This window comes from Saccoglossus kowalevskii, chromosome 2 (assembly GCF_978046115.1).
Source record: "Saccoglossus kowalevskii chromosome 2, keSacKowa6.1, whole genome shotgun sequence".
NCBI classification, from domain to species: domain Eukaryota; kingdom Metazoa; phylum Hemichordata; class Enteropneusta; family Harrimaniidae; genus Saccoglossus; species Saccoglossus kowalevskii.
Genome location: NC_140642.1, coordinates 29,691,526 through 29,835,704, shown reverse-complemented (window position 1 = coordinate 29,835,704; position 144,179 = coordinate 29,691,526). Strand labels below are relative to the sequence as shown.

The 144,179-nt window shown below is 36.3% G+C and overlaps 14 protein-coding genes and 1 pseudogene across 16 annotated transcripts; 1 reads left to right on the top strand and 14 right to left on the bottom strand.

The window, feature by feature from the left end:
- Nucleotides 1-5,673: 5,673 nt before the first annotated feature.
- Nucleotides 5,674-6,462, bottom strand: LOC146748654 (uncharacterized protein F54H12.2-like). Its single transcript, XM_085505627.1, has one exon. It carries the CDS (start codon nt 6,460-6,462, stop codon nt 5,674-5,676), a length of 789 nt encoding a protein of 262 aa, XP_085361753.1.
- Nucleotides 6,459-7,001, bottom strand: LOC144352768 (uncharacterized protein F54H12.2-like). Its single transcript, XM_078009608.2, has one exon. It carries the CDS (start codon nt 6,999-7,001, stop codon nt 6,459-6,461), a length of 543 nt encoding a protein of 180 aa, XP_077865734.2.
- Nucleotides 7,002-14,923: 7,922 nt separating this feature from the next.
- Nucleotides 14,924-15,946, bottom strand: LOC102802346 (uncharacterized). The gene has a single exon (XM_006816982.2). It carries the CDS (start codon nt 15,944-15,946, stop codon nt 14,924-14,926), a length of 1,023 nt encoding a protein of 340 aa, XP_006817045.1.
- A 5,767-nt stretch (nt 15,947-21,713) lies between these two features.
- Nucleotides 21,714-27,268, bottom strand: LOC102802476 (uncharacterized). Its single transcript, XM_085494143.1, has 3 exons — nt 23,595-27,268; nt 23,362-23,385; nt 21,714-23,000 (listed from the first exon to the last, which is right to left on the bottom strand). Exons 1-3 carry the CDS (start codon nt 27,139-27,141, stop codon nt 22,714-22,716), a joined length of 3,858 nt encoding a protein of 1,285 aa, XP_085350269.1. The 5' UTR covers nt 27,142-27,268; the 3' UTR covers nt 21,714-22,713.
- Nucleotides 27,269-44,733: 17,465 nt separating this feature from the next.
- On the bottom strand, nt 44,734-50,151 carry LOC146748653 (uncharacterized). 2 transcript variants are annotated; one of them, XM_085507307.1, is made up of 3 exons: nt 50,029-50,151; nt 47,276-47,562; nt 44,734-46,917 (listed from the first exon to the last, which is right to left on the bottom strand). In XM_085507307.1, exons 1-3 carry the CDS (start codon nt 50,078-50,080, stop codon nt 46,501-46,503), a joined length of 756 nt encoding a protein of 251 aa, XP_085363433.1. In that variant the 5' UTR covers nt 50,081-50,151; the 3' UTR covers nt 44,734-46,500. The 2 variants fall into 2 exon arrangements, with proteins under 2 accessions (XP_085363433.1, XP_085363436.1); XM_085507310.1 differs by lacking the exon at nt 50,029-50,151 and adding an exon at nt 47,957-48,016.
- Nucleotides 50,152-59,153: 9,002 nt separating this feature from the next.
- Nucleotides 59,154-67,339, bottom strand: LOC146748652 (uncharacterized). The gene is made up of 4 exons (XM_085494142.1): nt 67,258-67,339; nt 61,399-65,391; nt 61,167-61,190; nt 59,154-60,790 (listed from the first exon to the last, which is right to left on the bottom strand). Exons 2-4 carry the CDS (start codon nt 64,949-64,951, stop codon nt 60,504-60,506), a joined length of 3,864 nt encoding a protein of 1,287 aa, XP_085350268.1. The 5' UTR covers nt 64,952-65,391; nt 67,258-67,339; the 3' UTR covers nt 59,154-60,503.
- A 3,359-nt stretch (nt 67,340-70,698) lies between these two features.
- Nucleotides 70,699-74,535, bottom strand: LOC146748651 (uncharacterized). Its single transcript, XM_085507298.1, has 3 exons — nt 74,370-74,535; nt 71,734-72,020; nt 70,699-71,454 (listed from the first exon to the last, which is right to left on the bottom strand). The coding sequence occupies exons 1-3, from the start codon at nt 74,425-74,427 to the stop codon at nt 71,023-71,025; spliced, it is 777 nt and encodes a 258-aa protein (XP_085363424.1). The 5' UTR covers nt 74,428-74,535; the 3' UTR covers nt 70,699-71,022.
- A 581-nt stretch (nt 74,536-75,116) lies between these two features.
- Nucleotides 75,117-81,651, bottom strand: LOC144349299 (uncharacterized). Its single transcript, XM_085494141.1, has 6 exons — nt 81,486-81,651; nt 78,884-79,170; nt 78,437-78,596; nt 76,129-76,242; nt 75,849-76,032; nt 75,117-75,421 (listed from the first exon to the last, which is right to left on the bottom strand). Exons 1-6 carry the CDS (start codon nt 81,541-81,543, stop codon nt 75,373-75,375), a joined length of 852 nt encoding a protein of 283 aa, XP_085350267.1. The 5' UTR covers nt 81,544-81,651; the 3' UTR covers nt 75,117-75,372.
- Nucleotides 81,652-82,231: 580 nt separating this feature from the next.
- LOC102800536 (uncharacterized) lies at nt 82,232-88,759 on the bottom strand. Its single transcript, XM_085494140.1, has 6 exons — nt 88,594-88,759; nt 86,001-86,287; nt 85,554-85,713; nt 83,244-83,357; nt 82,964-83,147; nt 82,232-82,536 (listed from the first exon to the last, which is right to left on the bottom strand). Exons 1-6 carry the CDS (start codon nt 88,649-88,651, stop codon nt 82,488-82,490), a joined length of 852 nt encoding a protein of 283 aa, XP_085350266.1. The 5' UTR covers nt 88,652-88,759; the 3' UTR covers nt 82,232-82,487.
- A 580-nt stretch (nt 88,760-89,339) lies between these two features.
- On the bottom strand, nt 89,340-96,575 carry LOC102800765 (NPC intracellular cholesterol transporter 2-like; annotated as a pseudogene). Its single transcript, XR_014927762.1, has 6 exons — nt 96,409-96,575; nt 93,806-94,092; nt 92,243-93,526; nt 90,352-90,465; nt 90,072-90,255; nt 89,340-89,631 (listed from the first exon to the last, which is right to left on the bottom strand). The product of XR_014927762.1 is annotated as an NPC intracellular cholesterol transporter 2-like (transcript).
- Nucleotides 96,576-97,142: 567 nt separating this feature from the next.
- Nucleotides 97,143-108,879, bottom strand: LOC144361294 (NPC intracellular cholesterol transporter 2-like). The gene is made up of 4 exons (XM_085494139.1): nt 108,699-108,879; nt 98,175-98,288; nt 97,900-98,078; nt 97,143-97,398 (listed from the first exon to the last, which is right to left on the bottom strand). The coding sequence occupies exons 1-4, from the start codon at nt 108,778-108,780 to the stop codon at nt 97,345-97,347; spliced, it is 429 nt and encodes a 142-aa protein (XP_085350265.1). The 5' UTR covers nt 108,781-108,879; the 3' UTR covers nt 97,143-97,344.
- A 3,672-nt stretch (nt 108,880-112,551) lies between these two features.
- LOC100370460 (tRNA (guanine(37)-N(1))-methyltransferase-like) lies at nt 112,552-116,317 on the bottom strand. The gene is made up of 3 exons (XM_002735173.4): nt 115,622-116,317; nt 113,204-114,001; nt 112,552-112,834 (listed from the first exon to the last, which is right to left on the bottom strand). The coding sequence occupies exons 1-3, from the start codon at nt 116,250-116,252 to the stop codon at nt 112,758-112,760; spliced, it is 1,506 nt and encodes a 501-aa protein (XP_002735219.2). The 5' UTR covers nt 116,253-116,317; the 3' UTR covers nt 112,552-112,757.
- Nucleotides 116,318-117,966: 1,649 nt separating this feature from the next.
- On the bottom strand, nt 117,967-127,322 carry LOC100366709 (putative ATP-dependent RNA helicase DDX28). Its single transcript, XM_085494137.1, has 15 exons — nt 127,202-127,322; nt 126,411-126,581; nt 125,265-125,540; nt 124,785-124,922; nt 124,598-124,655; nt 123,821-123,963; nt 123,561-123,629; nt 123,285-123,366; nt 122,845-122,951; nt 122,400-122,498; nt 121,757-121,853; nt 121,293-121,444; nt 120,576-120,668; nt 120,042-120,194; nt 117,967-119,822 (listed from the first exon to the last, which is right to left on the bottom strand). The coding sequence occupies exons 1-15, from the start codon at nt 127,259-127,261 to the stop codon at nt 119,718-119,720; spliced, it is 1,803 nt and encodes a 600-aa protein (XP_085350263.1). The 5' UTR covers nt 127,262-127,322; the 3' UTR covers nt 117,967-119,717.
- A 1-nt stretch (nt 127,323) lies between these two features.
- Nucleotides 127,324-133,947, top strand: LOC100366861 (BRISC and BRCA1-A complex member 2-like). The gene is made up of 11 exons (XM_085494138.1): nt 127,324-127,517; nt 127,644-127,726; nt 129,058-129,155; nt 129,638-129,829; nt 130,341-130,415; nt 130,624-130,724; nt 131,219-131,318; nt 131,684-131,754; nt 132,079-132,161; nt 132,803-132,956; nt 133,054-133,947. Exons 1-11 carry the CDS (start codon nt 127,396-127,398, stop codon nt 133,118-133,120), a joined length of 1,146 nt encoding a protein of 381 aa, XP_085350264.1. The 5' UTR covers nt 127,324-127,395; the 3' UTR covers nt 133,121-133,947.
- Nucleotides 133,948-135,197: 1,250 nt separating this feature from the next.
- On the bottom strand, nt 135,198-143,319 carry LOC100367014 (GDP-D-glucose phosphorylase 1-like). The gene is made up of 11 exons (XM_002735150.3): nt 143,229-143,319; nt 142,542-142,640; nt 141,941-142,057; nt 141,470-141,577; nt 140,944-141,114; nt 140,701-140,759; nt 140,168-140,270; nt 139,046-139,146; nt 137,604-137,749; nt 137,429-137,494; nt 135,198-135,852 (listed from the first exon to the last, which is right to left on the bottom strand). Exons 1-11 carry the CDS (start codon nt 143,256-143,258, stop codon nt 135,734-135,736), a joined length of 1,119 nt encoding a protein of 372 aa, XP_002735196.1. The 5' UTR covers nt 143,259-143,319; the 3' UTR covers nt 135,198-135,733.
- Nucleotides 143,320-144,179: the final 860 nt, after the last annotated feature.

Sequence of the window (144,179 nt, the reverse complement as noted above, 5' to 3'; positions counted from 1 at the left end):
CATTATGATTTTCAAACTCTGTTAATTTTGTCAAATCAATGTACTCTATATGAGATAATATTTGCATTAGTGCAATGCATTATGTAATGCTTTTCGTCGCTAATTTCTGATGCATCACACAATTTGCACAATTTATATGGAAGTGGTCATGGTGAAAGGCAAACTGGGTGGTCAAACTTGTCAACAGCACCGGCCTACTCCGCCCACCTCACTATGAGTTTTATGTTTCTTATGGAAAACAATTAAAATTTTAAACTTCTATGCTCTTGTACCCTATCGTGGGGATCCATCACACTAAACAACACGTGTCAATATTACTAAGTACTTCATTTTCATTAAAATTACTGATTTCTATGCTAAGTTTGAACATCATTCTGTTCAGCCATATTAGTAATATGAATTCAAAAGCAATCAGTCAGTCACTTTGAATCGAGTTCAAATAAAAAATGATGAGCAATATTGACTCTTTGTTTTGAATGGACATACAAAGTGCATGCACATCCTATATTCAGTTCCGGAATGGTAGAAATGCTTATTTTGGTGACGTTTTAGCACAAAATAGCTGCAAGTTGGTGTTATTGAATTTGGTTATGAAACAACTCTTCCATCATACATGATAGCCGTTATTTAGAAATATATTATTCTTATTTATTAATTTCTATTTTTATTATTCAACTGTTCCTGATTTTATGGTATTATAAAACATTTCCATTGTATTCATATGTTTCCATACTCATCTTATTTTTGGAAATCATTTCGACTTTAGAAAAAGACACTCATCAACGCCGTGATAACATGGACAAAAGAAAAAAGGTTTAGTATTTCATTCGAAAGCATTACGCAAGTTATGTTTTTATGGCACATGTAAGACACGTGCATCAAGTTAGTCTTATGCTTTGCAAATACACATTGTTTACTGAGCCGCTTATCCAATCATCTTTCTTTTTCTCTGTTTTCGGTTAAATTCACTCAGCTTTTGACTATTGTTGCATTGTGTGTGTGTGGCGGCGGGGGGGGGGGCTTCCACAAAACCGCTGTCTTAGTCATAAACAGAGACGTCGACACGAAATTTTGCGTGGGGTGAGATCTGGTCCCTATCCCATGGTCGCGCATTTGTTTCGCCCGTAGCCGTCACTGATAAATATGGATGTTGCAGAAAGATGTGGGAGGTGGGAAACTCATACCCGTTTGGTAGGCTGCATCTGCACCGGGATATACCGGTTGACTCGACACAAAGAATGTACAATTGAAGTGATCGCGGTAAGCTAGCTTTATTAATAGCCATCCAAACATCAAGATGTTCGATTTCCAACTCCAACTCCATTAACATTAATTAGGAGTGTCAATGGAACATATCCACCAATCGCTATAAATAATTATAGTAGTAACAATAAGCCATTCTCCAAATATCAGTAGTCTAGAAACGATGACAAAATTTAAATCCAGCTGGCTATCTAGTTTATTTGTATAGCTATTATGACAAGATAATAAAACACTGAAAATATCATTAACTGACCAAGAGTTGCGCCTAATAAGGCCCACTCAATGTATATGTAGTGTTATATTATGTTGTTATTATGTCGTCAGTTTTGAAAGAATACTGGTACGTATTTATGAATGTTCTAAAATATAAGGTCATGACGGAATATGAAATAATTTTGTTGGATAAACAAATGTCTAAATTTCACCATGAGTAAAAATGGTCTATACATATCGACGAATTTGTGAACATATATATTATATATATATATATATAGTTATGATGCAAGACATTCGAAACAATTCTATGTCTATTAATCGAACATCATCTTCGCCAGCAAAAGTTTCTAATTCGGCCGCCGCCTCACCATTATACCTTGGTAGAAGTTTCTATATAGACCTGTATTCACTGTTGACAAACACAAAGGTGCGTGCGCATGAGCGTTTCCAGGTAAGTGCAACACAAAATCACGTGGCGAGACGCGTTTCCGTGTCGTTGTCAGCTATTCTAGTGCATTTTGAATATTTTAATATTGTTATTAAAGCAATGCTGATTGATGGATCCAGCTTGTTGGCATGTCCAATATAATTTAACAGATTTTCCTAATATGATGAGGCATGGCATTGGAAGGTCATTGAACTGTGCGGATCGGACGATAATCGAACACACCACATCAGTCAGTTATTTATCGACAGTTAATATCACCAAATTTAGTTTAATTTTCCATCATTTCACCAGTTGTTTTTGTCTATCAATGTGTGTGTGCGATCATGTTGATATATATACTTCCGTATGAATAATTAGTTTGATTCATCAGATGAGATGTTTTGCAGTAGCGCCATCTAGAGGTAATAACCATAGGCTCTTTCGTGTTTTTGTAATTGTATATATAGCGATTTACGGATTTTAAGTTTTGTGTGTGTGATACTAGGAAAGTCAAGAGGTCATTTCCATCCCTGAAAAACATGGCGGTGTGTTGGCACACGATTTGCAAGCTCACATTTGAATTAACATAATTTTGCGTTAAGTTACTCTTAAACTTAAAGCGAACTTGTATTTCAGACGATTAATAGTTTAGATGCAGTTTTGACGAATCTTCATTACCAGAGTGAAGCTACACCTTTGAGGAATACAATCATTCCAGTTTCTATCCACACACACACGCCCTGTGGATAAGGGGAAACAGTCGGGTGACATTTCTGATAATATTCGGATGAAGTCTTGAGGGCTATATTTTTCAGGAGAGAAAGCATATGAAGATTGGCTGAAATATCGCTATTTGCATAAATTAATATTTATGAGCAGTGACAAAAATCGTCTAAAATGAAGTCGATAGCCAACGTGGTAGTTTTATCGCTAAATAATATCATATCGCACAGGCACTGCTAAGAGGAAGGCAAATTCTGGGTCTCAAATACATTTTCCCCAAGCGTTATATGCATCTTACACGTAATCAAGTATTTTGTTGGTTGGTTCACATTCTAATATGCAGTTATTATCAGATTACATCAGAATCATACCACACGCTAGCCATGTCTGTCCTATTGTATTATGAACATCGCCCTCACCATCTAGTAATATGTGTATAAAATGACAGATGACTCTAAAGTTCTCTAAAGAGCTAGCTAGATCTTACATTGTAGTAGAGTGTACTTTCGTTGGATTGTTGATGATTCATTTGTGGTTGAAATCAATGGGTCGATTTTTGCTTGGTCAATATATTGCAGGTCTGAATGTATTTTACTCATATGGTTATGTCCAATATTGGACAAGTGCTGGAGTTAATTCTATTTGAAAGACATTTACCAAACAGAATGACAACCACTGAAATGTAAACGCATATTTAGTTGATTACATAAAATCTGAATTATCTTCAACAACATATTACATAATGTGACGTAAAATACGGGGAGCTAGTCCATATTCAGGAGCTGGGAGCTTATCTTCAATACAGGTATAATATTAGACTCTGGTAGCGTGCTTATCTTATAAGTCTCCTCCCTTTAGCTCGTACGCTGTCACGGGGTGGGGATCGTTTGGTGAAAGTATGTCACCACAACTGTGGCAGTGCTGGGAAGGAAATATACCAGTAACGAATACAATACTGTAAAATGACTAATTTTCACTGGGTTTAAATTTCACTGATTTACCATTTCAGACATATTCAGTGGGTTTTAAATTCACGGTTTCGTCATTTAGATAATGTGTTCTATGCTAAATTTTACATATTCACTGTGTTTTAATTTAGCGCATTTTTCCAGTCAGCGAAATAAGCTAAATTAAAAAACCCAGTGAATAATTACCCCCTTTACAGTAAATGAAATCAATACAATATATTTCCTCCACTTTAATAAATAAATAGATGGGGTGCTAGTTACTGGAACCAGCAAGGAATGGGATATACAGTAAACAAATAAAACTTAGGACCTGATCGATGCTGCACTCCACTATCCGGTGAGCAACAATGTACAATATTACGTTCCTTCGTATCTGGCACACTGTCGAAGCAGCTACACTACAGATAAACTCGTGCTACAGATAAACACTACAGATAAACTCGTGCTACAGATAAACACTACAGATAAACTCGTGTCCAGGGAGTATCGGAAACTGCACTGCTATCTGCTGCTACTAGTAGCACCGGTACAACGGGAGCATTTCGGACAGTGAGCGTCAGCGGTTCCTATTGATCAGCAGGAACTACTGCACAGCACGTCTGCATATATATACCGTGTATAAGTTACAGCTCACGGAAGTCAGGAATCAGCATCACAGGATGTTACAGGGTCAAGTCAGGTCACCTTACTGACAAAAGATTTTCACATATGTCTCAACTTAAATACTACAACTAAATGATGGCCATGCCATCAATAAAAAATGTCCAAGCTCTACCAATTTAAAGTAGAAGGCTCGGGTCAATGATGTCATATCTATTTTCATTACCAACAACGCTAAGTAGTTTAGGCGACACTATAGGTACGACAATGAGGGCGCTGTTCATGGATGACGTCATATTGGGATGGGATGACGTCATCCCATCCCAATATGACGTCATCATGGGATGACGCCATCCCATCCCAATATGACATCACCGTTATGACATGAAAAGCGCCCTCATGGTCGTACCTATAGTGTCGCCGGGATGACGTCACAATGGGGGTCGTGTGAATAACGAGCTGTAGAGGGCGCTCACACACACACAAATAAATACACGTCATTTTGAAAACTAACGGAGTTTATTACACAAAAGAAGAATATTAACATTAAAAAACAACATTTTAAAATGATTGAAATACATAGGGTATACATTTTGACAAAAAACTAGTAAGATCAGTTACATGAAATATATGTTTTTTTTGTTGTTTTTTTGTGTTTTGTTGTTTTTTTGAAGTAATTAATCATAAATTGAAATGGTATACATTCTCAAACGCTGTTAAGTATTCACACTGAGTAATATAAGAATGATATTATTAAGAGTAATAATAAGAATTAAAAAAAAGACATTTTAAAAAAGGTTGAAAATACATAGATACATACATACATTGAAATACATACATTTTCAAATGCGGTTAAGTATTCGATTATAATAAGAAACGAGAAAAAACGAGTAACATCGAAGAGTCAATACACACTTTTTTCTAATCAGAATCAGAATCTGTGGTGAAAAGAAAAAAAAGAGAAATAATATGAAATCGATAGTTACATAAAGAGGGTACAAGTTATATATACATGTGGAATTTCAAAAGTATAAGTCATCTAGTAAAACTGCATGGGAAAAAATATTTGTCATAAATAGGGAGGTTGAGTCTGGTCACGTTTTCGATATATCTGTTCACATAAATGTCATTCAAATGTCTATCATGCGTAAAAGAGTCGGCTACGGACTTCATAGGTTCCCCTCGACATCTGCGCAGCAAGTAATACAGGATGTATTGACCACACACTGTAGAGAACAGAGCTTGTAGTATTTGATGATTGTAGATCCATGTACAAACGTTTTTATCGAGAAATCTCTTAAATTCCACGTAATAAGGTTGACAACCTACTGTCATCGGTGTTTGATATGAACGCTGCAGGATACTCCAACAGTTTTGCCTTAGGCAGTTGATCTCTAGCATAAATGCCGAAGAACACATTTCTAGTGTATGGATTAGTCGACAGAATACGATTCAGTTGATTCGTGTCCATCGTAGCTAGAAATCGGTCAATACGTTTCTGTCTCTGTCAATCTCGATAACGTTGTCGTATTCAGCATAAATCAAAACAGACACAGTCTCAGTCAATGCTTGTCTGAACTGAATCTCAAGACCAATCTTTCCTTCTTGTATCAAAGTGAGTTGATAATCGCTGGCCGATTCGTCGGGAGTGAGGTCAAATGCGAAGATTGTGTACCCTTCGGGATATTCGTCTCGAGTGATGCCGTTGCCTTGGTCTTGACCCATTTTATTTGTACCGGTAAATAGAGTGTAATAAGCCATGATGCAACTTCTACCACCAGCCGCCGTGAAGTTCGTCTTCAATGGCTTTGCAGGAACTTGCTCGCCTCTAACATTGAGGACCAGTGATGTGATACCGTAATTCTGGAAGTTGAATAGATTGGTTTCGTAGGATCCGTTGAAAGACATATTAGAAACCAGACACAGGATGATTCTTTTGGGCAGCTGACCGAGGAAGATCAAATCTTTGTTTAATGACATTGTACCAGCCTGGATGGAAGCGATTTTCATAACGCATCGATCGATGGGGTATTTTGCAGTACCTTGTTTCAACGCTTCGATGTGTTCCAGTTGTACGCTGGGGCTCAACTTGACTTTTCTCACCAGGAGGGTAGCATCGATGATGACTACTTTGAATGCGGGATTTTCGATTGAACTGATCAAGCAGAACTGATTTTTACATCGATGTAATTTCAGTCTAACATCCACCCCATTGAGTAAATACTTTGGTTGAAAAAATATGTCCCCGTGTATTCGTCCGATCATGTCGACTGTCTTACTGAGCGATGTATATGCGTATCGAGTTTGAGTCCCATGTTAGCATCCCCATCATCGGTTCTTGGGTTTGCGACACTCATTTTTCCAGCAGTGTCCTTCTCAAATATTGCAGCACCAATCTGCGTTGATTTGGCGTCCCCTCCATAATTCAATAGCGTTTCGATCATGGCTCTGTAAGAATAGGTGGGAGATGCGTCCGAAATCTGCTTTCCATTCAGGTACACATCGATTTGATTGAAGAGGGAATGCAACCACAAGTTTGCAGGCCCTACAGTGGCGTCTGCAGCCAAATTACTCCCGTTGGCATTCATGATTTTAGCCTTGATGTGCAAAAGCATATAACCAATATCGATGTAGTCACTTCCGGCCGAAGGTATTACGAATTCGATCGGACCATCGGCTATATTCGTGAGTGGGTTTACCTCTTCATAACTTCCTTTTTCAATACTTGTCTGTGTCGGAGGAATAGTAAAGTGATCGAGTTTCGTCTTTGCACCTTCGCAGGAGTGTTCGTGTACAAAAGCCATTATGTTCAGTCGAATATATCCGGAGATCTTCTCCTCTTCTTAGCCTTGGAAGAAATGACATGTCTCGTTGTTGTCTTCTTTCTTTTGATGGTGCGTCCTTGCCCCGTTTGAGAGGGTCTTCCAAATAAATTGCTCAATACTGAAGAAGTAATTTGACGACCTGCAGTCTTTTCTCTACTCGAAGCCACTTTTTTAAAGTTTTTCCCTTGTACAACGTCACCTAGAATACTCAAGCCGGCATTGAGCGCTGGTTTTGCCACTGCTTTTAGACCTTGTGTTAACAGAGGTGCGGCCGATTTCGCCAATCCAGAAAACATACTTCCGTGTTGCAGTCTCGCGCCAGAAAATACAGATCCTCGTCCAATCTGATTCATGTAGTAAACCCCCACGTGAGGAGTGTACGGTCGATGTCTGTTCATTTGCTTTTTCTTCACACTAGCGATGGACAAGCTTTGCAAAAACTCAGCGTCACAATCACACGCCCACGTTGAAATTGCACCTTCTCTCCCATATCAGACCTTATATCAATCTTCACAGTCTCGAATGTTGACGTTCGAATCGGGAGAAAGTATGGTTTGTTGTAAGTGTGATTGATGCTATCTCCGTGGGTTCCTTCAATGTTGACTATTCTCAAGAGAGGTATGGAAACGTCACCGACCATTTGGTGTTCGACTATATTGCAATACACGTAGAGGGAATACAAACTTCTAACATCGGCAAGGTAGGGACTAGTGCATCTTTCATTTGTAATTGTTGTATTTGAGGGAAATCCTAACAGTTCGGCCAATCCACCCATCAAGATTACACAAGCTCCTTCTTCGACCGCTACGGTCACTCTCCTAGACCTCGAATTATATGTCATCAGTATTTCATCTGGCAGACCTTTTTCTCGAATCGCGTCTAAAATCATTTCGATCGAGTTGTAGTAGCCCGGATTCAATTTCAGTTCTCCATGATCTCTCAGACTGGGTGAGGCATCGTAAAAGATCCTATTTTCGCTATGTACAACATTGTACCATAAATTTGGGTAGTGGATGTCGGTCAACACTACTTCCCAATTGCCATCTAACGAAAGCGTCCTCGGTAGTTTGACAGTGTATTCTGTCAACGTGTTGTTCGGGAACACATCAAGTGAGGCATTACATGATGATCTTTGACATGAATCAGGTCATCGTGTGTGAAAGGTATTTATAAACGTTTCAAGTCCCTGATCCAAGAATTAAACGAATCGTCATACCCACGCCACTTAACGAAATATTCCACACGGCCTTTACGTTTTCTCTTGCGCAGTACTTTCTCCACAACGTACAATGCATCATCGTACTATTTTCTGAAGTTCTTCTTCGTAGAAAGTACCTTCCAACATTTCACCGTTGCTGGGTAATTGCTGCGTAACAGAGATTGGAATCGGTTTGTTTTTCTTCTCCCGCAACAACAAGTACTTGCGCAGAACTTGTTGGTACAGTTTGACTTTTTCATCTTCAGGCAACTCTTGCATTTATGTCATTCATGTCTCTATCCAGCGAAGTCAATGATTTCATCACAGGCCTCGTCATTTGAGCATTCTGGTTTTGGATGGTAGATAATAGTTCAGCTGGGACTAAAGCCATCTTCTTCACGGATTCCATCTATTTAAGACCGAGTAGAGGTGGGAATATGCTCGAAATTAAGGGAGCGATTAAGGTAGAGATGTAGTTTATTTGTGAATTTCAATCAAAAATAGTTTTTTTCGTTTTTTTATATAGATTTTTATCTAAAGAACATTCTGTGAAAATTTGACCAATGATTTCTTATTGGAACACCGTTAAAATTGCTGTTTATTTTCTGGTTAAAAATAAAAAACACTCACACGTGGCAATGTTATTGTCCAATTGCCTAATTTGCATGAGTAACCAAATAACAGGACCTTTGATTGACAATATGCAAATCGAGATTGTATGGGTCATAGTTCATTCAATTAATGCGCATGTGCAATTATTCTCGAATCAGTTCTCGCTCACTGGCAAACCAAACATTATATTTCCTCAGCGTTTTTTCCTAATTTTTATCATTACATTATGCGTGGTGTGAAAAGAAAGAGAGGTAGAAAGAAGATTCAGATGATTTCTATGTCGGAAGAGGCAAAAGCTACACTGAAGGCATCTGCCCACCGAACGAAAAACAAAATTGATGTGAGCGTCCAAACATGACTTTCCCTGAAGGCATGAATCCGAGTTTCTGATTGACTGAGAGATTTTATTTTTAAATAATTGTTCTCAAAAAATAAACTGAGCATGTGAAGAATAATTTAACATTGTTTACAGTGATAACTGCTCATTGTCGAAACGAAGCTTACCCATTCACGCTAGTCACAATAAACATCACACTCTTGAATAGGCGTCAGTGACTATGGTAAAACTTAGACTCTATTTTGGGCATCAGGAATGATTGAAATGTCCGAAAATGACGCCAAAATACACCTTAAAAGTCCCATTTTATTTTTTTTCTAAATCCCATCCCGAATTTACGGCTGATCTGCACTGGCTCGGAAGATGAATTCTGATTGGCTAAAAAAACAAAAAAACTTGTGGCGTTGAATGCACGTTCATTGTCAGTATTGTTATGCAAATTCAAACTAGCTAATCATTTACAACCTTCCGAGCCAGTGCAGATTAGCCCCAAATTTACGGCAGAATCTGGTCCCTCAAATAAGGACCACGTGAGCTTTGATTCTAACCGGATATATTGCACTGGGTCGGGGAGATACAAACTTTTGTGTATCTTTTGTCCAATGGGTACCTGTACTTCGATCATTCGCAAGTTTTGCTAGGTGGTGCGAGACAGCTTTGTTTGCAACCGGAAGAACTCCGTTTAATTCAATGAAGCAAACAACTGACAATGCTAAAATAAATTGCAGAGGTACGCTAAAATTAATTGAAAAAACCAAATAATTTCAATGAAAAATAAATCACAGAGAGAGGTAACTTGATACATTACGGTAACAACTCTTTTGACGCGCTGACCGCTTCTCCGCATCTGATGTTTTGTTTTCCTTGTCATAATACTTACTGATTGATGATTTAGTTTTGATTTTTGAGTTTTTTAGCCTGCAACTCGGCCACGACCTTTGCTTTTGCCGTGAAAAATAGGGAAGTTTACATCAATTTGATGGACATTCCATTTTTTTAAAACTAACGAAGCACACTGTTTAGCACTCAAATTTTTTTCATTTGCCGATTTTTATTCAGAAAAATTCGACCGCTCGAAAATGCACCTTAATTTTGCACTCTTAAAACATGTCAGATTTCCAACCCAAATTATTTAAAACCGGTCAAAATTTTAAAACTTTTACGTTAGGAGCTGGAGCTCTCTTCTTGCAGGCGACTGTCTTAGAAAATCCCTGAATAAGGCATTGCCAAAATCGGAAAAAATATAAAAATGCTTCCTTAAAAAGCGAACAGAATTCAAATATTTCTTTTAACAAATATGTTGCAGTGGGAAAAATGGAATTGGAAACGATGAACAAAACTTCTGTGCCTCGCGTTTCGATTCTAGGATTACGCGATTATTCATTATTGTGCGTTCGCTTCCCTGGAGTTGGTTCTCAATACTACATAAAAATCATCAAGGATAAATAATTTAATATCCCACTTTGTACTCTTCACGGTAAACCATAGGCTCTGAAATACTCGTACATTTTTTTATAGAAAATACATCGAAGAGAAGCCATGATGTTTTGATCGTGATAAAAGGTCACCTTCCTAGGACCGCCCCCTGTTTAATAATTCATGAGATGACGTCATATTTACTGGGCATTGCCACGTGTTTTTACCGACCCCATCAAAACACTGGTATGAATGACGTGTTTCTGATTTATATATTCAAGAGCAGTTGTTCTGGTCCAACGATTTTACATAAAATGTCTATACGTTAACTTTCAATTTCAATAGTATGTAGTATGACAAAGCAGTAATTCCCGGTTTAACGCGCAAATATGCAAATTAGACTTTTTCTCGTCTTCTATTTTTGCTGAATTCTTGGGTTTTAAATTAAAATAGCTGATAGACGCTTTGGCCATTTGCCTCGAAATTTTCACACATTATTGACAAGGTGTTCCTCCTTCAAAATGCGTCCGAACAGTTTATTACGGCGAGTGGAACAAAAATAACAAGTCCGCAATTAACATGGATATATAAATTATGCAAAAATAGAAAAGAGTGAACTTTGAGTTCATGCTGTGCGACTTTGAAAGCCGTTAGAGAGATGAGTGGACGCATTTGAATTAGTAGTATACCAAGGTATCCAGTGATGTAATTTTACCCACAAACGGACTTCATTGTCTAATTACTCAATTAAAAAGCAAGCCAAATAAACTGCATCTCTACCTTAAGGCGGTCAGGAAACCCCCTTTTTGAACCAGAATTTTTTAATTTTTCTTGACTGGAGTTTTCTTATTGGACAGTGCTCGGAGATGTTTCACGTACAACGCCAATTTTCTTTTCTGACTAGGTGATAGCTGGACATTCCCTTTCAACACATTGAGTGAGCATTCGCACAGACACTGTATCAAGTCACTAGAGGCTCCATCAATTATCCCCTTTTGTTGTTTCGAGTTGGCCTTGTGCAATACAGAGAGAAAATCAGCGTTCTTTCGCATGCGGGTTGAAATGATGAAATGACTGATGGTGGAAGACTGTCTTTTTTATACCTTTCTCACGTACACTATCGGTACTTGAGATGAAAGTATGTTCGTTCGAATGCGTATTTCCTCAGGGGTGTCTGGCATCAGATCCACGAGGAGGTAACCGTGAGGTTCTTGGGTGGCAGCGGTGAATGCCTCCTGAAGAAACTTAATGTTTCCGGGGTACATTTGCATAGCCAGAATGTTGACTTGTGATGCGTCCCTTGGATTTTTAAACAGAAAAATGTAGTACATGTTGAGACTGATGGTTCTCGATTGCTTGCCCTGATCAAAGAGATTTTGCAAAATCAGTATCACGAATAAATTTCGATGGTGAGATCCCTTCGTGAAGAACTGGGCGATTTGTTTATCGTTACCCTTTTCTGTCATCAGATCATCTATCACCAACAAGTTTCTTTTAGACGGTTCAATTATTCTACCAATATCTGGAGGTATCCCTTCGATAAAACGAATTCGAGGCACTGTCTTCATCATTTCCAAATAGGCTGGCTGAAACTCGCTGTAGCACCAATAGATAACGTCTGGTGGTGGAGATATGACGTTGTCACATTGTTCTAATATCTGTTTGACTAAAAACGTCTTCCCAGACTGCGTGGGACCGCACACGAGAGAGATAAATAGGTGTTTCAATCTTGCATCCATGACAATATAATAGGACCTCGCTCGTTATTGCGTCTCTTTTTACATTCTTCAATGTACTTTTTCAACATCCAGTTTAAAACAAAATAAGGCAGTGTGCATAAGCCAGAATAGGTGAGTGATAGAACCATGTTCGATTTGGTAGAATTCATGTCAATGTGATTGTTCAAGGTTCAAATGGATGAATGGAGGTAAATGATGATCTTGCTTTTATTTATATATTTTTTTGTTTTGTTTTTAGAAGCCGTATGGGAGGGTACAGTAATCATTTTGTATCACCCGTTTGTCATACACTAAACTGTTCGTTCGAATGCGTATTTCCTCAGGGGTGTCTGGCATCAGATCCACGAGGAGGTAAACGTGAGGTTCTTGGGTGGCAGCGGTGAATGCCTCCTGAAGAAACTTAATGTTTCCGGGGTACATTTGCATAGCCAGAATGTTGCCTTGTGATGCGTCCCTTGGATTTTTAAACAGAAAAATGTAGTACATGTTGAGACTGATGGTTCTCGATTGCTTGCCCTGATCAAAGAGATTTTGCAAAATCAGTATCACGAATAAATTTCGATGGTGAGATCCCTTCGTGAAGAACTGGGCGATTTGTTTATCGTTACCCTTTTCTGTCATCAGATCATCTATCACCAACAAGTTTCTTTTAGACGGGTCAATTATTCTACCAATATCTGGAGGTATCCCTTCGATAAAACGAATTCGAGGCACTGTCTTCATCATTTCCAAATAGGCTGGCTGAAACTCGCTGTAGCACCAATAGATAACGTCTGGTGGTGGAGATATGACGCTGTCACATTGTTCTAATATCTGTTTGACTAAAAACATCTTCCCAGACTGCGTGGGACCGCACACGAGAGAGGTAAATAGGTGTTTCAATCTTGCATCCATGACAATATAATAGGACCTCGCTCGTTATCGCGTCTCTTTTTACATTCTTCAATGTACTTTTTCAACATCCAGTTTAAAACAAAATAAGGCAGTGTGCATAAGCCAGAATAGGTGAGTGATAGAACCATGTTCGATTTGGTAGAATCCTTGTCAATGTGATTGTTCAAGGTTCAAATGGATGAATGGAGGTAAATGATGATCTTGCTTTTATTTATATATTTTTTTGTTTTGTTTTTAGAAGCCGTATGGGAGGGTACAGTAATCATCTTGTATCACCCGTTTGTCATACACTAAACTGTTCGTTTGAATGCGTATTTCCTCAGGGGTGTCTGGCATCAGATCCACGAGGAGGTAACCGTGAGGTTCTTGGGTGGCATCGGTGAATGCATCCTGAAGAAACTTAATGTTTCCCAAGTACATTTGCCTAGCCAGAATGTTGACTTGTGATGCGTCCCTTGGATTTTTAAACAGAAAAATGTAGTACATGTTGAGACTGATGGTTCTCGATTGCTTGCCCTGATCAAAGAGATTTTGCAAAATCAGTATCACGAATAAATTTTGATGGTGAGATCCCTTCGTGAAGAACTGGGCGATTTGTTTATCGTTACCCTTTTCTGTCATCAGATCATCTATCACCAACAAGTTTCTTTTAGACGGGTCAATTATTCTACCAATATCTGGAGGTATCCCTTCGATAAAACGAATTCGAGGCACTGTCTTCATCATTTCCAAATAGGCTGGCTGAAACTCGCTGTAGCACCAATAGATAACGTCTGGTGGTGGAGATATGACGCTGTCACATTGTTCTAATATCTGTTTGACTAAAAACGTCTTCCCAGACTGCGTGGGACCGCACACGAGAGAGGTAAATAGGTGTTTCAATCTTGCATCCATGACGATATAATAGGACCTCGCTCGTTATCGCGTCTCTTTTTACATTCTTCAATGTACTTTTTCAACATCCAGTTTAAAACAAAATAAGGCAGTGTGCATAAGCCAGAATAGGTGAGTGATAGAACCATGTTCGATTTGGTAGAATCCATGTTAATGTGATTGTTCAAGGTTCAAATGGATGAATGGAGGTAAACGATGATCTTGCTTTTATTTATATATTTTTTTGTTTTGTTTTTAGAAGCCGTATGGGAGGGTACAGTAATCATCTTGTATCACCCGTTTGTCATACACTAAACTGTATGTTTTAACTTCTTCTCTATTGAATATTCTATCTACCTTGCGTGTTATTTTTCGGGGTCTTTGACATGTAGAGAGCCGCTTGTTCTCTGAACGAGTCGATTCATGGAGTCAAAATTAATTTCCAGTTGATTTCTGTAATTGAGGGTCAACCCTCTCACTTTACACACCGTTTGGTTCCCACTTTTGTCCGGTTTGTGTAGTCGGTATGCGTAATTCTTCGGTCCTCCCGATACGAAATGTGTGATGTAATTATCCACTGGAGTTATTTCTCTCGTCAAATCTCCGAGATAATCACCCGTTGGTGGATCCCATTCTCCAGCTCGCTGGATGTAAATGATAGAATCTGTGTCAAAGTACAAGACTCTACTACCTAAGTCGGGCATAGCTCGTCGTCATGGCAGCCAGTACAACGTTCGTATTGGGTGCTAGGGTAATGTAGTCTTCTTTATCGCAGTGCTGGAGAAGAACCATTTTGTCAGAGACAAAAGAAAGATCTGTGACATTCTTTGTACTATCCATCAACATTTCCAACAGTTTGGCGTACGTTTCTACATATGTGCTCTGTCCAAAGTTTGATCTCTGTCCCAGCTTTCCCCAGAATGAGTTGAGGTTTAGCTCTGAGGCCTGGATTTGGGGTTATCTTGCTTCTATCGCGGTGTCTTTGGATGTACATGGTTCGGTCTTCCTCGGCGCGACACCACTCGGGATAACCAGAAGACTCTTGTTTAATTTTCAGAAACATGTTGATGTACTCTGTAAACAACGCTCCTTCTCCAGTCTCGGGGTTGTAGGTTGCCGACTCATCATAATGCCAAACTTTGTATACCTTGGTGATACGATACCCTACTTCTTCAGGCTTTTCCAATTCCGGAGTGCACCAAACACCCGTCAGTTGACGTTCATTGACACTGTGGTGACATTTGTCTTGATTCATGGTTTCCGCGCATTTGGAACAGAGTGGGAACATCAGTTTGTTGTTCACCCTGAAAGGTAGAACTGATATATACAATCTCCTCGGAGGTAAAACATCACACTTGATAATACCGAAATAGTCCGTGGGTTTGACGATAAAGTCTTTAGTTATGACTGTCAGGTGGCCAACTGGATATTGCGAGGTCTTATTGATGTACGGGTAGAGGCTGCAAAAGTCAACATATTCTATCTTTTCGCCTTCCTTGATCTCGTAATACAGATGCAGGGCATTAGTATGACCGCCCAGAAAAGCCTCCCTGCCTCTGATAGGATTTGAGATATCTAAGTTTCCGACAAACCTCTCGACTTTGTGATTGTTCTTCATCAGGTTTCTGAAATTGCATTCCCACACGGTGACTAGCGAGCATCCTTTCCATTTCAACCACTCTTCCCTCGCCAGTAGCCTTTCATAGAGGGATGTCATACTGAGTTCATTCTTGCGATTCGTTTCATTCCTTCTGGGAAAACACTTTGGGCAACCATGGAAGTAACAATCGTAGTACTCATACAAGGTTTTGGTAGAAGCATCATATCCATCTACGTGATAAGGTCCAATTTTCATCTCTCTTCTGGAATTACGAACATGTTGAATACGCGTGTTATTGATGTGTGCCTTGTATTCCATCCATCTTATAGCATCTGCGGATTGATTCTGGGCGCTGAGATAACCTTTCTCAGGCACAACTTCGATTGTATCAGGAGTCAGGAAATTCTTTCGAAATATGACGTTGCACACAGAGGCGATCGTGATGCAACGGGTTGAAAGGGTCAACTTCGGTGAGTATGCGCATGTCACTCTGACAGTACTTGAGCAGTTCTTTACGTAAATCATAAACAGAGTTCTTTTCTACTTCTTCATTGTACCATGTGTAGAATGTCTTTCTAGCCGCCTCCTTCATCCCACCTGAGTCAAAATAACGACCCTCGGGTATCGGTTTTCTGTAACTGTCTCCAGTGGTTCTCGGAAACAGGTGAGGATAAAACCCCTTGTATAACTCGTCTATGCCGAAGGTCTTAGGAAGTTTAGATAGAGCAGGAAATTCAAGCTATCAATGAATTTGATATCTGCACGACGGATATATAGTTGCATGACTTTTGAACCATTCATGATGACTTTGGGTAGTATATTGTGATCGTGACAGTATTTCAGAATCATAATTCCATCGTATCCCTTTGAATTATGTGCAATGTAAATCATCCCATTATGCTCTTTTTCTAACGCCCACTCGCACTTTCTCCGTATTCGGTGGAATTCTCGCTACGCACAGATCTGGAATACGAGTGCAATGTTCGTCGGTCGTGCATTCAAAATCGTAAAAGACATAGTTACCATGGCTGTCAGAGTCATCCTCCTCCTCAAATTCTTCCATCAATTCGTCAGATTCTTTTTTCTATCGGTGAGTGATTGAATGTAACACAGGTGGTCATACGTCTGAAAAGACTTGCAGGTTTTGCAGTAAACTTTGTTACATTTGTGAGACCCATCACGGTATTTGAGGAGTTTGTGACATTTTTCGCAACGTTGAACTGACTGGCAAAGAGTTTTTATCCCATTAACCGACTTTTGATGCCGTTCGAAACATTCTTTGTTCTTGAAAAATCTGTGACAATTTCCGCATTTTTGCCATCGTGTAACCATACAGTCCCTTTGATTTCCACAACTCAAACACCCCGTCAAACACATGTGATCATAACGGTGAGAATAAGACTTGTCACACCTAGTGCAATAGTACTTCTTTCCTAGAAAACCGGTAATTTTTGTGATGACAGATATATGTCTATTGAACCTTCTGCGGCATCGCCCACAAAGATGATGGAGTCAAAATGATCGTGCAACAATACATGTATTCTGAAATTGGGTAACACGCTCTGTAATTTTTTAATCTCTTTGATGCCACATGGTCCCTGTACGACTCTGGCTTTCCGTAAAAGTTCTCTAGCTCGAACGGTTTGCATAAGTTGTTCCCTGTTTTTTTCTCTTCATAGTACTCCACATCGATGGTGGATTTTCGTCTTTTGTTGCGTGTGCCACAGCGACCACGTTCGCTCTAGCGCAACACATCTGGTCATCGGAAACGATTTCAATGACAGATTTGGAATTTTTTAAGCTGTCTGCGACGTTCGGGAGTTTCGAGCGAGAGGTGTCAGATTGAGAGCTCTTTCTTGATTTCGTGGGTGGTTGTGCATGGCCGTTCTTAGTTGGTGGAGTGATTTGTCATGTTGATTCCGATAACGAATGAAAAATCACAAAGTCAAAGTAAAATAATAAAATAAAAGGGCATTAATAACAAATATAATAAAAAATAAAATTAAAATAAGTTTATAGCTAAATAATTAAAACCCGTACACTACATCAGATTTTAATCAGATTGCTTTTTGACAAAACGTTTTCTCTTACTGACAAGAGTGAAATTAATCTTGTTGGTGATATTCTCGTCACTATCATCCGTGTCAGTATCACTGTAATAAAATTCAATAAATAAATAAATAAATAAATAAATAAATAAATAAATAAATAAATAAATAAATAAATAAATAAATAAATAAATAAATAAATAAATAAATAAATAAATAAATAAATAAATAAACATTATCTTTCATAGGTGATTGCTCAACTGTGTCGTCTTCACTGAAAAAATAAATGTTATATTATTTTTATTATTCATATTCATATTGTTTACTAATCTTCACATGCATATCGAACGAATTATATGTATAATATCCGAGTACACACCTGCTTATAATAATACATTCATGTTCTGGATCTGACAAAGTTTGAAGTGTAAAATTCTCCCTGTAGATGAAGTTAAAAACATGTTTTATTTTTCCCCCACATACAATTTTCAAAATGCTCATAAATAAATAAATAAATAAATAAATAAATAAATAAATAAATAAATAAATAAATAAATAAATAAATAAATAAATAAATAAATAAATAAATAAATAAATAAATAAATAATCTGAAAAAATGAAAACAGCGCCAACTTAAGTCCAGTTAAAAAAAACTTACTCACACATAGAGGGCCTGCATTTATGGTTGATTCTCTAAGACAGAGCGGAAAACAGAATTCGATACAAAAAACAAAAAATATAATCTAGTGAGCGTTGGGAATATCGGCGTGGGCTTGAGTTAGTGTAGCGACCTACATAACAAACCAAGGTCATGTCTAGTGAAAAGACACCCTAAGTAATTTAGAAAATGTAACTCCACACATAATAATTGTTTAAAGCTGAGGGGTACGCTCGGTAATTGAGTTCAAGCAATGATTCGATTCACAAATGATTTTTTGTGAATGAGAGATATGACATCAATTGAAAACATTGTAGCATTCCTTTTCTGTAAACAAATCTCCATTATTATACATTCTGACTACTTAGACTTACATATTTGAGATGTGTTTTGACATTTCTCACTGTTTCTGTGCCAATTTTCCTCAGTGATTTCAACTGATAGTTTTTCAAAAACAAAACAAAACAAAAACTCACATATCCCGAATTATTGGCTAGTGTTTGAAAACGTGAAAACAAAAATAAAAATGAATCGATTACCTTTTAACAGTGGAATCCGTTTGATCCAATTCTAGAGATCGCTTAGACATGCTGCTGAAAGTTATGTGGCATAGAGCGTAAATGTCCTCATGTTTTGTATAACACGCGAGTCACACCAACTCTGACATTCATATTTCAACATCATAGTCAGCTGTGATATTTACGGTGTCTTTGAGGTCTGTTTTGGCTTGATACAATTGTATCAGGACACCAGTTGTACGCATTCATCGTTCAACACCAGGGCAAGTGCTTCCGAGGAATGTTGTAATTTTGTATGGGAAATAAAAATTAGGTGACCAGCCCTTACCAGTTGTGATTGTCTACCTACGTCATCACTAAGATTAATTAATTAATCTGTGGGAAAAGATAAATAATATATATATAATAAATAAAAAGATGATTCATACACTCTGTTTTACACAACATTTATAAATATAATGCATCGTCCAATCATCGAGTGAGCATTAGAATTTGAAACACGTGTAGTTAGTGGTTCTCATCATTTCTTCAGATTTCTTCTTCAGCCTTGCTTCAAGATGAATCCGCTAAACACGTATTTACACGAATTCGCTGGCTCTTTAGCCTAAGACGTTGTGACCCCATCTCCAAGCTATGAACAGAGCACGAGTCGTCCTAAGAAACGCCGGGCCGTTAATTCGCTGGCTACAACAACTTCTGATGGGTCAATGCGTCCAACTGTTAATTCGCTGGCTACAACATCTGACGGGGCGACGCGTCCAACAACTGGTGAATGTTCTAAAAAGGTAGCACCTGACGTCAGTGCAATGGCTGGTAAATCCCCCACCATTGCCCCGAGAACAGGTGAGAACATCTTTACGCACCTGTTATGCTCGACCAAGAACCTGTACATAACGATTAATTCATTCCGTGGGAAACGTTATGTACATATTCGGGAATATTAAACGGGTACCCAACGAAACGTGGGGTAGCATTAACAATGGAACAGTACAAAAATGTCAATGAAATTTTACCCCAAATCAACAGTGTTGTCAGGTACGTTTTTTGTTTTTTTACATACAAATAACACATTGATCAATGATTATAGTTATTTTATTTGTAAGCTGTCGTGAATACCTCCCACCTATTGTTGTTATATAGATTCGTTCTGAATGACGCGACTATCAAAACACAAGCAGTCAGCCAATTCGTTAGTAACATTGCAATCAGATTTCCCACTATACGTTTGAGACTGTTGATAGATAAATTGTCGCTGAATTTATCTGTTCACAGGTGCGTCACATCATTCAATCCGATTGCCGAGCTTGTGAAATAGACCATTCTTCACAAATATGACACGCTTGTTTATCTTATGGATTCTGTGATAAAAACACCCAGGTTAGCCAAATTCGCCAATACATCGTCCAAGCTTTGCGCGATATTGATATGCATAAAATTGCCACTTGTTACGATGCCTTTCAACGCATTCACCCAGAACTGGTCGGAAAATATTCTAGACGGTATAATCGTGTGCTATTCCAACGTTATAAATCGACCCCTGAATTGTGTTTACCCTCCTGTAAAATCATGTTATCAACACGCGAAATGGATTCCCAACTCTTTGACATCATACAGCAGCATATATAAAATAAACATGTCGTTCATACTTTAGCAGTTATTCTCTATAGTACAGTGAAATGTAGGAAACTTGGAGAGTTTTCTGTTGACCCCTAACCCTAATCCATTTATTTCAACCTAGTTTTGCTATCATTTTCAATCATTTTTTTAAATGTCATGTATAACCATTTTTATTTACTCAGTGTGAATACTTTACTGCGTTTGAAAATGTATACTACATGTATTTCAACCTTTTTTTTAAAATGTCATTTTTTTTAATTCTCATTATTACTCCTAAGAATATCATTCTTATATTACTTCTAATAATATCATTCTTATATTACTCAGTGTGAATACTTAACAGTGTTTGAAAATGTATACTATTTCAATTTATGATTAATTACTTCAAAAAACAACAAAACACAAAAAACAAATAAACAAAAAAATATATTTAATGTAACTGATCTTACTAGTTTTTTTGTCAAAAATGTATACCCTATGTATTTCAATCATTTTAAAATGTCATGTTTTTTAACGTTAATATTCTTCTTTTGTGTAATAAACAACGTTAGTTTTCAAAATGACGTGTATTTATTTGTGTGTGTGTGAGAGAGAGCGCCCTCTGTCGTTCGTTCAGAAAATTCTTTCGTGACGTCAATGGTTGTGAACGCCTGACGTCATCCCGGTGACACTATAGGAACAACCATGAGGGCGCTGTTCGTGGTATGACGTCATAACATCCCATGATGACGTCATATTGGGATGGGATGATGACGTCATCGTTATGACGTAATCCCACGAACAGCGCCCTCATAATTTATTAACATGTCCCCATTGTGACGTCATCCTGGCGACACTATAGGTACGACCATGAGGACGCTGTTCATGGGATGACGTCATAACGGTGACGTCATATTGGGATGGGATGACGTCATCCCACGAACAGCGCCCTCATGGTCGTACCTATAGTGTCGCCGGAACTACTACGCTAGTCTCAACACATTCCAAGGTATTTCACAATCACCATGTCAATATCTGAGACATACCATTATGTCACAGGGAGAGACAGGATGTGTGTATCTCCAATACTGCTGACAACACAATCTAGTGAATTTATCAGCATTCTAAAAATAAACATGTGCAATGGGCTTTTGCAAAGTATTCAAACATGTGTGCTTTTCATTCACACACCAAAGGCTCTGTTTTCTAAATGTACTTTTCACTTAAAATTTATTTCACAATAATTAAAACATTTGGATTAAACAGCAGGTGAAGTTTCTATGACACTGTCGGTAATCCATTTTGTGATTTTCGTTAGAGTCAGCATGCTATCATTGAATAAATCATTAGTACATATTCATCTTGACATTGTGAATAATACTTTAAAATACAAAGTCATTAATAAAAAAAAACACCTGTCAGTTGCTTATGTAAAAAAATAACAATTCATGTTGAAATTTCCTTATCTTAATATCTGGTTCCTATTAATACTATTCCAAACAAGCAAAACATAATATAATTTCGACCTTATCAAATTAAAATACAACATTTCCAATACTCTTGCTTACATATTGGGCCAAAAAGGATCGAGGTGTAAAACAATAAAATAATCTTGGTGATCATTAATATTTCTAAATTGTTCATTTCAAATAATTAATCAATATATCATTTATAAATATATTTAAAAGCAAAGGTCGCAGATTAGAATCTTCGGAACCTCTGATGTTATTGATGTTGTCCATTGAATAAAATGTAAATTAACATAATAAGTTGTCATGGATACTGAATTAAGACGATTCATGAATCAGGAGCTCATGATTGATAGCATATTGCGGAAAATTTTAGTAAAGATCATGATAGCAACCACGTCCAACTCTGGCCTGTGCTTAATATTTTCCAAGCTGGAGATCATCAGAAACCAGATGAATTTAACAATGTGCTGGACACTCCAAGCCCAAATAAGCTCAACAACAAACATTGGTAATCCCTCCCTCCTCTCAGTATGCATACCGTCTTTGTCATTGCATTACTTTGGCTATATTTTCTTTAAATTCGTCATCTTTCCCTCGAATCCGCCCTTCCCCCACTTAAAAAGCTTAGGGCATTCAGAAAACCGACCTCCTTTAACAACATTATAGTGACTTCAAAAAGTGTTCATTTTCTCAAACAGTCCATTCATGCAAATTTTCAAAACAGGCACTTTTACAGTGTCCAATTTTGAACACTGATATGCTCAATGTCATTTGCTAACTGGGCATCACCGACAACCCTCAATGCTTGAACTAACTTGTCTTTCATCATCGGGATAAGAGCTGGTGCCTGGTGCTTCTCACTCCATGCCTGCACCATTGTACGTAACTTGTCTTTCACGGAGATACGCTCTCTATCAATTGCTTCTGTTTGTATTCCGAGAAATTGTGCCAGTAATTTCCATTTCTGTGAGTCGAATCTTTCAGTTACTAGGTCTACAGCTCTCGATAACTTTTGTCCTGTAAGTGAGCAAAGTGTGATATAATTAACCACATAGCATTCAACAAAAGTGAAGTATACTGGTACGTGATTTCACCTTAATGTCTAGACTTCAATATTGAATCTTAAAAGGGATATTCAATTTAAATTAGTGTTTTATATTCACTGAACCCAGAGTGAAAAAACATTATCCTTTCTACATTGTTCACATGTGTTGGATCCCAGTGTGCGTCTGGGTTAAACCAATCACAACGAATTGCTATTGTATTTGTCTGATTTGTAATAAGATTTGCATTAGTCATGATATCGATGTTTTAAGTTTAAGGACATTGACGTTCTTCATTTTACTGTTTATGGAGATTTGGTACACATTTAACATACCTTTAATAATTTCAACTGGCACTTCTGTAACAAGAACAAAACAAAAAAATATTATAGTATATACTCTATTTGTATTGTGTTCAATGATACTTTGTGAAAGCAATTGCCTGAAACTTCTGGTTATATTAAATCATACCCAAGCCCTGTCCTTTTCATATATTGTGATAAATACATGGATAGATCAATTGCAAAAAGCAAACCACATAATTTACTAAAGAAAGAACAACAATTACCGTGTCTCCTCCTTGGACATTCATCCATCAATCTCTCAACGTCTGCGTACTTTTTTGGAAAGGCTTTCCATTTCTCGTGATATTTGATATTACCAGCATCTTGACATCCAGATTCTTCTGTACAAATTGCACTAAATAGTATATTATACTGTAAATATGGCCACTGCTGTTTTGTAAGTTGAACAATGTGTTTGATGATGTGCTGTTCTAACTTGTCAAATGTGTTTTCTAGGTCGTCACACATGGCAGTGTAAATATTGAGTGACTTAGCAGTTCTTGCTTTGTTGATTTTCACAAGAGTGAGAACTCCATTGATCATAGCCAGAAACTTCTCCTTTGAATGTTTTTTCACGTGTTCATGTACTGCACATAGATATATATGGAACAGCCTCATTGGAAAGCCCCATGGAAATTCAAATTTTGCCATGAACACTGGTTTAATGTTCTGCTCCGGTATGCTATTTTGCAGGAAGGCAGGTAAAAGTATTACCATTGGTACGTCATCCTTATCCTCAAGTATATGAAGGAATGCATCTTCATTCCCAGAAACAGGTACTTCATATGCTATGTACAAACCTAATAACAAATCCAGGACCAATTTGATGATGTTGTCATCAACTTCTAGGTATTTGAGAATGCACATTGAGAGGACTTCTTCTGAGATAACTGCTTTCTCGTTAAAAATGTTCAACACTACTTGATAGGTATCTTCATACCCTGGTGGAAAGATTCTTCGATTCAAGAGCTCTTCTCTGGTCTTTCCAGCAAATGTCTGCAGAATACTTTTCAGATAGTCCATGTTATGAAATATGTATGCATGAAATTTGAACGCTTTTGGAAAATACTGGATAACACCAATTAGTTTCAAGTATACTTTCGCATCATCTACGTCACTCTGTTTCATTCCAACATCTTTGCAAAGGCCTTCAAATTCAGAAGTAGTAAGTCTGATCTTTTGAAAACCTTCTTCTTCTTCTTGCTTCTCCACCAAAATACTCTCCAACTTTAGCATCTGTTCTATACAAGGAACCCCTTTTCTATAGAGCCCAGCGACTGTGATTGGCAGTAACTTGTTTATTTTATTCTTTAACATTACAATGATCTGTTTCTGTAGTTGCTGAATCCACTGTGTAGATATTTCAGGATCTCGTGAACTTCCAACTGTTACCACGTCACAGGGTGAAGAGAAGAGAAGGCCACTCGACCCAATTACCTCCTTAAATTTCTTTAAAAACTCATCAAGGTCGTCCTTGATTGCTCTGCAGCATTCGTGGCGGTGAAGGTCAGTGATTTGATCACAGTGAGTTCCAACTACTAGCACCATGAAATCACTACCAATGACAGAAAATACATATTTTATCCAGTACTTAATATGCTGACTGAAACTATCACCGGTTGGGTCATATTGCTTTAAGTTAACTGTTATAATGTATACTGCATTTGTCACAAAAAATAGTTGTGCTATAGCTTGCAGCTCGACAGGCCCGCTGCAATCAGTCACTTTAATGTCAATGTCATCATCTACTGGCAAAATATTGCTATTAAGGAAAGCAGCATTATTTTTTAATGGATTTGATTCAGGGACACCAGATTTGCTACCACTGGCCAACAACAACTTTCTCATCAAAAGGGATTTTCCAGAAGATCTTGAGCCAATAAAGTACATACATGCTCTCTTCAGCTGATTGATATCAGATTCATTTCCAACGGTTTTAAAGTTTGTTAGTGGAACGTTTTTATTTACAGATGATGGAATATTCCTAGCTAAGTTACCCTTAATTAAAATTTCTCTTTGATTATTGTCACTATCTGTTGTAAGTTCAACCAGTGCAGATGGAATAAAGTACATCTGATTGTAAGATACATCAAACGTCTTCAAGGTTGTAACATTTTGTATTGATCTTGGCAAGGACTTAAGAATGTTATTACTCATATCTAATAGTGTTAATCTACGCCCTTCACTATTTGCATATATTTTGTGGGATATAGTATGTATCTGATTGTCATTTGCATGGATAGATTTAAGTGATGTATGTTGAAATACATGCGTTGGCACAACCTCAATATTATTATTATCAATATGCAGTTCTTGTAGATTCTTCATCTGATGGATGTCATGTGGAATCTCCTCAAAACTGTTGTCGCTGAGTATAAGTTCTTCTAAGTTTTCAGAATTACAACATCCATCTGGAATATGCTTGGAATCAGTATTTTTGATGTTCAAGCATTTCAGCTTTTGCAAGGTACTGAATAATGTTTTAGTTGCAGTGTCGCCAAGTGTATTGCTCGAAAGGTTTAAATTTTCAAGCTGGGGTGCTTTTTCTAGCTGAGTAGGAAACTGTTTCAACTTATTTTTTGAAAGGTTAATTTTTTTCATTTTTGTCCATGAAAGGTTTTCTGGGATGTCTTTTATCTGATTACCTTCGAGGTCTAATGTTTCTAAATTAAATACACGCCCCAAGCTGTCAGGAATGGTTTGTAGATGGTTGTTTCTCAAGGAAAGAACTCTCAACTTTGCCATTGAATTAAATTTAACATTTGAAATATCATTTAGCTCATTGTCATCTAAATATAGTTCTTCTAATATTTCTGGAGCCATCCTTTCAGGAAGTGATACGATGCAGTTGGCACGAGCTGAGATATATTTCATGGATTTAATTGAAATTGTGAAAATTGAATGAAATGCATTATTGTCAATATCAAGGTGTTCAATGCGTGGTAGGGATGTCAGAGGTACTCCAGAATGTGCATTGATATTGTTATTTTTCATAATACATGTTTTTAAATTAGTCAAGTTGCTAAATGTGGATGGAATAGTATTGATATCATTGCCTTCAACATTAAGGTATGTAAGTTTCGTCATTTGCGAGACTGTGGATAAGACTCCGATTTCATTATCCATTGCCTCGTTTTTTGAATCGATGTGGTTGTTACTTAGATCTAAGTGTTTCATTCGCCTGCAAGTGTTGCCAATGTTACTGTTAATTGTTAGACTTGGACCTTGTCCAGCTCGTAATTTGAATGTGTGCAATGCGGAAGGAAGTTTGTTAATTACTCTAATTTCATTCAGACTACAGTCAAGGCATTGTAAACTGTGTAGTTTACTGATGTTATCTGGTATTTCTGTCAGTCTGTTGGATCTCATTTGAAGATTTTTGAGTTTGTTGAGTTCAAATAATCCATGGACATCTAACATGCTTTTGAAATGATTTTCACTAAGATCAAGATATTGCAGTTTAGTAGCCTTGTTGACATCATATATCCTTTGCAGACGATTACCCGCGAGTGACAGGCACCTGAGACGAGGTAGCTCCAATAATTGAAATGGAACACGGGCTATCTTGTTGTGGCTTAGATCAACTACCTCCAGACTTGTAAGTTGTTGCACTTCATGCTGTATACCTAGAATGTTATTATTAGGTAATTTCAGCGTCTTGAATAGAATGGAGTCAGTATCAAATAGTGTATTTGGTAATGCTCTTAGAGGAGTATTCGTAACTTCAAACTTAGGTTCCGGCTCTGATAACAAGGATGAAGCACTCCCCATAGTTCTTGTCAACTGAGCATAACATTAATTAAAAAGGTTGTATGCTACGCAGATTTTAGTTTACGTTCATTGCATCGATTTACAGGGTATTTTGTATGGAGAAGATATGAAAAGGTAGAAGTGTCCCGGAAAGAAAATGATTACTGAAAGATAACTTGAATGATGGTCTTATGCTGAAGTCCTGTTTACCATTCAATCAATAATCAGAAGAAAGAAGAAAATAACAAATGAATACAAAAGTGAGGTATTCAGGATTTGTTGCAGTAGGTTTTTCGACTATTGTACACAGCGTCTTCAGTATCTTTGAGTAATGTCATTCGGCCGAATGTCCTGTGGTATAACAAAATTCTGTTGACATCACCTTGTTTGTCGATTGTTATGTTCTGTCTGTGTTGGTCTTCATACGTCGTGTTCAGCATCTACAATATAAAACAACATATTTTTAATTGCCATATTACTAGTCTTAAAAGATAATCACTGTAACAACAAATATTTACTACACAATAGCTTATTTTTGTAAAGATACATTCACCTACATGCATAATAGTTTATTTTGATGTCAAATATCCTTATAGAGAAATTCTTTATTTTGACGGTGACATTCTAGAGAACGATTAGCCTTAATGTTCCAAAAGTAATTTGGTGGGTATAATTAGCTCGTTGTAAGCATAATAATACTTTTACACAAGTGATTTTGACATTAACCGTCTAATATCAACAGTACTGTGTAAAGTCGGGTCTTTAAATTAGAAATGCTTTTCTGGCAGTTGTCGTAGTTGATTAATTTTGTAAGAAAAGGGGTTATTTGGTTTTATTCATGTTAGACATCCATTGCAGCCACTAGCAAAAACATAAATGTATTATCTACGCACGTAGGAATGTCCTATGGTGCGGCAAATTTAAAGAACTGATATTTCCATGACGTAATTGGATGAATACGCCCTCGGAGATGAGGTTTTACAGGCTATTGTTTTATTTTCCTAGTGTTTGTTTATATTATTTTCTGAATGCACGTTAGCGTGCTGTGTGCAGTCACATCCTTCCCTTTTTTTTATTTTGCATGCATCTCGCACATTCCAAAATCTTGAAAGTGAATACATCTTTTCCTTCCAATAATACACCATGGGAATGCCGAAATTCAAAATGTTTAGAACAGAATCAGCAAACTTCTTTGTGTGGAGTCCGGTCAAACTATGGTGGCAGCAATGTTTGTATTTATTATTAGAAGACGCTTATGCACCTAATCATTCTACACTGTAGAATACTTATTTTTCGCTTGGAATTCATTTTCGCTATTTTCGCTGAAGGAATCATTTAGTGAAAAAAATCCAGCAAATATACTGTTGTTCCTAAATTTTAAATTCAACTCGCCAAAAATCTATGAAAACAAATTCCATACAAAACACCCTAAAAGTCTATTCAGCGAAAATTATTTCCAGCTATCATTATCATTCCAGAATCATTATAAGCACGTGCCAGGGTCATATAATAATGATGAGGAACTGGTCAGTCTATTAGCTGTAACAGCTCATATTTAAACGAGAAGAATACTAACCACGAGTCTTTCAATATATGTAAGTTCAGGTTTCAATTACTGAACCGACGACACTTCTTTCTACTATTCATCAATTGTTTATATAGTACTATGCATATTGTATTTCGGCTGGAACAAATGACTGCATCATGGTGTTCACACATATCATACCCCTTTTGCTTAAAAGTTGAGACATATAAACTCAGGGAGAAATGGCTTTTGCAATCATGGGTGGAACGTATGACACGAATATATAGTGTATTAATTTACCCTGTTGCTTAACATCAGTACACATTCAATTGCAAACACAGAAGTGTGTCTTGGCTTTTGAAAAATAGCGACTCAAATTGTGATGGATGATTTAAAAAACAATTCCAGCATATAACGTCCATGATCGGAGTGACCAAACATACAACTTACAAATGTCTTACAGTCAATTCAATAACTACCAAAGTAAACGTACCTAAACTTAACTCTTCAGTGAAGCAAATTTAAAAATCATAGCTAAAGCGACCACTACCAATACAATGTCCAAGATTTCTCTTATAAGTGAGCTAGGGGGTCATTTGTTTAAGTGTATAGAGAAGATTACTGAAAGCGATACGATTTATTCACTGTAAGACTAAGGGGCTGTTTACATTCTAAAGTAAAGGCCTGTATTTCAATCAAGACACAGATTTAACCCGACACAATCATTCATGAGTTGGTTTCATAATTCATGTTGATATTCTCACTGTATCACAATCAGCAACTGTTGTATACATGTGGATATATCACCATATTAATATTCGTGCGCAAATCATAAAAAATCTGCTATCCATGAACATGCAAATTATCTTTGGCTATAGCATAATATATTCATGTTTTTTGAGGTAATTTTGGAGTTGAAAAACTATTTCACGGCCATATTTACACAGAGAAACACTCCCCTGCCATCTCTATTTTAATCCATTTTCTCTGACAAATCATCTTTTCAACTGGAAATCCATGTTTTTCAGCTGTTTAAATAGTTCTTCTAGTTACCCTCGTTTGCATATTTCCCATGTCATGTTACACATATTCCATCGCTATTATATAACTGTATTCCTACAGCCTGGATGCTGAGAAATGATACATTCCCAAGGTTTCGCGTAACACGTACGCATGGGAGAATGAATGGATATGATACAATAAATCGTGTATTAATTGAATCTGTTGCTCACCATCAGTAAACATTGAACGAAAACGAAAATGTGTTTTGTTTTTTTGACAAAACAGCGACTCAAAATGTGTTGTATGATTAAAAAACGTTTCAAGCAAATCATCGACAATCCATTTAATAACTACCGTAATAAACTTACCTAAACTTGACTGTTCTTTAAAGCAAATTTAAAAAGTCATAGGTAAAACGATCACTACCAATACAGTGTCACAGACCTCTTTTATAAGTGCGCTAGGGGTGGTTATTTGTTAGCAACACGATTGTTTACTCTAAGGGGGTTAGTTACATTCTAAAGATTAGGTTTGCATTTCCATCAAGATACTGATTTGACCATATACAACACTCATTCATATGTTTGTTTCATATTTCATGTTGATATGGTCAACGTATCACGACCAGAAATTCGAGTTTACATACATGCGAATAAGGAAATGATGAAAAAGTTCTACAATGTTTGTCACATGCAGTCAAGTTACTAACAAAAGAGTTCCGCCGTTACCTTAGAAACTTGCACGCTCTGATGTGAACACATTCCAATTGTTTCTGCATAGTGGTGGAACGATTTCGCTGCGTAAAAGTTCTATGACTCATCAGGACGCGGAAAAACCAGCGAATCAATTCCGCGAGCGAGAAATCAATCTCCAATTTTCGCATTGAGACCGACTGATGGCGCTATAGCACGAAACACTTCGATTCAACAAAGAATACATACTATATCTTCCATATATATATTCATTTTTCCATCAATCGACATGTCCCGGGGTAACATTACACTTGACACGCACGTGTGTTCTGAATGCATCGCTATGTGTCCCGACATCCACAACGAAAATGGGATATATTTTACATCCACACATACATTAGGGAAGCAGATAACTCATATACTCATATATTTGTAGCCTACTTTCCTACTTACACTTTTACCATGGTATCTGTGTATAATGAAATGTAGAAATTGAACACACACTAGTTGCCAAATTGCCAAATGAAGTTATAAATAATACAAGTAACCTGTAGAATGCTGTGTGGGTATTATTTTTATATTGATTTTTGTTGTATTTGCAGCAAATAGTTACCAAACAATGAGAAATCTATAGGATTGGATATACCTCTCAGCTGGCTTCACATGCATAGTTCAAGACTGCCTAACCGGTGATTATACCAGAATTTAGTTGCAGCACTGTGGTCTGTGGTTACAGCTTCATTTTCCGAGTAATCACAAGAAATTGACATTACAATAGAAAATAAAAGACTGGCACTCCCATACAATTAATAGCAAGTGAAATTCCTGGAATTGAAACATAGATTTTGAAGTCACTGGTGTAGGCATTGAATAACTTCAAGTTGGCATAAAAACGAGGTAGTTTATTTAATCAGTGCTGAACTAGAGGTTGAAATTATAATTAAGTTCGTTGTCATATAATTTGTTTATTTAAATTTCTCCTGAATTCAAATAGAATACACTGGTGAAAGGATGTTTTTGAGGTGTGGTTACATTGTGTATGGAATGGTAGGGTTGGGTGTCATATAATTTTTTCATTTTCAACTCTCATGAAATCACACAGAATTTCACTTAATTTATTTTCGATGAAAAGTTTTCAAGCATACGGTGTGAATCAAATTTTCACTGTGCTGTGTCAAGTCTCAATAGAGTATGAGGGAAATGGCATTTTCACTGGAATTTATTTTAGCGGAAAAATGTTCACAGTGAAAGGAAGTATTCCACATTATTACATATATACTGCAGTTTATTTTGATTCGTCCCTGAAATCAAAATCGGTACTTCCACACCCCATGTGCAAATGAGGTCCGAGAGCGAATAAAGTAGTCCGTTCAAGAGTCGCGTACGATACTTTACGTTTGGGTACATGAATATATTTGCCGAGTGAAATGAAATTTGAACAACAGTAATGGTACTTCTAAGCAGTAACTTATTTTGACTAAAACTAATTTGCATATCACCCATGCAATGATGTTTTTGGTATTTTCACGGTCAATATGCAAATGAACATGGTATTGGCGATTCGCTCCACTTGGATTGCCCTTAAAATCACTTTAATGTTGTGTATCTGTGTGTGTGTGTGATTTCTAGTGTTTTCACGTATTAATTCTTCTGTGATTTGTTTGGCTTGGCCGATTTTGCTCAAACTTAGCAGGTAGGTCACACCTTCACCCTAGTTATCAGGAAATGTATCTCCTACAAATTTTGGATACAACACCTCAGACATAGCTCATTTTGCTCAGCTTGAGTGTGGGCACAAAGTTACTATTGGTAAAATCTGAAAACAAATTCTGACCACCGTTTCCATGAAAACAGCCAACAACTGAATTGTTTAATACCTTCACGCCAAATGTATCACACCCTACATTTCTATGATTAAAAAGCATGGACGTAGCTCATTCTAATCCGCTTGAGTGTGGGCAACAATTTACTGAGATTTTTTTTGGCTTGGCTAATTTTGTTTATAATTGACAGGCAGGTCGTACCGTCACTAATTGGCAAAACAATCCTGGTCCACAGCTACCATGGCAACAGCCAAAAACTGTTTTTTGAATACTTTCGACCCCAAATTTATTACCTCCCACTAGTCTTCTATTCATGCCTTTTATTTTGGCTACGTTGCACACCGGTAAGAGATCACCGACGCCGACATTGTTACACTGTATCAACGTAATCCCGTTGGAAATAATAAATTTAAGGGATTGTTCAGTTACTCTGGCCTGAGGGGGGGGGGGTCGGCGGATTCCATTTTGTCAGCAACAACAAAAAGTGGGCGACCCCCTAACATTATATTTTAAAACATGCTGACCCCCCCGAAAAACAAAGAAACATTAACAGTTTTGGCTCTGACATGATTACAAAATGTATGATGTGCATTGAAAATACCGTGGTTTGCCGCAATTTTTAGTGTTTGCATTTAATAGACCAGTCACCTTAAGAGGGGAGGGGAAGCATAAAGCCAAAAAACGACTACAGAAAAGGCTGCAGGAAGTAGGGAAATCTATGCTGCTGAAGATAGTTAATAAAAACAAAGCTGTGGAGTACTCACTTGATAAACGCCTTTATAAGATAGGAAAAGAGGATTTGAAAATTAATTTGGATTTAATATATCTTTCATATCTTATAGACCAGGAAAGCTTTACACCTGAAGCACAGTCTGTGCTTATGAAAACAAAGGACACTTTGATTTTTGTATAAATTTGTGTTGGATTTTGGTATTTTACAGAGCAAAATATGCATATTTAAAAGTTAAAAAAACAAAAAAAACTATTTATTTATATACATGAATCCATTTAACTTTTTTGATTTGCTGAACAAAAACTGTCACTGCTCTTTGTACTAATTGCTGTGTTGTTCCGTCTCCAGCTACAATTGGATAAATCCAGTAAATATCTTATACAACGATGACTTCAGACTTTAAATAAAATAATCTGATATCACATGGACTTGGGATGTGCTCAAAACTTAACTGTATAATTGCATGGGGCTCTGCCGCATTGCATAATCTGTTAGTTATTTGTCAACTTCAACCCCAAAATATTTAGCCTATAACATTTTTTGCATCAACAAATTTACAGGCAATATGGGTAATAGTTATTATTAAGAACACATTTGTACGATTAACTTTTTAATCTATTGTTCTGAAATAAAATTTAAAAAATATATGCATAAGCGCGTGTGTGAATTCTGGAAAACAGGGTGACACCCCCCCCCCATTCGCAAAATCAAAAACAGGGTAACCCCCCTACTGATCCACCCCCCAGGCCGAAGTAACTGACCAATCCCTAACAACAGCATACGTCCTAGCAATAAAATAAAATGACTTCTAAGGACTGAATGTTTTTTTGCGAACTTTGTATACGGTGCCCGGTTTTAGTTATAAACCGACGTTAGCTTCACGTTCATGTTTTTAGTGGAGTGGATCGCCAACCGACTTGTTTTCATTGGCAAAATCGTTCAGCAACATGTTTGGCATAATAGGTGTACATCACATGGACTACTACGAATGAGAGAACTTTATGTATGTTGAATGAGTTTTATAAACCCCCAAGGGCTCTTGGAAGATCCACCCGCAGTAAAATTAGCGATTGCCATGGAGGCGCAACCATCAACATCAAAATCCCAGGAGGTTTCTGCTGGCGACGTTACCCAGTTCCAAATAAAGATCACCAACGCCAAATAAGCAACATTTTAACCGGTAATCAAGATTAATTCAATCCACGGCTAACAAGCAACATCACAAGTGAAGTTGTAGCGTGAAGCTCAGCGACTACTGCTGACAACGTAAGTCATGCTTGCGTGCCTTCACCATTGTATTCAAACGAATCACGTGGTGTGCCGTTTTCTTTCAAACCCGGGATTCGATCAATAGGGGAGTTTCAGTAAAAAAACACATTGCAAATCATGCAAATTCAACATTTTCAAACCAGTATACTAAAACAGAAATGCTCAGCGATGCAAAAGAAGGATAGATGTTACTTTTCATTATACACATCTCTGTTGATACAATCCCTCACATATTCTATTCCCAGTTATACCTGCGTAAATGGATTAGCCTCTTTTGATGTTGACATTCAGACTAAAATCACGTGACAGGCTGTTAAAATTGGCTGTTGCATACACTTTCGCCAGGCTGGAAAATGTGTTTAGTTAGCTCTCTTTCAAGTAACAATGCAGATTTCCCAGTGGGAGTGAAACTATTCGACTCTGCCATTAAAAAAATAGGGGTATTTTGAGCAAAAAACGAATAACCCTGGAGTGCACACAACACACTGAATTTCGGAACAAATCTTGCATTATTTACAGCAGCAGAATACCACAGAAATATCAGACGAAACATGGAAACACTATATATATGTATTTCGGCCTGAACCCTCTCTATTGCAATTCCAGGAATTACCCCCCATATGTGCAACCATTTTCCACCTTGGTACCACCCAAGCCTGAAAACAAAATCTTAATACCACGCTGAAGTGTTTGGTAATGATAAACACTAGATGGCCCTGTCTTGGCTTTCTTGTGAACTGTCCTCCCTTTTCGAACCGTAATCTGTTCAAAATTGCTTTTCTCTCTAAATGACTTTATTTTAATTTCCTTTCTCTCGTCATTACTATTAAATTTCGAAGGCACAACATACGACATTTTTGAATAAAATACAATTCACGGTGAATGGCGGCATTTCTAATTCAGCTGGTGAAAAATACCTTATTATGTTAGTGAGTAATTCATGCTTTCATTTATCGATTTGATTGATGTAACTTAACTTAACGTGAATTTTATTTTATTGTTTGGAAGGTTAGTGTTTTATTTTCCCGTTGTTTTTCCATATTATATTTTGGATGCGCTTTACCATATACAAGTCCAGTACTCCCGTCTTGTGTGCAGCCACTATTTAAATTTTTCTGTCTTTTGTGATTTATGTCTTTATTTTGTCGTTGTTTGATTTTGCATAAAATTTTGCATTTCCTTTGTTAACAGACGCCCGGGAAAATTTGTATTTCTCAATGAAAAAATGGGTGTAATTTTGGGTTTACCATTGCATAGGAATCATTATATTTTTGTACAAAGTACGTGTCAAGATCCTACAGTAATGATGTGTTACTGGTCAGTCTATCAGTTGTAACAGCTCATATTTCGACGAAGAATACTATCCATGAATCTTTCAATAAATGTAAGTTCAGATTTCATTTAGTGAACCAACGACACTTATTTCTATTCTTTAATTGTCTTTTAGTACAGTGATCCCTCGCTAAATCGCGGACGTCGAGATCCAAACAAAAACCGTGACTTATCGGGGTTCGCGACTTACCGAAGGGCGTCGTGAAGGCAGGTGGGAATTCATGCATTGAAAACGCATAATGAGCACATATACACACATGGATTGGTAGTAAGTTTTCTTTATTCAAAAACATCACAGCTTCCACGTCCGCATGGATTCAACTCATTATAGTGAGTTTTGTAGAGCTATATCAAAGGCGGACCGGCCAAGAAGTATATAAAGTCGCAACTTGAAACCCGTCAACACCTTGAGTCAGACGGCTGTCACTCTGTGTATCTCAGTAATTGACGGACGGTAAGTGTTAAGTTTCCTCCTCCAGCCCTTTAACGACCAATTAAATACAAGATGCAACGACAAATTAGTTCTTTAATTTCAAAAGTGCTGGCAAAACACAGCAGAATTTTTGGAGCCACCCAGCTACCCGTGACTTGAGATGCGACTTAGCGAGGAGTCACTGTACTTAGCAGACAGAAATATTGTATTTCATAATACCGCCTGGAACAATTGATTGCATCACGGTGTTCACACATATCATACCACTTTCGCTTATCAGTTGAGACTTATAAACTCAAGGAGAGATGGCTTTTGCAAACATGGCTGGAACATATGATACAATATATAGTGCATTAATTGACCCTGTTCCTTAACATCAGTACACATTCAATCGCAAACACAGAAGTGTATCTCGGTCCTTTGACAAACGGCGACTCAAATTGTGGTGTATGGTTTAAGAAATATTTCCAGCATATAACATCCATGTTCGGAGTGACAAAACATACATCTCACAAATGTCTTTAAATAATCCATTCAATAACTGCTGAAGTAAACTTACCTAAACTTGACTCTTCTGTGAAGCAAATTTAAAAAGTCACAGCTAAAGGATCACTACCAATACAGTGTCCAAGACGTCTCTTATAAGTGACCAGGGGAGCCAGGAGATATTTTCTCTGTATCACAATCAGCAAATGTTGTATACATGTGGAGAGTGTACACAACGCACCTATATTCATATAGATATAACACTATATTAATATTTGTACGCAGATTGTAAAAAAAATCGAACATCAATGTTTCCAACTCGCAACGTCAATATTCCCCTCAAATAAAAGAGCCATCATCTTTCAACTAACTAATAACAGCCTCTGCCTAAGCAAGAATAACGAACATGCAAATTATCTTTGGGTATAGCATAATATTTTCATATTATTTTAGGGTAATTTGGGAGTGAAAAACTATTTCACGGTCACATTTACTCAGAAAAACACACTCTTAACTTTTCTATTTTAATTAATTTTCTCTGACAAATCATCTTTTTCGACTGGAAATCCACGTTTCTCAGCTGTATTAAATAGTTCTTCTAGCTATACTGGTTTGCACCAACCCACACTCACTCCGCTATGTTTAAAACAATGTTTCAAATATGCCGCTGACTTATTCTGGGGTTGAATGTCTGCAGTGTTCCTTTGACTGTTTATATTTATGTCCAGCCCTCGCACGTTACTAGGTAGGATATGCATGCGGAAATAGAATTACATCGCATCTGACGGTAATTTGGGAATCAGAAATTGTCTCACCTTAGTATTTACCATAATTATGGGATTAATATACGGGAATCTATGGGGCGAATTAAAATTATAAAATAACTTAAAATTGTTGAAATTGGGCATAAATGTGTCAAGAGCTACAAATAAAAAAAAATTGGTCACAAGAATAAATTGTAAGTAGATGGCAGACAGATTGTGTCATCACATGACAATCTATGAGAGTCCACTTTCAATTCACCCTCGTTTTCCACGATTTATTGATCAACATTTAAAGGTTTTTGAGGGTAGTTTCGTGAGCAGCAAATAATTATTAATGCCGTAAAGTGCGAACTTTGAATTTAATGGTTTCATTAAATTCAAATTACAAAATAGTATTTGTTCCACATTAAATCTGGAAAAGCACATTATAATTATTCCTATATCTTGTCTAAAATGTATGCTACCAAAAAAGATGGTTTCATCTAATCTATATTTTAACTGAGGTTAGTCAAATTTATCACTTGCAAATAGTCAATTAGAGGAAGGATGCATATTTCCCCCATGTCATATTCCACATATTCCGTCGCTATTATATAACTGTATTTCTACAGCCTGGATGCTGAGTATTGATACATTCCCAAGGTTTCGCGTAACATGAACGCATGAGAGAATGAATGGGAGGAGTATATGATACGATAAATAGTGTATTAATTGAATCTGTTGCTTAGCATCAAAAAACATTGAATGGCAAACGGAAGTGCGTTTTTTTGACAAACGGCGAATCAAAGTGTGTTGTATGATTAAAACACATTTCAATCAAATCAAACATCGACAATCCATTCAATAACTGCCGTAGTAAACTTACCAAAAGTTGACTCTTCTGTGAAGCAAATTTAAAAAGTCACAGGTAAAGCGACCACTATCAATACAGTGTCACAGACCTCTTTTATAAGTGTGCTAGGGGTGGTCATTTGTTTAAGAGTATAGCGACACGATTGTTTACTCTAAGGGGGTTAGTTACATTCTAAAGATTAGGTTTGCATTTCCATCAAGATACTGATTTGACCTTATACAACACTCATTCATGTGTTCGTTTCATATTCCATGTTGATATTGTCAACGTATCACGACCAGAAATTCGAGTTTACATACCTGTAAATAAGGAAATGATGAAAAAGTTCTACAATGTTTGTCACATGCAGTCAAGTTACTAACAAAAGGGTTCCGCCGTTACCTTAGAAACTTGCGCGCTCTGATGTGAACACATTCCAATTGGGGTGGAACGATTTCGCTGCGTTAAAGTTCGATGACTCATCAGGACGCCGGGAAAACCAGCGAATTCAACGAGCGAGAAATCAATCTCCAATTTTCACATTGAAACTGACTGATGGCACTATAACTCGAAACTCGTCTATTCAACAAAAGATTACATACTATGTCCACCATATATATATATTCATTTGTCCATCAATCAACATGTCCCGGGGTAACATTACACTTGACACGCACGTGTGTTCTGAATGCATCGCTATGTGTACCGCCAACCACAACGCAAATGGGATATATTTTACATCCACACATTCATTAGGGAAGCAGATAACTCATATACTCATATAATTGTAGCCTACGTTCCTACTTACACTTTTACCATGGTATCTGTGTGTAAAGAAATGTACAAATTGAACACACACTAGTTGCCAAACTGCCAAATGAAGTTATAAACAATATGATAAACACTAGATGGACCTGTCCACGCTTTCTTGTGAACTGTCTTCCCTTTTCGAACCGTAATCAGTTCAAAATTGCGTTTCTCTCTAAATGACCTTAGTTTAATTTCCTTTCTCCCGTCATTACTATTAAATTTCGAAGGCACAACATACGACATTTTTTAATAAAATACAATTCACGGTGAATGGCGGCGTTGGTAATTCAGCTGGTGAAAAAACCTTATTATGTTAGTAAGTAATTCATGCTTTCATTTATCGATTTGATTGATTTAACATAAAGTGAATTTTATTTTATTGTTTGGAAGGCTAATGTTTTATTTTTCCGTTGTTTGTTTATATTATATTTTGGATGCGCGTTATCATATACTAGTCCAGTACTCCAGTACTCTTGTGTGCAGCCACTATTTAAATTTTTCTGTCTTTTGTGATTTATGTCTTTATTTTGTCGTTGTTTTATTTTGCATTGCATTTTGCATTGTTAACAGGCGCCCAGGAAAATTTGTATTGAAATGGTTTATTTCTCAATAGAAAAAATGGGAGTAATTTGGGGTTTACCATTACATAAGAATCATTATATTTTTGTACAAAGCACGTGTCAAGATCTTATAATAATGATGTGTAACTAGTCAGTCTATTTGCTGTAACAGATCATATTTCGACGAGAAGAATACCATCTACGAGTTCTTCAATAAATATAAGTTCAGGGTTCATTTACTGAACCGACGACATTCTACTAATTCATTTATTGTTTATATAGTACTAGGCAGAAACAGAAATATTGTATTTCATATTACATACCATGCCACTTTTGCTTAACAGTTGAGACTTATAAACTGATAATGGATTGGAGATTTTGATATAATCGTCAATAAGCTTGTACACGTGTATCATGACACCCTTCAAGCAAATCAGTTTAGTTTCAGCTTAAATTTTGTCAACATCTTTTGTCCACGCAGGTATAACATATTCCAGAATAAATCCGTATATAAATAACAGTTGTGATTGGTTTAAATATCTTGAGATCAAGATCGTTTTCAAATTCAGTACATTTAATACTGTGTCCAGATTGAAATTGAATACAAGAAGCCAGGATGTCTTTTGCGAATTGCATGTACTTTACTTCAATGTTGAGACCAATTGTTACGTCACAGCCTATATATGTTCAGGATACAAATGATGCGCTTAAAAAACTAGAGTTATTTTGTTTCACACCAAATAAACCCAGATTTTTATTTTCTATGGATGTAAAATCATAATATACATCTATCCGGCACACTGATGACTTTACAACATTTTCTAAATAAAAGGGCAGCTAAGGATCCTCCTCCTACGTTTATGTTGGTGCGCCTAGTGGAATTACTTTTGAACGGGAATTGCTTTTCTTTTAATGGTAAACATCATATACAACAACGAGGTGTTGCAATGGGTAGTTGTTTTAGTCCGAGCTATGCATGTTTATTCATGTCATATCAAGAGGAATTAATTTTTTTCTTCTTTTCAAGGCACTAAACTAGAATAATATGTCTGGTAAATTGATGATGGCCATGGTGCCATATCAAGCAGTCTGGATGAATTATTACAGTTCATCGAGTTTGTTAACAACTTTAATCCTGCCATACAATACACACATGAAATATCAGAAATAACACTACCATTTCTCGACATTTCTACTAGGGTTGACGGTGATCGGATTTCTAATTCAATTTACACGAAACCTACTGGTTCACATTGTTATTTACAGTATGAATCTTACAGTATGAAACTCCATATCTTATTCACAGTTACTCCGTGTACGTCGTATTTGCAGCGATGATACTGATTTCCGTAACCAGGCGGATAATTTTCGTGATTACTTCAAAAAACGGGGTTATCCTCGTAATGTCACTGGGAAAGCATTGCTCAAGATTATGTCAATGTCAAGATCAGATTGTAATGGTTCTACGGTTTCCCATGGCAATCAGGATCGTGTAATTTTGGCACTTACATACTATCCTTTAAATGTCAGGATTAAAAATATAATGTATAAACATTTTCACATTTTACAGACCAGCGAGGAGACTAGTTCCACGTGTCCACAAATGCCTACTACCGCCTGGCGTCGTGACAGTAATTTAAGGGGGTTATTGGTACATACGGGGGAAAGAGGAGATCCAGATAAATATGGTTCTGTCCCTGTAATCGACCCAGGTGTAATACTTGTCCTTTTATTACAGACTCTAATCGTATATTTGGTCCCAAAGGAGATGTTGTGGTCAATAATGCTTTCAGTTGTATTACCATGTATGTTGTATATTGCATTTCATGTAATAAATGCGAGAAACTTTATATTGGTTCTACAGTTCGTCGATTGGGTGATCGGTTTGCCGAACATCCACGACAAACAAGACAGAAAGATAATTTTTATCCGGTTTCACTTTATTTTTATTCTAGTGGACATAACATCACAGATATGGTGTGTGTGTTGTCAATGGTAACGAGAATCAGCTCAGGCGTGTCGAGAAGGAAACTATATTCCGCCTTGGAATAAAAGAACCCCATGGAATTAACAAACATTTCAACTCATTTGTTTAGCTTACTAACATGCGCGTAACATGTTTTATTGTGGAATCATTTAGTGACTCTATTTTATAGTTCCTGTGCGTTCTTACGTTCCTATGTTCTACCTGTACGTTTAAACATTTTCTTCTATGCTATCAATAAAGAGCAATTATCTTCTATATATCACATTTATCACTCCAAGCAGAGTTTATTAATTTATAAACTACTTTATCTATTTTCAAGCAGTGATTACTGAAGCATAATTTACATTGTTTTTCTTTTAATTTTACTGTTTGCATAGATATTACTCTACACCGCTTTTTTAGTAATGTGTTTGTTGAGCCATGGCTGTTATATAATTGTTTTATTAAAGCGACAATACCTACATGAATTTTTGTTTCATAAAAAATGATAAATGTTTTTATTGCATTTTTTGTATATTATAATCATTATATTTTTATACAAAATAAAGTTATCCTCCTCCAATCGTTCACATGAAAAATATGTACACTCCCTTTAAAAACACCCCCCTGTAATTCATGTCCAGCCTCTCACCTCAAACCTTGCTAATAGTGCAAAGTGTGCATGGAATCATGGGAAGAAACGGTGTGCATTGCCATGTGATAACCATTATAAAGGTGAATGATAAGTCATACTTGTTTACAACTCTGGAAGGACAATTGGAATCTACCAGGTGTGCTTGTGATTTACATAACAAAGGATGTCATCATAGACAGCTGCTAGCAAGACCACATTATAATTGGCTCCTGTGGAAACCCAGGTGGTGTACCTAAAACTGGGCCATTTATTCCCTATAAATAGGCTAGATTGAGGACAGTTGTGGATCAACATTTCAATTGAGTACTATGTATGTTGCTACTTCGATACTGTGAGACAAGTTTCCTTTCTGTGAGACTTGTATGAACTGCTCTGCCATCTCCTGCTGTCAGAATAACCCTCGAGAATAACAGTGTTCCTTGGCAAGCAAGACTCCTGTATCACTTCGACGTTGTGTTGCAGAAGCGGCCATTGACGTCTATTTCCTCGTCCAGAAACTGTGAATTATCACTAATGCAAACTTCCCTAGACAATCACCTATTTTAGTAAGTTTATGCATTGTATTATTCTGAGAAGTAAGGCGGCAAGTGATAGTAGCTTTAACTTGATATTTTGGTGTATGTCTATTTCATTTCCAGTACTATTATCTTGTCTACCCCATTCTAGCAGTGAAAGAACCCTCTGTCCAGTGTGAATCCTTTGAATGTCAATATCAATACGCAGGCCTTACACTGTGACACGCATCTTCAATGATAAGTATACTTCGAGATAATAATAGCAATTGCAAAGTCCAGACATGGAATCTGTCATCGTGTTCTACCACATATAATATATGAAAATACATATTACCACGACGTGACTTCCCCACTTCAAGCCTCACTATCCAGATTATAGTCAACGTGGTGGGGAAGAGGAGAGCAAGTGGAATTTCTCCAAAGTTCAAAGAGCAAAATCAAAGAAAGCTTAGTAAGAACTCCCATGTGGTGAGAGTATTGGAGACACATTAAATATAATTTGAAATTACTTAGCTGAAAACTAATTATGCAAATCAGAAAATTAATATGAACAGATTTGATTGTAAAACTAATGAGGTCTGCGCAATGTAACAAAAAATCTATGTACCAAGTTTAATTGAAATGTGATTAGAAGCAACAAATTATGAATTATTATGCTAATTAGGGAATTAATATGAACAGATTTTTACCCCAAACTAATTAGGTTTGTACATTGTCCTAGAGCATGTTTGTACTAAGTTTCATTGAAATGGAATAATTAGTGAATAATTAGTACTTTAGATATCAGTGTGAAAGCTTAAAATTGGTTAATTATGCAAATTAGGTAATTAATATGTACAGATTTTAACCCACAATTATCCAGGTCTGTCTATTGTCCTACAGCATCCATGTACAAACATTCATTGATATGTGATGATTAGTACCTGAGATATCAGTGTGAAAGTTGGAAATTGGTTAATTATGCAAATTAGGTGATTAATATGCACAAATATTTACCGAAAACTAATTGTGTATCTGCATAATTCTAGATTCATTGAAATGTAATGATTAGTACTTTAGATATCAGTAGAAAAGCTGAAAATGAATTATGCAAATTAGGTAATTAATATGCACAATTATTTACCCTAAAACTAATCAGGTCTCTGCATAGTCCTATAGGATCTATGTACCAAGTTTCATTGAAATGCGATGATTAGTACTTGAGATACCCGTGAAAAAGCTGAAAATTAACTAATTATGCAAATTAGGTGATTAATATGCACAAATATTTATTCGAAACAATCAATGTCTGCATAGTCCTTGAGTATGTAAGTATCAAGTTTCATTGAAATGTAATGCTCACTACATATATCAAAAGCTGAAATTTAATTAATTATGCAAATTAGGTAATTATATGTATTGATATTACCATAAAAACTATCAGGTCTGTGCAGTGTCATATGACATCTATGTACCAAGTTTCATTGATACTTGAGATATCAGTGGAAAAACCGAAAATTTACTAATCATTATGCAAATTAGGTAATTAGTATCCACGGATTATTACCAAAAACTATTCAAAACCTAGCATTAGTTCAGAGCATCTATGTACCAAGTTCCATCAAAATCCAATGAGTGGTTGTTTAGATATCAGTGGAACAGTCATGGAACCACTAAAAAATAGCTAATTATCATGCAAATTAGGTAATTAATATGCACGGATTTTTACCAAAAACTAACCAAATCTGCGCATATGTTCAGAGCATCTATGTACTAAGTTTCATCAAAATCCAATGAGTGGTTCTTTAGATATCAGTGGAACAGTCATAGAACAGCTAAAAATTAGCTAATTATCATGCAAATTAGGTAATTAACGAGCATGAATTTTTACCAAAACCTAATCAAATCTGCGCATTGGCCCAGAGCATCTATGCACCAAGTTTCATCAAAAACCGATGTATGGTTCTTGAGAAAGCAGTGGAACAGTCGGACACACATACACACACACATATACACCCATACACACACCCACATACATACAGACACACTAACTGCAAAGACTCCCATTATGTGCTTCGCACATGGGAGTCAAAAAGAATGTATACAGATTGTTCTAGTGTCAGAGACAATCGTAATTCGTTTGCAGATAAACGGCGTCGCTATTTTCACATCGTACTCTCAGTTTAGTCCTTTGAGTTTAGTGTAGTAGTACCAAAGATAAATTCGCTGAAATTGCATTCATTTGGCTACTTTCAAGCTTTATTGTTTCTACGAAGCATAACAAATGTTTGTCTTTTTTAAAACAACCTCATTAATTGGAAATCAACCTTCAAAAATCAGTGAGTATGCTGAATTGAATACAATCCTAATAAATGTATATGGATCCAAATTCAGTGAAGATTAAACGTCAATGTGTACTAAGATGAATACAGAGTACAGAAATTGCTGTGTTGATAGACAAGTTTTGTGGAGAGCAGTTTGATTGCTCAAAACAATCCATTGACTCAATTCTCAATGCTATCAAACATCTACATTAAGCCAGCTAGTAAACGTCTCCGAAGACATATAATTAAAAGTAATAAGAAAAACATTAAAAAAAACCAAACCATAGTGGTATACTAAAGAACTTAAAGCTTTGAAAAAAGCGGTATACAAAATGTCAATAAACCTGTGTACTGACCCTTACAATAAACAACTTGTACAGGAAATTTATAATATAATGAAAAAATATAGAAATTTGGTTTAAAATGAGAAGGAAATTCAAGAGTGACATAAACTTCAAAAACTTGGTGAATCACACCCCGACAAATATCAAGAGGAAATTAGAGAACTAAAAAATGATAACAAAGATAATAAAATATTGATTGTAGTAAACTGTTCAACCATTTTAAAGACCTTAATAATGATACAGAAAGTCAAGATATTAATACAAACATCAAACATGAGTCTAATATCTTAAATAAATTATCAACAGATTCAAAAGAACTAGATGAATCAATCACTAATTCATTTGACAAAATATATCTTTGAGTGCTTCAATTTAAGAAGTGACACTCATAAACAAAAAAAACCCAGCTGCCTTATAATATTTATAATTGATACTACTCATTAGAATAACTTTTCCGTTTTGTTTATTTAACCATTCCTTGTTCTATTTGTTTTTTTATTTTTATTCTATTATGCTTTCACTTTGTCTTCATTTGTATTTTGTCTTGCAATTTTATATGTATCTCAAACTAGGTTTGATTTCAAAAAAGACATTATTATTATTATTATTTATTATTATTGTTATTATTATTAATTAATTTGACACAGTGTATTCATATGTATTGACTTTAAAAGCTGAAGTTGTGCATATTATTGAGTATAACACATAATGGCAATTATTGTATGTTTGTTTATTATAAGACTATACAACATTGCAACGATCACTCTGTTATCTGTAAACAGTTTCGCAGTAAGCTATGCTGGCAATCAAATTATAAGGTGCGTTTACTATAATTTTACAGAAACGTTTATTTTTATGAAATGCTTAGCATTTACCTTGGAGCCCCCCCCCCCCCCGCACGTTACATTCAAAGAAAAGAAACAGTGTTCATAGACCCAAGATGTTTCTTTGTATTACGCATTACTCACTCAATTAGGCACACAACGCTTATATTGTGTAAAATTCATTTTCATTGCCAGAATGGTGTGTGACAGATAGTGTGTGTATAGACAGATCGTCTGGTGGTGGGTAGGTTTAGGGAAAAGTGGTAAATATGACATGAGGTGAACTGCTTATTATGAAACTCGTTTAAATAACGTATCGGTATAGTTACGCAACAAAGAATTACAAGGTAAATATTAATTAATGTGTGGCCGAATTATGGTATGTGACCAGCTATAAGGATTAAGATTACCTAAGCTTAGGATTGATTTAAATTCTGACATAACAATCGATAAACTAAGCCATGTTGGATTACAAATGTACAATAAGGGAATTAGGGTCATTAGGTATTGGTTTAACAGCTGTCGACATTGATGTAGCATACAATAAAGATAATATTCCCAAGAAACACAATGCAACATAATAACGTGATAACCTTATTCCACTGCGCTAAAATCGTTCGTAATGGAGCGCAGCACCTTGATGCCACAGAAATGAGATTGTTCTGACCCTGTGCCTCATCGATATTGTGCATCCCAATCACAAAGCACATGTAAAAAATAACTAACTGCAATAACATGCATGTCACAGAGACGGATAAAGTGGCGATACCAAACATGGGGACTGGAGAGTCCGCGGGGCAATTAACTAGGAGACTGTATAGATTCGACCCCAATGTAATGAATATGGCCAGGTGTACAGCAAGCAAGGAGGAGTTCAATAATCCGACAGCGACCGTCTTCACAGTAGTATATCCGTTGAAACCAAAATTCTGTAAATAAACAACAAGGCATGGAGATGAAGATGTTGAAGACGTGGCAGGGGCAAAAGCTAGCAGCTACAACGCCGATATACTCAGTGATGTGATATAAAGAACTTAGTTATTTTGCACACATTCACAAACTCTGCCACACATCACAAATGCTACAGTTTCTTAGTACAACAGTACACGCGAAATACGTTTGAGGAATGAGTTTCTATATCAACAAATAGCTGACAATATTTACATTTCTATTATCAACAGAAATCACAAAATAATATATTACATAATTGTGTGACTAAATATTGTTTTAAACATGTTTTTAAAAAATAGGTTTACGCTATAGGGTAGCAATATTATGAAAGTTTACCTTTCTGTCTGGCTCTCCCGTGCAAACCCATTCCAGTTTAGGATCTATTACCAATTGTTCAATTGGCATTATGCCATCAGTTTGAGGGTAGACAACTTTGTTTGCGTCATTTTGCGGTCTTAATACTATGGTTGACGGGTCCATACAAAATATTTTACTGAGAACTTTCACAGTTAACTGGTCTTCAGTCAGGTAAATTGTACTATTCATGCTATGCGGACCAGCTGCTACAGTTCCGTGAATGGTTACTCCACGCATGGGAGATGGGTTCACTGCTGTCATGGTTGCTAGAAAAAGTGATACAGTAGAATATAAATTACAGTCACAAATTCTACGCGAACTAAGTAAAGCTCGTGTGGAGATCGCCACAAACCAAGTTAGAGGCGATACCTGAGTTCAGTAAATAGTTTACTTTGTTCCAAGTATTGTGTCAGTGTCGCTATTGTGTCGTGGTTGTTATGGTGACAACGTGTACAAATAATGTTCTGATACCCTGGGCTGGCGTAATAAAAAGATATGCATCATTTAACAACCACAAATTATGGCAAACTGGATAATAAATGCTGCTAAAACAAAACAGAAAACAAATAAAAACATCATTGTTCGCTACAAATTGATAGATTTGGAGAAGAGGGGAGGAGTTATACACATTAACTATAATGAGGTGCGATGGAACAGTACCTGTAACAGAAGTTTTCGATCGCATGGGGAGGGGTGATGTAACGCCAGTTTCACCCGACGTATTTAACTTTACGCACTATTGACCTCCAGAATCAAATGACATGTAATTAGCTCCTAATTCATGACTGTTCGGTGTGAGCCACCAAGTTATTTACGACAGAGACAATTCTGAAGAAAATGCAATCAGTGATCTCCAGATTGATGTACTATATATTTAATTACCGACGGTAATTTGGAAGACATTTTAATATGTTAACTTTAATATTAGTGTATAAGATTATAATGTCATATTTTCGCAATTGGTTAATATTCTCTGGTAAATTCGTAACAACAAATATGTTACATAAACATAGTAGTCTCATATTTATTTTTATAGAAAAAAAACATGCTTAAACTGAACTCACGGCAACACAACCAAACGTAGATTGACAAAAAATAAGAACAAATGAAATTTGGCAAAACAAAAACTCAAAATAGATTTGTAATTTGATTTTTTAATCAAATTACATTACAGAACGATTATAACATCTGATTGGCCGATTTAATGCAATGCTTCCGTCTTGATTAGTCAAGTAGTTTTCATCCTTATTTTGGGTCAGAGTATTACACAGAATATGCGTCCTTTCATTTTCGAATAGGATACTTTTAAAAGGTGTGTTATAGGACGTTGAATTATAGTTGCGCTCAAATGAAGGTTGCCCGCTAGACCCCGGCGCGGTTTGTCGGTGACGTATGTGTGCATATTGGAACTGGAGGCGCTGTAACCATTACCGCTAACTAGACAACAACGACCTTCGTTCATTGCTTGTGTTTGTATATAAACATAAATACTTCACATACCTACTGTATAAAAATACTTACTTTAAACATACTTCTGCCTGTCTAGTGTATTGATATTGAATGCTACCCACAATTTATTTTTAGAATTTCGTTACCTCATATATAATATATACAATGCGTGTGTGATTCAATAACGGTTTACACAGCTCAGACGGAGGCGGAGAACTGAATCCAACGCCAGCATGAATCTCATAATACAACGTGGGGAACTCATTGTCATTTTCAGTATCGGGGCGGTCAAATTCAAATTCGTACGAACAAACAACAACATACTCCTAAATGATATCAAGTGTACGGTTGCAACAAACGAATTTATCACATCTCACTGTTGTAACGCATGCTGTGATTAGTTGAGACTCGTTACATGACATTGAATAAAAATGGACATTACATGCGTATATCACATGGATAACGTCACTGAAACTACTGCGCATAACAAATTGTCGTTTGCTGCACTTGTGCTGCCCGGCCGCTGTTGTTTTCGAAGTTGCTTTCAAGGTTTTGAAGGAACTTTAGCCATTCGAAATAGACAGCGAACGTGCCAGAATGAATATTAAGTAACATACTCTGTGTTTAGGTTATTTTTATATCAAGCAAAAATGTACGGCAAAGCCGCCACTGAAACGTCGCAGCCGGGGTCGCTGCGGCGCGTGCTACGCTGTAAGCATTTCTAAACCTGTGTGACTTGTGAATAGAGGATGCGGTACTTTAGTGAGAAAGTAAGTTCAGTCACTTCCACGGCACTCTGACATTTTTATCTCGAGAGTGATCAAATAATTTTCGTTTGAGAAATTTTCAATTCATTTTCAAAAATGTTATTCTCGATAAATTGAGTGATTCACACTGATGTAACAAGGTTACTAAAAAGAGTATCCATATACTGAGTGTATTTCGCAGTTTTTTTTAGAAAACAATGCATGTATGTTATTGAGTAATGTGAATCTTGTTATAATAGATAAAATAAAACATTGCATACTTCAAAAATAAGCGTTATTTTGTGGAAGATCGGATGTGAGTGATGTATGGTAGATGTGATTGTGCAGGGTGGATGTCTGTTCGATGTGATATAATAAATAACACATGGCTGTTGGCCATGACCATAATATTGATGATGCCCTCGCTTTCGGTCTTGGCATCATCAATATTATGGTTATGACCACCATCCCCATGGGCAGGCAACAAATCGCGATATTACCCTCACAAGCATGTGTTAGTATTTAAATAACACTCACCATTTCCAAATGCTCCTGAATCCACGTCTTCCAGGCGCATTGATGTCGGCATATTGTATTTCAAACAAAAATATATCACAACTGAGTATACCTGTAATGTCCTGTAAGCTCTAGCACGATGGCTACCAGATATGGAAAAACTAACAACTAACTCTCCTTCTGCAGCCAATGTTTGTACCTCGTCGACCAAAAGAGGGCGTGTGTTGTATATACGACTGTATTGTATTGCATTTACCGGTATATTGGAACATATATAATACGTGTAGTAAGACAATGGTACCAACATATATTTACATTTGATGTTTAGAGGCACGAATGTTTTTTAAAATAAAAAAAAAATCAAATAAAAATAAAACGCATTTTTAAAAACATTATGTAGACTTTCTTGTTATTGTTAAATAATTGTGTGTGTTTTGATAATTGTATCAATAATTGAGCTCCTCGCCCGATACAACTGTCTGCAACTATAACTACAACTGTCACGGAATTGCTGCGGTGGATGCTCGAAGTTTATAGTATCCATGTTAATGCTAAATGACAAGGTGAAAAATGACAATATATATGGGCAGTAATAATTTTCGGGAAATTAGAAACATTTATTGTTTTAGTGAAATGCTAATGTATGATATATATATTGCAACATTAGCATTTTTTCCGTGATATTAGACAGTACGTGTCTGATCTAAGCACGTATTTCCGTCATGCGTATTAATCTATGCATGATGGTAACTGAAGCCCCCTCGTACAATTGAAAGAATTCTAATTCTGCATTAGTATGTGGTTTCAATCTCCCCAAACTGCGTGCTAGATGATCTGTTCAGGCACTTCAAAACAAAACAAGTCTTGTTGTTTTTCATCATGTACTGCCCATTCCACGACCAATTTTAGCTGCATACAAAACGAGATAATAATGACATCGCTATTAGTTTCATACATAATATTGTCCGACCATATGAAATCATGGGAGAGGTTGGCTGATTTGGTTAAGAAAATACAAGCTAGACACCAAAAAATAAAACAAATTGCACGCCAATTTTAGGAAAAAATATTGGTACATTAACAAATTGTACAGAGGCATCATGCCGCAAAAACATGCACTGTTTAGGATTGCTCTTCCAGCAACCCCTACCCTACTAGTATGATCTCAAATGTATGACCTCACAGAGCACAAGAGCCGTACTATAATTAACCGGTTAAATTAAGACAGTGTTGTTTTGCCCTAGCTGAGTGGTCCTTTCACTAAATGTGCCAGTCACCCATGCCCATCGCTTGGAAAAAATTGGTTTAAAGGGGTCAAAGTAGAAGTAGCATCCAATATTGGCGCTTACATGTAAGAAAGACGAAAGAATACTGAAAATCTACCGTCGGGTATGACTGCAAAATTGACAAGTGTCGAGGTGTGAGTGTCTTTACTAGGCTCCTCACATCCGACAATGTACAATACACACTTGCATAAGGTCAGTCCGGCGAACCATTTATTTAACATAACACACTAATAAGCAGACTAAAATCTGCTGCCATTACATTGCTTGTATTGCACAAGTGTACCCATTGAAAATACAAAAACCAAATTGAATAAAAAATAAATAAAATTAACTTGAATTAGCAAAATTCAAAATCTTCAAAAAACCGGCATTGGTTGCGAAAAAATATCGAATATTGTGCTCGGCAAATGACACTCAACAATAATAGGTCAATGAAAAAACAATTAACATAACTGACAAAATAACTCCCCGTTATTGGCACGCCGACCGCCCAGGAAAAAACAGGAATAAATAACCCTTTCCTATAGAAAATAAGACTAAAAATCCCTCGAAACGTGTACCCGTCGCAATGTCGAGCGTGCCCAGGGGAAGGTGGCGGATGTCACCCAGTGTGATACAAAAAAAATAATAAATTTACAAATAAACTAGCGAGACTAGCCTAGACTGATATTTTTTATCCCGTCTTGCACTTAAGTACCCAAGTCATGTGACCCCATACCATACCCGTCTGTTTGCCACCCCGAACAGACAATAGTTAACCGCTATACTGCGAAACACGATTAACAATATATATTGAGTATCTGCACTAAGAGGGCAGAGTAGAGGAGAAACGCCTGTAAATGCATGGGGATATGGGAGTGGAAATGGTATAGGAACTCCACCGATTATACCATGGACGACTGATATAGCCTTCGTGGCATTCCCACCTGTAACAGTTAGAAACAGACAATAGTGTAATAAAAACATGATTATCTCGCAGATACTTCAGGACATATCCATGTCACACATTAAATGAATTACCTACGACAAATTTAATTTGCATGATTCTGCCGAGCATGGTCTTATATCAACAGATTTGATGGCGCCTTTTACCGGGACCAGTAGCTAACAATGAAATATGAAAGAAAAGTTACTAAATTTTCTCTGAAAAAGTGGGTGTATTTGAGTGAATGACAATAAAATGATATCTGTCGTTAAGTTTTTTGAATAACATTTATTTCAGTTTGTGGCTCTAAACCTCCGACATTATGAGATGCAAAATTAGGAAAAGACTTTGCCCCCGCAAGCAACAAACCAAAACAGGATGACCCTCCCCCCAATAACATCTGAAAACACAGTGAACCCCAAAGAACTTTTGATTTATGTTATTAACTACGTGGTTTACTGTAGATATAGTTAATGTTTTATTACTTGTCTTCCAGTTTTAGCTCTCCTTTAATCCGGGGATATAACCATTCTGAATGATGCCAGTTTCTTCATCTTCAGAATCTTCACTCCTGATATCCTGAACAACAATGTTATCAATCTCTGAATCATTTTCTGTAGAATATGTTGTATATCTATCGATAGTCTGTGGTTTCTGAATGTGCTCCACTACATTTTTTCTGCATTTCATCTCTATCAGCTTTTGATAGAACATCACATGTGACAGCTCTAACTTTATCTTGCTTCTTACCCTTCCTGGACAAACTGTGATGTTCCATGTATTTGTTAAGCTCATATATCATCATATTTTTCAGTTTACCATTTACAATTATGTCCAACAAGATATAGTCACTATATTCTTTTCCTTTTTTCACCATTTCCAGGTGGATCGCTATGACAGTGTTTGAAGTTAACGACCGTCTGGCATCCTCGACACAGTGTCTACAGAGACAACAAGTAAGAGCGCATGAGGTCTGTGTGATCGCCAATCTGATTAAAATCTGATGTAGTGTACGGGCTTTAATTATTTTGGTTATAAACTTATTTTAATTTTTATTACTTTTGTTATTAATGACTTTTTATTTCATTATTTTACTTTGATTTTTTTAATTCCGCCCTACATGCATCTGATCCGACGCCTATGTAAGTCCCGTTCAAATCTCGCGTAAGTAACAGCCAATCACAGCCACCCCTTTTATACAGGCTTACAATTTTTGTCATTACATTGGATATTTTTTTCACTTCCAACAAATGTGTATACTTCCTGATACATCTTTGCCAGCCAAGATTCGTTTATTCAGTCATCGCTTCAATTTTACATCAAACACTGAGCATAATTATCTAGAATGGAAGCAAAACAATAAGTAAATCGTAATGATTAGAACACTGTAAACAGCTATAGAAAACAATGCAAACTGATTTTAAATTGTATAACGGTCACCGGCCCACGGCATCGACGCAGAAAATTGGAGCAAACAAATATTTCATGATCAATTACGATGTGTTCCAAATAAAAAATATTTTATTCTAGTCCAAATCAGCTCAATTACTTTAATAAAGAGTTATTGTATAATGTACAAAATGTTTATACATTTTGATGAATATTTACAGCTACGGCTTCAATACCGTAGACGATTTTGTCCCGATCGTCAACAAAACATAACACGTCTCCAGGGCAAGCGACTGGAAAAAGACATCGGTGTTCGGTCGAACCGGTGGAAACAAAATCGTTACTCCCAGAATAACTACGAAAAATAACGATCTAAACTCGAACCATTCGAGCCACAATATAAACATAAAAAAATGACTTTCGTTGCATTTGACAATGATAAACTTACCGAAAAGCCGTGTTTTTCGCGGTCGCTAACGTCGGTATAATCCGCCATTTTATTTGAGTGTGTTTGCCACCTGACTCTGCCCGGTGACGTCATCATGTGCGCTATAGAAGGAGGTCTGTGATTGATTGACTAAAATCGTCGATAGTGGGTCTCGTTGAAATCTCGTTACATAGACATCGGGTCAGATGTATGTAGGGCGGAATTAAAAAATCAAAATCAAAGTAAAATAATAAAATAAAAAGGCATTAATAGCAAAAGTAATACAAAAATAAAATTAAAATAAGTTTATAGCCAAAATAATTAAAGCCCGTACACTACATCAGATTTTAATCAGATTGTGTGATCGCTAACTCATTGGCTCTTGCATCTCGAGTCCCCTCGAGCATGTACTGAGGGCGCAAAAACGTCTTTATCAACTTCTACTTGAGAGATACCCAATCCATTGAGGATGGTCTTTTCAGGGTGGGGCCCGTCATAGCGGGTCAGACTTTGGTTATGCCCTCATTCAGAACTGTTTCGGCTTTCTCATTTTTGGAATGCTAGCTACCCCAGAATTTGGGTTGGGTCTAGCGTCCTCGGGTATGCGTCACTGTATCAGCAGTTGCTTTTGTTATGAGAACGACACTGCAAAGGTAAGACACCGTTTGTCACTAGTCTTAACTAGGTGACAGTCGTAACTAGGGAATATTGTCCCGGGCTGGGACACCCCTTATTGTTTTCCATTTTGCTCGGAAACCCACAACCTCTCGGTGTCTGACTCTGCCTACAGTTCAAAATAGTCATTTTGACTGACCATAGTCTATGGTGGGTTATTGAACCCGCCTATTCACCCATCCCATCATAGACTCTCCCGACCACTCTATGGACATAGTCCCTCCCGACCACCCCACTTTTCTGTAGCCATTGACTTATTCCTCATTTACAAAGAAGACCAGAAGTGATCATGAGGCAGATTAACGTCTACAGTTCAAAATAGTCATAGAAAACCCTCTGCCTAATCAGGCCATTATCCCAAAGCATCCATGTGTCAAGTTTCATTAAAATCTGTTGAGAAGCAATTACAAATGCTTAAAATTGGCTAATTAATATGCAAATTGAAGTATTAATATGCATGGATATTTAAAAACATATAAACATAAATTACATAATATAACAAAAATTGAAAAAATAAAATAAAAGGGTTAGATACTGGATTGGCTTGGCACATACACACTATCAAAGTGTGAACAGTTATTATTATTTGAAGGATAGTTAACACAGAGTCAAGGGCCAAAAATTAAAATTGTACATTTCATTCCAGTATTGCCGGTTAACAAAGAACAGATGTGATTTACTAGTAAGGAATGCATCTAGCGTCAGATCCAATAGGAAATTATTTATACTATGCAGTGTTTTCTATCACAAATACATAAATCCATAATGTCAAATGCAAACTCAAATAAAAGCAGAAATAAAACGCCAGATATATAGCCAAGTTGTATACTAGAACTTATAATTGTTACAGTACATTAAATATACAACCATTTTTGTATTTGCCAGGAGTGTCATTTAATTGTTACGCATACTGATAGTAATTACCTACATGTCTTCTTCCACCTTCCTGTTTGCTGACAATTCAGTAAATTTGCTCAATCCCCTAGCAACAGCTTCCATGTATACACAAAAAGAAAATAATCATCAATATACATGAACAAAATAATCAACAAGAATGGATTTTAAGTCAAATGACCAACTTTGATATCAATCCAAGTGGGAAATTTTACATCAAATATTTCAACATACAACAATACTGAAGCTCTTGGTAAACCCACAGCTGATATAATTTCAAGCTTCTCTGTTTCTATCTTGTGTAACATAGGCAGTAGGTATGATGATGTTTTACAACTAGCTGACATTAGGGTAAAAATAATCAGAATTAGCATAATATTAATTTGAACTAAACATTGTAAGGCTCAGAAAATACCCATTTTCTACGGTCATTAAAATGTATATTACTAACATCGCCACCTAAAGTCGTTTAAATGATTCATTTTATAAATAACTGGCAGATTGTAAAACAAAATATAATGCATGCATCATATGATATACTTTAGTACCATACTTTAAATAATGGACAGAGTGAAACATGGCCAACAGTCGGCCATATTGGACCAGACTGTGAATCGTAATAAGGAAATGGCCATAGACACATTGAAGAGGAAAATTGTTAGTACAAAATGGCTAATAGTATTAAATGTTGGTCTTATTAAAAAAACACACAATGGAGTGCACAATTATGCCATTAAGCATTGTCATTGTGGAGATATAAAATAGAAATCACATGGAACTGAAGGGAGGCACACATATGATCTTAATAGAATTGATACATAGTATGAAGGCATACCCTTTCCCATATTGAATCACTGTACATAAGCTTACGTACATGAGTATAAACTGACCACATACCTGTCTCAGCTGCACATAGGACATTGTGTCCTCTCATAACTTGGGGAATTGTTAAGATCTGAAAGTATAAACAACAGATAATAAGGAATAAATAAATATAGATGTCTATAGATCTGCAACTTATTTGTATTTTTGTTACTGAAACACTGTGTCCTCATCTGCACATTAGTTGGTTGTTCAATTTCCATGCTTGCCAGTCCATTTATCAATGATCCATGCAGATGGAAGTCACTAAAACTTGTCACTAACTCATCATGCTCTCATCATGACATATTATTCAACAGCTTTCCAATAGAAATATATTGTGCTTCTTTGAGTTTGAATTGTTTCTGAAATTAAGTATAAAGTAGCCAAATCCTCTAATTTCTCATTAGGATATATTGATTAACTTCTATATTACTTTTCAGTGATCATAACATAACATTATGTTTTCATGTTTTTCTTCCTTTTATAATTACATTTATTTATAATGTGCCATTTTAGTTGAGTGAACTATTATTTATGTTTTCGTTTTACAACCCTAAAATTGCTTTCTGTCTTGTTATGAATATTGAAACAATTTAAAACTGGCTGCTTATCTAGTTTATTACGACAACCAAAAGCTGTCCACTCAATGTATATGTAGTGTTATATTATGTTGTTATTATGTCGTAACGTTTGAGTGAATACTGGTTATCACGGAATATGAAATATTTTTGTTGGATAAACAAATCTTTTAAATTTCACCAATCTTCATGAGTAAAAATGGTCTATGCATATCGAAGAATTTGTGAAAGTATATATATTTTTTCAAAATATTCATGGCACTCATATTGTTATAATGCTAGATCCCCGAAACAATTGTCTATTAATCAAACACCATCTTTGCTAGCCAAGTTTTTTTATTCGTCGTCTCACCATTATACCTTGGCAGAAGTTTCTATATAAACCTGTATTCATTGTTGACGAACACAAACACAAAGGTGCGTGCTCACATGGGATTTCGAACGCCAAGCCCCATGGCTAGTGGATTTTTAATATTGTTGCGGCTTGTTATTAAAGCAATGCTGATTGATGGATCCAGTTGATTGGCATGCCCATACGATGATGCATGACTATAGAAGGTAATTGAACTGTGCGAATCGGATGATAATCGAACACAACGCATCGGTCAATTATTTAAAACACATCACCAAGCTTAGTTTAATTTACCACCATTTGACCAGTTGTTTTTTGTTTATCGATGTATGTGTGATCATGTTATTTTTTTCTTTTCTTTTCAACCATTATGCAGTCCTAGAATATTTTTGCTGATATATATTTTTCCGTATGAACAGTGAGTTTGATTGCTAAGGGGAGATGTTTTGCAGTAGCGCCTTCTAGCGGTATATATAGAATCAGCAGTTATATATAGAATGATCGATGGCTCTAAAGTTCTCAATTGACTAGGCATGTATATTCCTGGCGGCAGATGGATGATTGTAGTGCCTCCTGCTCCAGTAAAAATGCATTTTCGTTAGACTTTTGATGATTTATTTAGAGGTGCGCTCGGTGATTTCCCGCCAAGTATGCTAATTTTCGTCCCGGGACGTCTTATATCCGCTACCAAATACCCTCGCGTGCCGTTTATAACTTTCTTATAATATGACAACGTTGAATATATAATGGGAATACGGCATCTTTCCGAAACGAAGTGTAGGGAAGGATAAATAACCACGTTCTGGGGCCTCGTCATACACTTTTTCCGAGACACGTTCGCACAGGCATGTAATTCCAAGATAAAATGATAAAACAGATTATTATGAAATTGCAAATGTTTATTATTTAAAATACATCGTCAATAAATAGAAAAGGTTTATACAAATATAAAACAGAAAAAATATAAACATGAATCGGCATTATAAATATCGCGGATTAACAAATGTTAAGAGTGGTAAATTTGAACATGGCGGTTTGAAATTTGTCAAGTTGTCGTTTTCGAGGATTTTAGTTTGGTTTTGGAGAAATATAATTGCTAGTATACACATATACAGAGCCTCCGAAATTGCAGTTTTTAAACAGGTTTTCTGTGGCGACTGAGCTTGAGCATACCATTTCACCTGTGGAGATATTTCTCTGACACTGTACTTGAGCCATGCCCCATGTTAACGGCCGAACGACGCTGGAACTGGGGTCATCGGAAGGTCATTGTTACCACGTTCATCGACGGTAGGAACACTAACTTTTGACATTAAAATGTCACTACACTGACGTTTTTGTTCACTATAACTGTCGCGACAGTAACTCCTGATACTCCCTTCATTCCGATGGCCACTTCAATTCATGATTATCCGAGTTGGTATTCCAGCGTCGTTCAATGATTTTATAATGGTTGCTCTCACACAGTGGTTAGTGTACAGCATGCTCAACTCTGCGGCTGCTGATATTTTTTTCATCATTTCCCCAAAAGTATGGTGACCCATAGGAGCGTTTGTATGTCAAGTTGTTTCCCTAAGTGCTGGAATTAATTCTATTTCAAAGAAAATTCTAAATTATCTTTAACAACATGCTAATTAAAACATGAGAAACGATTGGATTAACCAGAAGGTGAATTTTGTATGACAGTGTAGGTAATCTCTTGTGATTTCCGTTAGAGTCATGTCATTAGAAGTTTCGGGACATTGACGATACAGAGTTTTGGTGTGACATTATTATGTTTTTAATTTAAGATTTCTACTATTCTGGAATATATACTTGTTGAATAAATAAAGTTAAACAAACAATACATTTCTGAAAAAAGGACAGTGATTCAAAAAAAAATATATCCGAATGTCGTATATACATTATTCATTAAAGGGCTCGAATTTCATGTAAACAAACAATATATTTTACACGCGTTGTGTACGTCGCTACGAGTCCCATATCGCACTGGACACGGCGTTGCGACCACCGCCCCTTGAACACACACGATATTATATTAAAAATTGAATTAAACACAATCAATCGTACTCAATTTACAAGGGTCTCATTGTAATCTACAGCCAATGTCAAGCTGAAGACTGGCTTAGCATGCTGTCATTGAATAAATCCTTAATACATATTCATGCTGACATTGTGAATAATACTTTAAAAACACCTGTCAGTTGCTTATGTAAAAAAAAATAACAATTCATGTTGTTCATGTTATCTTAATATCTGGTTCCTACTGATATTATTCCATACAGCCAAAACATATAGTTTTGACCTTATCAAATTAAAATAAAATATTTCCAATACTCTTGCTTACATATTGGGCCAAAAAGGATCGAGATGTAAAACAATACAACAATCTTGGTCATTAATATTTCTAAATTGTTTCATTTCATCAGCAAATAATAAATCAATATATCATTTATAAATATATTAAAAAGCAAAGGTCGCAGATTAGAACCATCGGAACCTCTGATGCTATTGATGATGTTCATAAAATAAAATGCAAATTGACATAATAAGTTGTCATGGATACTGAATGAAGACAATTTATAAGTCAGGAGCTCATGATTGATAGCATATTGCGGAAAATGTTAATAGTAAAGATCACGATATCAACCACGTCCAACTCTGGACTGTGCTTAATATTTTCCAAGATGGACACCATCAGAAACCAGATGAATTTTTAAAAGGGATGGACACTCCAAGCCCAAATAAGCTCAACAACATTGGTAACCCCTCCCTCCTCTCTCAGTATGTATACAACATCATTGGATTACTGTCGCTGTATTCTCTTTAAATTCATCATCTTTTCTTCAAATCCATGTCCCTACTAATCTGGTGCACATATATAATTGTAGTTGGATTAGTACTAGTAAAAATAAATTTGAATAACATCACATTATTTTATAATTTTATTATTAATTATCTTATTTGTTTGTTTCCTCAAAGTGCATTCATGCAAGTTGCACATTGCAAATTGTCAACAGGCACTTTCCCAGGTAATGTGAGAGTTATGTATAGTATGGGTTCTAAATAGTGATACATTGAGGAGAATTCTGTCTAAATACATTTTTTACAATGTCCAATTTTGAATACTAATATGCTCAATGTCATTTGCTAACTGGGCATCACCGACAACCCTCAATGCTTGAACTAACTTGTCTTTCATCATCGGGATAAGAGCTGGTGCTTGGTGCTTCTCACTCCATGCCTGCACCATTGTACGTAACTTGTCTTTCACGGAGATACGCTCTCTATCAATTGCTTCTGTTTGTATTCCGAGAAATTGTGCCAGTAATTTCCATTTCTGTGAGTCGAATCTTTCAGTTACTAGGTCCACAGCTCTCGATAACTTTTGTCCTGTAAGTGAGCAAAGTGTGATATAATTAACCACTTAGCAGTCAACAAAAGTGAAGTATACTGGTACGTGATTTCACCTTAATGTCTAGACTTCAATATTAAATCTTAAAAGGGATATTCAATTTAAATTAGTGTTTTATATTCACTGAACCCAGAGTGAAAAAACATTATCCTTTCTACATTGTGCCTGGCAATTGTTCACATGTGTTGAATCCCAGTGTGCGTCTGGGTTAAACCAATCACGACGAATTGCTATAATTGTATTTGTCTGATTTGTAATAAGATTTGCATTAGTCATGATATCGATTTTTAAGTTTAAGGACATTGACGTTCTTCATTTTACTGTTTATGGAGATTTGGTACACATTTAACATACCTTTAATAATTTCAACTGGCACTTCTGTAACAAGAACAAAACAAAAAATATCATAGTATATACTTTATTTGTATTGTGTTCAATGATACTTTGTGAAAGCAATTGCCTGAAACTTCTGGTTATATTAAATCATACCCAAGCACTGTCCTTTTCATATATTGTGATAAATACATGGATAGACCAATTGTAAAAAGCAAACCACGTAATTTACTAAAGAAAGAACAACAATTACCGTGTCTCCTCCTTGGACATTCATCCATCAATCTCTCAACGTCTGCGTACTTTTTTGGAAAGGCTTTCCATTTCTCGTGATATTTGATATTACCAGCATCTTGACATCCAGATTCTTCTGTACAAACAGCACTAAATAGTATATTATACTGTAAATATGGCCACTGCTGTTTTATAAGTTGAACAATGTGTTTGATGATGTGCTGTTCTAGCTTGTCAAATGTGTTTTCTAGGTCGTCACACATGGCAGTGTAAATATTGAGTGACTTAGCAGTTCTTGCTTTGTTGATTTTCACAAGAGTGAGAACTCCATTGATCATAGCCAGAAACTTCTCCTTTGAATGTTTTTTCACGTGTTCATGTACTGCACATAGATATATATGGAACAGCCTCATTGGAAAGCCCCATGGAAATTCAAATTTTGCCAGGAACACTGGTTTAATGTTTTGCTCCGGTATGCTATTTTGCAGGAAGGCAGGTAAAAGTACTACCATTGGTGCGTCATCCTTATCCTCAAGTCTATGAAGGAAGGCATCTTCATTCCCAGAAACGGGTACTTCATATGCTATGTACAAACCTAATAACAAATCAAGGACCAATTTGATGATATTGTCATCAACTTCTAAGTATTTGAGAATGCACATTGAGAGGACTTCTTCGGAGAGAACTGCTTTCTCGTTAAAAATGTTCAACACTACTTGATAGGTATCTTCATACCCTGGTGGAAAGATTCGTCGATTCAAGAGCTCTTCTCTGGTCTTTCCAGCAAATGTCTGCAGAATACTTTTCAGATAGTCCATGTTATGGAATATGTATGCATGAAATTTTAACACTTTTGGAAAATACTGGACAACACCAATTAGTTTCAAGTATACTTTCGCGTCATCTACGCCACTCTGTTTCATTCCAACATCTTTGCAAAGGCCTTCAAATTCAGAAGTAGTAAGTCTGATCTTTTGAAAACCTTCTTCTTCTTCTTGCTTCTCCACCAAAATACTCTCCAACTTTAGCATCTGTTCTGTACAAGGAACCCCATTGTTATATAGCCCAGCGACTGTGATTGGCAGTAACTTGTTTGTTTTATTCTTTAACATTACAATGATCTGTTTCTGTAGTCGCTGAATCCACTGTGTAGATATTTCAGGATCTTGCGAACTTCCAACTGTTACCACGTCACAGGGTGAAGAGAAGAGAAGGCCACTGGGCCCAATTACCTCCTTAAATTTCTTTAAAAACTCATCAAGGTTGTCCTTGATTGCTCTGCAGCATTCGTGGCGGTGAAGGTCAGTGATTTGATCACAGTGAGTTCCAACTACTAGCACCATGAAATCACTACCGATGACAGAAAATACATATTTTATCCAGTACTTAATATGCTGACTGAAACTGTCACCGGATGGGTCATATTGCTTTAAGTTAACTGTTATAATGTATACTGCATTTGTCACAAAAAATAGTTGTGCTATAGCTTGCAGCTCGACGGGCCCGCTGCAATCAGTCACTTTAATGTCAATGTCATCATGTACCGGCCAAATATTGCTATTAAGGAAAGCAGCATTATTTTTTAATGAATTTGTTTCTGGGACACCAGATTTGCTACCACTGGCCAACAACAACTTTCTCATCAAAAGGGATTTTCCAGAAGATCTTGAGCCAATAAAGTACATACATGCTCTCTTCAGCTGATTGATATCAGATTCATCTCCAACACTTTTCAAGTTTGTCAGTGGAACGTTTTTATTTACAGATGATGGAATATTCCTTGCTAAGTTACCCTTAATTAAAATTTCTCTTTGCTTATTGTCACTATCTGTTGTGGCGGTAAGTTCAACCAGTGCAGATGGGATAAAGTACATCTGATTGTAAGACACATCAAACGTCTTCAAGGTTGTAACATTTTGTAGTGAACTTGGCAAGGACTTAAGAATGTTATTACTCATATCTAATAGTGTTAATCTACGCCCTTTATTATTTGCAGATATTTTGTGGGATACTGTATGTATCTTATTGTCATTTGCATGGATAGATTTAAGTGATGTATGTTGAAATACATGCTTTGGCACAACCTCAATATTATTATTATCAATATGCAGTTCTTGTAGATTCTTCATCTGCTGGATGTCATGTGGAATCTCCTCAAAATTGTTGTCGCTGAGTATAAGTTCTTCTAAGTTTTCAGAATGACAACATCCATCTGGAATATGCTTAGAATCAGTATTTTTGATGTTTAAGCATTTCAGTTTTTGCAAGGTACTGAATAATGTTCTAGTTGTAGTGTCGCCAAGTGTATTGTTGGAAAGGTTTAAATTTTCAAGCTGGGGTGCTTTTTCTAGCTGAGTAGGAAACTGTTTCAGCTTATTTTTTGAAAGGTTGATTTTTTTCAATCTTGTCCATGAAAGGTTTTCTGGGATGTCATTTATCTGATTACCTTCGAGGTCCAATGTTTCTAAATTAAATACACGCCCCAAGCTGTCAGGTATGGTTTGTAGGTGGTTGTTTCTCAAGGAAAGAATTCTCAACTTTGCCATTGAATTAAATTTGACATTTGAAATATCATTTAGCTCATTGTCATCTAAATATAGTTCTTCTAACATTTCTGGAGCCATCTTTTCAGGAAGTGATACGATGCAGTTGGCACGAGCTGAGATATATTTCATGGATTTAATTGAAATTGTAAAAATTGAATGAAATTCATTATTGTCAATATCAAGGTGTTCAACGCGTGGTAGAGATGTCAGAGGTACTCCAGAATGTGCATTGATATTGTTATTTTTCATAATGCATGTTTTTAAATTAGTCAAGTTGCTAAATGTAGATGGTATAGTATTGATATCATTGCCTTCAACATTAAGGTATGTAAGTTTCGTCATTTGTGAGACTGTGGATAACACTCCGATTTCATTATCCATTGCCTCGTCTTTTGAATCGATGTGGTTGTTACTTAGATCTAAGTGTTTCATTCGCCTGCAAGTGTTACCAATGTTACTGACAATTGTTAGCCTTGAATTTCGTCCAGCGCGTAATTTGAAAGTGTGTAATGCGGCAGGAAGTTTGTTAATTATTCTAATTTCATTCAGACTACAGTCAAGGTATTGCAAACTGTGTAGTTTACTGATAATATCTGGTATTTCTGTCAGTCTGTTGGATCTCATTTGAAGATTTTTGAGTTTGTTGAGTTCAAATAATCCATGGACATCTAACATGCTTTCAAAATGATTTTCACTAATATCAAGATATTGCAGTTTAGTAGCTTTGTTGACATCATATATTTTTTGCAGACAATTACCCGCGAGTGACAGGCACCTGAGACGAGGTAGCTCCAATAATTGAAATGGAACACGGGCTATCTTGTTGTGGCTTAGATCAACTACCTCCAGACTTGTAAGCTGTTGCACTTCGTGCTGTATACTTAGGATGTTATTATTAGTTAATTTCAGCGTCTTGAATGGAATAGAATCAGCATCAAATAGTATATTTGGTAATGCTCTTACAGAAGTATTCGTAACTTCAAACTTAGGTTCCGGTTCTGATAACAAGGATGAAGCACTCCCCATAGTTATTGTCACCTGAGCATAAAATGACTTCGAATTGAAAAGCTTGTTTGATATGCAGATTTTAGTTTACGTCCATTACATCGATTTACAGAGTATTTTGTATGGAGAAGATATGGAGTGTCCCGGAATGGAAACGATTACTGAAAGATAACTTGAATGATGGTCATATGCTGAAATCCTGTTTATCATTCAAGCAATGATCAGAAGAAAGAAGAAAATGACAAGTGAAGAAAAGAGTAAGGTATTCAGGGATTGTTGTAGGTCGATGTTGTGCTACTTATCAGTACGTTGTTCAACTATTGTATACAGCGTCTTCAGTATCTTCGAGTAATGAAATTCGACCGAATGTCCTGTGGTATCCACAACGTTCTGTTGACATCACGTTGTCTGTCGATTGTTATGTTCTATATATGTGGTTCTTGATATGTTGTGTTCAGCATCTTCAATATAAAACAACACATTTGTAAGTGCCATATTACTAGTCTTAAAGGATAATCACTGAAACAACAAATATTTGACTAGACAATAGCTTACTTTTGTAAAGATACATTCACCTACATGCATATAAGTTTATTTTGATGTCAAAGGCATACATGTCCTTCTTTATTTTGACAGTGATATTTTAGAGAACGACGAGTCTTAATGTTCCGAAAGTAGTTTGGTCGATATAGTTGTAAACCTAATAATACTTTTACACAGGTTCATTTACTGAATAAAAAATAGGCTTTTTGTTTGGCCTTTTATCCAATAGTTAGTTAGCAATAGTTTTTAACTGGAAAACATATGCATATAGTTTTCCTGACTTTGTGCTGTGTAATATCAACAGTACTGTGTAAAGTCTGGTCTATAAATTAGAGCATTTAAATATACTTTCCGGGCAGTTGTCACAGTTGTGAGAGAATAGTTTGATGGGTTTTATTCATGTGTATTCACCTTGTCTACACATGTCAGACATCCATTACAACCCCTAGCAACAACATAAATGTAGTATTATCTACGCACGTAGGAATGTCCTATGATGCAACAAAGAACTGATATTTCCTTGACGTAATTGGTTGAATGTGCCCTTTTACAGATGTTCTTATTTCAACTACAGGTTTGCGGATATGCACATTAAGTCAGGTTGTGATGTGAATGTATAGTATTTAGTGCAAACATGCAGTCATAATAATAATATCAATTGTTTACCAAAATGGATGTAGCTTAATGTGAATTTTATTTTAAAGTTTAGAAGGCTAGTGTTTGTTTATATTATTTTTTTTAATGCACGTTACCGTTTTGTGCGCAGCCACCCCCTTCAGTTTTCTTTCTTGTAAATAATTTCAGTTGTCTTTTGTAGGTCGTGATTCAATTTTGTAATTTTTTTGATTTTGCATTACACCAGATGCGATTTGCATACTCCAAAATATTGAAAGTGAATAGGGTTCAGATGTCATCTACTGACTTTATTGTACTAGACTGATTCACATTTTAAATTAGTACGGTGTGCACGTTCTTATTAGATATTTCTTCCAGGCAAATGTTACGGTCTATTAATTTTCTATAGAGTCACCAATTTTGTCAGAGACGTAAATTAATAGCATCTATCAGCCATGCGTACAAGTCTTGTCCACACATGCCTATAACCAACCTATAAATCTACACGTCGAGTGAGAATGAACATCAACAATGCTTTGACCATATGCTTCGTTAACAAGTGCCCAGGAAAATTGTATTGATATAGTTCATTTCTCAATGGAGAAAATAGGGGTATTTGGGGGTTTACCAATACATAATATAAGAATCACGCGTCAGGGTCATACAATAATGATGTGTAACTGATCGGTCTATTAGCTGTAACAGCTCATATTTCGACGAAGTTTACTAACCATGAGTCTTTCAGTATATGTAAGTTCAGGTTTCAATTACTGAACCGACGACATTCTACTATTCATCCATTGTTTATATAGTACTAGGCAAACAGAAATATTGTATTTCAGAATACCGCCTGGAACAATTGATTCACACATATCATACTACTTTCGTTTAACAATTGAGACATATGAACGCAGGGAGAGATGGCTTTTTGCAAACATGGGTGGAACATATGATACAGTGTAGTGTATTAATTGAATCTGTTAACATCAGTAAACATTCAATCGCAAACACAGAAGTGTATCTCGGTCCTTTGACAAACGGCGACTCAAACTGTGGTGTATGATTTAAGAAATGTTTCCAACATATAACATCCATGTTCGGAGTGACCAAACATACAACTCACAAATGTCTTTAAATAATCCATTCAATAACTGCTGAAGTAAACTTACCTAAACTTGACTGTTCTGTGAAGCAAATTTAAAAAGACATAGCTAAAGCGAACGCTACCAATACAGTGTCCAAACATTCTCCTATAGGTGAGTTAGGGGGTCATTTGTTTGTGTATAGAAAAGTTTACTGAATGCGACACGTTTGTTTTACTAGAAGACTAAGGGGTTGTTAACATCGTAAATAATAGGCTTGTATTTCCATCAAGATATCAAATACGCAACCCTCATTTGTGGTAAGCGCCAGGCTGTTTCTGGATAATCCACTAATGCAATGAGACTCGATCTGTTACTGTCTTGGACTTCTGTCTAATCGAAAAGCTATCAATTAAGAACACGTTGCGACTCTGAACTTGACAGTACTACAGTTCTACAGTCAGGTGTTGACCAACTGTCATTTGCTTGTACTTGACTTAGTAGTGGTTTTCTATTAGGTTATAATGACTGATTTCTTCATACAACCCTATTAGTCTTTTCAATAATATATAGACTACATTAATATCAACATGTGCTACAGGCTTATTAATCAAACAGGTTTTTCCAACACAAGTAGATATCACACAGTTTAAATTTTGTCTAAATTTAAATGGAACCTGGGCTCGGCAACAAGTTTTGAAATTGCTTCACAAGGGAACTTTACCGACTCAAAGAATATGCCAATCTGCTCTATATCAACACTCAGAGTCACAGTTTAGGCATATATAGACTGTTACCTTGACCTTCGAACTTGAAAATTAAGTATTGGGATCACAAAAGGAACGTACCAAGTAACTTCCTGACTCTTATATTGTGAACGACATACACATATATACCGTGATCTTTGACCTTTGTCTCTAAACTTTGCCATGTCACGTGGGTTACCTAGGAACCTAAATTTACCCTCATCTACTACCATTCGTATATCTCTTCTTCCACTCATCATTCTTTCCGACTATTTTTTACCCCATTCGTGTATTCGCCATTTATTTCTGTTAAAAGTATATTTGTTATATGTGTCCACTTCATTTATTTCTCTGTTGCCATGGAACGTTAATCTATGATACATAATCTGGGACATACTGTAATCTATATACGAGTTAACATTTATCGGGCATAAGAGATGCTTCTGTAATTCATTTAATGTGACCTGTTCTGAATATTGTCAATGTTCAATTGGATATCACCACAAGCCATTGACTGTCATCAATTTACACATCCTGGAACTGCTAGCTATCGCCAATGCACACCTCCCTAGACAATCCCCTATTTTAGTGAATTTATGCATTGTATTGTTCTGTGTTTTGTTTCTGCGAAAAGTCATAGGAGCTTTAACTTCATATGTTGGTGTGTGTATTTCATTTCCAGTACTATTGTTTTGTCTACCCCATTCTAGTAGTGAAAGAACCCCCTGTCCAGTGTGAGTTTTGTGGGTGTCCCCCTCAATATCAATAAGCAGGCCTCACGCTGTGACACACATCTTCAATGCTAAGCACCCTTCGAGATTTCATACAAAAATGTTCAAATAATACTAATTGCAAAGTCCAGACAAGGAATCTGTCATCGTGTTCTACTACATACACTACGTGATATAATACTATTTAGTCGTGAGGGGTAAGACATAGTGATGTCTATGTATATAATCAATGACTCCTTTAAGGTAGCGGGACTATTATTTGCATACTTGATTTCATCTTCCAGTTGTGACTAAATGACTACAAATAGACCCAGGAAAGTATATATTTTCAGAATCGCCAGACTTCAAACTTTTCACAAGTGTATTTTGCATGCCCGTATCTGCATTCTACGACGTGTTAGTCAATCAAAAAAATAATTACGCATTTATGCTGGCGATAAGAAGTATTTTTTTCACTTTTCCTAGTTGTTCAATAGTCAGGTAATGTGAATGTGTCTGGTCAGTTTTATTCAAGCAACGCGTTTTAAAAAATAGTGTGCTGAATTTCAATTACAGTTTTAGTCGCATTGCCCCCAACTCAAACCACAACTCGTTGGTAAATAATCTATGCAATAGTTTGTCTGGACACATTCAAGTTCCTCTCACTGTCACCTTAAAGCTGTGAAAATTTGGTGTTAATCCTACGACAATAAATATACGTTATTTTTTGTTAAAGACCTTGTATTTTGAAAAACATAAACTCCTAGAAAACGTCCATGAAGTAACAGCAAAGATTTTCAAGCTTGTTTATCGGCACAATCAATTTGTTTTCCCATCAAGGTCTGTTTTAACATGTGTAGGGACATCCAAATGTGTAAGGCTATTGGTAACCAAAAAAATAAAGGAATGGGATAGCTATAATTGGATAAATTCGGCATATGAAAACACCAAAATCAATGATTTTTTTCAGTGGCTGTGTGACCTTGTGTCTGACGCATTCACATGCAAATGACTAATCTGTGAAACAAATAGGGGCGGAGACAAACCACTCAAATGTTTGGAAACACTCGTTGTGTGTCAGATAGCTACTGATAACACATCCTAACATTGCTTTGTCTTGAGTTTATCTTTGAAACTTATAGGCACACAGATTAAACCTGTGTTGCTGATTTTGGAAAACACTACTGAGGCTGCCTTGCTTCCCTTCAGAAAATCAACATTTTAACCAACTTACATGACATTCTATGTTATGTTGACTTTATCACATGAAAGTTTATAGTGCATTTCATCAATTAATAAATAAATGTGAAAATCGTAATTTTCAACACAAATAATAGTCTCGCTACCTTAAGTCACAATATATATATTAATTTTCATTAATATCTACAGCCCATAAATATGATATATGCATATAATATATGAAAGTACATATTAGCACCACGTGACCCTCCCCACTTCAAGGTTCACTATCAAGATTATAGTCAATATAATCAATATATATTCCTCAAAAAGGAAAAACGCAGCAGCATGACAGACTGCTCCAGTGTCAGAGACAATAACAATTCGTTTGCAGATAAACGGCGTCGCTATTTTCACATCGTGCTCTCAGTTTAGTCCTTTGGGTTTAGTATAGTAGTACAAAAGATACATTTGCTGAAATTGCATTCATTTGGTTACTTTTAAGCAATTATTATGTCTACGAAACATAAAATAATTTATGTTTTTTTAAACAGCCTCATTAATTGGAAATCAACCTTTTAGAAATCATGAGTATGCTGAATTGAATACACTCCTAACAAATGTAAAGGAATCCAAATTCAGTGAAGATTTAACGTCATTGTGTAATTTGACGAATACTTGTAGCCAATGAAAGTCGAATTGGAACAACTATCTAGAAACTTGGTAATGAAAATTACTTGCCTGGCGCTCAGAGAATGCCAATACATATAAAATTAAACATATGAACTCTATCGTCAACGGACTAAGTGGAAGTCATGTGCTATGAAAGCGTTTACTCGTGTTTATTGACTTTAAAAGTTGTAGTTGTGCATATTAATGACTATAACACATAATTCTGGCGAATATTCTGTTTTTGTTTATTATATGAATATATAATTGCAAAGATCACTTTATTTATCTGTAATCAGTTTCGCAGTGAACTGTGCTGTAATCAAAATATAAGGTGTACTTATTATTACAGCAATGTATCGGTACGCAACAAAACAGTACAACGTGAGTATTCATTGGTGTGTGGCCGGATTAGGGTTTGTGACCAACTATAAGGATTAGGATTACCTGAAGCTTAGGATTAATTTAAACTTATTTAAACTTATCGATAAAACAAGTCATGTTGGATAACAAATGTACAATGAAAGAGGGAATTCTTGACATTAAGGTCATTGGGTATTAGTTTCACAGCTGTCGACCTTGATGTAGCATACAAGAAAGATAATATTCCCAAGAAACACAATGCAACATAATAATGTGATAATCTTATTCCAGCGCGCTAAAGTCGTTCGCAATGGGGTACAGCACCTTAATGCCACAGAAATGAGACTGTTCTGACCCTGTGCCTCATCGATATTGTGCATCCCAATCACAAAGCACAAGTAAAAAATAACTAACTGCAATAACATGCATGTCACAGAGACGGATAAAGTGGCGATACCAAACGTGGGGACTGGAGAGTCCGCGGGGCAATTAACTTGGAGACTGTATAGATTCGACCCCAATGTAATGCATATGGCCAGGTATACAGCAAACAAGGAGGAGTTCAATAATCCGACAGCGACCGTCTTCACAGTAGTGTATCCGTTGAAACCAAAATTCTGTAAATAAAAACAAGGCATGAAAATGAAGGGTTTCGAAGACGCGGCAGGGGGCAAAGGATAGCGGCTGATTTGAAATTGATATAAAGAACTTCGTTATTTTGTGAACATTCACACAATCTACATCACAAATGCTACAGTTCCTTAGCACAACAGTACACGCCGACAATTTACAAAATTTACAAAATAACATAATGCTATACATAATTTTGTGACTAAATATTGTTTTAAACAAGTTAAAAATAGATTCACGATATATGATATATTATGAAAGTTTACCTTTCTGTCTGGCTCTCCCGTGCAAACCCATTCCAATTTAGGATCTATTACCAATTGTTCAATTGGCATTATGCCATCAGTTTGAGGGTAGACAACTTTGTTTGCGTCATTTTGCGGTCTTAATACTATGGTTGACGGGTCCATACAAAATATTTTACTGAGAACTTTCACAGTTAACTGGTCTTCAGTCAGGTAAATTGTACTATTCATGCTATGCGGACCAGCTGCTACAGTTCCGTGAATGGTTACTCCACGCATGGGAGATGGGTTCACTGCTGTCATGGTTGCTAGAAAAAGTGATACAGTAGAATATAAATTACAGTTACAAATTCTACGCGAACTAAGTAAAGCTCGTGGAGTGATCGCCACAAACGAAGTTAGAGGCGATATCTGACCCAGGTACATTCTATGCCCAAGTATTGTGTCAGTGTCGCTATTGTGTCGTGGTTGTCATGGTTACAACATGTACAAACAATGTCCTGATACCCTAGGCTAGTACAATAAAAAGACATGCACCAGTTAACAACCATATATTATGGCAAACTGGATAAGAAATGCTGCAAAAACAAAACGTTATGAATTGATGAATTTGTCGTTAAGGGAAGAAAGTGTGCGATACACATTGAATGATGTGCGATGGACGGAACAATACCTGTAACAATAATGTTCGATCGCATGGGAAGGGGTGATGTAACGTCAGTTTCACCCGTCAAATTTAACGAACTATTGACCTCAAGAACCAATTAACTTCTAGCGACGATGCATGATGACATGTAATTGGCTCCTAATTCATGGTTGTTCGATGTGAGCCACCAAGTTATTTACAACAGAGACAATTCTAAATAGAATGCAATCAGTGATCTCCAGACTGATGTACCGGATTCTGCCGTGAATTCGCCCATCCGAAAAATCGCCCTGGGCGGTTTCACGGCTGGTGGAATCTTATTTGGGGTTCAAAATTTCAAAAAAAAAACCATCAAATATTTGGGGGGGCTTATATTTTCATTGAAAAATCCACCTACGCCGATTTTCAACACCGGCAGTTGGACCACCCAAAACGAAAAAAACTATTGCAGAAGCTAATCTAAAATTGTATACATTTATTTCTTGCTGAATTAAAAAGTAGACCGTGCATTTTACTCCAAAAAATCACATTAACGAACCTCGTGCGCCAAATACAATTATTTTGTCTTCAAATTATCATAGCTCATTTAAATATGTTAATGTTATTGGACGCAGCACGGAAGAGATTTGCTCTACAATGCTGTTGTACGATCTTTTTGCTTGGATTTTGATGGGAAAGCGGCGTGATTTGTTTTTAAATAAAAAAATTAATTGTTTTCAAAAGATAAACTGAGAATTTGAAGAACAATTTAACATTGTTTACAGCAATAAAATCTCATTGTCGAAACAACGCTTGCCCATCACTGCTCTTGAATAAGCGTCAATGACTATGGTGAAACTTTTAGGCATCAAAAAAGATTAAAGTAACACCTTAAAAAACTGCCGTTTAACGGTCGAGGGCGAATTTATTGCAGAATCCGGTACTATATATTTAATTACCTGATTTGGACTTTTTAATACGTTGACTTGAATATTAGTGTGTCTAAGATTATAATGTCATATTTCCGCAATTGGTTAATATTATCGGGTAAATTCGTACCAATAAATATGTTACGTAAACATAGTAGTCTCTAAGCACCAAAATCCGATGAGGATACAGGCTCCAATTCAAATTTATTTTTAATAAAAAGCATCCTTAAACTGAACTCACGGCAACACAACCAAACATAGATGTCGATTGACAAAAATAAGAACAAATGAAATCTGGCGAAAAATTACATTACAAAACGATTATAACGTCTGATTGGCCGATTGTCATGTGTCCGTCTTGAGCAGTCATGTAGTTTTCATCCTTATATTGGTTCAGAGTATGACACAGATTCTGCGTCCTTTCATTTTTAAATAGGCTACTTTTAAAAGGTGTGAAAAAGGACGTTGAATTATAATTACGGTCACAAGGAGGCTGTTCGCTAGTTCCTAACGCGGTATGTCGGTGACGTATTTGCGCATAGTGGAACTAGAGGCACTGTAACCATAACCGGTAACTAGACAACAACGACCTTCGTTCATTGTTTGTGTTTGTATATAAACATAAATACTAGTACTTCAAATACTTTATGTATAAACATACATACTGTAAACATACTTCTGTCAGTCTAGTGTTTTGATATTGAATGTTACCCGAAATTTATTTTTAGAATGGCAGCATTTAAAGAAAGGCCAGAGACGACCAGAGCTCAGATGTACATGTACTGGTAGTTGCTATGGCTGGTCCAATGCTATTGCGCAATATATAATGCCATTTTTATCGATAATAAATTGTAATTTAATGGAGAGAATGCCAGTAAGAATGTATACCTTACTATAGAGTATACCGGTAATTTGGTGTAATTCATCATATATATAATATATACAACGCGTGTGATTCCATAAAGGTTTACTCAGCTCAGACGGAGGCGGGGAACACTCATTGTTGATCTCAGTATTGGGGCAGTCAAATGCAAATTCGTAAGAACAAACAACAACAATACTCCTGAAAGTGCACGGTTGCAACAAACGAATATGACACCCACCATTTCCAATTGCAAGTGCTTCTGATTCCACGTCCTCCGGGCGCATTGATGTCGGCATATTGTATTTCCAACAAAAATATATCACAACTGAGTATACCTGTAATGTCCTATAAGCTCTAGCACGATGGCTACCAGATATGGCAAAACAAACAACAAACTGTCCTTCTGCAGCCAATGTGTTTACCTCGTCGACCAAAAGAGGGCGTGTGTTGTATATACGACTGTCTTCTAACATGTCTTGCATTTATATTGGAACATACATGTTGTTAAGACAATGGTACTTACATTTGAGGCACGAATGTTTTAAAATCATGTGTCATTTTTTTTCCCGAAAACGGGATCATGTAGCAAAATTGTTATTAAATATCGTTATCCCCAAATTCATGCATGGTAGATGAAATATGATTGCAGAATTGCATTTTACTGCAATTTATGTATTTGAAGACGTTTCACACTTTACCTTGCGTGTAGAAATATGAAAGGTCATGTTGTAGTATGTAATCATACATTTAGCATTTCGCTGGAAAAAAAAATGTTTCTAATTTCCCTGAAATTATTCAAGGTTTTAACCTTGTCATTTAGCATTAACACGGATACTATAAACCTCGAGCAACCGTGGCAATACCGTGACAGATGTAGTTGCAGACAGTTGAATTGTATCGGGCGAGGGCGCTACTCCAATGCTCGTGTGGTACATACAATTATCATAACACACACAATTAACTAACAATAACAAGACCGTCTACATAAAGTTAAAAAATGCGTTTTATTTGTATTCGATACATTTGTATCTGATTATTGTGAGTGATATATGATAGTACGTGTCTGATCTAAGCACGTATTTCCGCCATGCGTATGAATCTATGCATGTTGTTACTGAAGCCTACTCGTGCAATTGAAGGAATTGTATTTCTGCATTACTATGGGTTCCGACCCCCAACCCTAAGCTGCGTGCTAGATGATCTGTGCAGGCACTTCACAACAAAACAAGTCTTGTTGTTTTTCATTCTGTACTGCCCATTCCACGACCAATTTGAGCTTCATAGAAAAACCTAGATAATAATTACAGCGTTATTAGTTTCATGCATAATATTGGTCGACCACTTGGAATCATGGGAAATAAGCTAGACACCGAGAGAAAAAACAAATTGCATGCTAATTGTGGGGGAAAATATTGGTACAATAAAAACAAATTGTACATGCATGATAGCGCAAAACATGCACACTCTTCCAATAACCCCTACCCTATGATTTCAAAGGTATGACCTTTTAATAGTACAGTGTGGTCTCAGGAGCCGTACTATAATTAAACACCTAAATTAATACAGTTGTTTTTGCCTCAGCTGAGTGATCCTCCCACTAAATGTGCCAGTCACCCATGCCCATCCCTTGGAAAAAGTTGATTTCAGGGGTTGATAAACAGAAGCAACAATATTGGCGCTTACATGTTGTGTAAACGAAAGAATACTAGAAACCTACCGATGGATAAGACTGAAAACATGACAGTGTCGAAGTGTAAGTATATTGAGTGCCAGCACTAAGAGGACAGGGTGGAAGAGAACCACCTGTACATGCATCTGGATGTGCAAGTGGAAACGGTATAGGAACTCCACTCCACCGATTATACCATGGACGACTGATGTAGCCTTCATAGCATTCCCACCTGTAACAGTTAGAATAGACAATAGTGTAATAAAAACATTATCTCGTAGATTCTCTGTGTTCGAGACATATACATGACATACATTAAATGAATTACCTGCGACAAAGATGACAACCATAGTTATGTCAGTGCCTCTCTTTAATTTGCATGGTTCTGCCGTGCATGGTCTTATATCAACAGATTTGATGGCGCCTTTACCTGGACTAGTAGCTAACAATGAAATATAAAAGAAAAGTTACTAAATTTTCTCTGAAAAGTGGGTGTATTTGAGTGAATGCCAATAATATGATATCTGTCGTTAAGTTTTTTGGATAACATTCATTTCAGTTTGTGGCTCTTCACCTCTGACATTATCATGAAATGCCTTAAGGAACTGGTCATTTTCTTTGGCCGGGTACCGGGGGATTCTGACATTGCAAAAGTGACTTTTCTCCCGGTTCCTGCTCTGTCCAACGAGATATATTCCTTATATTCGTTCTCCTTCTTTTGTTGAGGTGGTACAGGAGATATTAGTATTTGTGAGTTACAAATATCTTATATACCAGGTTATGATATTTACTGTTTTTTTTTTGATATTTTTATTAATAAAATGAGGTTATTACGAGAATACCTCAAAGTATGCACGAAGACAGTCCAGCGGGAATATCGACCTACGCGCAGTGGAGGTCGATGCAACGGTGTACTGTCTGAATGCATACTTTGAGGTATCCTCGTAATAACCTTACTATTATACATCTTTTCCTTCCAAGGATACATCATGGGAATGCCGAAATCCAAAATGTTTAGAAAAGAATCAGCGAACTTCTTTGTGGGGAGTCCAGTCAAGCTCTGATAGCAGCTATGTTTGTTGTTATTAGAGGACGCTTACGCGCGTAATCATTGTATATATGGAATTAGCATTTCCTAATAAGGGTGTGAAGCCCACCTCTCGAAAACCATACTCACTTCTAAACCATATTTTTTTCTATTTATATACCCACTTCTAAGCACAAGTGTTTCCAGCGAAAAAAAAAACACCCAGCTCACAACTTTTGCAACCAGTGAGCGCATCCGGGCAATGCATTTTATTCAGCCTTTTCCAGTATTTGGCTTTGAATCTAAGGATCTGTGAAAAAGTAAATAAATGCTACACATTTCTAAACCAAACCATTGATAAATGGCTACCCACTTCTAAACAAAATAACGTGAAATGACACCCCAGTCGGGCGGCACATACCCGTATTGCACTTCTATGGAAGTAGCCCCCCCCCCGGGTACACGACAGAGTCAGCCTGACTTACCGCAATCTTTGAACGTGACCGATTTCGCCCCTGTCATGGCAACCAACACCAACACAAGAACACCGATACTTATTTGAGACATCGTCTTTAAAATGACCAAGTTAAAAATAAACTGAATTTTTCGACCAGTTGAATAACACTCGTGTACAATGTGGGCGGTAATGCTTCGGGTTCAAAGGTAGATCACAGCAGGCTGCTCACCTGATCTGAGGTCAGGTGTTTCTCCGAAAGACTGTTTCAGTTGCAAAGTGGAGAAACAGACGAAGGAAGCTGGGGGTAATGTCTACGCTATTTTCTTTCATAGCTCCATGATATTTCGACCCGGGATTTCGACGCTTATTTACAAACAATCGGGAAAAAGATAATTGATAGTATTGTAGATAAAGAATGCCAATACATTGTACATATAAAATTAAATATATGAACTCTATCGTCAACAGACTAAGTGGAAGTCATGTGCTATGAAAGCGTTTACTCGTGTTTATTGACTTTAAAAGTTGTAGTTGTGCATATTAATGACTATAACACATAATTCTGGCGATTATTCTGTTTTTGTTTATTATATGAATATATAATTGCAAAGATCACTTTATTTATCTGTAATCAGTTTCGCAGTGAACTGTGCTGTAATCAAAATATAAGGTGTACTTATTATTACAGCAATGTATCGGTACGCAACAAAACAGTACAACGTGAGTATTCATTGGTGTGTGGCCGGATTAGGGTTTGTGACCAACTATAAGGATTAGGATTACCTGAAGCTTAGGATTAATTTAAACTTATGAAGATCGATAAAACAAGTCATGTTGGATGACAAATGTACAATGAAAGAGGGAATTCCTGACATTAAGGTCATTGGGTATTAGTTTCACAGCTGTCGACATTGATGTAGCATACAAGAAAGATAATATTCCCAAGAAACACAATGCAACATAATAATGTGATAATCTTATTCCAGCGCGCTAAAGTCGTTCGCAATGGGGCACAGCACCTTAATGCCACAAAAGTGAGACTGTTCTGACCCTGTGCCTCATCGATATTGTGCATCCCAATCACAAAGCACAAGCAAAAAATAACTAACTGCAATAACATGCATGTCACAGAGACGGATAAAGTGGCGATACCAAACGTGGGGACTGGAGAGTCCGCGGGGCAATTAACTTGGAGACTGTATAGATTCGACCCCAATGCAATGCATATGGCCAGGTGTACAGCAAACAAGGAGCAGTTCAATAATCCGACAGCGACCGTCTTCACAGTAGTGTATCCGTTGAAACCAAAATTCTGTAAATAAAAACAAGGCATGGAAATGAAGGGTTTCGAAGACGCGGCAGGGGGCAAAGGATAGCGGCTGATTTGAAATTGATATAAAGAACTTCGTTATTTTGTGAACATTCACACAATCTACATACATCACAAATGCTACAGTTCCTTAGCACAACAGTACACGCCGACAATTTACAAAAATTACAAAATAACATAATGCTATACATAATTTTGTGACTAAATATTGTTTTAAACAAGTTAAAAATAGATTCACGATATATTCATGATATATTATGAAAGTTTACCTTTCTGTCTGGCTCTCCCGTGCAAACCCATTCCAATTTAGGATCTATTACCAATTGTTCAATTGGCATTATGCCATCAGTTTGAGGGTAGACAACTTTGTTTGCGTCATTTTGCGGTCTTAATACTATGGTTGACGGGTCCATACAAAATATTTTACTGAGAACTTTCACAGTTAACTGGTCTTCAGTCAGGTAAATTGTACTATTCATGCTATGCGGACCAGCTGCTACAGTTCCGTGAATGGTTACTCCACGCATGGGAGATGGGTTCACTGCTGTCATGGTTGCTAGAAAAAGTGATACAGTAGAATGTAAATTACAGTCACCAAATCTACGCGAACTAAGTAAAGCTCGTGGAGTGATCGCCACAAACCAAGTTAGAGGCGATATCTGACCCAGGTACATTCTATGCCCAAGTATTGTGTCAGTGTCGCTATTGTGTCGTGGTTGTTATGGTTACAACATGTACAAACAATGTCCTGATACCCTAGGCTAGTACAATAAAAAGACATGCACCAGTTAACAACCATATATTATGGCAAACTGGATAATAAATGCTGCGAAAACAAAACGTTATGAATTGATGAATTTGTCGTTAAGGGAAGAAAGTGTGCGATACACATTGAATGAGGTGCGATGGACGGAACAATACCTGTAACAATAATGTTCGATCGCATGGGGAGGGGTGATGTAACGTCAGTTTCACCCGTCAAATTTAACGAACTATTGACCTCAAGAACCAATTAACTTCTGGCGACGATGCACGATGACATGTAATTGGCTCCTAATTCATGGTTGTTCGATGTGAGCCACCAAGTTATTTACAACAGAGGCAATTCTAAATAGAATGCAATCAGTGATCTCCAGACTGATGTACCGGATTCTGCCGTGAATTCGCCCATCCGAAAAATCGCCCTGGGCGGTTTCACGGCTGGTGGAATCTTATTTGGGGTTCAAAATTTCAAAAAAAAACATCAAATATTTGGGGGGGGGCTTATATTTTCATTGAAAAATCCACCTACACCGATTTTCAACACCGACAGTTGGACCACCCAAAACGAAAGAAACTATTGCAGAAGCTAATCTAAAATTGTATACACTTATTTCTTGCTGAATTAAAAAGTAGACCGTGCATTTTACTCCAAAAAATCACATTAACGAACCTCGTGCACCAAATACAATTATTTTGTGTTCAAATTATCATAGCTCATTTAAATATGTTAATGTTATTGGACGCAGCACGGAAGAGATTTGCTCTACAATGCTGTTGTACGATCTTTTTGCTTGGATTTTGATGGGAAAGCGGCGTGATTTGTTTTTAAATAAAAAAATTAATTGTTTTCAAAAGATAAACTGAGAATTTGAAGAACAATTTAACATTGTTTACAGCAATAAAATCTCATTGTCGAAACAACGCTTGCCCATCACTGCTCTTGAATAAGCGTCAATGACTATGGTGAAACTTTTAGGCATCAAAAAAGATTAAAGTAACACCTTAAAAAACTGCCGTTTAACGGTCGAGGGCGAATTTATTGCAGAATCCGGTACTATATATTTAATTACCTGATTTGGACTTTTTAATACGTTGACTTGAATATTAGTGTGTCTAAGATTATAATGTCATATTTCCGCAATTGGTTAATATTATCGGGTAAATTCGTACCAATAAATATGTTACGTAAACATAGTAGTCTCTAAGCACCAAAATCCGATGAGGATACAGGCTCCAATTCAAATTTATTTTTAATAAAAAGCATCCTTAAACTGAACTCACGGCAACACAACCAAACATAGATGTCGATTGACAAAAATAAGAACAAATGAAATCTGGCGAAAAATTACATTACAAAACGATTATAACGTCTGATTGGCCGATTGTCATGTGTCCGTCTTGAGCAGTCATGTAGTTTTCATCCTTATATTGGTTCAGAGTATGACACAGATTCTGCGTCCTTTCATTTTTAAATAGGCTACTTTTAAAAGGTGTGAAAAAGGACGTTGAGTTCCTAACGCGGTATGTCGGTGACGTATTTGCGCATAGTGGAACTAGAGGCACTGTAACCATAACCGGTAACTAGACAACAACGACCTTCGTTCATTGTTTGTGTTTGTATATAAACATAAATACTAGTACTTCAAATACTTTATGTATAAACATACATACTGTAAACATACTTCTGTCAGTCTAGTGTTTTGATATTGAATGTTACCCGAAATTTATGTTTAGAATGGCAGCATTTAAAGAAAGGCCAGTGACGACCAGAGCTCAGATGTACATGTACTGTTAGTTGCTATGGCTGGTCCAATGCTATTGCGCAATATATAATGCCATTTTTATCGATAATAAATTGTAATTTAGTGGAGAGAATGCCAGTAAGAATGTATACCTTACTATAGAGTATACCGGTAATTTGGTGTAATTCATCATATATATAATATATACAACGCGTGTGATTCCATAAAGGTTTACTCAGCTCAGACGGAGGCGGGGAACACTCATTGTTGATCTCAGTATTGGGGCAGTCAAATGCAAATTCGTAAGAACAAACAACAACAATACTCCTGAAAGTGCACGGTTGCAACAAACTAATATGACACCCACCATTTCCAATTGCAAGTGCTTCTGATTCCACGTCCTCCAGGCGCATTGATGTCGGCATATTGTATTTCCAACAAAAATATATCACAACTGAGTATACCTGTAATGTCCTATAAGCTCTAGCACGATGGCTACCAGATATGGCAAAACAAACAACAAACTGTCCTTCTGCAGCCAATGTGTTTACCTCGTCGACCAAAAGAGGGCGTGTGTTGTATATACGACTGTCCTCTAACATGTCTTGCATTTATATTGGAACATACATGTTGTTATGACAATGGTACTTACATTTGAGGCACGAATGTTTTAAAATCATGTGTCATTTTTTTCCCGAAAACGGGATCATGTATCAAAATTGTTATTAAATATCGTTATCCCCAAATTCATGCATGGTAGATGAAATATGATTGCAGAATTGCATTTTACTGCAATTTATGTATTTGAAGACGTTTCACACTTTACCTTGCGTGTAGAAATATGAAAGGTCATGTTGTAGTATGTAATCATACATTTAGCATTTCGCTGGAAAAAAAAATGTTTCTAATTTCCCTGAAATTATTCAAGGTTTTAACCTTGTCATTTAGCATTAACACGGATACTATAAACCTCGAGCAACCGTGGCAATACCGTGACAGATGTAGTTGCAGACAGTTGAATTGTATCGGGCGAGGGCGCTACTCCAATGCTCGTGTGGTACATACAATTATCATAACACACACAATTAACTAACAATAACAAGACCGTCTACATAAAGTTAAAAAATGCGTTTTATTTGTATTCGATACATTTGTATCTGATTATTGTGAGTGATATATGATAGTACGTGTCTGATCTAAGCACGTATTTCCGCCATGCGTATGAATCTATGCATGTTGTTACTGAAGCCTACTCGTGCAATTGAAGGAATTGTATTTCTGCATTACTATGGGTTCCGACCCCCAACCCTAAGCTGCGTGCTAGATGATCTGTGCAGGCACTTCACAACAAAACAAGTCTTGTTGTTTTTCATTCTGTACTGCCCATTCCACGACCAATTTGAGCTTCATAGAAAAACCTAGATAATAATTACAGCGTTATTAGTTTCATGCATAATATTGGTCGACCACTTGGAATCATGGGAAATAAGCTAGACACCGAGAGAAAAAACAAATTGCATGCTAATTGTGGGGGAAAATATTGGTACAATAAAAACAAATTGTACATGCATGATAGCGCAAAACATGCACACTCTTCCAATAACCCCTACCCTATGATTTCAAAGGTATGACCTTTTAATAGTACAGTGTGGTCTCAGGAGCCGTACTATAATTAAACACCTAAATTAATACAGTTGTTTTTGCCTCAGCTGAGTGATCCTCCCACTAAATGTGCCAGTCACCCATGCCCATCCCTTGGAAAAAGTTGATTTCAGGGGTTGATAAACAGAAGCAACAATATTGGCGCTTACATGTTGTGTAAACGAAAGAATACTAGAAACCTACCGATGGATAAGACTGAAAACATGACAGTGTCGAAGTGTAAGTATATTGAGTGCCAGCACTAAGAGGACAGGGTGGAAGAGAACCACCTGTACATGCATCTGGATGTGCAAGTGGAAACGGTATAGGAACTCCACTCCACCGATTATACCATGGACGACTGATGTAGCCTTCATAGCATTCCCACCTGTAACAGTTAGAATAGACAATAGTGTAATAAAAACATTATCTCGTAGATTCTCTGTGTTCGAGACATATACATGACATACATTAAATGAATTACCTGCGACAAAGATGACAACCATAGTTATGTCAGTGCCTCTCTTTAATTTGCATGGTTCTGCCGTGCATGGTCTTATATCAACAGATTTGATGGCGCCTTTACCTGGACTAGTAGCTAACAATGAAATATAAAAGAAAAGTTACTAAATTTTCTCTGAAAAGTGGGTGTATTTGAGTGAATGCCAATAATATGATATCTGTCGTTAAGTTTTTTTGGATAACATTCATTTCAGTTTGTGGCTCTTCACCTCTGACATTATCATGAAATGCCTTAAGGAACTGGTCATTTTCTTTGGCCGGGTACCGGGGGATTCTGACATTGCAAAAGTGACTTTTCTCCCGGTTCCTGCTCTGTCCAACGAGATATATTCCTTATATTCGTTCTCCTTCTTTTGTTGAGGTGGTACAGGAGATATTAGTATTTGTGAGTTACAAATATCTTATATACCAGGTTATGATATTTACTGGGTTTTTTTTTATATTTTTATTAATAAAATGAGGTTATTACGAGAATACCTCAAAGTATGCACGAACACAGTCCAGCGGGAATATCGACCTACGCGCAGTGGAGGTCGATGCAACGGTGTACTGTCTGAATGCATACTTTGAGGTATCCTCGTAATAACCTTACTATTATACATCTTTTCCTTCCAAGGATACATCATGGGAATGCCGAAATCCAAAATGTTTAGAAAAGAATCAGCGAACTTCTTTGTGGGGAGTCCAGTCAAGCTCTGATAGCAGCTATGTTTGTTGTTATTAGAGGACGCTTACGCGCGTAATCATTGTATATATGGAATTAGCATTTCCTAATAAGGGTGTGCAGCCCACCTCTCGAAAACCATACTCACTTCTAAACCATTTTTTTTCTATTTATATACCCACTTCTAAGCACAAGTGTTTCCAGCGAAAAAAAAACACCCAGCTCACAACTTTTGCAACCAGTGAGCGCATCCGGGCAATGCATTTTATTCAGCCTTTTCCAGTATTTGGCTTTGAATCTAAGGATCTGTGAAAAAGTAAATAAATGCTACACATTTCTAAACCAAACCATTGATAAATGGCTACCCACTTCTAAACAAAATAACGTGAAATGACACCCCAGTCGGGCGGCACATACCCGTATTGCACTTCTATGGAAGTAGCCCCCCCCCCCTCGGGTACACGACAGAGTCAGCCTGACTTACCGCAATCTTTGAACGTGACCGATTTCGCCCCTGTCATGGCAACCAACACCAACACAAGAACACCGATACTTATTTGAGACATCGTCTTTAAAATGACCAAGTTAAAAATAAACTGAATTTTTCGACCAGTTGAATAACACTCGTGTACAATGTGGGCGGTAATGCTTCGGGTTCAAAGGTAGATCACAGCAGGCTGCTCACCTGATCTGAGGTCAGGTGTTTCTCCGAAAGACTGTTTCAGTTGCAAAGTGGAGAAACAGACGAAGGAAGCTGGGGGTAATGTCTACGCTATTTTCTTTCATAGCTCCATGATATTTCGACCCGGGATTTCGACGCTTATTTACAAACAATCGGGAAAAAGATAATTGATAGTATTGTAGATAAAGAATGCCAATACATTGTACATATAAAATTAAACATATGAACTCTATCGTCAACAGACTAAGTGGAAGTCATGTGCTATGAAAGCGTTTACTCGTGTTTATTGACTTTAAAAGTTGTAGTTGTGCATATTAATGACTATAACACATAATTCTGGCGATTATTCTGTTTTTGTTTATTATATGAATATATAATTGCAAAGATCACTTTATTTATCTGTAATCAGTTTCGCAGTGAACTGTGCTGTAATCAAAATATAAGGTGTACTTATTATTAAAGCAATGTATCGGTACGCAACAAAACAGTACAACGTGAGTATTCATTGGTGTGTGGCCGGATTAGGGTTTGTGACCAACTATAAGGATTAGGATTACCTGAAGCTTAGGATTAATTTAAACTTATGAAGATCGATAAAACAAGTCATGTTGGATGACAAATGTACAATGAAAGAGGGAATTCCTGACATTAAGGTCATTGGGTATTAGTTTCACAGCTGTCGACATTGATGTAGCATACAAGAAAGATAATATTCCCAAGAAACACAATGCAACATAATAATGTGATAATCTTATTCCAGCGCGCTAAAGTCGTTCGCAATGGGGCACAGCACCTTAATGCCACAAAAGTGAGACTGTTCTGACCCTGTGCCTCATCGATATTGTGCATCCCAATCACAAAGCACAAGCAAAAAATAACTAACTGCAATAACATGCATGTCACAGAGACGGATATAGTGGCGATACCAAACGTGGGGACTGGAGAGTCCGCGGGGCAATTAACTTGGAGACTGTATAGATTCGACCCCAATGTAATGCATATGACCAGGTGTACAGCAAGCAAGGAGGAGTTCAATAATCCGACAGCGACCGTCTTCACAGTAGTGTATCCGTTGAAACCAAAATTCTGTAAATAAAAACAAGGCATGGAAATGAAGGGTTTCGAAGACGCGGCAGGGGGCAAAGGATAGCGGCTGATTTGAAATTGATATAAAGAACTTCGTTATTTTGTGAACATTCACACAATCTACATACATCACAAATGCTACAGTTCCTTAGCACAACAGTACACGCCGACAATTTACAAAAATTACAAAATAACATAATGCTATACATAATTTTGTGACTAAATATTGTTTTAAACAAGTTAAAAATAGATTCACGATATATTCATGATATATTATGAAAGTTTACCTTTCTGTCTGGCTCTCCCGTGCAAACCCATTCCAATTTAGGATCTATTACCAATTGTTCAATTGGCATTATGCCATCAGTTTGAGGGTAGACAACTTTGTTTGCGTCATTTTGCGGTCTTAATACTATGGTTGACGGGTCCATACAAAATATTTTACTGAGAACTTTCACAGTTAACTGGTCTTCAGTCAGGTAAATTGTACTATTCATGCTATGCGGACCAGCTGCTACAGTTCCGTGAATGGTTACTCCACGCATGGGAGATGGGTTCACTGCTGTCATGGTTGCTAGAAAAAGTGATACAGTAGAATGTAAATTACAGTCACCAAATCTACGCGAACTAAGTAAAGCTCGTGGAGTGATCGCCACAAACCAAGTTAGAGGCGATATCTGACCCAGGTACATTCTATGCCCAAGTATTGTGTCAGTGTCGCTATTGTGTCGTGGTTGTTATGTTTACAACATGTACAAACAATGTCCCGATACCCGAGGCTAGTACAATAAAAAGACATGCACCAGTTAACAACCATATATTATGGCAAACTGGATAATAAATGCTGCGAAAACAAAACGTTATGAATTGATGAATTTGTCGTTAAGGGAAGAAAGTGTGCGATACACATTGAATGAGGTGCGATGGACGGAACAATACCTGTAACAATAATGTTCGATCGCATGGGGAGGGGTGATGTAACGTCAGTTTCACCCGTCAAATTTAACGAACTATTGACCTCAAGAACCAATTAACTTCTGGCGACGATGCACGATGACATGTAATTGGCTCCTAATTCATGGTTGTTCGATGTGAGCCACCAAGTTATTTACAACAGAGACAATTCTAAATAGAATGATCTCCAGACTGATGTACCGGATTCTGCCGTGAATTCGCCCATCCGAAAAATCGCCCTGGGCGGTTTCACGGCTGGTGGAATCTTATTTGGGGTTCAAAATTTCAAAAAAAAACATCAAATATTTGGGGGGGGGCTTATATTTTCATTGAAAAATCCACCTACGCCGATTTTCAACACCGGCAGTTGGACCACCCAAAACGAAAGAAACTATTGCAGAAGCTAATCTAAAATTGTATACATTTATTTCTTGCTGAATTAAAAAGTAGACCGTGCATTTTACTCCAAAAAATCACATTAACGAACCTCGTGCGCCAAATACAATTATTTTGTGTTCAAATTATCATAGCTCATTTAAATATGTTAATGTTATTGAACGCAGCACGGAAGAGATTTGCTCTACAATGCTGTTGTACGATCTTTTTGCTTGGATTTTGATGGGAAAGCGGCGTGATTTGTTTTTAAATAAAAAAATTAATTGTTTTCAAAAGATAAACTGAGAATTTGAAGAACAATTTAACATTGTTTACAGCAATAAAATCTCATTGTCGAAACAAAGCTTGCCCATCACTGCTCTTGAATAAGCGTCAATGACCATGGTGAAACTTTTAGGCATCAAAAAAGATTAAAGTAACACCTTAAAAAACTGCCGTTTAACGGTCGAGGGCGAATTTATTGCAGAATCCGGTACTATATATTTAATTACCTGATTTGGACTTTTTAATACGTTGACTTGAATATTAGTGTGTCTAAGATTATAATGTCATATTTCCGCAATTGGTTAATATTATCGGGTAAATTCGTACCAATAAATATGTTACGTAAACATAGTAGTCTCTAAGCACCAAAATCCGATGAGGATACAGGCTCCAATTCAAATTTATTTTTAATAAAAAGCATCCTTAAACTGAACTCACGGCAACACAACCAAACATAGATGTCGATTGACAAAAATAAGAACAAATGAAATCTGGCGAAAAATTACATTACAAAACGATTATAACGTCTGATTGGCCGATTGTCATGTGTCCGTCTTGAGCAGTCATGTAGTTTTCATCCTTATATTGGTTCAGAGTATGACACAGATTCTGCGTCCTTTCATTTTTAAATAGGCTACTTTTAAGAGGTGTGAAAAAGGACGTTGAGTTCCTAACGCGGTATGTCGGTGACGTATTTGCGCATAGTGGAACTAGAGGCACTGTAACCATAACCGGTAACTAGACAACAACGACCTTCGTTCATTGTTTGTGTTTGTATATAAACATAAATACTAGTACTTCAAATACTTTATGTATAAACATACATACTGTAAACATACTTCTGTCAGTCTAGTGTTTTGATATTGAATGTTACCCGAAATTTATGTTTAGAATGGCAGCATTTAAAGAAAGGCCAGTGACGACCAGAGCTCAGATGTACATGTACTGGTAGTTGCTATGGCTGGTCCAATGCTATTGCGCAATATATAATGCCATTTTTATCGATAATAAATTGTAATTTAGTGGAGAGAATGCCAGTAAGAATGTATACCTTACTATAGAGTATACCGGTAATTTGGTGTAATTCATCATATATATAATATATACAACGCGTGTGATTCCATAAAGGTTTACTCAGCTCAGACGGAGGCGGGGAACACTCATTGTTGATCTCAGTATTGGGGCAGTCACATGCAAATTCGTAAGAACAAACAACAACAATACTCCTGAAAGTGCACGGTTGCAACAAACGAATATGACACCCACCATTTCCAATTGCAAGTGCTTCTGATTCCACGTCCTCCAGGCGCATTGATGTCGGCATATTGTATTTCCAACAAAAATATATCACAACTGAGTATACCTGTAATGTCCTATAAGCTCTAGCACGATGGCTACCAGATATGGCAAAACAAACAACAAACTGTCCTTCTGCAGCCAATGTGTTTACCTCGTCGACCAAAAGAGGGCGTGTGTTGTATATACGACTGTCTTCTAACATGTCTTGCATTTATATTGGATCATACATGTTGTTAAGACAATGGTACTTACATTTGAGGCACGAATGTTTTAAAATCATGTGTCATTTTTTTCCCGAAAACGGGATCATGTATCAAAATTGTTATTAAATATCGTTATCCCCAAATTCATGCATGGTAGATGAAATATGATTGCAGAATTGCATTTTACTGCAATTTATGTATTTGAAGACGTTTCACACTTTACCTTGCGTGTAGAAATATGAAAGGTCATGTTGTAGTATGTAATCATACATTTAGCATTTCGCTGGAAAAAAAAATGTTTCTAATTTCCCTGAAATTATTCAAGGTTTTAACCTTGTCATTTAGCATTAACACGGATACTATAAACCTCGAGCAACCGTGGCAATACCGTGACAGATGTAGTTGCAGACAGTTGAATTGTATCGGGCGAGGGCGCTACTGCAATGCTCGTGTGGTACATACAATTATCATAACACACACAATTAACTAACAATAACAAGACCGTCTACATAAAGTTAAAAAATGCGTTTTATTTTTATTTAATACATTTGTATCTGATTATTGTGAGGCATATAAGATAGTACGTGTCTGATCTAAGCACGTATTTCCGCCATGCGTATGAATCTATGCATGTTGTTACTGAAGCCTACTCGTGCAATTGAAGGAATTGTATTTCTGCATTAGTATGGGGTTCCGACCCCCAACCCTAAGCTGCGTGCTAGATGATCTGTGCAGGCACTTCAAAACAAAACAAGTCTTGTTGTTTTTCATTCTGTACTGCCCATTCCACGACCAATTTGAGCTTCATAGAAAAACGAGATAATAATTACAGCGTTATTAGTTTCATACATAATATTGGTCGACCACTTGGAATCATGGGAATCAAGCTAGACACCGTGAGAAAAAACAAATTGCATGCTAATTGTGGGGGAAAATATTGGTACAATAAAAACAAATTGTACATGCATGATAGCGCAAAACATGCACACTCTTCCAATAACCCCTACCCTATGATTTCAAAGGTATGACCTTTTAATAGTACAGTGTGGTCTCAGGAGCCGTACTATAATTAAACACCTAAATTAATACAGTTGTTTTTGCCTCAGCTGAGTGGTCGTCCCACTAAATGTGCCAGTCACCCATGCCCATCCCTTGGAAAAAGTTGATTTCAGGGGTTGATAAACAGAAGCAACAATATTGGCGCTTACATGTTGTGTAAACGAAAGAATACTAGAAACCTACCGATGGATAAGACTGAAAAATTGACAGTGTCGAAGTGTAAGTATATTGAGTGCCAGCACTAAGAGGGCAGGGTAGAAGAGAAGCGCCTGTACATGCATCTGGATGTGGAAGTGGAAACGGTATAGGAACTCCACTCCACCGATTATACCATGGACGACTGATGTAGCCTTCATAGCATTCCCACCTGTAACAGTTAGAATAGACAATAGTGTAATAAAAACATTATCTCGTAGATTCTCTGTGTTCGAGACATATACATGACATACATTAAATGAATTACCTGCGACAAAGATGACAACCATAGTTATGTCAGTGCCTCTCTTTAATTTGCATGGTTCTGCCGTGCATGGTCTTATATCAACAGATTTGATGGCGCCTTTACCTGGACCAGTAGCTAACAATGAAATATAAAAGAAAAGTTACTAAATTTTCTCTGAAAAGTGGGTGTATTTGAGTGAATGCCAATAATATGATATCTGTCGTTAAGTTTTTTGGATAACATTCATTTCAGTTTGTGGCTCTTCACCTCTGACATTATCATGAAATGCCTTAAGGAACTGGTCATTTTCTTTGGCCGGGTACCGGGGGATTCTGACATTGCAAAAGTGACTTTTCTCCCGGTTCCTGCTCTGTCCAACGAGATATATTCCTTATATTCGTTCTCCTTCTTTTGTTGAGGTGGTACAGGAGATATTAGTATTTGTGAGTTACAAATATCTTATATACCAGGTTATGATATTTACTGGGTTTTTTTTGATATTTTTATTAATAAAATGAGGTTATTACGAGAATACCTCAAAGTATGCACAAAGACAGTGCAGTCCAGCGGGAATATCGACCTACGCGCAGTGGAGGTCGATGCAACGGTGTACTGTCTGAATGCATACTTTGAGGTATCCTCGTAATAACCTTACTATTATACATCTTTTCCTTCCAAGGATACATCATGGGAATGCCGAAATCCAAAATGTTTAGAAAAGAATCAGCGAACTTCTTTGTGGGGAATCCAGTCAAGCTCTGATAGCAGCTATGTTTGTTGTTATTAGAGGACGCTTACGCGCGTAATCATTGTATATATGGAATTAGCATTTCCTAATATGGTAGGATGAAAATACCCCGTAAAATACCGAAAAGTTACGACACGCTGTAACTCATGGCGTTACGGTGACGGATGTATATATCATACTCATTTTTCGCTACCTAGCTTCTTTGGTATATTCAGTAATGTACCTCTGGTATAATACATTATGATAAGCTGAGTTATTCAAAAAAGAAAACTATTTGAGTGCAAGCATTGTTTGCCAGTCAATTTGTCAGTCACTCCACACATATGTGGTACCCGATACTGATAGCATTGTGATTCACGGTTATGGATGTATTTGCGCTCTCTCGCGAGACAGTGGCGAGATTGGCGACATTTTTTGAAGTTCTGTTTAATATCACTGGTAGTGATGACACAATACTCAGACTATGTCATTAGTAAATAAAGTAAATTGAGATATTTTGCCAAAATCTGAAGATGATTTTGAAATTTACATTACTATGTATATAGAAAATGTTTGTTATTGCTTGCTTTCGGTCTAGATAATAACATTTTAAACTATCCTGTGAATTCCCAGCGTCATAATAAGTATTTTGTCTCGCTTTGTAACGCGTCGTTTTATTTTAATTATTATTTCCTGGCACAATAACACACTATAATTGAACAATAAAACAATTGTAGTTTGTTGAAATGGAAAATATAAAAGGCGATACACGACCCCCCCCCCGGGGGGGGCTACTTCCACATTAAGTGGGTAAGGGTGTGAAGCCCACCTCTCGAAAACCATACTCACTTCTAAACCATTTTTTTTTCTATTATATACCCACTTCTAAGCACAAGTGTTTCCAGCTAAAAAAAAAACACCCAGCTCACAACTTTTGCAACCAGTGAGCGCATCCGGGCAATGCATTTTATTCAGCCTTTTCCAGTATTTGGCTTTGAATATAAGGATCTGTGAAAAAGTAAATAAATGCTACACATTTCTAAACCAAACCATTGATAAATGGCTACCCACTTCTAAACAAAATAACGTGAAATGACACCCAGTCGGGCGGCACATACCCGTATTGCACTTCTATGGAAGTACCCCCCCCCCTCCCGGGTACACGACAGAGTCAGCCTGACTTACCGCAATCTTTGAACGTGACCGATTTCGCCCCTGTCATGGCAACCAACACCAACACACGAACACCGATACTTATTTGAGACATCGTCTTTAAAATGACCAAGTTAAAAATAAACTGAATTTTTCGACCAGTTGAATAACACTCGTGTACAATGTGGGCGGTAATGCTTCGGGTTCAAAGGTAGATCACAGCAGGCTGCTCACCTGATCTGAGGTCAGGTGTTTCTCCGAAAGACTGTTTCAGTTGCAAAGTGGAGAAACAGACGAAGGAAGCTGGGGGTAATGTCTACGCTATTTTCTTTCATAGCTCCATGATATTTCGACCCGGGATTTCGATGCTTATTTACAAACAATCGGGATAGAGATAATTGATAGTATTGTAGATAAAGAATGCCAATACATTGTACATATAAAATTAAACATATGAACTCTATCGTCAACAGACTAAGTGGAAGTCATGTGCTATGAAAGCGTTTACTCGTGTTTATTGACTTTAAAAGTTGTAGTTGTGCATATTAATGACTATAACACATAATTCTGGCGATTATTCTGTTTTTGTTTATTATATGAATATATAATTGCAAAGATCACTTTATTTATCTGTAATCAGTTTCGCAGTGAACTGTGCTGTAATCAAAATATAAGGTGTACTTATTATTACAGCAATGTATCGGTACGCAACAAAACAGTACAACGTGAGTATTCATTGGTGTGTGGCCGGATTAGGGTTTGTGACCAACTATAAGGATTAGGATTACCTGAAGCTTAGGATTAATTTAAACTTATGAAGATCGATAAAACAAGTCATGTTGGATAACAAATGTACAATGAAAGAGGGAATTCCTGACATTAAGGTCATTGTGTATTAGTTTCACAGCTGTCGACATTGATGTAGCATACAAGAAAGATAATATTCCCAAGAAACACAATGCAACATAATAATGTGATAATCTTATTCCAGCGCGCTAAAGTCGTTCGCAATGGGGCACAGCACCTTAATGCCACAGAAATGAGACTGTTCTGATCCTGTGCCTCATCGATATTGTGCATCCCAATCACAAAGCACAAGTAAAGAATAACTAACTGCAATAACATGCATGTCACAGAGACGGATAAAGTGGCGATACCAAACGTGGGGACTGGAGAGTCCGCGGGGCAATTAACTTGGAGACTGTATAGATTCGACCCCAATGTAATGCATATGGCCAGGTGTACAGCAAACAAGGAGGAGTTCAATAATCCGACAGCGACCGTCTTCACAGTAGTGTATCCGTTGAAACCAAAATTCTGTAAATAAAAACAAGGCATGGAAATGAAGGGTTTCGAAGACGCGGCAGGGGGCAAAGTATAGCGGCTGATTTGAAATTGATATAAAGAACTTCGTTATTTTGTGAACATTCACACAATCTACATCACAAATGCTACAGTTCCTTAGCACAACAGTACACGCCGACAATTTACAAAAATTACAAAATAACATAATGCTATACAGAATTTTGTGACTAAATATTGTTTTAAACAAGTTAAAAATAGATTCACGATATATGATATATTATGAAAGTTTACCTTTCTGTCTGGCTCTCCCGTGCAAACCCATTCCAATTTAGGATCTATTACCAATTGTTCAATTGGCATTATGCCATCAGTTTGAGGGTGGACAACTTTGTTTGCGTCATTTTGCGGTCTTAATACTATGGTTGACGGGTCCATACAAAATATTTTACTGAGAACTTTCACAGTTAACTGGTCTTCAGTCAGGTAAATTGTACTATTTATGCTATGCGGAGCAGCTTCTACAGTTCCGTGAATGGTTACTCCACGCATGGGAGATGGGTTCACTGCTGTCATGGTTGCTAGAAAAAGTGATACAGTAGAATGTAAATTACAGTCACAAATTCTACGCGAACTAAGTAAAGCTCGTGTGGAGATCGCCACAAACGAAGTTAGAGGCGATATCTGACCCAGGTACATTCTATGCCCAAGTATTGTGTCAGTGTCGCTATTGTGTCGTGGTTGTTATGGTTACAACATGTACAAACAATGTCCCGATACCCGAGGCTAGTACAATAAAAAGACATGCACCAGTTAACAACCATATATTATGGCAAACTGGATAATAAATGCTGCAAAAACAAAACGTTATGAATTGATGAATTTGTCGTTGAGGGAAGAAAGTGTGCGATACACATTGAATGAGGTGCGATGGACGGAACATTACCTGTAACAATAATGTTCGATCGCATGGGAAGGGGTGATGTAACGTCAGTTTCACCCGTCAAATTTAACGAACTATTGACCTCAAGAACCAATTAACTTCTGGCGACGATGCACGATGACATGTAATTGGCTCCTAATTCATGGTTGTTCGATGTGAGCCACCAAGTTATTTACAACAGAGACAATTCTAAATAGAATGCAATCAGTGATCTCCAGACTGATGTACCGGATTCTGCCGTGAATTCGCCCATCCGAAAAATCGCCCTGGGCGGTTTCACGGCTGGTGGAATCTTATTTGGGGTTCAAAATTTCAAAAAAAAACATCAAATATTTGGGGGGGGGGCTTATATTTTCATTGAAAAATCCACCTACGCCGATTTTCAACACCGGCAGTTGGACCACCCAAAACGAAAGAAACTATTGCAGAAGCTAATCTAAAATTGTATACATTTATTTCTTGCTGAATTAAAAAGTAGACCGTGCATTTTACTCCAAAAAATCACATTAACGAACCTCGTGCGCCAAATACAATTATTTTGTGTTCAAATTATCATAGCTCATTTAAATATGTTAATGTTATTGAACGCAGCACGGAAGAGATTTGCTCTACAATGCTGTTGTACGATCTTTTTGCTTGGATTTTGATGGGAAAGCGGCGTGATTTGTTTTTAAATAAAAAAATTAATTGTTTTCAAAAGATAAACTGAGAATTTGAAGAACAATTTAACATTGTTTACAGCAATAAAATCTCATTGTCGAAACAAAGCTTGCCCATCACTGCTCTTGAATAAGCGTCAATGACCATGGTGAAACTTTTAGGCATCAAAAAAGATTAAAGTAACACCTTAAAAAACTGCCGTTTAACGGTCGAGGGCGAATTTATTGCAGAATCCGGTACTATATATTTAATTACCTGATTTGGACTTTTTAATACGTTGACTTGAATATTAGTGTGTCTAAGATTATAATGTCATATTTCCGCAATTGGTTAATATTATCGGGTAAATTCGTACCAATAAATATGTTACATAAACATAGTAGTCTCTAAACACCAAAATCCGATGAGGATACAGGCTCCAATTCAAATTTATTTTTAATAAAAAGCATCCTTAAACTGAACTCACGGCAACACAACCAAACATAGATGTCGATTGACAAAAATAAGAACAAATGAAATCTGGCGAAAAATTACATTACAAAACGATTATAACGTCTGATTGGCCGATTGTCATGTGTCCGTCTTGAGCAGTCATGTAGTTTTCATCCTTATATTGGTTCAGAGTATGACACAGATTCTGCGTCCTTTCATTTTTAAATAGGCTACTTTTAAAAGGTGTGAAAAAGGACGTTGAGTTCCTAACGCGGTATGTCGGTGACGTATTTGCGCATAGTGGAACTAGAGGCACTGTAACCATAACCGGTAACTAGACAACAACGACCTTCGTTCATTGTTTGTGTTTGTATATAAACATAAATACTAGTACTTCAAATACTTTATGTATAAACATACATACTGTAAACATACTTCTGTCAGTCTAGTGTTTTGATATTGAATGTTACCCGAATTTTATTTTTAGAATGGCAGCATTTAAAGAAAGGCCAGTGACGACCAGAGCTCAGATGTACATGTACTGGTAGTTGCTATGGCTGGTCCAATGCTATTGCGCAATATATAATGCCATTTTTATCGATAATAAATTGTAATTTAGTGGAGAGAATGCCAGTAAGAATGTATACCTTACTATAGAGTATACCGGTAATTTGGTGTAATTCATCATATATATAATATATACAACGCGTGTGATTCCATAAAGGTTTACTCAGCTCAGACGGAGGCGGGGAACACTCATTGTTGATCTCAGTATTGGGGCAGTCAAATGCAAATTCGTAAGAACAAACAACAACAATACTCCTGAAAGTGCACGGTTGCAACAAACGAATATGACACCCACCATTTCCAATTGCAAGTGCTTCTGATTCCACGTCCTCCAGGCGCATTGATGTCGGCATATTGTATTTCCAACAAAAATATATCACAACTGAGTATACCTGTAATGTCCTATAAGCTCTAGCACGATGGCTACCAGATATGGCAAAACAAACAACAAACTTTCCTTCTGCAGCCAATGTGTTTACCTCGTCGACCAAAAGAGGGCGTGTGTTGTATATACGACTGTCCTCTAACATGTCTTGCATTTATATTGGAACATACATGTTGTTATGACAATGGTACTCACATTTGAGGCACGAATGTTTTAAAATCATGTGTCATTTTTTCCCGAAAACGGGATCATGTATCAAAATTGTTATTAAATATCGTTATCCCCAAATTCATGCATGGTAGATGAAATATGATTGCAGAATTGCATTTTACTGCAATTTATGTATTTGAAGACGTTTCACACTTTACCTTGCGTGTAGAAATATGAAAGGTCATGTTGTAGTATGTAATCATACATTTAGCATTTCGCTGGAAAAAAAAATGTTTCTAATTTCCCTGAAATTATTCAAGGTAATTTAGCATTAACACGGATACTATAAACCTCGAGCAACCGTGGCAATACCGTGGCAGATGTAGTTGCAGACAGTTGAATTGTATCGGGCGAGGGCGCTACTGCAATGCTCGTGTGGTACATACAATTATCATAACACACACAATTAACTAACAATAACAAGACCGTCTACATAAAGTTAAAAGTTTATTTTTATTCAATACATTTGTATCTGATTATTGTGAGGCATATAAGATAGTACGTGTCTGATCTAAGCACGTATTTCCGCCATGCGTATGAATCTATGCATGTTGTTACTGAAGCCTACTCGTGCAATTGAAGGAATTGTATTTCTGCATTAGTATGGGGTTCCGACCCCCAACCCTAAGCTGCGTGCTAGATGATCTGTGCAGGCACTTCAAAACAAAACAAGTCTTGTTGTTTTTCATTCTGTACTGCCCATTCCACGACCAATTTGAGTTTCATAGAAAAACGAGATAATAATTACAGCGTTATTAGTTTCATACATAATATTGGTCGACCACTTGGAATCATGGGAGTGGTTGGCAGATTTGGTTAAAAAATACAAGCTAGACACCGAGAGAAAAAACAAATTGCATGCTAATTGTGGGGGAAAATATTGGTACAATAAAAACAAATTGTACATGCATGATAGCGCAAAACATGCACACTCTTCAATAACCAATAACCCCTACCCTGTGATTTCAAAGGTGTGACCTTTTAAGAGTACAGTGTGGGCTCAGGAGCCGTACTATAATTAAACACCTAAATTAAGACAGTTGTTTTTGCCTCAGCTGAGTGGTCCTCCCACTAAATGTGCCAGTCACCCATGCCCATCCCTTGGAAAAAGTTGATTTCATGGGTTGATAAACAGAAGCAACAATATTGGCGCTTACATGTTGTGTAAACGAAAGAATACTAGAAACCTACCGTTGGGTAAGACTGCAAAATTGACAGTGTCGAGGTGTAAGTATATTGAGTGCCAGCACTAAGAGGGCAGGGTAGAGGAGAAGCGCCTGTACATGCATCGGGATGTGGGAGTGGAAACGGTATAGGAACTCCACCGATTATACCATGGACGACTGATGTAGCCTTCGTAGCATTCCCACCTGTAACAGTTAGAATAGACAATAGTGTAATAAAAACATTATCTCGTAGATTCTCTGTGTTCGAGACATATACATGACATACATTAAATGAATTACCTGCGACAAAGATGACAACCATAGTTATGTCAGTGCCTCTCTTTAATTTGCATGGTTCTGCCGTGCATGGTCTTATATCAACAGATTTGATGGCGCCTTTACCTGGACCAGTAGCTAACAATGAAATATAAAAGAAAAGTTACTAAATTTTCTCTGAAAAGTGGGTGTATTTGAGTGAATGCCAATAATATGATATCTGTCGTTAAGTTTTTTGGATAACATTCATTTCAGTTTGTGGCTCTTCACCTCTGACATTATCATGAAATGCCTTAAGGAACTGGTCATTTTCTTTGGCCGGGTACCGGGGGATTCTGACATTGCAAAAGTGACTTTTCTCCCGGTTCCTGCTCTGTCCAACGAGATATATTACGAGAATACCTCAAAGTATGCACGAAGACAGTCCAGCGGGAATATCGACCTACGCGCAGTGGAGGTCGATGCAACGGTGTACTGTCTGAATGCATACTTTGAGATATCCTCATAACAACCTTACTATTATACATCTTTTCCTTCCAAGGATACATCATGGGAATGCCGAAATCCAAAATGTTTAGAAAAGAATCAGCGAACTTCTTTGTGGGGAGTCCAGTCAAGCTCTGATATCAGCTATGTTTGTTGTTATTAGAGGACGCTTACGCGCGTAATCATTGTATATATGGAATTAGCATTTCCTAATATGGTAGGATGAAAATACCCCATACACGCTGTAACTCATGGCGTTACGGTGACGGATGTATATATCATACTCATTTTTCGCTACCTAGCTTCTTTGGTATATTCAGTAATGTACCTCTGGTATAATACATTATGATAAGCTGAGTTATTCAAAAAAGAAAACTATTTGAGTGCAAGCATTGTTTGCCAGTCAATTTGTCAGTCACTCTACATGTGGTACCCGATAGTGATAGCATTGTGATTCACGGTTATGGATGTATTTGCGCCCTCTCGCGAGACAGTGGCGAGATTGGCGACATTTTTTGAAGTTCTGTTTAATATCACTGGTAGTGATGACACAATACTCAGACTATGTCATTAGTAAATAAAGTAAATTGAGATATTTTGCCAAAATCTGAAGATGATTTTGAAATTTACATTACTATTGTAGTATATTGAGCTTGGGTCGTATTTAATGACATGTACTTTATTACGTCATCTGCACATGCGTAATCAGAACGCCGCCATTACTGTAATAAACTAGTTGTGTTGTTTATACCGAACTTGTATTCTTTAGCCTGTTACGGCCTTCACTGCACCCAAGAACCCAACAATTTGGCGACGAGGATTAACTTTGACGTACAGAAAACCGTCAGAACAAGTGAAGTGAGTACAAATTACTTTTGAGCCTGTTTTGAAGACAAAACAAATCAGCGTCACAATGGACGGCAATGATGCTTTGAAACCGTTCAACCTAATTCCGCCAGAGACAGCTACAGTGCGCTGGGAAAGGTGGATAGCAAGATTCGATAATTATCTTGTAGCCAATAATATTACACAGGATGCGAGGAAAAGAGCTCTCCTACTTCACCTAGCGGGGGAAGAAGTTTTTGAAATTCACCTCGGATTGGAGCAGGTGGAAGACGAAACGTACGCACAGTTGAAGACAAAACTGAGTGAGTACTTCGCGCCAAAACGAAATGTAGAGTATAAAGTGTATGTGTTTCGCCAGGCAAGTCAGATTACGACAGCTAGCCAAGAACTGTGAATTTCATGAGAAAGAGAGAGAAATAAAATCTCAGATTATACAGAAATGCATAAATCCGAAAATAAGAGAAAAAGGATTAAGAGAGCTGAATTTTTCCCTTGATGATTTATTGAAATATGGTCGTTCACTAGAAGCCACTACAGCTCAGGTACATAGTATGTCTACAGTCAATGCAGGGGCTGAAGCACCTAGCAATGTACACACAGTACACAGAATGACCCATTACAAACCGAAGAAATCACACAAGCCTAGGGGGCCTGGAAATGGTGCTAAAAAACAGTCATGCTGGGGTTGTGGTGGTAAATGGCCTCATGACAAAAAGGAGAAATGTCCAGCTTGGGGAAAAGAATGCAGAAAATGTCATAAGCAGAATCATTTTGCTAAATATTGCAAGTCACAAGGGAGAACAGAAAATAATTTTATTTCTACTGAACCAACCACAGTCTACTCATATGGGCAGGAAACATATAACGTTGACCTGTATAGAACTGCATCAAGTATTTCCTAAACACAGCCATATAGATACAACCTTCAACTGAATGGGGTACCGACAACCATGGAAATTGATACGGGGGCAGCAGTAAGTTTGATAAGTGAGCAGCAGTTTAAGAAACTGAAAGTTGGTCAGCAAGCATTACAACTACACACTGAGGGACTACCCAGATTGAGAACATATGCAGGAAATTGCATTAACCCCTTAGGTCAGACAGAACTGGAGGCACGTGAAGCAGATACCATACATAAATTAAAAGTATTGGTTGTACCAGGTAATGGTCCAAACTTGATAGGCAGAGACTGGTTAGAAATAATAAAACTAGACTGGCCACAAGTTTTTCATCTTGATGGAGAGTCATGGATTAGTAAACATCGAAAATTGTTCGAACCAGGATTGGGAACCCTGAAAGACACTACCATCAAGCTGCATGTTAATCCTGAGATAACACCGAGATATATGAAAGCACGTACTGTACCATTTGCCCTCCGAGATAAAGTAGATAAAGAGATTGATCGCTTAGAAAAGGAAGGAGTCATTAGACCTGTATCTTACTCAGATTGGGCTTCACCAGTTGTACCTGCACTTAAAGCGACAGGTGATGACTACAAACAAACTTTAAACAAAGCCTTATGTGTTGACAGATACCCAATACCCAATGTTGAAGATTTGTATGCAAAGCTTGCTGGGGGTAAATTCTTCACTAAGTTAGATTTGAGTCATGCTTATCAGCAATTGCTATTGGATGAGGAGTCACAGAACTTGACAGCCATCAATACTAACAAAGGTATATATGCATACACACGTTTACCCTACGGTATATCAGCAGCACCAGGTATTTTCCAGAGAACCATGGAACAGACAGTCCAAGGCATATCAATGACAGCAGTTTATATCGATGATATACTGCTTTCTGGACTTACCGAAAAAGAGCATGAAAAGAATTTAGATGAAGTTTTGGATCGCTTAGACAAAGCTGGACTCAAACTAAAACGAGACAAGTGTGTGTTTAAGAAACCATCAGTCACTTATCTAGGACATTGCATTGATGCTACTGGTATTCGTCCTACAGAAGAAAAGGTGGCAGCCATACAGAAAGCTCCAGCGCCTCAGAACAGAGAAGAGCTTAAAAGTTATTTAGGTCTCTTAAATTACTATCATAGGTTCTTGAAGAATCTTAGCACTGTTTTGGCACCACTGTATCAACTTGGACAACAGAACACCAAGGGGCAGTGGGGGAAAAGTCAGCAGGAAGCATTCAGCAAATCAAAGGAACTATTACAGTCGTCTCAACTGTTAGTACACTATGATAGTGGTTTGAAACTAACCTTGGATTGTGATGCTTCTCCATATGGCATTGGAGCAGTCTTTCCCATAGAATGCCAAATGGAATGGAACAGCCCATAGCTTTTGCCTCTCGCACACTAGCACCTGCAGAGAAGCGATATGCCCAGATAGAACGTGAAGGACTAGCAATTGTGTTTGGTGTTACCAAATTTCATAAGTACCTATATGGGCGTGAATTTAGCATCAAAACAGATCATAAGCCATTACTTGGTCTGTTAAAGGAAGATAAAGCTATATCACAGTTGGCAAGTGCCAGAATGCAGCGATGGACACTCACACTAGCCAATTATCAATACCAGTTAGAGTATAAACCAGGATCTAATATGGGAAATGCAGATGGATTAAGTCGCTTACCCATAAAGGAACAACCAGGCAGTGTACCTGTCCCTGAAGAGATGGTTCTTACATTATCAACACTAGATGGATCACCAGTAACGGCTGAGCTTGTAGCAAACTGGACAGCAAGAGATCCAGTATTATCACACATCTTAAAGTGGGTAACCCAAGGTTGGCCTGAGCAGGTGGAGGAACAACTGCGACCGTATTTTAGACGCAAACAAGAACTCTCAGTTCAGCAAGGATGTATTTTGTGGGGGTCACGGGTAATAATTCCAGCTCGGGCTCGTGAAGCTATCTTAGAGGAACTTCATGAAGGTCATCCTGGTATAGTGCGCATGAAAGCTTTGGCCCGAAATTACCTATGGTGGCAAGGGTTAGATGCTGAAATTGATGACAGAGTTTGCAGTTGTACAGCATGCCAGGATTCTACGAAATCCCCAACTAAAGCACCATTACATGCTTGGGAATGGCCTAACCAGCCGTGGTTCCGACTGCACATAGATTTTGCAGGTCCATATGAAGGTAAAATGATATTAATCATTGTTGATGCTCATAGTAAATATATAGAAGCTCACGTTATGCCGACAGCAACATCCACAGCAACAATCAACAAATTGCACCAAACATTTGCTACGCATGGTCTACCGCACGTGATAGTATCGGATAATGGTACTTGTTTCACCAGCGAAGAGTTTAGATCCTTTTGTAAAACAAATGGGATAAAGCACATCACAACAGCTCCTTACCATCCTGCCAGTAACGGGTTAGCTGAAAGAGCTTTACAAACAGTCAAGGGAGGTCTCAGAAAGTCTTCAGGATGTTTAGAGTCCAGATTGTATCGGTTTTTGGCAAGATACAGAATCACGCCACAGACTACCACAGGACAGATTCCTGCAGCATTATTTATGCATAGACATCCAAGATCAAGACTTGATCTTGTGCAACCATCACTTCAGACACGAGTATTGCATAACCAGGGAAAGATGAAAGAGAATTACGATACAAAAACAAGGGATTACACCTACTTCCTTGGGGATTCGGTATTTGCTATGAATTATGCGGGAAAACCAAAATGGATACCTGGAATAATTGAAGAGAAGTGGGGATCACTAACATTCCTAGTTAGACTTCAGGATGGAAGAGTTTGGAAAAGACATCAAGATCAGCTTAGATCTAGATCGCCATCAGAGGAAATTACGCAAAGTGACCAAACTCAGAGTAAATCGAATATGGTACCTGTACCAATATGGATGCCTTCTATCTCGCCATCAGTGCCAGTTCCTAAACAGGATTCGTCATCATTGAAACCGGAAGAACATTCATCAGAGAATGTATCACCTCCAACTACTAACAAATCTACTACATTGAAAGATGAGACAACAGATCCTATAAATGAACAATCTTCAGAAACTTCTGCCTCGGTACCAGAAGTGCGTAGATCTAGTCGTCAGAGAAAATTTCCAGATAAATATGATATGTATGTTTAGTTACATTTTGAAATAGTGCATATGATAGGCCAGAATAAAGCCTGCACTAGGGTGTGAACCTAGCGCCACCCACATTGTAGTTTAGTTGAGTTTTGCAGTATTCAGTACAAGTGCATGCAGAATGAACTGATCCAGAAAAGAACATTATATATTAAATCCCCATATAGACTGCTAGAGTGAGATTCACTTAGATGGGGAGGGATGTAGTATATTGAGCTTGGGTTGTATTTAATGACATGTACTTTATTACGTCATCTGCACATGCGTAATCAGAACGCCGCCATTACTGTAATAAACTAGTTGTGTTGTTTATACCGAACTTGTATTTTTTAGCCTGTTACGGCCTTCACTGCAGCCAAGAACCCAACAACTATGTATATAGAAAATGTTTGTTATTGCTTGCTTTCGGTCTAGAAAATAACATTTTAAACTATCCTGTGAATTCCCAGCGTCATAATAAGTATTTTGTCTCGCTTTGTAACGCGTCATATTATTTTAATTATTATTTCCTGGCACAATAACACACTATAATTGAACAATAAAACAATTGTAGTTTGTTGAAATGGAAAATATAAAAGGCGATACACGACCCCCCCCCCCGGGGGGGGGCTACTTCCACATTAAGTGGGTAAGGGTGTGAAGCCCACCTCTCGAAAACCATACTCACTTCTAAACCATTGTTTTTCTATTTATATACCCACTTCTAAACACAAGTGTTTCCAGCGAAAAAAAACACCCAGCTCACAACTTTCGCAACCAGTGAGCGCATCCGGGCAATGCATTTTATTCAGCCTTTTCCAGTATTTGGCTTTGAATATAAGGATCTGTGAAAAAGTAAATACATGCTACACATTTCTAAACCACACCATTGATAAATGGCTACCCACTTCTAAACAAAACAAGTAACCTGTAGAATGCTGTGTGGGTAATATTTTTATATTGATTTTTGTTGCATTTGCAGCAAATAGTTACCAAACAATGAGAAATCTATAAGATTGGATATACCTCTCAGCTGGCTTCACATGCATAGTTCAAGACTGCCTAACCGGTGCTTATACCAGGATTTAGTTGCAGCACTGTGGTCTGTGGTTACAGCTTCATTTTCCGAGTAATCACAAGAAATTGACATTACAATAGAAAATAAAAGACTGGCACTCCCATACAATTAATAGCAAGTGAAATTCCTGGAATTGAAACATAGATTTTGAAGTCACTGGTGTAGGCATTGAATAACTTCAATTCAAGTTGGCATAAAGACGAGGTAGTTTATTTAATCAGTGCTGAACTAGAGGTAGAAATTATAATTAAGTTCGTTGTCATATAATTTGTTTATTTAAATTTCTCCTGAATTCAAATAGAATACACTGGTGAAAGGATGTTTTTGAGGTGTGATTACATTGTGTATGGAGTGGTAGGGTTGGGCGTCATATAATTTTTTCATTTTCAACTCTCATGAAATCACACAGAATTTCACTTAATTTATTTTCGATGAAAAGTTTTCAAGCATACGGTGTGAATCAAATTTTCACTGTGCTGTGTCAAGTCTCAATAGAGTATGAGGGAAATGGCATTTTCACTGAAATTTATTTTAGCGGAAAAATGTTCACAGTGAAAGGAAGTATTCCACATTATTACATATATACTGCAGTTTATTTTGATTCGTCCCTGAAATCAAAATCGGTACTTCCACACCCCATATGCAAATGAGGTCTGAGAGCGAATAAAGTAGTCCGTTCAAGAGTAGCGTTTTTCGAAACATAGCAGAAATAAACAATATTTAGAAGTACGATACTTTACGTTTGGGTACATGAATATATTTGCCGAGTGAAATGAAATTTGAACAACAGTAATGGTACTTCTAAGCAGTAACGTATTTTGACTAAAACTAATTTGCATATCACCCATGCAATGATGTTTTTGGTATTTTCACGGTCAATATGCAAATGAACATGGTATTGGCGATTCGCTCCACTTGGATTGCCCTTAAAATCACTTTAATTTTGTGTATCTGTGTGTGTGTGTGATTTCTAGTGTTTTCACGTATTAATTCTTCTGTGATTTGTTTGGCTTGGCCGATTTCGCTCAAACTTAGCAGGTAGGTCACACCTTCACCCTAGTTATCAGGAAATGTATCTCCTACAAATTTTGGATACAACACCTCAGACATAGCTCATTTTGCTCAGCTTGAGTGTGGGCACAAAGTTACTATTGGTAAAATCTGAAAACAAATTCTGACCACCGTTTCCATGGAAACAGCCAACAACTGAATTTTTTAATACCTTCACGCCAAATGTATCACACCCTACATTTTTATGATTAAAAAGCATGGACGTAGCTCATTCTAATCCGCTTGAGTGTGGGCAACAATTTACTGAGATTTGTTTTGGCTTGGCTAATTTTGTTTATAATTGACAGGCAGGTCGTACCGTCACTAATTGGCAAAACAATCCTGGTCCACAGCTACCATGGCAATAGCCCAAAACTGTTTTTTGAATACTTTCGACCCCAAATTTATTACCTCCCACTAGTCTTGTATTCATGCCTTTTATTTTGGCTACGTTGCACACCGGTAAGAGATCACCGATGCCGACATTGTTACACTGTGTATCAACGTAATCCCGACGCAACTTTGAACTTTGAATGAACTGTAAATGCTGCCTGCAATCTAGAAAATACTATCGGTTGGAATTAATAAATTTAAGGGATTGTTCAGTTACTCTGGCCTGGGGTGGGGGGGCGGCAGATTCTATTTTGTCAGCTGTAAATCTCAGTTGACCCACCCCTATCAACAACAAAAAGTGGGCGACCCCCTAACATTATATTTTAAAACATGCTGACCCCCCCCCCCCAGAAAAACAAAGAAACATTAACAGTTTTGGCTCTGACATGATTACAAAATGTATGATGTGCATTGAAAATATCGTGGTTTGCCGTAATTTTTAGAGTTTGCATTTAATAGACCAGTCACCTTAGGAGGGGAGGGGAAGCATATAGCCAAAAACGACTACAGAAAAGGCTGCAGGAAGTAGGGAAATCTATGCTGCTAAAGATAGTAAATAAAAACAAAGCTGTGGAGTACTCACTTGATAAACGCCCTTATAAGATAGGAAAAGAGGATTTGAATCTAGGCGGTTTGAAAACTAATTTGGATTTAATATATCTTTCATATCTTATAGACCAGGAAAGCTTTACACCTGAAGCACAGTCTGTGCTTATGAAAACAAAGGACACTTTGATTTTTGTATAAATTTGTGTTGGATTTTGGTATTTTACAGAGCAAAATATGCATATTTAAAAGTTAAAAAAACAAAAAAACTATATATTTATATACATGAATCCATTTAACTTTTTTGATTTGCTGAACAAAAACTGTCACTGCTCTTTGTACTAATTGCTGTGTTTTTCCGTCTCCAGCTACAATTGGATAAATCCAGTAAATATCTTATACAATGGTGACTTCAGACTTTAAATAAAATAATCTGATATCACATGGACTTGGGATGTGTTCAAAACTTAACTGTATAATTGCATGGGGCTCTGCCGCATTGCATAATCTGTTAGTTATTTGTCAACTTCAACCCCAAAATATTTAGCCTATAACATTTTTGGCATCAACAAATTTATAGGCATTATGGGTAATAGTTATTATTAAGAACACATTTGTACGATTAACTTTTTAATCTATTGTTCTGAAATAAAATTTAAAAAAATATATGCATAAGCGCGTGTGTGAATTGTGGAAAACAGGGTGACCCCCCCATTCGCAAAATCAAAAACAGGGTAAACCCCCCTACTGATCCACCCCCAGGCCGAAGTAACTGACCAATCCCTAACAACAGCATACGTCCTAGCAATAAAATAAAATGACTTTTAAGGACTGAATGTTTTTTTGCGAACTTTGTATACGGTGCTCGGTTTTAGTTATAAACCGACGTTAGCTTCACGTTCATGTCCTACCATGGCAACAGCCGAAAACATATTGCTAGGTTTTTTTTTAGTGGAGTGGATCGCCAACCGGCTTGTTTTCATTGGCAAAATCGTTCAGCAACATGTTTGGCATATTAGGTGTACATCACATGGACTACTACGATTGAGAGAACTTTATGTATGTTGAATGAGTTTTATAAACCCGGAAGGGCTCTTGGAAGATCAACCCGCAGTAAAATTAGCGATTGCCATGGCGCAACCATCAACATCAAAATCCCGGGAGGTTTCTGCTGGCGACGTTACCCAGTTCCAAATAAAGATCACCAACGCCAAATAAGCAACATTTTAACCGGTAATCAAGATTAATTCAATCCACGGCTAACAAGCAACATCACAAGTGAAGTTGTAGCGTGAAGCTCAGCGACTACTGCTGACAACGTAAGTCATGCTTGCGTGCCTTCACCATTGTATTCAAATGAATCACGTGGTGTGCCGTTCTCTTTCAAACCCGGGATTCGATCAAGGGGAGTTTCAGTAATAAAAACACATTGCAAATCATGCAAATTCAACATTTTCAAACCAGTATACTAAAACAGAAATGCTCAGCGATGCAAAAGAAGGATAGATGTTACTTTTCATTATACACATCTCTGTTGATACAATCCCTCACATATTCTATTCCCAGTTATACCTGCGTAAATGGATTAGCCTCTTTTGATGTTGACATTCAGACTAAAATCACGTGACAGGCTGTTAAAATTGGCTGTTGCATACACTTTCGCCGGTCTGGAAAATGTGTTTAGTTAGCTCTCATTCAAGTAACAATGCAGATTTCCCAGTGGGAGTGAAACTATTCGACTCTGCCATTAAAAAATAGGGGTGTTTTGAGCATAAAACGAATAACCCTGGAGTGCACACAACACACTGAATTTCGGAACAAATCTTGCATAATTATTCACAGCAGCAGAATATCACAGAAATATCAGACGAAACATGGAAACACTATATATATGTATTTCGGCCTGAACCCTCTCTATTGCAATTCCAGGAATTACCCCCCATATGTGCAACCATTTTCCACCTTGGTACCACCCAAGCCTGAAAACAAAATCTTAATACCACGCTGAAGCGTTTGGTAATAACGTGAAATGACACCCCAGTCGGGCGGCACATACCCGTATTGCACTTCTATGGAAGTACCCCTCCCGGGTACACGACAGAGTACTTACCGCAATCTTTGAACGTGACCGATTTCGCCCCTGTCATGGCAACCAACACCAACACAAGAACACCGATACTTATTTGAGACATCGTCTTTAAAATGACCAAGTTAAAAATAAACTGAATTTTTCGACCAGTTGAATAACACTCGTGTACAATGTGGGCGGTAATGCTTCGGGTTCAAAGGTAGATCACAGCAGGCTGCTCACCTGATCTGAGGTCACCGACTTCAATTTGGCAAAATCACGCCACCTGAGTTCCCGTATCCTAGATCCCTTTGCCTGTTTCTCCGAAAGACTGTTTCAGTTGCAAAGTGGAGAAACAGACGAAGGAAGCTGGGGGTAATGTCTACGCTATTTTCTTTCATAGCTCCATGATATTTCGACCCGGGATTTCGACGCTTATTTACAAACACTCGGGATAGAGATAATTGATAGTATTGTAGATAAAACAGAAAATAGGAATAGGTAAAAATTAGAATATTACATTACACGGATCATCGCCGATTTTTAAAAATATTGTTGTATTTGTATTTATTTAACAGTCATTGATTGCATTGTCACGGTGCGTGTCTAAAGTTTAACAGTCACTGCTTTCATCCAAGTCATCTTTGTCTCATCACCGAATGTATCAAATACCCTGGATTCAGATTGATTAGTCTGTTGACGTTACTGATTCCCATGTTCAATTGAATTTTGCATAATTCTACTGTTACTGTTATTTTTTTAAATCCCACAACTCAACCAGGGGTTACAATTGTCCGATGCACAGGCCTGTGATGAAAACCAAGGGAATGTTTTTAATGTGTATATAACTAAGAAATAAAGATTTTATTTTCAATATCCTCAGTAGTTATAAGTGAGACTTTGGTACAGATACGTATTTTGGCAGACTCAGCATACCTCAATCTGATTAAAATTCCTATTGGGCTTTTCTCATTCTTAATTTTGTATTTTCTTGTTTTATTCATATTTTTTTTTTAAATATGCCCTTAATTATATGTTTTAAATGTCTGGTAGCGAAAGTAAATTAAAAAATATAATTAAAAAAATACATTTGAAAAATATGGTTAAAATATGATGACCAATTGCCTTTTTTAACTTGCCGCCGCCATCGCTGACTGATAAAAAGCACGCCAATGTTTATTCTACCGGAACTTAAAGAAAATCTAATAAGTAGAACACTTTATTTTTTTGGCCAACCTTGCACCCTAATATTTAATCAGGCAATTAAAAGCACTGCGACTGTTGATTTTAGCCGTCAATTGAAATTTATAAAACATTTTAAATGTCAAACTTCCTACATGCAGTCTAGTATATTCACAAAGAAACTGCAAAAACCACACATTTATATAAATAATATAAACGATTATTTATCCCCATTTGAACGTAGTTGAAAACGGCGAGTACTCGTAATTTCACCTTCGTAAGTTCCTTCGCACTTGTATCTCGGACATGCCTGGGCATATCACAGATCATGATGTCATACATATTCACATGTACTTGGTCCTTGATCAAATTCGAGATGGCTGAATAGTGGCCATTTAAATGTAAATCAAAGAAAGCTTAGAAAGAACTCCTGTGTGCTGAACGTATTGGAGAGATATGAAAAAAAATAATTAGCCTGTCTCCCAAACAAGAAGCTTGGCAACTAATATTTGCATGTTATTTGAGATGTACAATATGAAAACAATGTGATCCACTTTGAGATGGCTAAAAATGACATAATCATATGCAAGTTTACCATTATTTATTAATCACATCTGTGGATTACCCTCAGAGCAATTATGAACTAAATTTAAATCATTATGCAAATTAGGTTGCTTTTTATCTAAACTAATCAGGTCTGCACATTGTACGCTGAACACAAGTCTTTGATGCATGTCATTTCCCCCCCAGATCAGATAGCTAATAGCCGACTGACGTCCATTTAGTTTTCATGAATGCTGTTTCAGGGCGAATGTCTATTTTAGTCCTAAACAAGCATTAAAGTAGCAGTATTTTTTTCATTTGATAACTAAATCTGTCAGTTAAGGATGGATTTCATTCAAACAGACAAGACTGTTCCTGATTGTATACACAACCAAAAAATCTAACAGACCAATCAGAGAGCAGCTTGCTTGTTGACATTTTATTTTCATCAAATCAAATTATGCCTTGTGAACATGCTTCGACTTTGGAGACTTGTAATCATCAATTGAGTGCTGTCTGCGAACTCACAAACGCCAATATGGAACTGCCTGCAAAATCAGTTGCTAATATGGAGCTGTCTGCAAACTTTGCATTTACATTGGACATCATGGAACACTGATGTATATCAGGGCCACACCTCTGATATGACAATTTTACAGGGAAAATCATGTCACACATATGCACATGATCTCATTTCATTATCAAATTGAAGATAGTTGAATGGTAACAATTTTGATATTAAAATTGCATCAAAATCAAGCATTTCTGCCATTTTGAAAGCAGATCTTACTCATGCTTGGACATATTTTATTCAAATTTGATACAGAACGGCCATAAACATGACGAGAGCTTGACGCATACTCTTTTTACCCCAGATCAAATTCAAAATGGCCGAGAGGTGATAATTTTATTTGAAGGAGCACTGTTTCAGAACCATATTTTGAAATATATTCAAAATCAAACTTGGACAATATGTTATACTGACAGATCAAATTCAATGGAATATTTTACTTGTTTGGATAGGTTTAATAAAATTCTGCAAGAATTTTGAATTTGAACAAATTGTGGTGCCACAATATGGATTACAGTTTAAAAAAATTGGAATTTATATTTATTTATTCTACATTAATTGTTTTAGTACAGTAGTTCTATTTCCAAAACAAATGCAGAACTTAATTTTGTGAATTCTATGTTTTCTTTGAATCAATCAAAGAAAGCTTAGAAAGGACTTTTGTTTGGCTGAAGTTATTAGAGGCATGAAGTACAAACAAGGAGTGCTATATTTACAGTTAGCACATGTGCTTCTATTAGAGCAAATACAGCATTTAAAAACATAACTGCAAGCAATGAGCAGAGTGGTTCCAAGTAGCTATAGTTTAACAATTATAATATTTAATGAAATAATGACAAATATGTACTTATGATTATTTTGGTCATATATCTTATCAGGCAACACAATTATAGCACCAGTTGCATATCCCTATCTGCAACAGTACTTAAGATAATATAGTTATGCATATTATCACATGACCATATAGTCATCTGAAACAATCACATTGATTTCAACCAAAAACTAATCATTATCTTAGAGCATCTATGTATCAAGTTTCATAAAAATCTGTTGAATGGTACTTGAGAAGTAAAATTTCAAAAACTTATCAGATATGTGTATTATCATAGAGCATCAGTGTAACAAGATTCATTGAATGGCTCTTTAGAAAAAAATAAAAGGCTTAAAATTGGCTAATTAATATGCAAATTATGTAATTAATATGCACAAGACTTCAAAAAAAAAAAAAACTAATCAGGTCTGCACAATATACCAGGGTTCCATGTACCAAGTTTCATTAAATAGTACATGAGAATCAAGTGAAAATGGTTAAAATTGGCTGATTAACAGCTAATTTAAAGCACGGTGGTCGTCACGCAGCACGTGTTCGAATTTCATGTAAATAAACAATGTATTTTACACGCGTTGTATACGTCGCTATGAGTCCCATATCGAACAGGACGTGACACGACGATCACCGCCCTTTAAATAGTTATAACAAACACCAACATTATTGGACATATTTTCTGTGAATTCATACCACCTCATAGAATAATCACAGCACCCCAATAAAGCTTTAATAAATGATTGTTATATAAACATAAACCATAATGCCTCATATATACAAAATATTATTTTATTTTTTATTCATTCATGAGTATTGCATTTTATTAACCACCATTATAAACCAATAAAAGGAACCAGTCTGATGCAACACTCAGACAGATGCAGAGTCAAATAAAATGTCCTTCTCTTCACCAAAAACTGCTGAATCGTAATGCTTGATAATAATTTTTGTCATTATGATTTGGATATCAGTTCCACTTTTACAATTCACTGTCAATACACAGCTTCTTGGCAGCTGGTTCGCTGGCATAGTTTGGAGATGTTGTATTGTCTTTTTCTGCAGAAAAAAAAAGTAAACATTATTCAATTATTACTACAGGGAAGGTGAGGAACGTTGTACTGGGAGAAAAGTATAAGCCAAACACAAAATTGTGAAAATGATTAAATTCCACACTCCACAGCTTTTGTGAGCAACCCAAAATCAAAATATTGGTGCAAACAAATATGGCAGTTAATTAAATTTGGCAGTGCATGTTATTCATCTTGTGTGATCATACGGACGAAAAGTCAACGTTTTACAACAGGGACCAAACACAAATATTCAAGCAACATTATACTAGGATATCGGTAGATGTCTATTGTTATGCAATTACAATATTTTTTGTTTTTTTAACTAATTTTTTTTATGTTCTGTTGACAAGCATACCTTCATCAACATCACTTGGTAATAAAAAGAGGACCTCGGCAGGAACTTTGAATGACACACACAGCATCTCTTTATTGGGAGCCACATCCCTGACATCATGGATAGATGCATTCATAATAGTGCTTCCCAAAATTCTCTCAATTCTCTCTCGTGAATCACGCACTGGATCATCAGATTTAGAAAAACAGTGACAATGCACCATGGGTAATTTTAGTTGACTTCTCTCCTCATCTGAAACATCCGAAAAAAGACCCTTGAATGCATCCAGGAATTCTGTAGCTAAAGCTGGCAAGTTCATTATGATGTGGTATGTTGCATCATCATTTGCTTCTTTTGATTTCTCCTTTATGTGTTTGAGGTAGTTGTCTTTAAAAACAACTTTTATGAATTCTCGGCCATCTAAATTAAAGCATTGAACTCTATTGTTGACTTTGTTCAACTTAACGTTCCGCTGCAGCCATTTGAATGATTCAGGATTCAGGTCATTTGCAAGTACTTTGCATCCCTTTTTAGCAGCTGGAACAGCAAAGGGTCCTACACCGGCGAACACATCATAGATAACATCACCCTTTTGAAGCATACTAACAATACGATCATGCTCAGTAGACAGTCTGGAATTCCAATAAACTTTGGAAAAATCAAATTCAAAAGTACAGTGGTTTTCTTTCGTAGATGTCACCATGCTGGTTTCCTCTCCAGCCATGAGTTCCATCTGGAAGAAACGAAACTCGTTGTCGATTGTATTCACTTTGTTTACCACCATCTTCAACCCTGGATTCTTATCCAGTATAACTTGTCCTATAAAATAAATTTCAAAAACCAACATGTTATATAAAGTGTAAATGGTGTTACAAGTTAAACTGTTTAGCTTCCTAAAAAGATAAAAGCTAAATGTTTCTGAGTATAATCTTTTAGATCCAATCATCAAAGTGTAAAACATAAACAACAATGGATATTTGTTGACACTGAAACATTGCCCCATGCTTCATTTATTGTATCAGAGGTACATTACTTGGGGTTTGCAACTCGCATAGTACTGTATGGTGACATCATGTCAAGATCCCATTCAAGTCTCTTCTCGTAGATAGCGAGACTGAGGCTACGACCTTCTGACATGACGCACATCAATGTTCAATGTTTGTAATGAAAAAAATAAACTTTTCTTGTCACTATCATAGTGAAAAATGTAATACATCGAAAATGTACAGAAAACATAGTTCTCGTAATCCGTCATATTGTGGGCAGCTATTTTGATCCACCTGGACATCCCAGTATCCTAGTTACCTCGGGCATGCGCATTCGCATTTTTTCCCCCCGAGTTGGAACGCTTATGCGAGAGCGAGATTGTGACGGGATCTTGGTATCATGTCACCGTAGTTACAAACCCCAAGTAATGTACCTCTGATTGTATACACTCATTTATTCAAACCATGAATGGCCAAAAAAGAAAGAATTCATAACATTTGACACAGAGGGCGCCTTATCATGTAAAATCCAGGATATACATGTTGGTACTAATGTTATTCCTTTCTACAACACAATTTTGTTCTTGATTTAAAAGTGAGAGACTTGGGACTATTTAAATGATGTAAAAGTGACTGATAGTTTCCTTGTGATTTACAATGCTAAAACTTGAAGTGGCCTCAATGTCAAATTTTGATTCTAATATTTTTCCAGGTTTGATTTCAGTAGCCAAATGTAACTTTGTGTTTGCCTCTTGTAATACATGCATGGCATGTCTATTACCTTATTTTTAAATGGTTGCCAAGAAATCATAGAAATCAAGATAGCCATGTGACTTATTTTGCCACCAAAATAGCATTTCACTCTATTGAATACCGATACAGCATCCACTATTCCTCTGACCCATGTAACCATGGTAAAAGTGGTTGCTATAGCAGCAAAGAATGGAACACTGTTTGGGACAGCAAAACCATGTCACATGTCGCTTTCTCGCTCTCATCTTGGCGGCCATTAGCGAATAAGGTCTATTACTATTTTTAAAATCTGACACAGAAAAACAGAAGAGATGAATTTTCATTAATTTGACGACATGATTTTTGTGAAATTTAATTCCGGCCTCAAAATATCAAATCTCAAACAATTTGTGGCAAAAAACACTTTACAATACACCCAACTGACACTACCCAAATATGTAAATGGATGAGGTTGGTGCATGAATAAGCTACTAAAAGGGACAACCTAATTATGTAAATGGAACAAGGTCTGCTACATGAACAAACTAAAAGACAACTAAACTACCGGTATGTATAATTCAGAGAACGTTTAAACAAAAATAGATAATCCAACTTATAATGTACCGGTAGTGGAGGAGATTGGTGCTTGAATAAACTACAAAAAGATTATTACTGCACAGATGAAATAAATCAAATAGGATTTGGTGGACACATTTCCTACCTATAATTTTCTTGTATTGCATTTGTTCATCCCTGAGATTCATGTGTGCAATATGACCCAACCTACTGAAACTACTGATGACCTCAATGTCATGGGGCATCACAGATCTCAATATTTCATCCGCAGACCATTCCTTGTAACGAATTTCAAGATCATACTCGTATAGTTTTTCTTCAACGCTGTTATCCTTCAAGATCTGTCGCGTTTCTTCACTAAATGAGTTCATATCGGTCACTTTTTCCGGATCCAACAACCAAAACTTGTTCTCTTCGTTTGGGACATCTCTCATGATCTTGATATGACACCGCTTCCGTTTCAGAATGTATTCGTCGAAACATTTGGATCGTATAAGTTGTGATATTATTCGTTTGTTTATCTTCAGGGCAGGCACTTTGACGGTGAGTTTGAATGCCTCCCTGTCGAGTACTCTCATACCGCGCACGGTGTCCGGTGGGCTAAACATGCGGTCGATGTTACTGAGTTGGTGCTGTAAGCTGGTTTGACACAGGCGACACAACCGTTCAGCGCTTGGTAACACGGGATTTCGGAATTTAATGATGGCACGATCAATGCAGTTGCGTTGAATTTTGATCACAAGTCGAAGACAGGCCTTGCCCGTGGTAAACAGCATCACAACCAGAGTCTAATCGAAAATAACACCACACAGCCGAGAGAGCATACACATGCTGCCGTAAGTAAGTGAGATCGCGATGTCGTGAACGCGGATACTGCCCCATTACGGTATAAGGTGAAGCCATTATTTTCCGGGGGTGTATGGACATAGTGCGAGTGGTAAGTGTGATTAGAACTAATCCGAAATAGTACTAGGTCTAGGGGGTGAAATGATACAGTACGAGTGGCATTGTTATCCGCATTGACAACGACGTCGAGACATCCCGTAATTATTGTCTGAAAATAAAATAATATTTGCAAAAAAATTGAGTATCATTTATTCATTGGCAATGTGTGACAGTGGTTACAATGTAAACTGAGAGTACTAGTGTTAGTAACCGTGGTGGAACTTCGTAGTTTTTACAGATTGTGAATAGAGATATTGTAAGATATGGTGTCGTGTGAACGTTTGTGGGTTATACGGCGTATGTAAGCCGTGGAATTCAGCATTAGTTTAAAAAATCGCACTGGCTTGTCGTTCTCTTTTTGGTCGACACCACGCTTAAAAGATGGTAGTCGTCGCGCCGCCCAAGTACGACATTTGTGTTGATAAACATTGATTTTCCCACAATCCAATGCGATTTTCTAATGAAATCACAAGTACGAGTTTTGGCCTGGGCACCACTTGTACTAATTATCGCCGGCGACTCCTTCGATACTTTCCAATCTTTGGTAACCTCTCGGTTTTTACATGTTGGTGTGCGCAACATATAAAATCGCAATCTTTATTGTATGAGAACCATATCTGGCGCATGTGTGGCGCGACGAGCACAGCCTTTAATGAAAATAGATCTTCAAAAATGAGATTATGCCGTATAATGCTGTAATTGACAAAGGGCTTTAAACAAAATATAAAATTTGTATAGGCGAGTTACTGAATGTGGTCGTTCGACAAAAATATTGCCCGTAACTCGTAAGTTCTGTTAACTGTTAATTCAATCATGGACGTACTAGAGATTAGTACGTCCATGGAGGTAACGTCCATGGAGGCAATTTACCTCCATGGTACGTCCAAGATTCAATCGAGTTACAATTTGGGCGTGGCCTCTCAGAAGTGGGCGTGGTTTCTATAATATGGGCGTCCACTCGACTTGCCGACGATGCAGTAGAACAATAAACATGAATGCAATCCAATATACAGCTGACATTAACAAATCACCCAGTATATACACTTTTCTGTCCCGAAATGAAAATAAATGCACACATTCGCAGCAAGTGGAATAAACTGTCTACACGTGAAATCGATATATAGTATATTGATAATATTTGGTAATCGTTGTCCTAAGTACCCAGACGTTTCAAGTAATGGCGTTTTATCGATAGCGCATCTGTTTACGCTTACACGTTCGCACGAGTCGTAACGTCAACGCAAACAAACTTGAGCGTGGCTGTGTGCATTCACATAAAACGTGTGTAGCTGATTCTCTCTAATGCATCCGACATACCGTGGTGCAATCCTGGAAACGATCTGGTTCTACAAGGCAGCCATACTCAGTTGGTGCGTGTTCAATCATGGAGCTGTAATGAGACAGCCTCCTGGTTCAATACTATCACTCTTCAAAACGCTGCAATATTTACAATACTAGTATGCGACTTTTATCACATTTGCGACTGGTCCGTTATTTTTGGTCGTGGGGTAGTGTGGTACTGGTGAACAAAATAGGTTGCGCAGATTTAAATGAAAAACATGTTTTTATTGCGTAAAATTAGAATAACAAACATATCACCCAGTAAAAGGGACCATATTTGCTTTACGATATATAAGCCTCTCGGCCAAAAATAATGGCCAAACCAAAGTACACACGGTGGGTTACACTAATGATGCGAAGTTATTTGTCAATACGCTTTAAAACTATTCTCACATATGATGTAAGTTTTGTAACACGAGAACACGCTTACGTGTATGCACGCGAGAATGGCACTTGCAACATTCATTACAGCTCCCTGGTAAAACTAAATTATTTTATAGTAGCTTGTACCACCACCAATCAGGGGTTACCAACAGCTTTCACATCCACATTATTATTATTATCAGCCATCTCTTTTCAGAAAAGGCCACCAGAAACATTTCCATTACAGAACACCCAAATAAGGCAGGTTATTAGGACAACAATTTCTCACATAGACAATTATGTGTTAAGTTTTCGAACACAAATTTAAATAATCTAACTTTCAAGCAGATGGCCAAACCCTCATATTACCATATTAATGGATTAGCTACTGCACTGTCTTGCCTTATCAAACAGTAGCTTGTAGATTTCACGACAGAGTTTGTACCTTGCTGGAAAGGGTCACATTATATGGCTCTGTAGTTTTTTTATGTCACCGAGATGACAATGTCATTCATATGATAGTACAAATGCCAGTATGTCGTCTCGCTATATTGTTTTACCGTCCTATTGTACTAGACTTGAACACAATTGTCATGTTTGTCAACATTGTTTATCAAGTTTGATTTCAAAAAAAGGTGAACAAGGGAAAGCAACTCCACTATTTCATATTTTAGCTGTTTTAACCCTACCCTTTTATTTAATTTTGTACATACATAACAAGCTCTACTCATTTCGTTCAAACGCACTGATTTACATCTAGGGATGAAAACACCTTCAACTTTGATGGAACTCCAGAAACACTATTGTCTATTTTTGAAATTTAGCATGCTTGTGGCGTGTACACTTATATGAAGAGCACTTTGGATAATTTTATACTGCATATTAATGAACACTTTGCATATCAAACTAAAAACATTTTTTTTTAGAACATACAAGTAAAACCTGGTATATACATTTTTGGAAAGGAATAATATTCAAACTACAATTTCAACATTTATAATAATTTCTAAATTTGATTTACTTTTTTTATATGAAGAGCAACAGTCAGAACTACTATTGTCCCAATAAATCAATCGGCACTAATTTTTATTATTTTTTCTCCTGATTTGTCATCGCTATTACTAAAATAATACGAGTAACAATGATGAAATATCAGGAAAATTTATAAAAAGTAGTACAAATCGATTTAGAATTTCAGTCCACAAGTGACAATGCCAGTGACATGCAGTGTAAGCAGTTTGCACTGTAGATTATAATGTTTGGCAAAATTACTGCCTAATGAATGTGCTCTTTTGTAGTAAGCACATGTAGCCAAACCTAGACAATATATTATGTTTTATGGTTTATATACAGTTAAAAGTTTATGCGCAATTTTCATCAACATTTTTAAAAATGGTCATTTTCAACAATCAGTCAAAATGTGACCAGAGTTATAAACTACTATCTTCTTTCAGGCCCGGACACAGATTAATGAAAGTTTTAACTGGTTGTGAAACAAATTTTGCAAATCAGCAGAGCAGTGACCACACATACAGGAATAGGTGCAACATCAAATAGACACACTGGTAAAAGCAACATCAATTTTAAGGATTCTAAAACAGTTCATCCTCTAAAACTTGTGCCTGTGAGATTCTCAGCAGCTTTGCCTTGATATTGGCATCTACATTTGGTAGGACCTCTCTCATCCTGACAGATCGCTACAAAGAATTAAAACAAAATAATTGTGTCAGGATATGTATAGTACAATGTAACCAAACATTATGAAAGGGTCCAAAAAAGTTCAATTCGTATTGGCATTGGATTCATAATATTTGTTATTTTTTTTAAGTGCATAGACTAGCATGAACGATTCACTTTTTGGGTTCACATGTAAAAATGTTACAATATACAAATCACCACCACGAAAAAAGACTAACCTCAATTTTATGAACTAAATCAACATCCCATTTGTGTACAATTAAACTGGTCACATGACCTGATGTTTGACTTCCAACTCGACCCACTCTACCAGCACGATGAATGTAATCTGACATGCCATGCGGGAAATCAAAGTTAATGACATGTTGTGCCTACAAAGTAAATAACTATTAGGTTAGAGCATTCAATAGGGCAATATATCTTTACAAAAAGAGTCCAATACATTGAATGAGATACAATATTTAGGAATATTGAGGAGGACGTTATAAGATAAATAACTGATTGAAATTTTGCATATAAACAAGGTATAGACTATTTCATTAGAAAATTAAATCATTTTTAATCAATTTACATTTTGGATTTAATTTTCAGTATCTAAACAATAAGTGTAACAGTGAATATTTTGATGATGAAGGCACAATTACATTGTTCACCTGTTGTTGATATTGTGAAGACTACTACAATAATATACAAATGTATGCTAGTGTTAAAAATATACTTGTTCAGTGTCAGAAATAAATAATATGACCTACCCTAATGGTATCTAGACCTCTGGAGCCGATATCAGTACAAACCAATACATTTTGTATGCCCTTCTGGAACTGCTGAAACAAACCATACCTTTCCTGTAAAATAAAAATAAAAAAAGTTATATTTGTATTTTTATTTATAAGTATATTTGTTTTTAGGCAACAGGTGTCAGGGAAAGGCAAATAAGTTCAAATTTTACAAACTGTGAAATATTCAGCACGTGTAAAATGCTAATTAAGTATATGCAGAAATACAGATATACCAAATTTATCAAATTCTTAATGCCCTATCATCTCAACAATGTTAGTCAAAGTTTACAATTTCAACGATAGAGCATGACTTTACCCCAGCAGAACAAAAGCTATCAATCAATGAAACACCCCAGTAATGAGGGCGGCATTTTATTTGATTATATGCAAATATACCCTTACACTGACACTGACAGCAACGGTGCAAAGCTCTGTGTGCATTTATTTCATGTTTCATCAGATTAATCATAAATTGCACCTTGTAGCAATGCTGTTTCAAATGTAAAAGCCACACTCATAGTCACTATCTTGTAAATATCACTCGGCCTTGAGCCATAAATTTGGGCTTAAAAAAGCATGTCTATAAGGTATGATTAACTATACTTATATTAGGTTCAAAATATGCACTGGAAATTACAGTATATACCGGTAAAATATACTGGTACATGATCATGCCATATTAATTAATACCTTGTGATTCATTCCACCATTCAATTTCAGTGCAGACACGTTGTTCTCTTTCAAAAACTGATATAACCAATTACAGGAATCTATTTTATTACAAAACACAACAACTGGAATTTTACATTTAACATCTCTTTTCACAAGCTCCAAAGTCTTTCCTGCAAAGAAAAAAATAGTAATGGTAAAAAACATGAAGAAAAAATATTTATAAAATAGAAATCCATGTTTCGTAATTTAATACAATTGTATAACATTAATAATTTTGTAAACTACCCAGAATGCACTACAATTTGGATCACATGGTTGGCTTTATCCAACCAATTTAGCAAAAGATGGAACATTGAAACAAATAGTCTTACTTGCTGAATACATGAATCAATTAAATCAAGAAATCCAATCAATTTCTATTTAAATCATTCATTCCAAGTGTTTAATAAAAGTCTGTCATTTATCTACTCTTATTTTCCAACCTGCTTTATCTTTGCTATGGATTCTGATGAACTTTTGAGGTATGTGTGGCATCAGATGATGTAAATGAGTTGTTTTCACGGTAACCAGAGATCCATCCTGTAGTAAGTAAATTATAAGGGTTGAAAATAAAATAGAAACAATTAATGTACGTCAATGATTTTAGAAGTTTTTGTATTCAGACTATCATGATCAGTTTAGAAATAAAATTATAAATGCACATGTGGAAACAGACAGTACTCTGATTTTATATGCAATTTCTGAATGCTCATCCGCCAATTCAGAGATACAGTGTTGTTTTATATTGGTCATGAAAACTGAAAACTAGTATCAGTCTGTCTTAAGATCAAGTCAGTTTTTGCTACTGACATTTTCATATGTAGATAAGAACAGTGAATATGTACATATACTGGATGAAGCCGAGTATCACATGTATTAATTTTCAAACTTACTATGAGATTATTACAAAGAACAACACAGTTGTGTTATAGTATCAACTGACACATAGCTGTGACCAATGTTAAACAGCATTCCAATATGATGTAAATACAACACACATTTTCCAATTAAAGAAGATGTCTGACTGAAACATATTATTTTCAATGCTAGATAGATAATAATTAGGATTACTATGACGACTCATACCTCCACAACATTGTCCAACATTTCTTCTGCATTTTTTGGCATGGTGGCTCCAATCATGATGACCTGAGCATTCTCTGTGTTATCCGCACTGTGCCTGATCTAGAAAAAAATACAGCATTTAAGAACTACATGAAGTAAAACGCCTGACATATTTCACTGCATTAGCGGTAGTTATTTTGTAATAAACAATACCATATTCATACGGGTTCATTTTGTGAGAATTTGTGTTTGTTGATTATTTTCTCTCAGTTGTTCTCACCCGGGGCATAGTATTTTTTTCACTTCACTCCGAAACTATATTGTGGTGATCACCAGACACAAATTCAAATCATGGAAACTCCTCAGCCCCTGGCTCACCCCAGCCCCACCCAAAAACCATCTCTCATAATAATCCCCCAAACCTTAAAGTGATATGAGTACAATAAACAAAGTGAGAATTACTCACAGATATTCGTTTTAGTAAGTTCAATGTCATGGTTCGAAAACTGTCATCTAACATTGTGTCGATTTCATCTATCACTACATAACGTACATTGTCCATGTGAATCCATCCTAAGAAATGAAAAACAATGTAAATACCATAGAAACCTTTTTTCTGAATCAATACAATAGCAGATATCAACAACATTTCATGTAATCTGATTGAAATTAGATGTTTTGTTTGGAATTGTTTTTTGTTTTTTTTTACTTTTTTAGCATAATGCTTCAAAATCTTTTTCTGGTTGCTAAATTTTTCACGATTAAAAAAAAAAATTAAATACATAATATAAAAGAAATTAATAAATAAATAAATAAAAAAAGTTGTAAATTGAATCGGCACACACACACAATTGTCATTCTTATTATTTGGATGATATTTAACACAGGGCCAAAAATTAAACCCACCTGATGTAACACATTTCAACAATGCTCCAGGAGTAGCTACCATCAGATCCAATGGAGAATCACTTGTACTATGTAAAGTTTTCTATCACAAATAAATACATACATAATGTCAAATGCAAACTCGAAATCATATGATGGGGCAAAAAAAAAATATCACCAATATATAGCCAAGTTGTATACTAAAACTTAAAATTGTTATATTACAGTAAATATACAATCATTTTTTTATTTGCCAGGATTGACATTAAGATTGTTAAAATTACTGATAGTACTTACATGTCTTCTTCCACCTTCCACTATGTTTGCTGACAATTCAGTAAATTTGCTCAATCTCCTAGCAACAGCCTCCATGTATACACAGAAAGAAGAGAATCATCAATCATCAATATATATGAACAAATGAATCAACATGGCTGGATTTCAAGTCAAATGACCAACTTTGATATCAATCAAGAAATGGGAAATTTTACATCAAATATTTCAAAATACAAAAATGTTGACAATGCAACACAGTATAGTTTGTCATGTCAACTCACCAACACTTGCTCTGCCAGTTCTCTGGCTGGTAACAATACTAAAGCTCTTGGTAAACCCACGGCTGATTTCATACCAAGCTTCTCTGTCTCTGTCTTCATCTGGTGTAGCATAGGCAGTAGATATGATAATGTTTTACCACTACCTGTCATTAGGGTAACACAATTCAGAATCAGCATAACTATTAATAATATGCATGTTACAGACTATTTTAAGATTTATGCATTTTTCAAAAAAATGTACAATGCTCAACTATATATACAAAATTAAAATATGTGCGAGTTTCAATTTGTTTTTTAGGCCTAATTGGAGAGAACAAATTCAGATTAAAGGGGTACATTCAGCACCTTCAACTTTTATAATACTTCCCATACATTGTTTTCATATTAACATTATAATAGTTGTACATTTAAACATAAATAACTGACAGATTGCAAGCTGATCTTAGCAAATAACAAAATATGATGCATGCATCCTATGATATACTATACTTTGAATAATGGTCAGACTAAAACGTGGCTACCAGTCGGCCATATTGGAACATAAGGAAATGGCCATAGACAGTATTAAATGTTGATCTAAATTCAAAACACAATGGAGTACACAATTATGCCATTAAGCATTGTCATTATGCAGAGATGAAATAGAAATGGTATGGGACTGAAGGGAGGCACACATAGGACCTTAATAGAATTGTTACATAGTATGAAGGCATACCCTTTCCCATATTGAATCACTGTACATAAGCTTACGTACAAGAGTATAAACTGACCACATACCTGTCTCAGCTGCACATAGGACATTGTGTCCTCTCATAACTTGAGGAATTGTTAAGATCTGAAAATATAAACAACAGAAGTTAATAAAGAATACATCTTTCTACACAGTAGATATTCATAAGAGATGTCTATAAATCTGCAACTTATTTGTATTTCTGTTTGCTCTACTGAAACACTGTGCCCTCACCTGCACATTAGTTGGTTGTTCAATTTCCATGCTGGCCAGTCCATTTATCAATGATTCATGGAGATGGAAATCACTAAAACTTGTCACTGACTCATTATGCTCTGAACCCTGGTCTGATTTCTTAGGAAAAGCAGGATTCTGTAGAACAAAAATATTAAGTAGTTGGCATAAAGAAATTGATATATTTGTTTTGAATTAATAGATTGTATACACTGAAATACTGATATGGATGAATGGAACTGTAATTTATTAGTCAGGGACATGGATTAATTTAATAGTTAGTGACATGGACTAGGTGATCAACTTGATTAGGGCCAGGAAAAGAAATCTATCAATGATACCAAGACTGAGAGATCAAAGTCACTAGTTTAACATATAATATAAACTGACAATAATTGTCATATTACATCAAAGTATACTTCTGAATCAAAATCAAAAAAGTTAGTGGCTGTCCCTTCGAACTAAATATAATGTAATTACCCCTCTTGTATTATTTATTGTGAAATGATCTCCACAAGATCGGCTGTGTTTCCATCCCTGTGAAGCCAACCTAGTGGGTTTGAACTTATTGAAGTGCTGATTCACATAGTGGCTGTATTCTGTTCTTTTAGCAGCGATTATTTGTTTACCAGGTTGCCCAGTAAAAACCCTTCCACGGAATCTTATCCTTCCTTTCATCTTCATATCTGTTTCAATCTTCTTGGCAATCTTAGTGGGAATACGGATTATGTTTTCTTCAGGCATTGAACATAAAGGCTGTTAATGAAATGTGAGTAAGAAAAAACAAAATTAGATGATCACTTTTACATATTCTGTGCTTGTCCACATCCAGAGAGATTGTAGGTTTGATTCTTGAGAAAAGAAGAAAACAGTTTATCCTGCCTACTTGCCAGGATCGTGACTTTCCTAGTCATTCATCTATCAGCTTTGTGTGATGTTTCCTTAATGCATTTAAATTACTCAGCATATTTGATGCAATGAACTTTAAAAACCACAAGACTTGTTTTTACTCATCAAAAATGTTTCACTACCTCTCGTCATTTCAAAAAAAAAGTTGTGTGGCTCTATCTCTCAACAACAATATACCAGTGCCCATTTGCATCTAGGGTCTATTTGCCAAATACAGCGGTATCTAAGAATCATATGATTGTGTTTGTTATCTTTTTTGGATAACATAACAATGTATTAAACCTCAGCATTACTGAAAGTTTATATTACTAAAAAAAAAAAACAAACAAATCTAATTCAGCATATTTGTTAACTGATTAAATAATATTACATTCTGAGATCAAGCATACAACTATAGTAATGAACTTAAATATGTAATATGTCCACATATGTCAAGATATATATGCAGGCCCATATTTGGTTGTATGAATGCATCTACGTATTACCCGGTATACTACACTGGTTATCATAAATTTTCATTGATAAAACTATAGCCAAGAAATAAACATTTTATTCTCTCACCATGGTAATTGCCTGATATCTGTCTACATGTGAAATTTACTCTCAGAAAGAAAAGTACTTTATTGGACCTCAAAATATTCAGAATATTCTTGTTCTGAATCACATACCGGTACATAACTAAAGTCAAGGTATATAATAACACATATAATAACTTACTGACGTGGGAGTAGTAAATCTGTTGTATGATAACATACGAAAATATTGGGTTGCACTAATGGAGTACAGACAACGAACGGCTGTCAAGTTTACTGCATTCGGGGGCCTGCTTTTCAACAGCAAGCATTGACAACAATGATCTGACAAGCTCTCAGCCTTCCTGCAATCTCTCTGCAAATAACAAGATCAACAAAATGTAATAATAATCAATTTATATTGAATAAATGCAGATTTTTTATTTACTTTTTTCACTTTTATTTTGTCATGTATATTTAGTGACACTTGACTGCTTTTCTGTGTCTAAATAAATAATGCTATAATTAATTACACTATATGAAATATGAAATTGCCCGGAGATTAAATTTATTTTCTGACTACTTTAAAAATGCGAAATTAATAATTCAATTGGAGAATGACAGTTTCCTCCCTACTTCAATAAACTGAACTCCCTACACTAAATATTAATAAAAACCCTGAGCCATGAAAGGATACTATTCGTATCGTGCAACACATTATCAAAGAATTCCCGATTTCAGAAATCTTGACAATGAGCCAACTCCAGGCCTGGCTAATGTCGATCTGAAAAAAAAACTCGATAATTATCAGATAATTATCAGAGACTACCAGTATCTCCCCTCCCAAACATTTTATTATTGACAACCCGTCACATAAAAAAAGGTGTCCTTATCGTGGGCTGCATGACACACAATACGCATTCATCACTTTTTATATCAAGCCTTTGAAGACATCCAACAGAAGGTTTATTTGTTGAAATAAAATCTCAGACTTACTACATAACGTGAGAACAAATTCCCATTTCGACACAGCATGCTTTTCATGGGGATAGCCATGTTTACTGCCTCGTTTTCGTTTCGGGAAATACCTCTAGCCTCGTTTTAGTGCAGTACCGGAAGTGAAAAAAAACAATAAATTGATCACGACCCCTCGAATTTTCGAGTATTCATTGATCTGTTACATCGACAACATGGAAAATGGAGAAGTTGATACATTGGACCCGAATATTGTGAGATATATTGAAGCACTTCAGGAAGATGCAAACGTTGGAGTTCGTGGTGGTGCATTGAGAATTTCAAATTTAAAATCGGGGTAAGTCGAGAAACGACTCATAATTTGACAGAACAGTGTTTTTATTTGTTCTTCGTGTCTTTAAAGACTGTAATAGTGTACTATCTTGTTCCGCTTGGAAAGTAATTACGTTTACTTTATTTGCAGGTCTCACATTAGTATTCGAAGACCTACTACATGCTGTGATAGATTTAAAGTTTCCATTCCTTTCGCCGGAAATGATGTGAAATGTAAGCCATTTAAATTTCTTGAAAGCCATGTTGTAATTAGCCTGACAAGGTCGCGTGATTTGCGCCCTCTGCGGTACTCCAAACGGCCGGCCTGCGAAGGCGCCACTCACGCCTACATATCAGTCTATGTTGTAATGTATTTACGCAACTCCTCAGTGAATTCACAGTCTCTTGAGGGCTGAGTATCCATATAAATATACAAGTATAATCAGAGGTACTGTAGAATACTTTATTTCCGCTTGGTATTTATTTTCGCTGAAGGGATGATTCCATGAAAATAAAATCCAGCGAATATACTTTTTTTCTTATATTTCACATTAAACTCATCAAAAATCAGTGAAAATAAATTCCATACAAAACATCCGAAAAGCCCTTTCAGCAAAAATTAATTCCCGCGAAAATAAAGTATTCCACAGTACATTACTTGGGGTTTGCATCGCACATAGTACTGTATGGTGTCATCATGCCAAGATCCCATTCAAGTCTCATCTCGTAGATAGCGAGACTGATGCTACGACTTTCTGACATGACATAGGCGGTTTGTAATAAAACAATAAAACATGTATTACCATATTGATAGTAAAAAAATGTAATACATTGAAAATGTACAGAAAATATAGTTATCGTAATCTGTCATATCGTGAGCACCTATTTTGATCCATCTGGACATCCCAGTATCCTAGTTACCTCGGGCATGCGCATTCGCATTTTTCTGAGTTGGAACGCTTATGCACGAGCGAGATTGAAATGAGATCTTAGTATCATGTCACCGTAGTTGCAAACCCCAAGTAATGTACCTCTGCTATAATGTATTATTAATTTCTTCCTGATTTTCAATCATTACTTGATTTGAGAACAAATAGGGGGAAAATAATAATGAATAGAACCAAGGATTATAAGGTGAAGGTATGGTTCAGAAATATTGGGGCAACCAATTTGCAAACTTGCTAGCAAATTGTGTTTTGGCTAAACAGTTGGCTTTCTAATCTCGCTATTACAGCTTGTGTGTAGCAAATGTCACTATCAAAATGGTGGTATATGAACTAGTACTGAGATTGTGGCCACTGAAGTCCATGTATCAGTTGAATGTTAAAAATAAAAATCATCCACTGCATTCTGTGATGTCATTGGTTAAAAATAGGTTAAGATTGGTGCATGGATGCAACTCACAGGCACATGAGATATCATGAAAAATTGAAGTTGCATATCTCTTGAAACTGATCTGGTTTTCATGGTTTATGTTCTATTAGAGATAGACTTTTAATATCAAAATCAAATACGTTTACTGTATATTTCCTGTAATTGTGTCATTTGATTTTTAAACTCCACAGGGCAAGTGATCTTCAACAGTTGTTATCCATCTCTGCCACCGGACTTTATATTTGACAAGGAAGATAAAGGTTTTTGTCCTGGCATTAATGAAGTTAAGGTAAAACAACCTCTAAAAACAATGCCTGAATATGGTTGTTCATTTGTGTGAATGAGAAATTTCATCTCAGCAAGCTATATCATATATACTATAGGTACAGTACTAGAAAATAATTATTCAACATCATTAATTTGAATTATGTCATTATCACCTTGTGAATATGCATAAGATCATTTGAATCAGAAAAACTATTAAGTAGTTACAGGCATGTTTATAAGTGTTGTCATTGTGACCGTGAAGTAATGTTGAAGTGTCTTTGTTGAGGTACTTTATCGTTTGGGCACATTGTCCACACATGCCGAATAGAATTCTATGATTTGGCAGTCCTATTTTTAGTAAAATCTCATAATTATGACCAAAAGTTACTGTGCTGAATAAAGAACATTTGAAAAAAGAAAAACAAACAGTTGTTTCAGACAAGTTTTCTACACATATCCCTATCACTATATTTGATCACACAATTGTTGTAATCGTCATTGCAGAGTCTAGTGAACTGGGACCACACCAATAACAAATCTTTACTGTTCGTTATGAGAGAACTAGTACAGCACTATAAAGAATACCAGGAAGCACTGTTACAACAGCATCCCAGGCTGCATTATGAATATACAACCCTGCAGGAAGCCATTGACCCACAGGATATAGAAGTGTTTGCAGGCAAGAAGAAAATCTCAGTAAGTTCATATCACAATTATTGATTTATCAATACTCAAAATACTGAATACCTCCGGTAACATGGGGTTCATGTTATGTTCAGGAGGAGGGTCATTGTTATATATTGTTTTAGGCTGAAAGAAGTCTGACAATATGAAATTGTCAAGTTTCTTCCCAATATCATTCTTATAGATGTATGACTGAGCATTATTATGTGACTTGTCTCATGGTCTGAATGTGCATGAATGAATTGTGGAAAATTATCCTGAACGGTTAAAAATGCAATAATTTTTGGCAAATGTCTATTATTTATTCGAATTCCCATTTTATTGTTTTGTTTTTTTAATTTCACTTCTGTTCCTTATTTCACCTTTGTTCCAAAATGCATGTACATGTATTGCTGCAATCCTCATCAATTATTTCCCACAATTCACATATATTCAGAGAACTACCGGTAATGTTTAATGCAATTATATTTGCAATGATAATTGTGTATCTGTACATGTGACTGTCAATGTGCTGTCTTTACAGAGTAGAGAAACTCAAGTTAATTTTCTAATCAGATTGCCTGTTGATTTGTCATTGATTCCGCCATTTTTAATACAGGTAAGACATCAGTTATTTTCCTAATCACATTGTTACTTGATTCATCATTGATTCCACTATATTTAATACAGGTGAATCCTCAGTTCATTTTCTAATCAGATTGTGAGTTGGATTCATCATTGATTCTACCATATTTTAATGCATGTGACCTTCAGTGAGGAAATTAATTGGATTGTCAGTTGATTCATGAATGTGTCGGTTCTTACAGGATGATCCAGGTGAAGACATAGCAATACTTCTTATGACTTTCCAGAATGCTGGTACTTCAAAAGTTTTACCTCAGTTATATTTATCACCAAGAGTGGAACAGTAAGTCTTGGTTCATCATGTTTTTCATTCTCAATGTTCTTGATCGGTTCGACCCATATTGCCTGAGTGTAGTAATAATTTATTGAGAGATTATAGCCTGAAATGACAACGAGAAACGTTTTCTGCTGTACAGACATTTGCATGAATGACCGGATTATATTTCCATCACGCACAATAGTAATTGGACAAAACAACGCAAAGTGTCCAAATGTGACATCAATAACCAGGAATGCATCAATCAATGTTGGTGATATGTAGTTTACCCCTTATAAGGGAAATTTAAAACGTTTGAATGAGTGCTGATGTGCTTTAGAACAAGTACTGGTGCTGCTTTTTATGGAACAGCAAATTTTTTTTTTTTTCAGTGCTAGATGTATAATGATACATTTGTATGATATGAGATGATTAACTTGGCTGTTAGTCACCTGCCGGGAATCTTAACAATCTCCTCCTAGAGGGTTCTATACAATCGCTTCCTTTTGTTTTCTTTTCAGTGCCATAGGTGGTGCATCACAGCTAAGGATACCTGTATTTCCATGTGGTGGTAGTTTAATAGAATATGTACCTATTGTTAGAAATTTATTAGCTAACAAAGTAAGTGTGTACACTGTCAAGCTACTACTGTATTCGGGTAACATTCTCCGCTAGTCTAATATCAGCAGTTCTTCTTGTAATGATCCAAATCATTTTATAATAGAATTTCTTGAGCAATTTACTGAAGAAAAAAAAAAAGTTTAATTAGTTTTATTAGGAAGTAACTTAGATACATGCACTTCTAGTGTATCATATACAGACATTTGATAGATAAATAAATAAATACAGCAATGGTTGCCATTTTTGTTTTCCAGTGAATTTAAAACTTAGTGACTATCCCTGTAATATCAAATCTGCTGATATTAAGCCCGGTGAATATTCTTTCTTTTGTAGTACTGTAATTATTTGTATATTTCATTTACCAGGTTGAACATGTAGTGCAAGCATTTCAGAAACGAAGAGAGTATGTATCAGCATTTCTCAGTCATTTTGGAAGGCAAGTTCTAAAAACTATACATATTTCATACATCGATTCCATCTTTATCTGGTTCTAACATGAGTCTTGAAATCGGCATATCACTGTGTTATCAGTGTTGGTTGCAAGCCATTCCTACCTTGATGCGATCCATCTATGGTTATCATAGTCCCAGATAGAATACCCGGTACTGTAATTTTCACCATTAAATATGTTCCCAATTCAACAGACTGGCTTCCTCTGTCTGGTTAACTTCAGTGAAATGCTATTTCCCCAAAGCTATTTACTATAATTTCCAGCTTGTAATGATGCAGCACATGACAATAAATCCTCTTAATATTGCAGGTCAGTGCTTGAATACGACTCTTCAGCCTTCCTTAAGATATCAATTTTACAAGAATGGAATGATTTTTATTTTGTCTTACATGGTAAGTAAACTTCCTATATTACGTATTAATTGTTTCTTTTTATATAATAATGATAGTAATCTCATTTCACCTGACCAATCACATTTAACTTTATGTTAATAGACCGATCGCATAAACATGAGTACATTACTATGCAGGGCTCAAATTGCAAGCACAGACTGTGGAACAAGTTTGTTTTGCATTACAAGTGACTCTGCCCGAACACTTTTATACCCAGCTGTTTTCCGTGCCAATACATACTTCAGGGTTCAACATCGATACAAGTACTCAACCACATCTCAAGCTGATTTTCTCTTCACAGCTTTTATTGTAAATCGACTTGAAATGTCCATGCAACTCAATTGACGGATGTTTAGAGATTCACACTATAATATCCCATTAGCTGGGTTTTCAGATTCTGTTGCATCAGTGGAAATCTTTAAGTAACATAAAAGGGTGTGGTTTGCTCATATTTTTTTTCGACCAATTGTCTTTTCGCTTGAAGACACCAGATAAGTTGCATGTCAGCCAACCATTTCGTCAGGCCTGATAGTTGCGCAATGGGTGAACCAAAGATTAAAAAATCAGTTTATTAGTTTCTGCAGTATCTGCCAGCATTGTAGCCCTAACATTAATTCATAATATTATCTATTTTCTCACAGTTGACTTACCTCAAAGTTTTCCTCAAAAACAACCCGTTATGACATTCACATCAGTCTATCATTTATCAGCCTATGGAAAACCTTACCATTGCATACAGAAAAGTTATCCATACAGTCCAAGATGGACGGGCAACGAAATGGCCGAAAGAGCAAGGTACGTTTTCAGAATCCATTCATTTTAGTGTCAAGTTAAACATGTTTTACATTTAATTCACTATACATTTATTAACATATTTTTTAAATTTTTTTAGGGCATTTATGTTATCCTTCCTGCCAGAATTCAGACGAACCTCAGTCGGAAGTGGGAAACTGAGTTGATCGGGTCAATAAAAGAATTTTTATTGTGTAGTCTCAATTATAAAAGCTGTGGCTGGCTTGCAGGCTATCCTGGAATACTGCTGTTTATACCTCGCTACAAGTAGTACCATATTGTACAGTTGGAACTTGTGTATGTAAAATTGTCAAGAAGTACCAGAGTTGAAAATATTTGTGTGACACTAAATACCAGTTTTTACCCATATGAAAACTACAATTATACAATCAGTGATTGTCTTACACATGTTCGTACATTTACAATAAACTATTATATTGAAACCCCCCCCCCCTTGAAACTACATGTATTTGGTGGATTGTTTTGTGGCATTATTTTATGTTGTATATAGTCCAGTATAACCTTAATACATTTTCTTAACTTGGACGATCAAGTATTCAATTTCATAATCATAATACCCAGTTGTACCCGGATACGATTGTCTAACTACTGTACTTAAATGAAAAAGAGTCATGGATACTTGCAGTACAATTCTTCATGTACAACTAAAATGTCTGTATGTATTGTATGTACCATAAAATCTGCATCTCTAATAGAACTCACACCCAATTTTTATGAACAGTTGAGAACTAAAAATTTGCTATTTCTCATATGTGTAGATGCTCTAATAGAAGTCACATTTCCTCTGTTGCATTGTACCATTTCAATAGAAGCCACTGCTTCTAATACAGATTTTACAGTAATCAGTTAGTAGACACATTTTGGAATATTATTGTGATTATTTTAAATTTGTGATGTCATTGATGCTTTTAATCTACCAATTTGTTGTATGGCATACAAAATGTGAAATTAATAAATTAGTATATTATATAAATTTTATGAATGTCTTCATTTCAAGGGAGCCTACACAACACCAATTATAACATAAATTGATTGCTAGTGTGTTACATAAATAGATATTCGGTACATTTATCAGCAAGGTGCTACTGCAGACAAGGCTGGATAGTTGTCATATTGTAGATGTGACACATATTTATTTTAACAATTCCTTAAGAACAAGCTGTGTATGTTTTGTAACCAATACAAATGTTGACCTACATATCACTAAGTGAATTCTGTGTGTGTGTGTAGGGCTTATTAGGACATGAATGAACCTGTAATTAAAGGCCCAGGCATACTATAAATATGCTTCTAAACAATAGGGATTATTTCCTTGCTTGTCACGCTGTAGTAAACAGCTCCAACCAAGGCTAAGGTAAAGACATGTCTCGAACTTACAGGTCGATTACGTCGTACCAATGTGGATGTATGTGACTATGAATATATATAGTACTTATGACAATAAATAGTGTACGAGTTCAGATTTTGTTGGATAAACGTTAAGAACTGAAAATAGGGATGTGCTACTAAACTTGAATAATAAACTGCTGTCAATCATTGTCACGTGACGTTGGGTCGCTAAGACAGGATGCATCATCTAATCGCAAAAAAAATTTACACAGTTCCTATTGATTTTTTTATCAAGTGATTATGCAAGTGATTAACAGAACTCATTAGCATAGCCACACCTCCAATAAACACTTGTCTCCGGCAAGTGAATTGTGCCTTTAACAGATGAAAGCCCCCCCCCCCCCCCCCCAATGAAAGGGAAAATAAGTGTCAACAGGTGAAGTCTTCTGATTTCCCTAATTGACCAAAACAGTTTCAGTTGGTCAATAATTTATATGGGTTGTTAGTTGGTTTATCACTGTTCTACTGTTATCATACCAGTAAGTATTCACTAGGTATGGTCCAAATAAAATGGAAAAACTGATATATCATTGCTATATTGGCCCAAAGTGGCGCTGTTTGAAAAAATCTTTTCAACTTTAATAATGCAAAAAATTGTCCCAATGATTGTTTTCACTGCTGAAAAGAGAAAGCATTGAGCAATGATCCAGTGTTTGATTTTTCTCAAAATTGTGTACCAGACCCCAGGGCAGGAATACATTTTTGTTTCACCAGCCCTGCATTAAAAATCAATTGAAGTACAGTACTTCCATTCAAAATTCTAAGCACCATAAAAAAACTTAATAATCTGCCAACACCAAAACAGGTACGGTAATTTAAATTTTCCATTTTAAATTGTTGTGTTCTTTGTATCACAGTCTTTTTATTCGCCATCTAAAGAAAATACCATCCAACTATATACATTTTCAAAATATTACCTGACCTGACCTGTACAGGCTTACAGACAAGCAGTGATTTCAAACACTGAATGTTTAGTCTTTAAATTACCAAATATGCACCGAACAAAATAATATTCCCAATTTTATTTATCCCATAATAAAAGATTCTGCACAAAAAATAGAAATTGTGAATTAAGTCGATATGTACACATTGACTGTTCTAAAAATGACCCATTATTTGTAATTTCATAGCATCTTGATAAGCTTGTGTACTTTTGATAAATTCAAGATGTTGGCCAAACAAACAAGTTAATGTATCAGTTTATGAAAAATACACAATATTGCACTAAATGTCTCAAGCTTTGACTAGAACAAACAAGGTTTCTTCCCAACCCACTTGAGTTCAGTCAAACATCTTGGCGAAGAAGACAAAAGATTAAAATATCCAAGAGATTCCCAAAGTGTAAATACTACAGACTTCTTATAAATGTTTTAGTTAAAGGTTTTTATAAGTTGTGACTTGATCAGCTGGAATTCATCTTCTGATAATGATGCTTCTCTGAGTAACTGTGAAGCTCTTTCCTGCGTCATGTTCTCATACTCAGATTCAACTGTAGGTGAATAAACAAAATTACAGCTATATTATAAAGGTGCAGTGTTATATAAATGCATAATGATAATCATGAGAACATGTATATTCGTTGATTGATTTTGAAAAATATATCATGGTGTATCAATATATGCAAGGGATGTAAATAAAAATATTGCGGCGGGGTATTGCAAGGTAAGCAATTATAGTATGTACAAGGGGTAGTGTTTGTAAGTAAGTAAGTAAGTAATTCTTTATTGCTATCGTATCCCATTTGAGATCTTGACAAAAAGTACAATAAAGTCAAAAACATGTAATAATAAAAAAATGAAAATAAAAGGAAATACTAAAAATACAGTAAATGAATGAAATAAATACACATCTCACAATAAGAGATAAATGAATAATTGTAATATAATGTAAATAAATGTAAATCTGTGTTTTGTGGGTTTTTTTTTTTTTGAGGCAGCTGGTACTGAAGTTATTGTTTGATTTTTTGCTCCCTAAGCATAAAGCAAGTATAAATGTGTTTTGAAATGTCTTTAATTATGTGATCGTTTTTATTATTTAATATGTTTATTAATGTCTCTCCATGCATTTTATGTTTAGTAAAAAGGCTGGTTCTTTCTTTATCATATAGCTGGCACGTGAAAAGGAAATGTTTCTCATCTTCAATTTCTCCAAGATCACAGACAGGGCATATTCTATCAGAGATGGAGATGTTTTTGTATCTGCCTGATTCAATCTGTAAACGGTGGGCACTTATTCTAAGTTTAGTCATTTTGTATTGACAACGTACTGTAGTTATGATAAACCTTCTATTACAAATGGCAAAAGTTGTCACATCGCTTTGTGTTAATATGGAAACATTGCGATGTATACAACACATGTAAAATGTTTAAGGTACAATAAAATTTGAACATGAGGTGCATGTAGTAGTCGTATTTCAGGATGTAAAATTGACACTAATTATTTCCCTCTTTCCATCACAAATTCAAACAAATAGTCCAGTTTATAGTCTGCACTTTCCTTAAGAAGATTGGGATAAAAACAAGCAAATTTTTCAAGTAAAAACTGAAAATTAACTCAAATTTTGTCTGTTGACTCCAAAATTAAGAAAAAAGTGCTGATGAATTTCGGCAAGAAAGTCTAGTGGCGAAAAGGTTAAACAAGATCAAACTACTAGTATATATACTATGAATGCTCAAAATTCACACCACTTAAAAATCAATGTTAAGTTAGATGCAAACTTTAGTGGTCATGTGACTGCTAAGTAAATAAATCCTTATTCAAGATTCAAAGGAGTACTGAGGGAAAGTAAATTTATACCCCAATTTTTTTTCTTAAAAAATGTAGAATAAAACATGAAAAATATAACAGTCATAGCGATTTTGCTTAACTCTTTTTTTTAAATGCACGTTTTTCTTCAAAATATGCGTGTTTTCACATATATGTAACAAATCTTCAGAATTAAACAAAAATCGCTATGACTGTTTAATATGTTCATATATATTACATCTATAATCTCTGAAAAAAGTGAATAAAGGAATATAATGGGTGCTCGACTACATCCTTAATAATCTCAGAATGACCCCTACCTTTGATTGGCAGATGCCCAGCAAGTTCACATACAGCTATATTGAAAGAATCTTCTGTTTTTGCACCTAACAAATACACATATTATAAATATGATGTTACTGCAAGCTGGTGTTCATACTCTGATCAATAGTTAAACAGTTGAATTTTTATAGTACAAGATTTGGTGATTCTTACCATATGATGAACGTCTCGGCCATACATATACTCTTACGGTTCTTCTATTGCTATATTTGTCTTCACCAAATAGTGTTCCTCTTGTCATAAATAGATTATGTGCAATTTCATTTTGATGAAAATATGATGTGACTTTATACACATCCCTGTAGGAGAAAAATAGTTATTAACACAAGGCCAGCCAGGGATATAATTATGTGTTTTACCTGAAGGAATGATTCAGTGAAAATTAAATCCAGCGAATATACCTTTTTTCTTATTTTTTACATTCATTTTGGGAAAAATCGGTGAAAATAAATTGCATAAAATACACTCAGCCAAAATTAATTCCAGTTAAAATAAAGTGTTTTACAGTATCTATAGATGGACTGTGGTCTTAGTAATCATATTTATGCACTGTAGACAGTGGTGGGTGAAATAGTGGTTCTGAAATATTTTCTCTCATGAAAAGAGAGGTATAAATAACATGTTATCTCATGATACCGGTAGATCTTTCCTAGTCATCAGCCCAAATTCATAGATGCATATTGTATGAATTATTTTTCAGCAGACTAATTTATAGTGACTTTTACAAGTCAGTGAAAAGCATGAAATTTTGTAAATTTTCAGACATTCATGAAATTTTCAGTCACTGTTGGTGACTTTCATGAAATATTTTTGAATACCCATAAAATCTTCAACTCTCAAAAATCTGTTTACAGTATCATTTCTTGGTAAATAACGAGAGTCCCTAAGTGGTACCTGTAGCAGTTTCCATAGTTAGAGCACAGTCACTCTCCTAGTAGAGTGACTGTGGTTAGAGATTTTATTTTAACCGGAAAACTATTCAGGATCAAAGTTTGATAGTTTCTGCTAATCCTAATAAATAAGTTTTTTTAAGCTGGATCAAAGAGACACGTCTGAAGTATATATCTGCAATAGTTTAAATGTCGATAGTTTTCAGTATCTTAATGTTGTCTATCATGTCCACAATCACTAATTGACTGCAATCACCAATTTTGAAAGGGACATTTTTTTTTTCATATTTTTTAATCCATGTAATACTGCATGGGCCAAAATTACCACAAGTACATGTACAAAATGAGTTAACTCATGGTAATATGTTGTGTAATGTTACATACATTCATGATAACAGCATGAAGATAGCTAAAACATTATTTATATACATGTAATTGTTTTCCCAATATATAAAACCAGCCAGATATTGTGAAAATTTCTACATCTGGAAAGTATCATACAATGAGAGTGAACAAAGGGTTCTGGGCTACGTCACACAAAAAGAAGTGGTCTTCCCTGATACCATATTTAAAGTTCATAACATTTTCATATGCATTACTTGAAGTTTGTGTATTCATGAAATGTATTACATGTAGTGTCAGCTCAAAAAAATAAATAAGTTACAAAAAAAAAAAGGGTTCTGGCTAGAACTGTAAAATACCCACCTTGCTAGTTGTTCAACATTTCTTTCCTCAAGCTGGAAGGCAAATCCTGCTGTAGGGTAGCCAACTATTTCATGACATCCACCTATTACAGGCTTTGTAACCTGAATGAGTAAACAGTGAGTGTTCACATATACTTGAGTCCAAACTGAGCATACACATAACTGCTACATTGACACAAAGTGAGACACTCACTTTCAAACGCATAACTACCACACAGACACTAGATTACATACATCCTGAACACAAAGAAATGTCAAATTGTCACAAGGTATTCAGTGTCTGGTAACATCACAAAGCATCATTTATTCACCAATTTCAAAGGAATCTTTTTTGATTGTTAATATGTTTTTATATTTAAAGATCAGAAAAATGTCATTCACTGTATGCACATGAACAAATCCTTCTATTATCAATAACTAAGTTTGAGAACCATATTTGGAATTAAGGTTAAACCAGAGGCTGTGGGCTTTCACTGAACAAGTCCCTGACTGGTTTTTAGTGACATGATACAAAGTGGAGCCAGTTTATTTGTGAGATTCATTTTTTTTTCTTTGTTTGAAATCGAAATTGTCATCTAACTGTAAGGCTGTCGCTGATTGGCTGCTGAGCTGGAATGACAATTTTTGGTTTCAAATACCCCGGTGAAAGTGTTCTATGTTCTTCGTGTAATTGGGTGTTCGTATTTAAGGAATTTTTCCACACAAAAACGACAAATTCAACCAAATTTTGTTATCGATTGGCTTAATATAACCCAACGGAACGTATTTCTGTGAAAGATTATCATTTTTGTTCTGATTTGTAGGAATCTGAAAAACGCGTTTCACAACTTGTCTCTTATTTAGTTTTATGCTGCATGCAAGATGGCGCCCCCCATATAGTAAATATCACATTTATTTTATTATCACGTGTGCGCCAGCTGAGTGTGCTTGCCACATACATAGAATAAATGGATTCAGATCAGTGGGTTCTTAAATATGACTCCGGACGGCCGTGCTTAGACCAAATTATAAGACCCTGTTTTAAACTTCAAGTGGAGCAAGTTTATTTCGTTCATGTTTATACTTATTTGGTGTAGAGTAGTCATGAACATTTAACAGTTGATAAAAACAGTGAGAAACTTACTGCATATTCTATTGCCAGTTCATGGTCCAGATAGTAAGCATGGAAATGCAGGTGATTAACAGATGCAAAAGCACACAGACTGTTCCAGCCAATACGGAAACCCCTGTAGGAAAGATAAATCAATATTGGTATAGGTGACTTCTCTCATACAAAATTATGATTCTGAATTATACTTTTTTTTTAATATAGTCAAAAAAACAAAAAAACAATGACATTCTTCAGTAAGAACAAATGTTTTCTCAACACTGACTGAATCAATCTTGAACACAAAATGGTAGTTCTCCCACCTGCAAAGGTCTTAAATAATGCAGAGCTAATAAATAATTTCAGAACAAAAAAAAGAACGAAAAAAACAAATTCATTTGTTTTATTAGAAACTGGATAGAAGGCATACAAGCCTATAATAGAATATCCCTAGCAGGAAGAAATAACCATTGATCTGTGATAAGCACCGGCACATACTGGTACATACCACCACTATAAACTTCACTGATACCTGTCACCCACTAGATACTACTGAAAAGCAGACTTACTGATGTGAGCTGATGAGAAGCATCTTCAAAGCCAGCTCTATTCCGGACTGTGTAAGAACCTAGGAATATCAAATATGTAGCCATAACACATGGTGTTAGCCATACCTATAATATATAGATAATCAAACAATAAAAAAAATACTACCCGTAATACATGCAAACTGACAATGTATAAAATTATGTTTTGTTATGTACTCAGTTTGGTACTGGATATACAGCTTTATGGTTTATGGAAGCACTGACCTGTGGAAGGCATGATTCAACACTCGGTACAAGCAACACATTACAATATTCTAACGGACTGACATTGATAATAATAATATGAGTGTCTGATAACATAGTATCTTCATCACCATTGGTTGCTATGGCTACCTCTCCATCAGTAATTTGCTGTGGACAGAGCTCTAGAAGAATCTGCAGAGAAATAAGCAATGTATGTACCGGTAGGTGTAAAACTTATAGACAGGTTTGCAATGTTATGTACCGGTACTCCGTTTCATTACTAAACGACTTCCATAGTAAACATTGGTTTATGAATATGCAAATGCTAATTAACATACAAAAATTCCCAACCTGTCAAAATTTTATTATGGCAATTTAAATTTTGTTTTTAGGCATAGACAGATAACTGAACATCAAAATGCACTGACAATGCATTAATAGTTCTGTTACACAAGGGAGATAAAACTTGTATTTGAAAACAAAACTTACATCAATATTCTAGTTTATTATTCCTGCATTTACACAGTGATATATTTCTCCCACTTACTTCTTGTTTTTTTATTTTCAGGAAATTGAAGAGATCTGGGTTGAATGGTTGTGACACACTTTTAATTACTTGTGGTTTTCTTCTCTCAGTTGCACGCTTCATGTTTAACTGAAGAAAACCAAATTACTTGAAATAGTAAAACAACTTTGGTAGATAAAGTACACAACTCTTTAAGACTAACCAAAAAATACACTTGCTGATTTGCTTCAGTATTTGTTTTATTTTTTACACAAGAATTCATTCCTTAAACTGTCAAAAGACTAACACAAGGACTAGTGTACAATGCAACAGTTTGTATATATATTACCAAGCTACTAGAAGCTGAAATATTAATACAGAAACCATCCATTGAAACTATAGCATAGCAGTCTTTCACTTAACAATGTGCAAAGAGAAGGGACTGACAAAGGTGTTCAAGTTAATACAGGTGTATACATGCGTTGTACGATGATAGACAGTCAATGTCTCTACCTGAGCTACATACTTGAGATCCCCATCTATAATTCGAGTCTTCAACGAATCAAGAGTATATCGGAAATAACCATTTTTTACAGCATAATCCCATCGTGATCTCAACTGATTGTCAAACTATTGGAAAGAAAATAAATTTTGTATTACCAAGGACTCAACATAGACATGACCTGCAATATATATGAATATACCTGGTACTAGTAATTATCAGCACTAGCATTAGGAAATGATGTACAGTCTCTCTTGGCAGTTTATATGCAAACTGTTGTAAATAAAGTACGCATGGAAATATTTCTTTTGACAACAATCCATTTCATTAATCTTGATTTCAAACTAGATCCTCTCTGTAGTGCAAAATTAGCCAAGAATTTTAGGGTTTTTTAGTTGCATAACTACCATGTGCTCGACAAAAGTAATCGAATCATTGTTAATTCACTTCAGGTTCAGTAGGAATTAACATGCAGCTATACGAATACGTGTTCAGTTTTGGTAAGTCTGAAAGTCAACAGATCATGAGGTTAGCTACATAGTCGACAACTATAATGACCATGTTATTTTTGCAGCTGTGATTCCAAGGGATAACTGGAAACTGTAGTTTTACCTTACTGCACTTAAATTTCATTGTTTCAGACCATTGGTTTGAATCAACCACATAGTCTTCTTCAGAGAAGATAAACTTCCCAGGCTGTGATAAATCATTCTGTAGGAAAGAGAAATTCATTTCATAAATATATAAACAGGAAAACATATGCAAGATATGATTATGGGCTGCACAAAAATAGATGATTGTGATAACACACACTTGCTAGCTGGGATGTCTCTGGTATACAAATGATTAACCATACACAGTTCAACAAGATTAGTGCTGCAGATATCATCAATTACGATCGGAAAGACTTTCCAATGTACCCCTCCCCCTTTAAATCCTCTAACACTACCCATACCCCCTATCTATGCCCCTCTGGAGGGCCCCTATAGTTATCTAGAGGAGCATTTACAACTGAATTGAGGATCTAGAAGGTTAGGGTTAGAGTTAGGGTGAGGGATGGGGTACAATGGAAAGCCCCTCCCCCCCCCTCCCCCCATTTATTTGTTACAGTGTGGATCCCTTCCAAAAATCAGCTTTTACTTTCGGTTTACTTCTTTGACATGTCGTTACAAGTTACATTAAAATGGTCATGGTTGAACTTGTTGAATGTGACAATTAACAAAGAACTGTCTCTGTCTCTTTTCAACTATGTCACTTGCAAATTTCTCATTAGATGTAAAACGGTACACACCCACTTACCGGCGTTTCGTTGCACAAGGAGGCTGCCATTTTGGATTTTGTCACGTCAGTGTGTTTGAGGGCGCTATTAGATATAAACGCCCGGCCATTACGCCCTAAAGAGCAGTGATGGTCGCGCCACGCATGCGCGAGGTATGGGTCTCATATGAACAAAGATTGCGGCTTTGACTGTCAAAAATGCAATTTTATTCATTGTGTTCTATGGAATGTTCTAAAAATAGCGATTTTTGAAAAAATATCAGGTCAAATTTTTCAAAATACGTCACTGTAACACACAAAAGAATGTTATGTCATGGTTCCATGGAAGAATAACTCCATGATTTTACATAATAAACCAATGAACATTGCCGTGCGATTTATGACCAATTTTCCCAAAATTTAGGAGTAGGCTTCTATTTTAAGAATGTTAGGGTGAGAATGTGTGGGGGCGCGCACGCCACAGAAGTCAATTACGAGAAAACACATCATCATGGTGGCCACAGCGTGACCTTAAATTCGCAGCCCAATCTTGGCATGGTTAAATCTCCTGCTGGAGTAAAACATTTATCATATCGCATCTCATGGCACTCGAGAAAGTATTTTGCCCGAAACAACCATGCGAGCAAGTTTGCCCAAGACAGTAATTGTTCTGATAAGGACTTTGCATGGATCATTAATACGGAATACACGCCGTAATAATCACGGATACTACCATTACCACGGTAGAAAAAAACACGCACGCAGTAAATAAAAGTTTTCGGCTAATAATTACATGTTTAGTAGCTTTAAAAGCCTTATTCGCTACTTTGACTAGACAGTGTTGTTCTAGTTGTCTAGCTTATTTGGAAAGTGGACTTTATACAAGCTATTTTTTTTTTCTAAATGGAAGCAATAACGATATTATTGAGAGTATTGGTTTACAACATTGAAAGGAAAGAACATTTTTTAAGTTGCTAGATTTTGATCACTTAG

Bases quoted from the DNA above. Each gene is read 5' to 3' on its own strand.
- LOC100366709 (XM_085494137.1), bottom strand. From the start codon at position 127,261: ATGGCTATCCCCATGAAAAGCATGCTGTGTCGAAATGGGAATTTGTTC. The intron at 124,656-124,784 runs GTGAGGGCACAG...TTATATTTTCAG, and splicing joins AACAACCAACTAATGTGCAG to ATCTTAACAATTCCTCAAGT. The intron at 120,195-120,575 runs GTAGGTCATATT...TTTACTTTGTAG, and splicing joins GAGGTCTAGATACCATTAGG to GCACAACATGTCATTAACTT.
- LOC146748654 (XM_085505627.1), bottom strand. From the start codon at position 6,462: ATGATCGGACGAATACACGGGGACATATTTTTTCAACCAAAGTATTTA.
- LOC100370460 (XM_002735173.4), bottom strand. From the start codon at position 116,252: ATGCTGTTTACCACGGGCAAGGCCTGTCTTCGACTTGTGATCAAAATT. The intron at 114,002-115,621 runs GTAGGAAATGTG...TTTATTTTATAG, and splicing joins GCAATACAAGAAAATTATAG to GACAAGTTATACTGGATAAG. The intron at 112,835-113,203 runs GTATGCTTGTCA...TTTTTTCTGCAG, and splicing joins ACCAAGTGATGTTGATGAAG to AAAAAGACAATACAACATCT.
- LOC146748653 (XM_085507307.1), bottom strand. From the start codon at position 50,080: ATGCCGACATCAATGCGCCTGGAAGACGTGGATTCAGGAGCATTTGGA. The intron at 47,563-50,028 runs GTGAGTGTTATT...CACTTTTTCTAG, and splicing joins TTCAGGAGCATTTGGAAATG to CAACCATGACAGCAGTGAAC. The intron at 46,918-47,275 runs GTAAACTTTCAT...GTTTATTTACAG, and splicing joins CGGGAGAGCCAGACAGAAAG to AATTTTGGTTTCAACGGATA.
- LOC144352768 (XM_078009608.2), bottom strand. From the start codon at position 7,001: ATGGCTTTTGTACACGAACACTCCTGCGAAGGTGCAAAGACGAAACTC.
- LOC144361294 (XM_085494139.1), bottom strand. From the start codon at position 108,780: ATGTCTCAAATAAGTATCGGTGTTCTTGTGTTGGTGTTGGTTGCCATG. The intron at 98,289-108,698 runs GTAAGTACTCTG...TTTCATTGTTAG, and splicing joins GGTCACGTTCAAAGATTGCG to CTACTGGTCCAGGTAAAGGC. The intron at 98,079-98,174 runs GTAATTCATTTA...TAACTGTTACAG, and splicing joins GGTTGTCATCTTTGTCGCAG to GTGGGAATGCTACGAAGGCT.
- LOC144349299 (XM_085494141.1), bottom strand. From the start codon at position 81,543: ATGCCGACATCAATGCGCCTGGAGGACGTGGAATCAGAAGCACTTGCA. The intron at 78,597-78,883 runs GTAAACTTTCAT...TTTTATTTACAG, and splicing joins CGGGAGAGCCAGACAGAAAG to AATTTTGGTTTCAACGGATA. The intron at 75,422-75,848 runs GTAGGTTTCTAG...ATTATTATCTAG, and splicing joins GTTTTCAGTCTTATCCATCG to GTTTTTCTATGAAGCTCAAA.
- LOC102802476 (XM_085494143.1), bottom strand. From the start codon at position 27,141: ATGGGGAGTGCTTCATCCTTGTTATCAGAGCCGGAACCTAAGTTTGAA. The intron at 23,386-23,594 runs GTAATTGTTGTT...TTCTTGTTACAG, and splicing joins ATGTCCAAGGAGGAGACACG to AAGTGCCAGTTGAAATTATT. The intron at 23,001-23,361 runs GTATGTTAAATG...GCTCACTTACAG, and splicing joins GCCAGTTGAAATTATTAAAG to GACAAAAGTTATCGAGAGCT.
- LOC146748652 (XM_085494142.1), bottom strand. From the start codon at position 64,951: ATGGGGAGTGCTTCATCCTTGTTATCAGAACCGGAACCTAAGTTTGAA. The intron at 61,191-61,398 runs GTAATTGTTGTT...TTCTTGTTACAG, and splicing joins ATGTCCAAGGAGGAGACACG to AAGTGCCAGTTGAAATTATT. The intron at 60,791-61,166 runs GTATGTTAAATG...GCTCACTTACAG, and splicing joins GCCAGTTGAAATTATTAAAG to GACAAAAGTTATCGAGAGCT.
- LOC146748651 (XM_085507298.1), bottom strand. From the start codon at position 74,427: ATGCCGACATCAATGCGCCCGGAGGACGTGGAATCAGAAGCACTTGCA. The intron at 72,021-74,369 runs GTGGGTGTCATA...CACTTTTTCTAG, and splicing joins AGCACTTGCAATTGGAAATG to CAACCATGACAGCAGTGAAC. The intron at 71,455-71,733 runs GTAAACTTTCAT...TTTTATTTACAG, and splicing joins CGGGAGAGCCAGACAGAAAG to AATTTTGGTTTCAACGGATA.
- LOC100366861 (XM_085494138.1), top strand. From the start codon at position 127,396: ATGGAAAATGGAGAAGTTGATACATTGGACCCGAATATTGTGAGATAT. The intron at 130,416-130,623 runs GTAAGACATCAG...CGGTTCTTACAG, and splicing joins TTCCGCCATTTTTAATACAG to GATGATCCAGGTGAAGACAT. The intron at 132,162-132,802 runs GTAAGTAAACTT...ATTTTCTCACAG, and splicing joins TTTTTATTTTGTCTTACATG to TTGACTTACCTCAAAGTTTT.
- LOC102800536 (XM_085494140.1), bottom strand. From the start codon at position 88,651: ATGCCGACATCAATGCGCCTGGAGGACGTGGAATCAGAAGCACTTGCA. The intron at 85,714-86,000 runs GTAAACTTTCAT...TTTTATTTACAG, and splicing joins CGGGAGAGCCAGACAGAAAG to AATTTTGGTTTCAACGGATA. The intron at 82,537-82,963 runs GTAGGTTTCTAG...ATTATTATCTAG, and splicing joins GTTTTCAGTCTTATCCATCG to GTTTTTCTATGAAGCTCAAA.
- LOC102802346 (XM_006816982.2), bottom strand. From the start codon at position 15,946: ATGAAAATTGGACCTTATCACGTAGATGGATATGATGCTTCTACCAAA.
- LOC100367014 (XM_002735150.3), bottom strand. From the start codon at position 143,258: ATGGCAGCCTCCTTGTGCAACGAAACGCCG. The intron at 140,760-140,943 runs GTCAGTGCTTCC...TGATATTCCTAG, and splicing joins TTGAATCATGCCTTCCACAG to GTTCTTACACAGTCCGGAAT. The intron at 135,853-137,428 runs GTAGGGGTCATT...ATTCACCTACAG, and splicing joins TGGGCATCTGCCAATCAAAG to TTGAATCTGAGTATGAGAAC.